This window comes from Alosa alosa, chromosome 4 (assembly GCF_017589495.1).
Source record: "Alosa alosa isolate M-15738 ecotype Scorff River chromosome 4, AALO_Geno_1.1, whole genome shotgun sequence".
Classification (NCBI taxonomy): Eukaryota; Metazoa; Chordata; class Actinopteri; order Clupeiformes; family Clupeidae; genus Alosa; species Alosa alosa.
Genome location: NC_063192.1, coordinates 33,317,411 through 33,461,589, shown reverse-complemented (window position 1 = coordinate 33,461,589; position 144,179 = coordinate 33,317,411). Strand labels below are relative to the sequence as shown.

Here is a 144,179-nt window from a genome sequence, read left to right as displayed (position 1 = left end):
TAATGGACTCCACGGTGGTCTGTTCACAGAAGTTAATGCACTTGCGAGCATGGGCGGATTATGAACTTTCGGGCCCCTGGGCCCAGATGTATTAAGGGCCCCCTTACTTATTGTCGTATATATGTCGGAGGGGAGGTTTGGGGGTCCTCCCCCAGAAATATTTTAATTTGTTTGATGTGATTTCCTGTATTCTGGTGCATTTTGGGGATGGCCAATACGAAATTCAATCAGATTCATAGCCTACATCCTGATTTGTTTATATTGAGGCAATGATTCCATGCAAAGGCTTGGGCTTCAGGGCCCCCTGACCCCTTGGGCCCCTGGGCCTGGGCCCGGTAGGCCCGTGCAGTAATCCATCCCTGCTTGCGAGGTTTAAACTCTGCTTCGCGTCGGGGCCGTTTTACAACCTTGACCGTGTATTAACTTTGAACAGACCACCGTGTCGTCCATTATCCCTTACTTAGCATCCCGTTGCTGTATGTTAGTCATTCTGTGGGAATGTATGTAAACGCTATTCAGTGCTCATCTAAGCTTTTTTTTTTAAAAAAATTGTGTGATATCATGTGATGAACTGTCCCCTGATCCTTCTAGGGGCAAAGGACAACCTGCGTGACTACAGTGGACATTTTGCTTACTATTACATCAGCCCCAGAGACCCAGCGGAAGAGGACTCTGAGCTACGTAAGTTTGCTTGCATTCAACCACAATCACCCTCTCTGCACAATAGAACTGCATGAATAACTTCATTGTGTAATTATACTTTAAAGCAGCACATGCACAAAATTATTCTAATTAATCTAATTAATATCCTTAAATGCACCTCTACACTGAGCTGGTTGACAGGTGATTCTCTCTTTATGAATTAGACGGCCCAGAGTATCATGCAGTCCAGGTGAGTGAGCGCAAGAACAGGAAGTTGGCGTCATTATTCCACTCAAAGAAGAAGTGGGGTTCAGCAGAAGAGCTCGCCGCTATTCCTGAAGAGAGGAACACATCCCATCAGCTCATGGTCCCAGCATTCCGGCCCAGGAAGTTCTCCCGCTAACAAAGCAGCATCAACTGTCCGCATCACACATCAAGACCCCAGCACACAGACTTATTCTCACACAACAACAGATAACAATCGCCCAGGAAGTTCTCCCGCTAACAAAGCAGCATCAACTGTCCGCATAACACATCAAGACCCCAGCACACAGACTTATTCTCACACAACAACAGATAACAATCGCCTCATACATACACAGAGAATGTTTTGTTTTGCTTACACAACACAGATTTATTTGCCATTAGTATACCTGTTACCTTTAAACATGAATGCACTTACAAAGCATTATGAGTTTGTTGTATAAGCCCTGCACAACTGTTATTATGGAAGCTTGTATAGAACCACAAATGTCTTCATCAAAAGCATATGATAAATTAACAACATTTAAAATGTAATTTTGGAGGTAAAAAATGTATTACACATTATGAGACTTCATAAGGGCTTATACGAAAACATTTATACATTATAAGATTTTTACGTACAGTCATGGCTAGGTATTAATAGTTGGTTAAATAGTAAAATGATCTCAATCATTATTTCAATTTTCAGCATATTTATTTAAGCAGATAAATCCCATTGAGATTGAATTTATTTTTTTAGAGAAACCGGAGAGAACATACAAAATGACATCATAATAATCTCTTGCAGATTGTCTATTACAACACAAATTGAATAGCACGTGCCAGCGAGAAAAATAATTAAATAAATAAATCGTAAGAATATACGATCATAGGCATAGGTTGAATTTTTCTTTTTTTTTAAAAGAAACACAATTCGGAAGGATTCACAAATATTAAGGTAAAATCATATTAGATTCAGAGAAGATAACAAATAATACCATTATGATAATAATAACATACAAATTATTATCATAGTTATGAAGCAATATTTACATTATGTTTTACACAATATGATACACAATTCGTTGTGCACAATGTGATACATAATAAGGTACACAACTTCTCATACAATGGTTATGATTATATTTAGCAGACACTTTTGTCCAATTTAATATGATACACAACCTGTTATTACATGATTCTTTTCTCGCTTGACATGTCCGATATAATAGCATTGAGTTGCCATGGTAAATCAGGCCTTTTGGGTGGTTTGGCCCCATCATTGCTGCTTGCAGCTTTATGTTACGTTTTATTGGATATAAAGTGTTACACTTCCATAGCAGTTACTATTGCCTTTTAGCTGTTTAAAGGTAAACTATGCAGTATTGGCGATTTCCTTACTGTTTTCTCGGTTTTTGCTTCTTTTTCGCTGGCTCTGTCATGACGAATGTCTGAGAAACTCCATCGCTACCTTTTTTTCTAGCGGTGCCTGGCGTGTATGTGTATTTGAATGCAGTAAAGCAATTCGTTACACTCGTTATACTTCCTGACACTGAGGCCGCCGGTCCGCCGCCCACAGTTGCAAGGGTGGTTTTTCCGCCACAGGCTTAGGGGAAGCGACACGGCCACCATTCAACCCGAAAAAAGTCATTTAACCATTCCAATGACTCTGAAGCTGTTAAATGAAGGTAAATTAAGCTAAAAAACTTGCATATTAAGCTAAAAAACCTGCATAGTGTGCCTTTAAAGACCTGACCACCAGTGGTAGTCTAAGGGTGCATTCACACTAGACCGATTGGTCGGGACCCAAGTTCGTTTGGACCGATGGTTCGGTGATTTTTCCTAATGTGAACGCAGTCTACTGAACCCGGGTGCGGACCAGGGTCCGCTAGAAAACGGAGGTCTGGGGTGCAGTTCGTTGGAACTCCGCTGCAGTTCGAATGCTATCTAAAAAAAAAAAAATGTCTGTCTAGGAGCGCTTCCTGGACTCCAATTTGTTTGTTTAAGGTGCTCTTTGGATGGGAGAATGTAGATGAGAAAAACAGGGAATTCCAAGCTACTCTCAATTCTCAAAGGTTAAAAAGCCTTTATTTTATTGGCCTTTTTAGCCTACATTTAAACCTTTTTTTAAAAAACTCCGACGCGTTTCGGCAAACAAGCCAAAAACGTTTTGACTCCCTGATGAAGGCTTGTTTGCCAAAACGTGTCGGAGTTTTTTTAAAAAGGTTTAAATGTAACCAAGCCAATAAAATAAAGGCTTTTTAACCTTTGAGAACTGAGAGTGCCTTGGAATTCCCTGTTTTTCTCATTCGAATGCTATCTGTTCCAAAACCAGGAAATAAACTGCCATTTTTGAGATGTTGCCAAGCGATATTAAAGAAATATTAAAGGTGCTCTAAGCGATGCCACGTGTTTTTAGGCAAAAACATTTTATGTCACTTACTGCAAACATCACCTAACCAACCGCTAGCTGTAACGCGATCTCTGTGGACAGCCCAGGCTCCAAAAACGGCAACAAAAACAACCTGGGCAAACCTAGCCCATAAAAACATAACAAACTGTTCCAGCAAATCACAGACGAGAGGCGTGTTTAGGAGAGTTTCAATTGCACCGGAGCAGCACGGGAGGGAGGGGGAGGAAGTAGCGAGCTAGCTGTCTGTTTTGTTTGAAAGTCAACAGAAATTACGTTACCCAGCATCGCTTAGAGCACCATTAAAGAAGAAAAAAGAAGCTAGTGTTTATGACATAAACGAACCCAGGTCCGCAAACAGAAATGCAATGTGAACAGACCAGCTGGGTCAGGGCTAGGGGGGAAGTAATCACACTCAGGTACGGTCCAGTTAAACGTCATGAAAGGGGAATGCGCACTTGGAAACTTTAGTTAGCCGCTGCCGTGTTATTCTGCTCCGCTGCTCAGCGCAAGCCGCCACGCACACCAGCAGTGCCGTCATGAGTAATGAGTCTGAGAAAAGTCTGGGGATTGCCTGGGCCTGTTCTGATTCGTTCTTATTTTTCCTATTATTCTATTTTTGTAAATACATACTTTAAATACCCTTCATGGTCATTTTTCATTTCCAGTGATACAGCGCGATACACAGGAGTGTCCCCAGGGACCAAGCACTTATTTCCTGTAAAAAGCTAGTTGGTCTACATGCCCACCAAGTTTCATGAGACCCAGTGTTTCTGTGTCCCAGTAATCATTGACCAAAAATTCAGGAAGAAAAAAAGAGAGAGAGAGAGTAGGGGTGTTTGTATGGTTTATTTTTAAGCAGCTATGTGAAAGAGCTAAGTACACTGCCATGGTGACACTTTATATTCATTATATAAACCTTAAATAAAGTGATATCAGTATTTTATTACATATATTTTTTTTTAACTCAGCCAATAACGTAGGCTAATAACGTAATAAAGGTTCCCAAGGTTATTACGTTAGTCCCAAGGTTATTACGTTATTGGTTCAGAAATGAAACTTACATTATTGGCAATATTACATTACAATTATTATGTTATTGCCCATTATTACATTATTGGCTGCTATACAAGATGTTACAATGTGAAGGATTGCAGCCAATGTGTTACATGATGTGCTTAAATGCCAAGAAGTCCCATTGTATACTTAACAGGAGTTTGTTATTGATTCCAAAGCTTAGTAGCTCTCCTGATGTTATCAGCCGAGCCATTCAGTAGCATCAGTGACTTTTGTTAGCACTTGGCAGTCAGGCCAATTGTCATAATTATGCATTGGCTGGTGGTGTCACTGAGTAGTGTTTGGTCTTATCATTTATCTTAATTTGTTGTTTTTGTCTTCTAAAAGTATTACATGATAAAAAACTTATTGCAAGGGATTTGTTTCTCTTTTTGTCTTAAGCCAGAAGTGCTTCTCATATTGCTTTTTAAACACTTCCATTTTCATGTTAATATGCATTAAAGTATTTTGATACGAACAGCTTGGTGTTTTTATTCGACTCTCCTGCTCTTGAAACAGCAATGTCTCGCTAGCCTTGTCTAAAATTTTAGGCATTCACAGGAAAGATTTTACATTCCTTGTGTTAAAGATTTGCCACACTGGCTGGTCAAGAAAAATATAAATAATTTCCATTTTATTGTGAAAAGCTGCACCTTTTTGTTTATAATCTCAGTTATATGTGAAACCCCTGCCTCTTTCCCAGGCCCTTGCAATAGTTTAAATAACACAAGACCTGTATTCTCCTTGCAATCCCTCTCTGGTACTGACCTAACAGGATTACACCTCATCACATTCTCCCTTAACAGCAGAGGCCTCAACCTCTCTTGAAGTTTGCCTTCACCACAGAGAAAAGACTAAAGACCCCTCATCCCCTCATTTCTCTTCTTTTTTCACAGCTCATCTTTGATCTTGAAGGGGTTTCTTCTTTCTGAGGCCAGCAGATGGAGTAAATATGTCTCCTATTGACTTCCATACAGTTTTAGCCCTTAACACCAGCTTATCTGCCAGAGGCCAATGCATTGCATTTGTGGCTGTAGTTGTCAGAGGAGTGAGGAAGAGGCTGAGTTGTGCCCTTGCTTTTTTAGGGGGGGTTCTAGGAGGGTGGGTTGAGAGGGGGATTTTGTAATAGATACTTATCTGACTGCCCCCCAGCCCTCAAACAGAGTGGCCCTCTGTAGAGATCAGGACCCGGGGAGGCCATATTAGCTTTAATCCCATGCTTTGAGGCTTTACCCCCCTCCACCCCACCAACCATTTCAAAAAGTACCCCTCCTATACCCACCCTGCTAATCCTAGTCCCTCTGTTGCGTGTGTGTGTGTGTTGAGGGGGAGCTGCCATCTATCTATCCTTTGCTGTGTAAGAGAAGCCTGTGGTTAAACATTGGTGTTGTGTGTGTGTGTGTGTGTGGAGGGGGTGGGGGCGGTCCTGTGAGTGTTTCTGGGTGGGTGTTCAGTGTGTCAATGGCAGGCAGTTTTTAATGAAAATCAGATACACACTCTCTCTCTGAAGAGATTAGGAGCTACATTGTCCGCCTGGTTGCTCATTTCCATGAGAGCAGCTCCCCCACAGCCTTCAGCCAGCTTTGTTATCTAGGCCCTGAAAACAGTGGGCCCTTGGCTCCTGGCTTCCTTGTCACTTTTGTTTTACAAATGGCTTCCAAATGTAGATGTCATGTCCCAAATACCAAACAACAGAGAAGAGGTAGGCTTAGAGGTAGCACATTAGTAAACAAAATGCATTTTTTAATGAATTATCTCAGCATATCACTATGATATTCATCTGTATAATACCAGAGTAATAACTTTGAAAATATTCTGAATTTGTGCTTTGTATCCCAGATTGGCACACTGGCCAGTACTCAAGACTGTGTCACTGCTTAATCATCAAATTCTTTCTGTAACAAATATCCTTCAATGAACTTCTGAACTAAATTGTAAAATGCAACTGTACAATGTAAAAAACATTTTAAAACCCTAACATAATAGTGCTGTGTTCAGAACAAGCAGAACACTTAAAGGTATATATGATGATAACACATTCACTGCTGTCATTCCAGCCTTACTCAAAGACACAGTATCACTTTTATAGTTTTATAATGAGTATCAGTATATAGGTTGCTGCCCTTTGCAGAAATCAAGTAAAGCAACAATATGTTACAATTTGCCACTTTTATGTATGTTTTCATAGCAACTACCCTTGGTATGATCTTTAAATACATGTTTGATATATTGTTGTGTGAAGGGCAGATAACTTGTCCTTCCCACTCAGGACATGAAAGAAAAGTATTTGCCAAAATATCACACAATGATACCAATAGATACCATGTCCGCAGGTTTGCACAATACCAAAATATCACACAATGATACCCGGCTTGCACAATGCCAACTGGGCAGTTGATGGTGTTTGGGCGTTTTTTACTAACTTTTTAGGTGGTCAGTTTGCTAGTTTTAGACTAGAATTCCATCTTGTTATACTTTAAACTATGGCACGGTTATATGGTCTGCAATAGCTGGCACATATTCTGACATTTTGACTCAGGTCCCTGATGATGTCTACAATGTTTAAATTGTTGTCAAATGAAACAAAGGGACATCAGTGAAGAGATACAACCATGACCCTGACATTGATAGTCAAGTGAAAACATACTCACACACATGTCCATAGACACACACAGTACACACACACTTTTGAATTCACTAACAAATTCACATGCAGTTCCTAAGTAATACTTTATGAAAAGCATCTATGAACACATAATTCCAACAGGGAAGGACATTTCAGAATCTACATAACAAAGATATCCTCCCAATCACCATCAGTGCAAACACCACTTTTTGTGTTAAACGAGTGACGGAGTGAATCTGATAAGAATCACTGGAGAACATGGGGGCAAGGTGGGGGTTGGTAGAGAATGCTGACAATGAGTTTGTGAGTTTGTCCATAGTTCTGTGGTAGTGTCTGAATACCTCGTAAGACTTGGTTCAAAACTCACTCTTCCCATAGCGTGCATAGTCCCAATATTGTCCAGATGACTACCATCACTGCCCCATTATTAAAAAAAAAAAAACTTGTTGACCTTTGACAGTTTTCTTTTCTTTGCTGAAGTGCTTGATGTACAAATTAATTCATGACCTTGCACCACCACCACTCAAGCAATGTGTGTCACTCTTTCCAACTACAACTTTTGATGTTTGCAGTCCTGCGGGCATTGCCTCTACAATTTACCACAGTCAGTTTTTTGTCATCTCCTCTCGTGGTGACTGGCTGATATTTTCTTTGTTTGACGGAATCTGAACTATGGTGTTCCAGAGTATCTCCCTGAAAGGAGAAAGGTGGGCGTGGCCAGGCTAGTCTATAGCACCACCTGGTAAAATATGCTTGTTAACTGCATGATAGCATTACACAAGATAAATTAATTCTGGAAATGTATGTTTTACCGTCCTTGTATAGTTTATTATTGTCTCTTGTGGCATCAGCATCTGTAATGTAAGAAAAAGAACATTTGACAGATGTGGAATTTGTATTGCATATTCTCATGTGCTGGAGTGGACAGCGTTTGACGGGAAACTTTGGTGGTGAAGTTTAGGGTGATTTCCCAGAAGCTACATGCTTCTGATGTTCAAATTGGTTCCGGGCATGTTGTTGGGAGGTTGTTGCTTGGTATGAAGTATAGCAAACCCTCTGTCAAATGGGGTCAGTCAGTTGAGATCTCAGTTGAGAGTCAGTTAATGTTCTAACGGATTTCTGTTCCCCACTATGTCTGTTAACAACATTATGTGTTCACTAAACTTTTTTCACATTGCATTTGTAAGATGTTACAAAATGGCCTGATGTGGTCAACTTTCCTGTCCATAGTATATAGTATATAGATAGCAATGACTGAAAGATGCATTTTGTGATGTGGTCAACTTTCCTGTCCATAGTATATAGTATATAGATAACAATGACTGAAAGATGCATTTTGTGATGTGGTCAACTTTCCTGTCCATAGTATATAGTATATAGATAGCAATGACTGAAAGATGCATTTTGTGATGTGGTCAACTTTCCTGTCCATAGTATATAGTATATAGATAACAATGACTGAAAGATGCATTTTGTGATGTGGTCAACTTTCCTGTCCATAGTATATAGTATATAGATAGCAATGACTGAAAGATGCATTTTGTGATGTGGTCAACTTTCCTGTCCATAGTATATAGTATATAGATAGCAATGACTGAAAGATGCATTTTGTGATGTGGTCAACTTTCCTGTCCATAGTATATAGTATATAGATAACAATGACTGAAAGATGCATTTTGTGATGTGGTCAACTTTCCTGTCCATAGTATATAGTATATAGATAACAATGACTGAAAGATGCATTTTGTGATGTGGTCAACTTTCCTGTCCATAGTATATAGTATATAGATAGCAATGACTGAAAGATGCATTTTGTGCCAAGACATTGTATTTTTAGCGTTCTTTGTTCCAGTTGTCAAGGTAACCCTAAGTCTAGCCATTAATAATAACATATAATGTTGGAATATTATGACATATTTAGGGTACACAGGCCTGTGTGTGAAAAATGTCAAGCACACACCCTAATTGTGAAACTACCCTCAGCATAAAACTTTCAAAGGTCTTTATTCCATAAATTAAACTTCCCTAGTCACTGGCTGTGCATCTTCCCAATGTCTCCCTATTTACTTTCTTTCCTCTCTGACACTCTGTTGCCTTTGTCTCCCTCTCCCATAACTTTCTCGAATCAGACACCTTTTCGTGTCTGTATTCTGGGAGATGTAGTTTCAGCCTGAAAATCCATGGTATTTTGTATAGGCACATTCTGATGCTGGTGCTATCTATCTATCTATCTATCTATCTATCTATCTATCTATCATCAATCTTTGTTCCAATTCTCAAAGGTTTTGGTTTAGATGTGTTGCCTCCAATTGATTTCATTGCCTCTTTCAGTTTCACTGTGTCTCATCATACATAGAATGTATATTAATACTTAAACAAAAAAACAATGGTATTTTTAGTCACAACCTTTAGCTGCTTCAGACTCTGCAGTAGCCTAACTCACTTGGTCATTTTGTCTTGAGGTCTCATGGTTTACCTTGTCTAGGTTATTGAATCTCAATTGTCAAACAAGGTTCTCATGCTCAGCATTTGCTTGGACCCCGATCATGGCTGCTATTTCAATTTTAATTGTGATCAATCAAACAATACGTATTTCAGAGCACTGAGACACGCGAAAGCTAAAAAAAGTTTTCTATATTTTTATTTGACTCATTAATACCTATATACCTTGTCACCATTTCATATGATGCTAAATGATTTGGCCAATATAATATGATCTTTCATCCTCTCTTGAATAAAATGTATCAAGGGTTGGTGCAACAAGGAAAACTAACACAAGAAAGGTGTGAAAGTGTGAATGGGGTCATCTCCACCCTGTGCTAACACCCAATTAGACCCACCACAGCCGTTCCTGTGACAAGCTATCGGCCCTTTTGTTGCTGTTTAGGTAGACGATAGCTGCCTAATGAAGTGACACCTACGTCCATTGTCATCACTGATTCATTAGTGCCTGGCTCTCCTGTTTCATCACATGCAGTTTCAAGTTGTGTTTAAGAATAGGCCAAGCTAAGAGTTAAACTTATGTTGCTCATGGGACAGAAGTTATAGGCCTACTTTAGGGGAAGTTATTCAACATGCAGAGATTATAAACAAACAACTCAAAGAAAATACTATTGTGATGGAAGAAATTGCATCTGCATTCAATCCACTATCAGTGCTATTTACTACAGTATGTAACAGGAGAGGATAATTTGGTGGGTCCTTCCTCACTAAATTAGAGACACACTGGCATATACAATGATAATTGCTCTTGGCTGATTGAGCAACACAAGGCCATCTCTATCTAGAGTTCTTGATTAACAAAACATTTATTTGCCAGCTTATACTGTAAATGACAACGTAGGCTATAACCTATTTTCTACATTCCCTTCCAGAAAAAAAAATCCTCTAGGTATTTTATTGAAAACTCCACGACATCAATGTAGCTCCATCCTCCGAAATACAGGCCTGCACCAATTGCATCTTTTTCTCGTGCAACAGCAGCATTGGGATGTATGGGAAGTATTCTAATCTAATCAATTTATCTGTATCTCAAAATTTGCATCACTTGTGGCGCCATTATCATATACATTAGGAAACACCTGTTTTGCCTAAATGTCCTTAATTTGCTCAATGCATGCCTGGCCGTAACCAAACGAATTCCGCTGGTAGGGGACTATAGGCTTCGTTTGGCATTGTTGAATGACATTAAAATCACAAAAGCCCAGCTACAGGTTTCATGTTGCTAGTTTTCACACAGGCTTGATGATTGATCTTGTTGTGTGAAGAATAAATCAGTAAGCCTATAGTATTTTACTTTTTAGCCATTTAATTTTAAAGGCTATGCACAAGCAACACTACACTGACGTTCCAAACGGAACACCTAAAGCTCCTGCACCTCAAAGGCGCCAAGTGACTTTTCCGTTGCATTGTTTCCAGTGTTTTCAACACAACCTTGCTCCATCACCGAACGCTTTCGACGCCGAGATTACGGGTTGGCCCTATATTTGTCAGTGCTGCTCAATAACATCCATTGATTAACGAATGCTGTCAGTTGAAAATATCGACGCTGTTGTGCCTGGTAAGTGACAGACCGTGTTGGTGCACTCTCATATCAGCGCCTTTGTGCGGGGGCTTTGAGTCTATGATTGTAGACTGCCTCTTAGCCTATAAGGGAGTTGACATCTTTTGTCTTTTGATGGTAATCACTTTAATCACTCTGCAGTAGTGCTTCAACGTTTACTGTGTCAGACCGTGTGGTACTGCTTTCATTGTGAGGTGTGTGATCACAGCATATCATCCTGCAGGCCTATACCAAATCCCAAGATAAAACAACCCAGAGTTCAACTGTTGTGTAGAAAGCTTAGCAAATAGCTTACACTTTTTATATATGTCCCAGTGTCCTATTGGAGAGTGTAACTGAATCAAGCATCGAAGTTGCGTTTTAAATTAGCAAATATCGAATTTAAGTAACGTTTCGTTTCAATTGACAATGGAGGTATTCAATTAGGAGGTACTGAATTAGGCCTATAGGCTATGCTATAGGCTACAAAAAGTCAGAACCCATTATATTGCTAGATTCATATTTCAGAGTAACCTGAGAATGAGATACACAGAAGCAACACACATTTATGCTTCACAGGGACTGATAAAGCCAGGGAACATGATCAAATCATGGACTAGCCTAGACTTAATTTCAAGGTTCTTCGAACTAGACTTAGCTATCTAATTAACAGACAAATTAGGTTATGCGGCCAATTCTGCAGCAAATGGCTAAAATGTAACCACCACCCCACCCCCCCATAGCTGCAAATTAGGCAAATCTTTGAGTAGAAGACCTAATAGCTTAACTATTTTGAAGAGGAATACATCAGTAAGCACATATAGATATGCAGTTGAATTCAATAAGACATTGGTTTAACCTTAAATATTTAGTCTAATATATTAGCCTTAAAGTTAATTAGTTGTAGTGATTTCCCTCTATGCAATGAGCTTGAGTTTTGATTGGCATTTAAATGCAGGATGCAGGCCTTATCGCAGTAAAATGTGAATTTTAAATGAACCTCGAACATCCCTAGAAACACAATGGAAACTGCGCTGAGATAAGTATCACGCGACTTTGAGAAAGCGTTAAAAGGAACAGCAGAGGATCCCCTTTGAAGGGATTTTGATCGCGTGAAAGCAAGCTCATTCTATACAACTGTCAATCACCATAGCTGGCACCGCCCATGGCTGGTGTGTTGACTATAAAAACATCCAGCAAGTTGATGGTAGACACATCTGCTTGCCGGGACTAATGATGCCTGCCTCTCAAATAGGACTTGGTAACTTCTTCTTTGAAAGAAGCATCACTATGCAAGAATATCAGCTAGGGTGTCCACCTAGCCCACAACAATTGCCCTCTCACATCAACGCCTTAAATGGACTGCCCTTGTCGTATTCTGGACTACCGGGATATAACTTTATCCCATATCCTCAAGCGCGACGCATGGTAAGCACTCAGAGTTATAGAGTTACAGCAGGCTACGTGCTCTTTCAACATCGATCGTTCATATACTGTCTAGGCTATGCGTTTATGCTTTCTGGCCATTGTAGGCCTAGCCTATATCTAACAAATGATATGTGTGTAATTTTATTTCAGTGTGGTGGAGACATGTTGCACTATGTACATACAAATATGGCAAGCCGTTTATAATTTTGTCTTGTTTCCTTTGCCTGCAGGTGAACTCATTTGACCTGAAGGCTGCCTCACCATACCATCATACAATTCTAAGTCGTGGTTCATTTTATTCGCCATATCAGACAATGGTCCCAGATGACCCAAGCAGGACTAACAAAGTTGCGAGTCGGGAGAGCACAAGCGCTCTTAAGGCATGGCTAAACGAACATCTGAAGAACCCATACCCCACCAAAGGTGAGAAGATCATGCTTGCCATAGTCTCCAAAATGAGTTTAACGCAAGTGTCTACGTGGTTTGCTAACGCCCGGAGGCGCCTGAAGAAAGAAAACCGTGTCAGCTGGGCCTCCAAAAGTAAATCAGACGAAGAGGAGGAGGGTGAAAGTGAGGAGGAGGGTATGATGCAGAAAGATACCTCTTCAGTCTCCGAGGATGAAGATGAAATTGATCTGGAGGCAGTAGACGAAGAGGAGAAATACCGGGAGTCAGTGGTAGGATGTCCGTCCCGGTCTGTAAACAACGAGCGATTTCCCCAAACTGTTGAACAACCTAAAGACAATGACAATTCAGTTGACGACTTTGTTAAAGGTGAACAAGGCCCCGGCGCATTCATCAAGGAGAGTAAAGTTGGTGACAGTATTCAGAAACCCAAAATCTGGTCATTGGCGGAAATCGCCACTTCACAAACAGTTATCAAGACGGCAGAGGCGTCCTATACCAACGCCAGCAGTGGACTCGATGTGGGGAAGTGGTGGTTGAACTGGGCTTCAAGGAACGGTCTGTACTTCCCGGCAAACTATGACTTTTTGAAAAGGGACAGTAGCTGTCAAGTGAACGTTTAATCAACCGCTGACCCATTCCTGTTTACTGCACTTTGAAGAAGTTCTTGCAAAATTAACAATTTTGTTAAGTTCGAAGTCATGGGTTCGTTAAAAACCAAAGACTGTAAACCACAAACTGTATATTATATATTTGTATTTTGTTGTGCATAGTAAATTATAAAATAATTTCACATAATTTGTCAAATTATTTTGTTTAAATAAAATCTGAAAATGATCTGTGTATTCTCCATCAGTTTTCTCCTGCTAGGCCTGCATGATTTACAGTAGCATGCTGGTTGTTGATTTGGGTGAAATATAGGCTAGCATAGGCCTAGGCTACTTTATGCATACTAGCTCTGTTCTGAGTGTCAGACCAAACACTAATCCTAGTGCTTAATTCCTTTATGCATGCATACACAATTATGGAATTATTATTGCTTTCAATTACAGGCTGTGTCTTTATTAGGGATAATATAATCACTTTTTTCAATACAGTGTTGACAGATAATGACATTCATTATTGTTTTAAAAATATTTTGGTTGTGTAAACTAAGAAAATACAGTCCACAACAAAGGTCAAAGTTAAATGATTATCACGATTGAACCAGCCTTTTACGCTTCTCAGATTTCCATGTGGATAGTTCACCAAACTTGAGAAATAAGATGAAGCTATGATATTTGGAATTTAATGATCCTGAGAAGATCATCCATTATCAACATGATTTTATCTTGGTCTTTGTGATTTTAGGAGGTGAAATTCGTTCAATTCATGGCTGTGTCACATGTTTCATTTTGTCTTATTCACATTAGGCTTCTGCCATTAAACATAAACTACACATAAACAACTGAAGAATAAGCTATTTGCTTTGTGAGTAGGCCTACCAGTGTTTCCCAAATGAGGACACAAGGATGCAATTGTTCAATTATATTTGTGCATATTTCTTAAGGCACTTTACCCAGTATGAACTTGATCTCCCACGAGACTGGGGCAAGCCCACAGTTATTAACTGATTTTGTTTTGTGATGGATATTTGGCTTTGGTGCATTCTGGCATGAGGATGTACTAAAGACGGAAATATTTTTTTCTTCTTGTTAAATTTACTAGTCTATCGCCAATAACTCAAGAGCTCTTGGGTGCTCCTTGTTGGTGCCCCCCACCCAATCCCAATCCTCCCCCACCTTTTTTATGCAGCCCTTGCCACTTAATCTACTAAACCCCTCTTCTACTGCACTCTTTACCCCCCCCCCCCCCCATTAATGCACAAATAGGCTGACACCAGACATAATTTCACTGCATTTCTTACTTCCAGTAACTATATGCATGTGACAATAAACTTCCTTGTATCCTTGTATCCTTGTATAACCGGCAACTATAGCCTGCCTATAGCCTGCAACAAATAATCAACCCTTCTTGAATCACATTTGAATGAAGTAAAAGGGTGTACTTCTGACAACGTCTAGGTAATGACTTGGGACTGATAGGACTAGTCATTCTATTGTATTGTTATTACTTGGGCACCACCAGCTTTAAAAAATAATAATTCTTGTCAGTAGCCTACATATCTTAAATTAGGATTACATATTTTACTTTTACATTACACTTCATAAATCATAAGTCATCAATTACTTAGAATAGTACATTTCCTTCTATAAATCCCAGAAAATCCTGAACCATATTTCAAGGGCAAAACATTCAACTAGAAGGGGAATGAAAGCAATAAGGTCTGTCGTAATGGAAATATGAGAGACATTTCCGGTTTCTTTGAGGATCTGAAGACTGTATTATAGACTTCTACATGATTTGGATTCTTGGACAGAATATCCTTATAAGTAGGATACAATTTAAATACCACAAAGAAAGAAATAGGTTAAAGCTTGATATCACTAATTAACTTTGTAGGTGTACAATGAAACATTGACTATGGTCTCATTTTCAAAAATATATATAAAATCTTGTCTTTTGAGGCTAGTTCTATGCTGAGGAATTGTGGGCTATGATGCCAAAAGTCAGATAGGAAGATGTATTTATAGACTATTATTTGTGTGGCTGCTTAAAAATAACTGGACATGACCTAGTTGACAGGAATGGGTAACAAATGTTGGGGCTTGGTATTGGTAATTTAGATGTGCCTTCACAGTATAGTATTCAGTAAAACACTTGCCCATGGAGACTGTAGGGGTTCCCTGTCTATCCTGTAGCGCCCCCTAATGGCATGTCTAAGCAATTTACACTACACTTGAAACATTTTTGTTTTTCCATTTTTATAAATCAAAAAAGAATTGTCATTATGGGCCGTTGACTATAGATTGATATTATTCAAATGAATTAAAAACCCAATTTGTTAAATGTAAACTGAAATTTGATGCCAGCAGCAGGTCTAAAAAACTGACGGGGTCAATAAAAGGCCTGGGAAGTTGTAAAATGCTGAAGAAAACACAGGGAGAATTTCACAACGTATTAACTGGCACCATGACAGGGTATAAAAAAGCCTCCAAGAGAAGCTAAGTCTTTTAGAAGCAAAGATGCTGAGGCATTCAGCACTCTGAAAAACTGTGTGAAAAATACAAAAATATAAGAATAATGCTCACCAACATAACATTTTGAAGTATTTGGGGATTTCATCATATACATCAAAATATTCTGAGAATCTGAGAATTCATTTTTTTAATCCCAGAGTCTTAACATTTATAGAGATGGGGCGCATTGCTGCTGTTGGTAGTTGTACAGACAATATTTGTCACTCTAAAATTGTGTATAGATAACCAACAGAGGGAGATGTTGGACACAAGCACAAATTAACCAAGAACATGGCATGGAAAACAGACCAAACCCAATTGAGAATCATTTCAGGGCTATAGCCAAGATATGCTAATACTGTTCGTCCACAGCACAAGCTAGGTATGCCTGAGAGAGATATTAAGATGACATCAGAAGGCATAGTGTATCAAAAGGTGATGCTGAGTGCCAGAGATAGGATAATAAAATCAAGATAAATCCATGTAATTCAGCCCACAACAGATCTCTGTATTCCACCTCGAAGAAGATACTCTTCCGGCTTGGTGATAGTGACATTTTTTATTGTGAATTTCAGATTATATCAATCATACTGAAGTTGATTGTTTGGTTGGGAAGTGATCAGATTATTTTTCTTAATCAAAACCACCCAAATACACCAAAAACATAATGGGTAGCATAACATATTATTTGGTCTTTGGTGAACATATCACTTGTTGTTTTTCTTTTTTGTTTTCAGTTTTCTTCTATCTTCTTTTTTTTGTGCCGGCTTCCTAAAACCATGGTGCAGGACATAGGCCTGAAGTCTAACGGTATACAGTACCCTACAGAATTATTGGCACCTCTGCTAAAGTTGACTAAAAAGAGGAATATAAAATCATCTTTTGGAAATTGATTTTAATGCCTTAAGTGACAAAATGAGGAAATATCCAACCTTTAAGGACACCAATTTTCTTTGTGAATGAATAATGTATCATAAATAAATAAACGTTCTTCCTTAAAATTAAAATAAGTATTGTCACCCCTATATGTTACATTTCAATATGCAGGCAGATTTTTATTTTTAAAGGCCAGTTATTTCATGATCAATTCATGGATACTATGCATCCAGATAAAGTTCCCTTGGCCTTTGGAATTAAAATAGCCCCACATCATCACATACCCTTCACCAGGGCCCGAACTATCTTTTTGTCTTTAAGGGGGTCTCTCTATCTCATAAAAAGTTGGCACATCCCGCAAATAGCATAAGGCGATACAAAATAGCCTAGGCGGGAGTGGCACTTTTGCGCAGTATGCGCACGGTAGGCCCTAGGCTATAACTTGACACACGCACCCAACAGACAGAGATTTTTCATAGAAATTGATTCCTTTCAATTAATTTCAACATATTATTGATTGCAATAGTCCATATTTCATTTCAATTTCACAATATTCTCAGATAGGCTATCCTCAGTGTCAAACACAATAATGCATGTAGTCTTTAACTTATACACAGGGAAAATGCACTAACTGGCAGGAATTAATTGAAGCCAAACTATGTTCTAGTATTATAGGCTAATGTACACATTACTGTACACACCTGCATTGGTGTTCAGTCGTCTCGTGTGTTGAACCGTGGAAATAAATAGGGAACAATTTTGGAATTTGCACAGAGATGTTGTCGGGTAGCCATAGAATAATCCGCCATCAGAGATTGCTAACAGGTGTTTCAAAATATCTGGGAACTTTCCGGAGCTCTGAACAGCAGAGGATAGCCTACAGATCAATTCACACAATCATTGAAGTAGGCTGTATGGGCCATAATTTATGGCTTTGTCAATAAACATATAAGAGGCGAAGCGCAAGTTCAACACCAAACAGGACTTCTTCAGCACATATCAAATCATGTAGGCTAGCCCAATAAACGCATATAATAGACAAAACACTCGTAATAGACATATCAAACCATGTAGGCTAGCCCAATGAACGCCTATGTAAATAGACAAAACACTCGTAATAGACACATGTCAAACCATGTAGGCTAGCCCAATAAACGCCGATGTAAATAGACAAAACACTCGCATCAAAGCAGGGTGACTTCTTCGGACTTGCAAGTGCTGTCAAATCGATCCTATGCGGTTTGCTCATATAGTCTAGTGGTGTGGTGAAGTGCAGTCATGCTGCGTTCAAGAACATAGTCTACGTTCAGTAGTAGGCCTAGCCTATATTTTAATTTAACGTCTTTAATGGTAAGAGATCGCACACGGATGGATAATGAGCGTTGTTTAAGATTAAATTACAATGCCAGACACCTTCAGATATGAGAGACCCCCTCAGATTTTTGACTTTGTTGTTTTCATGGGAGCCATTCCTCACTCTAAGGGAGCTCAGCTCCCTCTGGCTCCCACGTAATTCGAGCACTGCCCTTCACCATACCTAGAGATTGGCATGGTTTTATTTCAGTTAGCCTATTAGCTGGTTTGATTTGCATTGAGCTCAATGAGCATCAAACCATCTAATAGGGTAACTGAAATAACACATAAATGGGAAATCATTTAGTTCACTCTCATTGACATTAAAACATATAAAACTGTCTAAACAAAGTGTTTTAGTCATTATTAGCAAGTAAATGTTTAACAAACACCATGATAATTAAATCCTAAAATACATTCTACAACACAACAGAACACAGAGACACTTTGTCAGTGCTTCCCTATTGTTCACACATGTTTAGCAAAGACATTTATTGTGAAAAAGACAGCTCCCTTGAGTGCATAGTAGCAGAAATGCAATCCTCAGAACATGGTATTAGCAAACACTTCATTTAATCATTTACATTAAACATAATTTAATCATTTACATACCTACATGCTTACATTTATATCATAATGGACAATAATGTCATGATGTGTAACATTAACTTATAAGAGCTATCTAATAACTGTAAAGGTCTTTTATTTAGCAATAATAGCTGACTGCTGCCAAAATGCAGTAGGTGGTGTAATGCTTACAACAATATTATTACAATAATCAGGCTAGTTTGATGGCAGAATAAGTGGTCAGACGTTAGACGCATGGTTCAAAAGGGTAGTACTTACGCTTCTTTATTAATCATGAGTGTGTTTTTGGGTGTAACATCTATTAAACCAATTAGAGTGCCATCTCCCATTCCCTTTAAAAAAAGAGTACTTGGACCATGGCATGTTGGTATGACGAGTTAACACATCTCTGCTGAAGGAATCTGCTTGTGAGCATGACCATCTATATAACAGCAGGATTCCACCAAAGGTTGCTTTGCTAACACAGATGTGTACAAGTGTTAAAGGATAATTCCGGTGTGATTTTGACCTAAAGTGTGTTGAAACATGATACCGAGTGTGAATGTATGTCTCATAGCTCACCTTGGCTTGTCCCCTGCACTCAGAAATCTGGCGCTAGTTAGCCAATGCTACCAACACAGTGTTTCGTTGTGGTGCCTCGGGCATCGGCCTAGCCATGCAAATTAATCACTGTTTTACACCATTTACGAGCCTCAAAGTAGCTCCATACTTCATTGGTAGACTTCCGAGGGCCTTGACATTTAAAACGAGACATAGAGAACTTTGAAAAAGCACTGGTAGTTTATTTACAAGACGATTTATACAGACAGTATCTTAAGGAATTTTACCGTTCGATGCCATCTTGAATTTAGTCCACGATAAGTCGTTTAACAGTACCTAACGAACAAGTATGATAAGGGATCAGATTCCAAAAATAATTCTGTGAAAATGCATGGATTCCAGTTGCTGCTACTGGAAGCAACTGAATCCATGCATTTCCACTGAATTCTTTTTGCAATCTGATTAATGTGGAGGGTTCAGCTGGAAACGTGACCATGTTAAGGTGCAATGCTAGCAATACAAAAAACAATGCTAAAGTAACTTATGCTGTGCTATTTGACTGATTGAGTGGCCACAGCAGTAAGTGACAGTCTCACAATATGTTATCATTATCATTATATTAACATATCAAAATTGATTAATTGTCCTCATAAGCAGCAAAATGACATGTACAGCCCTTTAACCTGTTGCTGATTTACCTACATGTAACTTCTGCATGTACTTTGTTTATCCATTTTTTTTTCGGGCTTTTTTATGCCTTTAATCAGATAGGATAGTGGAGAGTCGGGGTGGGATCCGGAAAGGACCACGGGGCGGGAATCGAACCCGGGTCGCCGGCGTGCGGTGCAGGTGCCCCAGCCAGTCGCGCCACTGCTGGGGCCTGTTTATATGGCTCTGAGCCAATGTGGGAGGGGTGGGCCTTGATAAGAGTTGTTAATGGGCCGGTCTGGTTTCAGTATAGAAATGAAGTAATGGGCCGCCAACTGTCCTTGCTTTTGCGATTGTTGTGCATGTTTTAAAATTATGCAAAAAAAAAAAACGGCCCAAGGTACGTCGGCCCACCGGGAAAATGCCCGGAAAGCCAGATGGCCTGACCAGCCCTGCTTGCCAGGGAAATGTTGCTTAGGTCTCGCCACGAGGCAGATCACAAGTTAAGGCTTCTACATACTTGCCATTCCCGACCTGTAGCGCGACAATGTGACGTCACGGGAGCACCGTAACCATTTATAGTCGCGCTGGTGGTCGCGACACTAGTTGCAATATTCTCCTGAACAGAGGTGTCGCTGTTGTGAAAAGGCTATCGCTACCTACGATACACAGTAGAAGAAGCTGTCAGAAGCATTGGCGTCAATGGCAGTAAAAAAAACACTAGCTAGCCTCTGTGATGGTACTTCAGACTTTGGTTGCTGCTATTCACAACTACCGTCATCGTTACCATCTAGTTTCCAAGGTCTGTGCAGATAGATAGATAAATAGATAGATGGATATATAGATAGATACTTTAGTGATCCCGAGGGAAATTTTAATAATTTAAACATTTTACTTAGCTGCCTAGCTAGCTAGCAGCTGGCTGAGTTATATCCTGTATAACCTGTAACTTTCCACTTTAGTGTAATTTCCTAAAGTGGAAAGAGATTCAGGTCTTAGTAGATATGCTTTGGTTGAAAATAAATCTTCTCTATTCTTTCCTCTTAATTCCATGTGTTGCGACTCTCGCTGGTAACGTTGTTAACTTATCCAGCAAACTATTAAAAATTCACGACTGTAACAAAACGGTCCTCCGAACTGCAACTCTCGCTTGCCCTCAAACTAGTCCATCTTCCAGTTTCCGGTTTGTCGTGCTCAGCTGAAAAAAATAGAGTGGTGCGCTACCCGGCCAAAATCCTGGCGATCTACGTCATTTTGATGTCACATTGTCGCGCTACCGGTCGGGAACGTCGAGTATGTAGTACGCTTCAGACTTCTTGACAGTGCACTCTCAAAACAAGATTTTTCTTGGTTAGTGGTGTTATCATTTCAGTCATGTCAAAACAGCAATGTGTGATCGATGTGCCTGACCACACCTCGTTTTTTCATCGACACACCATGGGCGTGCACATTCATTTGCTATTTACACAACATGTACCTGGAGGGATAATTATAACTGCGTTGGCCACAAACTAGCAAAGTTCACAGTTCCGTTGTGCCAGATGCTGCAATGCGCCGAGAGTAAGATAGAGGCCCTGATGATTAGGTGGATTGACAGGATTCAGTCTGTGAGAGGATATCCTCTTTGCCCTGTTCCTGTTGTATTATCTGTCCTCCCTCAGAACGTACTTCGGTATCAATATGATTGTCAAAGCTGCACTCTTCTACCTGAACAGGTGTTCGGTCTGTCTCATCTTCCTTGACCTCATTTTCCTCAGCCTGTCGCAGAGTCTGTTCATTCATCCCAGCCTCAATGTCTTCTTTATTCTTCAGAGGTTCAAATTGGTCTTGTCTTTTCTAAAATACAATGGAGACACTTAGTTTATTATTATAACATTTTGACCCACAATTCTCACAGAAATTCACTTAAATGCCAAGGCTCGAATTTAACAGATTTAACAAATGAGCAACTAAACATTCCATTTATGACTTAGATCTCAATTAAAGTTACTTGAAGGTGTCATTTCTAGAAGGTGTCATCTATCCACTGTCACAATTTCTTCTAAGATATCTGATGTTGTCAATTATGTTGGTCGACAAGAGCAAAACTGCAGTAAATGATGAAAAAAAAAACTTGCAAAAAACACACTGGAATTAAGAAAAATTTCAAAACACATTTAGGGAAATGTTACAAATATCTAAAAGTCTTCTCATTTTCATTTAGGTAGCTTTGATTGCTGTGGCAGAGTGAGTGGAGAGAAGGGTGCGGGTCCCACCTTGGGCCAATCTGCCAACTACAGTAAACAAGCAGTTTTGCTATTTAATTGAAAATGTCTGTATTAGTACGGCAAAAATGTGGAACATGTGATCTAGCCTTGCAATGAACAGCAATGAAAAGTTCAGGAGGAGCCCTAGGAGTGATTGACAGCAATCACTCACCCCATTTTCATTCGTAGGGAATAAAACCCTCCTTACTGCCCATTGCATCACTCTGGAGTTGCAAAGCAAATGTTTTCACAATCCTTCTACTCACAAAGCTGGTAATTATTATCTTAATGTAATTCTGCTATGGAACTGTACTACAGGACATCGTATTGTTGATCCATTACATATATCTGATCATTACTGATTCTCTGTGCATCTCCTGGAAAGTCCAGCTGTTCCTCCCTCTAAACATGAGAACCCCACAGACAGCCGAAAAAGTTTTTCTACTCAAGTCTTCTCAAGCCTCCACCACAATCAGCCATTTCACTGTCCACAGTTGACTTTGCAACATTTTTCTCTGTAAAGTTGCTAAAATTAGTGCCCAATGAGCCAATAAAAAGGCATTACTTTGTGTAGACATGGTAGCATCATTGGATTCTTTCTCTCTACACTTCTTCACCGAAGTTGTCCAACAACATGATCTCGGGATCCTATTCCATCCACTCTTCTGCAATCAATCACACCTACGCTGGCCATCCTGCTTGTGTACCGAGACCATTACCCTAGATTCACGTGGTTGCGTTGCGTTAATGCATGCTGGTGGGTTTGCCCGATGGTTGGGGGTGTGTACTATACCTTGAAGCATAACATAATTTGATTGGCTGGTCCTTGCAATGCTGTCCGTTGGTGGAGCAAAAGTTGAAAAAAGTTTTTGACGGAGGTGACGGGAGCAAAGCAACGCAACGGACCCACAATTCACTTGGGATGACGTAAAGCCCATGTAGAGTGAACGAGATGCGTCTCCATCACTGCATTCAACACAAGCGTGTGTAGGCACCGTTACAGATGATTCAGAGTGCAGCAGCACATCTGGGCCCAGTGCAGCAGCACATCTGGGCTTGGGCAATGGATGACGTAAAGCCCATGTAGAGTGAACGAGATGCGTCTCCATCACTGCATTCAACACAAGCGTGTGTAGGCACCGTTACAGATGATTCAGAGTGCAGCAGCACATCTGGGCCCAGTGCAGCAGCACATCTGGGCTTGGGCAATGGATGACGAAAGCCCATGTAGAGTGAACGAGATCGCGTCTCCATCACTGCATTCAACACAAGCGTGTGTAGGCACCGTTACAGATGATTCAGAGTGCAGCAGCACATCTGGGCCCAGTGCAGCAGCACATCTGGGCTTGGGCAATGGATGACGTAAAGCCCATGTAGAGTGAACGAGATGCGTCTCCATCACTGCATTCAACACAAGCGTGTGTAGGCACCGTTACAGATGATTCAGAGTGCAGCAGCACATCTGGGCCCAGTGCGTAAGCTTAAGAGCATCGTAAAGTCCCTCTTACGAACGTTTTAAGATTTGCCGACTGTTTCCCGAAACCATCGTAGATTTACGGCTTCTACACACAGTTGCGTGCGTTGCAGTGCTGGAGACACATCCCATTCACTTTACATGGGCTCACGTCATCTGTTGCCGAACTAAATCGCGTTTCTACCGTCACTCGCGTATAGAAGTTCAGCTGTTGCTGCACCGACAGATTGCACCGGCCAATCAAGCCAATCGACGGACGGCACCAACCAATCAAATTACGGTTAAACTTCAAGTTATTTGCATAGCTACCGTCGGGAACACCCACTGGCATGCGATGTGTGTAGAAGCCGTAAGAGCGTCGTGAAAACACTCGTAGATCTACGAGTGCTCCAGAGTTCTCATTACAGGCTAAGAGCGTCTTAACAGGTACTGAGGTCACCAACAGGACATACAGAGGAATTACAACTTAGACTACATTATCCAACTTACATTCCCTTTCTTTATTGTGTTTAATCTGATGTATCAGATTTTAGTGTGCAAAGTAGCATACATTTAATGGTCATAATAATGTGATTAAAAGCGGACAAAAATGCAATCAAGTTATGAAACGAGACTTTGCCAGAATAGTTTGCCATTACCTTTGCAAAGTGAAGGCTATATTTTATTAGGCCTATGAGGTAAAACCCCTCACTGCGGTTCGAGCCACGACCAGTGGGCTGCGGCTGAAGTGCTCTTGAGCAAGGCACCTAACCCCTCACTGCTCCCCGAGCGCCGCCATTGTAGCAGGCAGCTCACTGCGCCGGGATTAGTGTGTGCTTCACCTCACTGTGTGCTGTTTGTGTTTCACTAATTCACTGATTGGGTTAAATGCTGAGACCAAATAAAATAAAACCCTAATAAAATATAGCCCTCACTTAGCAAAGATAATGGCAAACTATTCTGGCAATGGCTCGTTTCATAACTTGATTGCATTTTTGTCCGCTTTTCATCACATTATTATGACCATTAAATGTAGGCTATTTTGCACGCTAAAATCTGATTCATCACAGGTAAACACAATAAAGAATGGGAACGTAAGTTGGATTATGTATTCTAAGTTGTAATTCCTCTGTATGTCCTGTTGGTGACCTCAGTGAGAAGTACTGTTAAGACGCTCTTAGCCGGTAACGACAACTCTGGAGCACTCGTAGATCTCAGCGCAAGAAAATCTGACGTGATCAGGGCAGGTTTAGAATCATTTGTTGTAAAATGTTGCAATTTCAATTCTTCTCTACACTATTACGCATTGCTGTTTCGTGCTTCAACTAACTAGCCTTAGCGAAATAAGTGTACAGAAGGACAAATGGATATTAGAAGTTTCTTTAGAAAAAAAAAGGGCAGAGCATGGACAAGAAGTGGAAACTCACAGTGTGTCATCATATCCCGCAACCCAGGAGGACATTTCGATCAGCTCAGTTTCAATATATCGTGATTTACTATTGAATCACATGCGCAGTAAATATGGTAAACCTGACCTCGTTTGAGGGGGCTTCCAAGCAATGCATGTTGGGCTTGATTTTGACAGAATGGAACTTTTTCTTTGGGCAAAAGTTCGTGATAGCCTACACAACCCAAATGCATTGCTTTCAAGGCACCCATAGCCCATTAATTGAAGGGGATGACGCCCAAATGTTTATCCCGAGATCTAACGCCACACCTGTGCACTTGACAGAGGTGCATGACGATGTTTATTCTACAGGCTATTTTAATGTCATATTTTGGGTGTTGTATGTGGTGCACTTTGGCAGAAGAGACGTTCTCCTTACACGGTCTTTAAACATCAAAATATTCAGAATGCCGTGACGTGAGTCACTACAATTGGCCTTCCTTTTCATTCTCAAAGTAGGTTAAAATTGCATGTTCATCAGCCCGATTTTCAAAATCTCTCGAGGGAGAAACCCCCAAAACCCCGGACAAAAAGGTCTCTAACTTCTGGGCTCTAGCCTCGAATGCTTTAAATACCTAGCGACGCCCCTGCTAAGAGGTCACACAAGATTCTTAATCTCTGTGATTTGACCTTGGTGGAATGACTTACTCAATGCTCTTCATTCTAGTATTCTAGCTTTGGGATCTTCAGAAAGCATCTAAAGAGTGTTTCTAACTAATTAATTTTCCTTACAGAGTTGCAGTTTGTAAATTTATGGTTATCGTTATTGTTCTGTTAATTCTATTTAGTCTGTTAATAATTGGTGTTTTTTTAGGGCTCATGGCTTTACTATAAACTGTTCATTTTAATATGAATGTAATGTTTATTGATGCATTTGACCAGATTGACACAAACTTTCCCTAACTGACCACCCAGTGAGAATTGCACTTATAAAAATGTTAATTAATATTCATTCATCTTGAGGACGCTGGCTTTAACAACAGAGATTGTGACAGTAGTTATTATGGGAGGTAAATTCAGCCGAAAAAAATAAATCAATGAAATGTAAATGCAAACCTCTTTCTCCCATGTCTTTGTCCACACATTCAAAACATTCTGCCAAAATGAAAACAAGAAATTAGTACACAATCTAAAAAGTAATTTTTGACTAAATTAATTAACAATGTCATTTCATTTCAAAAATGTCATTTCATTTCCATCACCATTCTGGTACTTCACAGCTATATCTAAGTGAAAATTTAGAGAATAGAGAGAAAAAAGCTTCATTTGCCTTTGCTCATGACATGCATAATGTGATGGATTAAAGAATCTCCAGCTGCTTGTGATATCACATTGCCAGAGATATCCATATAGCAATACCAGAGCCACACTAAAAATGGTCCGATGGCAACAAATGTGATTGGTCCACTTGCCCAGAATGTTGATAACTGGTAGTGAAAGTGTTGCTGTTTTGCCATTAAATGTTGTGATTGTTGTGATGCATAGTGTTTATTACTAATTCTGTTTAGGGCCATGTTAAACTGCATGACCACTACATTTGTAATTTATCAATCCACCATTGAAATATTTATTATATTATTCTATTATAATAAAATGAGATCAGAAAAGAATTACCTTTGGGCATGGCTCTTCGCATTTACCTGCAACAAAAGTGACACAGATGTCAATTCAATGAAGTGGGTGTCTCTTGTGCTCTAGCCCGTTGGTGCTCACGGAGCAGAAGCTCAGAATCAATCAAAAATCTCGGCCACTTCTGAAGACTGAACCCAAAAAAGGACTGGAGCACACGATTGGTTAAACTGAGTTTTCCGATGAAGACACTATCACGTCGAAATAGACCTCTCCAGAATAAGTCCCGCCTCCTAACTTCCGTATCCATCCAACCTTCGGTCGTCAAATGTCTATGGGAAATAACATGGCGTTTTGAAAGATCGTACCTGTCAAACCTGCCATGTAGTTTCCACTGGATTTTTAGATTTTCGGTGCTGTTTAAGTAGTATAGTCTATAGTATACTACTTAAACGGCACCGACAATCAAAAAATCCAGTGGAAACTAGATGGCAGAAGTGTGTAGGCCAATCTGCCCACCAGCTTTTTCTACTTCGCTACCTACAGATGTTTTACCGGTATGATATTTCGAAACGCCGTGTTATTTCCCATAGACAATCGACGCCCGGAAGTTGGATGGATACGGAAGTTACGGAGGCGGGACTTATTCTGGAGAGGTCAATGTTAGTCACCAGCACCAGTAAAGCTCAGTTTAACCAATCATGTGCTCCGGCCCTTTTTTTTGGGGTTCAGTCTTCTACAGTGGCCCAAGATTTGTGATTGACATAGATGTAGATTATATTAGGACCTACAAGGTACAGTTATATCACTCACATCTATCTATACATGTCTGTGTGTGTGTGTGTGTTAATCACATATCTGTCAAACTGTACATTCGATTGATTTAAAACTTCGCAGGTGTCTTGCTACTGGCAAGAGTAAGTGTAGTGTTAAGTTTGATGTTGTTTGGATAAGAAATGCAAAATATATTGTTAAATGTATTGGCTCCCTCTCTCACTCACACAGCACTGTAGGCTTCCAGAGAGGACACAAGTGGGGCTTTGGCAGAGCTGAATCAGTGTACATGGGTAAAAAGTTAAGCAATTGCAAGATGTGTGGATGATTGTCATCTCTGACCTCCACAGAAAAGACACCCTGTATGCGGTTTGCCTGCATAAAATGATTCCATGGATTTTACAACAACATGCCAACACAGGTATGTATTGGCTATTCAAAACGACGTAAACAAATTATGTGCAATAAACTGACACTTTGAATCTTTAGACTTGAATAAACAAACGGCAATTCCGACTGCAAGAGGCTTATGCCATTTTGATCTGTAAAAATGTCACAGCCATCCTTAAATTCTGCTCACCACACATTGCTGGAATGATGTTTTTCCCTATCATCCTATTTTATAAAGCAGGCCTACTGTACCTGTGGACATGTAATTGGGCTACAGGTTTTCTACAGGAATAGCATTTTTTAATGGGCACTGCACTAGTTCAAAACTAAGTTACAGATGATCAATTTAAAAATGAATGACAATTCCAGATATTACCACTAAAGCTTTTCTTTCTTTTAGGGAGAGATAGGATAAGACAATGTTCATGTGTATTTTGAAAAGTAAACACAAAGTCAATTAAGTCAGGAATCACTTGTTAAACGATAAATATCTGTCCATTGTCCATTACCTTTTAGACAGAAAATGATAATGCCCACAATGACCACCAGGACAAAAATTGTTGCAAAAACAGCAACACCAATGTGGGCTGTTTTTTCCCCATCTGAAATGAAAAAAATAAAGAAAGAAATATATAATATATAATATAATATTAGCCACAAAATTGCTCACATGTTATGTCTGACACTGGCAAGTTTTATTAAAATGATTAAAATGCAGATATTTTTAAAATGGCCATCCCTTACATGTGGTCTAAGATTAAAGGTGGCAACAAATACCTAAATATTCTAGTATGTCCATTATGTTGATCCATGTTCTATCAGTGGTCTTTATACTGCCCTTGTAACAATAAACCTAAACTGTTATAAACTGCTGGTTGAGGCTCCATCAGACCAAATGAAGTCTGTAGAACTTATTCAAAGCATAGGTGTTTTTTTAGACATTAGAGTGCTATTTCCCTTTCTCATATGCAGAGGCCCTAGACTGAATATAGGGGGGAGTGCAAGGTTCACCACAACGTGATGCCTGGTGAAATATTGATTTCATAATAAATTATATTTATAATATAATTTAGTATATCTTTAATAGTGTACATTATAAATAATATTAGTGTACAAAAAATAAATATTTGTTTAGCTGATAATATTAGCGCTCAAAACCAAAAAAAAGCTCATACATATTTACAAGTTGCACTGATATCCTGTAAACATAAAAACACAAATGTACCTGAATAAGTAAGACAAGATTTGATGATGATGATTAGCCAAAGTATTTCACTAACCTTTACAAATGTTGTCAGTCATTGTAGTGCCTTGTTGCCGTGGCTTGTCATTGTTGCACCTTATGGACAAAAGGAGGACACTTTGGTCACAAAGCAAGTTGCTATTCAATAACAAATTCCATTTAAGGATGGGTCAACACAGGATTTTTGAACTCTAGTGTACATTCACAAAGCTCTAGGCTGTTTGAAAAGATCTCCCGATCAGAAAAGAATGCATAGCGCAACAAATACGAAAACTCACTCTGTCCACGGCTGACAGCTGCTCTCTAATGAAAATGCAGCTGAGAAAGTTCCAGGAGGGCATTCATCACATTTGGTGTCAGTCTTCTGAGTGGCTAGAACAACATCCAGGACAAAAAGCATAAGTGTAAGTGCCACATCCCATTTCACAATAACCTTTAGATAAGACTGAAGGGGTTTCGAGGGCCTAAGGCTGGGAGAGCTTAAACATGTGACCCATATGCATTATGCAAATGCTACTACACCTGAAAGGCAAGCGGACACACATACAGATGAACTAAATTCATATAATACAGATTTGTTGTAAATTTGTCAAGTTTAAAGTTTCTATGATGGAACTTGTTGGGGATGGACATTTCCTTTTGTGATTTTCATTTTGAGTGTGGGATTTGAATTTAAATCATGACACACATCACATAAACCTTGAAAGCACAAGATAATCCAAAGTTTATATAAATCCACATAACACAAACAGTGAGATCTAGCAAGCAAAACACATTCCATTAGCACCTTGTAACGTAAAAACGAATACATTTTTCATTTACTGCTATGCAAGACATTGATAACTGATCAATTGTGCATGCCCTTTCATTTCACACTATTATGTTTATAGAAACAGCACAGAGAGATGGGGCCTAACCTACCGTTTTCGGACACCTTGAAGCCAGGTGGGCATTGGCTATTCAGGACACAGGTGGCACATAGTTCGTTGACACAGTGAAAACCCTCCATACACCTACACGGACTTATATGTTCCATTGTTATGGGGGGCGTTGGTTCCATATGAAGATCTGTGTATAAGCACATAGTAGGTAAGGTTAAATGATCTTGCGAAGTACAAAATGTAAAGTTTTACATTTTATTGTATATTATTCAATTTTATTGGAAATTCTACTACATCCTAGTAAATGACATCTCTGTCACATGGCCCCTGTGGACACTTTCAAAGCAGAACTGATGGGTAGGTGTCGATATTGCTTACAGAGCCCAGTGCAATGTATGCCAAATAAGGTACCTTACTCTAACCAAAATGTAACAGCACAAATGAATGGAATCATTGAACCACTGACCAACCGAAAAAAGGAAACATAGGTTTAGCAATCAAACAGCACACACACACATACACACACACACACATACACACACACACACACACACACACACAAAGTACACAAAGTACACAAAATAAATGCTGTACAGAAAGTGTGTGAAATGAAAGAGATGAGAGAGAAAATGTTAAAGAGAGATATAACAGGGTAATAACTTTACACCCACTCAAAAAATACAAGGCCTTTGACTATTTGAATAAAATAAATTAAGTACATGGAAAGAAGTGGGTGAAATGAACATGGCAAAAAAAAGGTTGCTTTTAACATAACATAAGTGAGCAAAATGAATGCTTGTCCTATGGCTTCCATTGTTTCTATAAGTTTCTCCGAACATGTACAGTAACCTTGAGTAGTTGCAATTAAAAGTGATTAAGTAAGGCCCCGGCCGTGGCGCGACTGGCTGGGGCACCTGCACCGTACGCCGGCGACCCGAGTTCGATTCCCGCCGCGTGGTCCTTTCCGGATCCCACCCGACTCTCTCTCCCACTCACTTCCTGTCATTCTCCACTATCCTGTCGCATTAAAGGCATAAAAGCCCAAAAAATATACTTAAAAAAGTAAGTAGGTATGTAACGTTCCAACACCAACTACAGCTGATACCTCCAGACATACACAGACATAATACAAGTAGGATCTCCATCTACAGTTTCCTCAGGCTCAATGTCAGAAGAGATGAGATTAAAAACAGTCACAGATGATGCTGATCTGAGGTCATGTGGTAGACTCTTCCAAAGAGGCGTGTATGGACTGAAGGCACGGTCACCATTCTGTGTGAGACGCAAACGTGGTATGTCCAGGCGTGCGTGAGAGACCTTAGTGGTTGAGAAAGCTGAAACAAATTTCCCCTCCGTACACATTACGTCAATGGCTTCCCCTGAAACTCTCACTTCTCTGTCTGTCTGACCCTTACACTAATGCGTAAAGGACAAGCATTATGTGATTGTGCATGTGGTTGCACAGCATATACTGTCAGTTCACGCACACCATGGCATGTTTTAAGATGCAGTTTATGACATTACGACCGATGTCTTAATACATCTGCACACATCAGGCTAGTCTTGATTTCCAAACAGACAACAGATCATGTCATAGAAATTCATGCAGGTCAAGTTCAGAGACTTTTCTCAAGTAACAAGTGTCATTTTTACCTGCCTTCACATTTATGATAAAACAAGTATCTATTCATCTGAGGGTGCAGGGGAATTGGTATATAACACCACACTACAGGGCTTCCTCTGGAGTTTGAATCATGTCAGAGAACATTGACATCAGAAAAGCATCAGTAACATGGTCAACTAGGCCATGTATTTTATTTGTCACACTTACTTGGATCACAGTATGGCTGCAGAGAACATTTCGTATTTGTTGTGTAACCTTCCTGGTATTCGTTCTTTTGGCAATTGACACACGCAGGTTCTTTGCAGTCGACCCTGTTAGGCATCCTTGTTCCTAAAAATGAAGGTTTTATGAGCTTTTGATAAACGCAAATGTTTTTTACTATTATTTTGATGTGCCGAAATGCATGTAGGCTAACTATTAATATGGCAAGCATAGAAGGAGGAAATGGGTAATGGCTAATCTTACCAGGCCCACACATGTCGCAACATTCCTTATTATCATTCAGGTAGTGCTTTTCGAGATCGCAGGCTTGGACCTGCAGGACGTGAAGAACGATCTGGGGAGGAAAACAATGAGAACAGCACGTTTCTGCACCAGTGACAACAACATTTGGACACGGAAAGTCCCACAAATACCCACCCAATTCTCGTGGGTACGACTCATTTTGATACTGAAACTTAGTTTCACTTTTAGGTGCCGAGAGCTATACGCTTTCCATACGCAGGACATATCTGATATATATATATATATATATGATATATTAGTGTATTAACATAGGTGACACTTAATAATAGCGTTGATTAGCTCAAAGTGAAAGTAAAATAACCAAATAAAACATTCGAATTTTGTTGCGCATAGAACGCAATTATCATTAGTAGGATAGCCTGCCTATCTCATGGCCACACATCTAGCCTAGTTACATCTAGGAATTACACGTTTTATCAATCGCAATGTAGCATCAGCATCAGTAAATTGCCATTTTCTTTAGGCTACAAATAGCATACACACTTGTATACAAAGACGTAGCAGTGGTAAGAAATAGGTCAATTTATAGTTAGCGTCAGCGAGTAACTTACTACTTACCATTATTACGATCCAACACTGCATTTCCACAAGCTTAGGTGCGTTTGGTTTGGAATTAAGATGCATAAGATGCAGCTGTCAACGCAGTGTTTGTCTTCTCTGTCAGAAAAAGAGTAGCTGCTGAGGAGTGCTCCGCCCATCTGCAATCTTTGGTTCTTCCCGTCACGGGGGAATTACAAGTTCCCTGTTCAAATCACCCACGTGACTAAAAACACCCCTACGAAAAAGAAGTGGTGGGCTAATATTAGTAAGATTTTTAATATATATATATAGCAGTTATATTATAATGTATGATAGGCTACGTTTATAATATTATCTAAAACCGCTATAATAACCTTGCCCTCCTCTATAGTGTTCCTAGGCTACAGTCTTATAGTAGCGTGGGCCTACTTCTATAATTCCTAAAATACTGAGATTATGATATCTATAGCCTAGTATTCCGATAACATTTCTATAATATTTTTTTCCCAAAATACTATATGATTCCTATAGTTATTTTTCATTAGGGCATAGTATAGGCCTACCAAGACAGAAGCCTGGTATGAGTAGCCTATGAAATGGCATTCACACAGAGAAAATATAGGCCTAATTTCATTTTTAGGCCTATGCATTTTTCAGTGTAGCTGTAATTGTACTTCAAATGAGATGAATATGTTATTAGTCTCTATTGTGGCCAATATTTGTGATTGGTCTGTGGCTAACATGTTGATCCTGGGCCAAAATAGATGATGATGATGTCATTTTAGAGGCCATGAAGGTGAAACATGGGACAAAACTTAGGGTGGATAGGGTGTCTCCTATTTATTCAATCAATTGTCAAAGAAGCAGCCACACACACACACACACACACACACACACACACACACACACACACACACACACACACTTTAGAATTATACCGAACACTTTACACAATTCCGCTGAAGTCAAACTGTCATTACAGTGACTGTGGACATCTCATCTCCCCTGGGGACAGTTTTCTCAGTAGCCTTTTTTCTCAGCTTCCTTTTTTCTGAAAAGGGATGTGACTTGATGTTTGTAAATGTTGTCTTGTGAGTCCTATTTTCAGTTGTATGTGTGTCAAAAGGTAGGCTTAATGAACAAAAAACTTGGTTGTATCTTTGAGGGGAGAGAAAATGCATGCAAATGGTCACTGGACTGCAATCCTACCTTTCCTAATAGAAAGTGCAAGTAGACTACCCTTCTGTGGGGATTTCCTTGTATTTAGAGGTGTTGGCTGGGTTCTCCTGAAGTATAAACGGGGAACTACCTTTTAATACAAGTTAGGTAACTTTTGGGTACATCCCAATTAGTCAAGTAACTTATCGTAAACTTCCAATAATATCCCGGGCTTTTATTTTTTACAAAATCACCTAACTGCACTGGATTGTATTTGAGAAAGCTCTTTAAAGCCCTTTATTCCCTTTACACAAAACTTTTCCTCTGCAAAGATGGGAAATATTATCAATTTAATTATTTCAAACACGCTGAATGCTTACCCATTACTAGGGTATCCGGTGATAGGCTTCAATTACGGATCATTCATTTAGTGTTAAGATCATTGAGTGTTAGATATAATAGTGATAACGATCCAAATAGCATACTGGATAGAACTGGCTTAAACAGACAATCTGGTGGGTTTTAGGAGATTAAATACAACCCGAAACTAAAAAAAACAGACTAGGCCTCTATTTGAGACCGGCCTTTATTTATCCAAACCTTGCCAAACCAGAGACAGACGTCTATTTGGGACTCAGCCTTTATTTGAATTTTTACGGTAGCTCAGATCAACTACATAGAACGCTAAGAGCATCTTCTGTATCAAATACTGAACTCTAACTATGATTTGCACCGCTCATATGAACTTAATGACTCACAATGTTCACTCAGTTATGTAGGCTACTTGTGCCATATGCACCCCCTTGCACTCAAGTCAAGTCAAGTTTATTTGTATAGCGCATTTCAAACACAGAGGTCATTCAATGTGCTTTACATAACAAAGCAAACAGTAATAACAAATCAAAGCATAGAAGGGCAATATAGTCAAAGAAAAGTTCAAAAAGTAAAAGATTATAATAAAAAGAAAACATAAAACGCACAAGGTAAACTAATTTAAAAATAAAGAATAATTAATAAGACAAAAAAAGCAAATGTATGTAAAAAAGTAGTAAAAGTAATAAAAAACAAGGTAGAATAATTTTAAAGACAGATTCAGAATTTGTAACTCAGAGCAGTTAGCAGAAAGCATCTGAGAACACTTTGGTCTTAAGTCTAAATTTAAAACTGGCTACAGTTGGGGCCTTTTTAATGTCATCCGAAAGTTGTTTCCAGAGCTGAGCCGCATAGCAGCTTTTCACCATGTTTAGTTCTAACAGTACAGCAGGTTTTACTAGCAGGTTTTTCACCTGGGACCTGAGAGGACAAGAAGGTGTGTACTGCTGAAGCATGTCTGACAGGTATTTAGGTCCTGCTCCATTTACTGATTTATAAACAAGCAGTATGTTTTAAAGTCAATTCTGTGACTTACTGGAAGCCAGTGCATTACTGGAGTAGTGTGGTCAGTTCTTTTAGTTTTTGTGAGAATCCTAGCTGCTGCATTTTGTATCACCTGAAGCTGTTCGATTTTAAGAAGGCCTGTGAACAGTTCATTGCAGTAATCAACCCTGCTGGAGATAAATGCATGAATGAGTTTTTATTCATGTTTCGACATCAGCCCTCTAAGTTTGGCAATATTTTTGAATTGGTAAAAAGCTGATTTAGTTATCGCTTTCATGTGGCTGTTGAAATTTAGTTCAATAAAATTTCAATACACCAAGATTTTTAATAATATCCTTTGCTTTCAACCCTTTTGTGTCAAGGAGAGTGGGAACCCTAAGTCTTTCCTCCTTTTTACCAAATATAATTACTTCAGTTTTTTCTTTGTTCAGCAGAAGAAAATTTTGAGACATCCAGGTGTTGATTTGTTCTATACACTGACACATAGATTCAAGGGGACCATAGTCGTTTGGCAACAGAGCTAAGTACATTTGTGTGTCATCTGCATAGCTATGATATGAAATCAAATTATTTTGGATGATTTGTCCAAGTGGGAGCATATAGAGATTGAATAATAGTGGCCCCAAGATTATCCCCTGGGGAACACCACAGGTCAAGGACGTTTGTGTTGAGGTACAGTTTCCGATGGCAACAAAGAAGATCCTTTTGTGTAGATATGATTTGAGCCAGTTGATAACTATGCCTGTGAATCCAACCCAGTGTTCTAGTCCAGTGACGGACTGGACGGTCTGGCATTTGGGCAGATGGGCCGCTTGGGCCGGCCAATCACGGGGCGGCATGATGTAATCATCTGCAAATCTGCAAAACCCATATTTGCTTGCCAAAGGGAGGGGTGAATTTGAGGTCAAATGATGGCTAAATAAATCAAACTACAATATGATTTTAAATGTTAACATTGAAAAGTATAGAAAAGCAATTCCACGCAAAACTGTCATGTCCATAATGCCAACTAAATACCATGGCATTGTGTTGCCGTTATGGATGTGACAGTTTTGCACGGAATTGCCATCTACATTTTTTAGCCACAACAGGTGTACAGTATATTAAAATCAATGTGTTTTAATACAGAGCAAATGCAATACAGGATTATGTACCATGTCCATGGCATGGAAGAAGATAAGACATGTCTTAAATGGTGTTATATCTATATGCTTTTAGAAAATATATAGTTTAGGGTGTTTAATCTGTTTTCCCTGGACAGTACAGGCCAAAATGTATCAGCTGTTTACTTGATAGAGATGTAGCGGTTACATCACAAAAACAGAATTTTGACCCACTGGCAGGAAAAACAGCGTTCTGATCAGAAGAAATTAGATAATTTTAGATAAAATTTACACGTGAGTCACAAAGTCTGACAAAATCCTCATCTGCGGACAGAGAAAAGCAATAACACTATGTAAAACGCATTTCCTACATTAGACTACTATGCTGTGATAACCCTGATAGGATGCTACCTACTTTAGGCTACTGTGCTGTGATAACCCTGATAGGATGCTACATTAGACTATATGCTGTGATAACCCTGATAGGATGCTACCTACATTAGACTATGTGCTGTGATAACCCTGATAGGATGCTACCTACATTAGACTACTGTGCTGTGATAACCCTGATCGGATGCTACCTACATTAGGCTACTCTCCTGTGATAACCCTGATATGATGCTACCTACATTAGACTACTTTGCTTTGATAAGCCTGATAGGATGCTACCTACATTAGACTATGTGCTGTGATAACCCTGATAGGATGCTACCTACATTAGACTACTGTGCTGTGATAACCCTGATGTGTTGGATGCTACCTACATTAGACTCCTCTTCTGTGATAACCCTGATATGATGCTACATGCTGTGATAACCCTGATAGGATGCTACCTACATTAGGCTACTATGCTGTGATAACCCTGATAGGATGCTACCTACATTAGGCTACTGTGCTGTGATAACCCTGATAGGATGCCACCTACATTAGGCTACTCTGCTGTGATAACCCTGATAGGATGCTACTTTGTCCCAGTCCATTTTGTTGTCAAATGCATGCATTTCTAATAATAGAAATGTCTTAATGGCTGTATGTATATTATTTAAAATGCTCCAACAGTACCTAATAGTTTCTATATGGATGTGTTTGCCACATTTTGCGACTGTTAGGTCTGTTATGACACAAAGTAATCTAACATTAGCCTTTTATAATTGTCAAGGTTTGTTGCTGGAAGTTAGCACACAGAGATGCTAATGGTCTAATCTGATTTAGTGATCTATGCTAGGCTGGAGCTAAAAGTGGTAACGCCAGACTCAGAGAACAGCTGGATGAACTGGAGAAAGGTACAAATCAATTGTTTAACTCAAGGGGAGGTGGAAAATGAGTGTAAATCCCCAAATGGTGGAATATCCCTTTTAGAGCTGCCTGCCATCTATTGCTCTGATTACATCAATATTTCACACCTCTCTTCTCTCTGGCACTGTACCACCATCCTTTAAAACTGCTATTGTCAGACCAATGCTGAAAAAACCTGGATTGGATTCTGACCACTTCAACAACTACAGGCCTTTTTCCAACTTGCCTTATCTCTCCAAAGTTCTTGAGAAGATAGTGGCAACTCAACTCCAGGATCACCGGAAGGACAAGGATCTCTTCAAGCCATTCCAGTCTGGATTTCGTCCTATGCACAGTTCTGATACAGCCATGATTAAGATTACTAATGACCTCTTTTGTGCAGCTGATGATGGACTTATTTCCATTCTGATTCTCCTTGATCTCAGTGCAGTTTTTGATACCATCTCCCACCATCTTCTCCTGGAGCGTTTAGCCAATATTGGAGTGTAGGGGCAGTGTTCACCAGTGGTTCACCTTCTATCTCTCTGAAAGGACACAGTATGTGCAAATCTGAGTATAGTGTTGTGACAAGAGGGGTGCCCCAGGAGTCTGTGTTGGGCCCTCTGTTGTTCATTATCTACCTCCTCCCATTTGGCACTATCCTCAGGCAACATGGTGTTCAATTTCACTGCTATGCTGACGGCACCTAGCTCTACTTATCTACAAAACCCACTGCCACTCTTCCGCCAGCTGTAATTACTGCCTGCCTCCATGACATAAACTTGTGGATGACACAAAACTACCTGAAACTAAATAGCAGTAAAACTGAACTGCTAGTGGTTGGCTCCAAATCAACTCGTGCTAAGATGGAACCTTTCACCCTTTCTGTAGATGGCAGCACCATCCCTTGCTCCAACCAGTTCAGAACCTTGGTGTCATACTGGACAATACTCATTTAGTGCTCACATAAACAGTATTGAAGTGCCTTTTTCCCATCTAAGGAACATTACACGGCTTCGCCCAGCGCTCACCCAGCAGAGTGCAGAAGTCCTTGTCAATGTGTATGTGACATCCTGCCTTGACTACTGTAATTCCATCTTGTCTGGAATCCCTAATAAGCTACTCCACCGGTTCTAACTCATTCAGAGTTCTGTAGCGAGGATTACAACATGCTCCAAAATCCACCGGCCATGTAATACCATTGCTTATGCAACGGCACTGGCTTCCAGTTGCCTACAGAATACAATTCAAAGTCCTGCTCGTGGCATACAAGGCCCTACACAATTACCCCCACCTACCTCACTGACCTCGTGGAAGTTTACACCCCTGCCAGCTCACTGAGATCCTCCTCACTCCCTAGTATGAACCTCAGAAATCTGGGAGAGAGGGCTTTCAGTTACATCGGCCCCAAGCTGTGGAATTCACTGCCAGACTACATCAGACACTGTGACTCAATTACTGACTTTAAAAACAGACTTAAAACATAGGCTTATCTCTCCAAGATGGCTTATGGACTGACTGACTGACTGACTGACTTTTATGTTTATGAGATGACTATAATTTTAACAACCGTTTTTGTTTGTGAAGTGACCTTGGGTGTCATGAAAGGCGCTTTACAGTAAATACAATTTATTACTATTATTATTATTATTATTATTATTAGTCACAACAATAGTCACCTATTTGGAGGCTAGCTGCATTTATTCCATCTGCACTCTTTTGCTGAATTTTCATGAGCACATGAAAGTTTCACGTGAGCACATGAAACTAAACTTTTTTTTTTTTTCTAAGATTTTTTTGCTCATGTCCCCTTAGGGGCTCCGTAGAATTTGGAAATTATCATGTCCATCTTCAACTTTGCCCTGACAGATGGTTCGTGTGGAAAAGAATGGAGGGTGAAAATTAGAAGAATGAAAATATCTCTCTCTCTCTCTCTCCCCCTCTCTCTCTCTCTCTAAAGGCAGCATGGTTGGATAATTAAGGAATATAATAGTGATAACAACTCAGCAGATACTATATTTGATTTCATGATCTCTGAATAAGGTCAATCACCCACACCATCTTTTTAGGGTGAAAATGTGTAGAATGTCTTGTTTGTCAGGAATGAACTAGCAAGCTAACTATCTTGTGTACAAGAATATTAAAATGTAATATCAGATATAGCCCACATTCCCTTCACAATTTTCCAGCATTCCCTTACATTAACATACTGCGCTGTCTGATTACTGTGAGAATGTGGGTGGTGGTTCGTGGTCGCTCGCATAGGTAGCCTACCTGTGCGTCGCATTCAGCGTCTGCATTCCATGAAAAGGACGTGTTAACTTCATGGAAGTTGCATGAATAGCAAAATATGAGTCACATGTTTTAATCTTGGGAATCGCCGAGGACATTGACTTTAACTACGAGGGCATACAAAAACATGGAGAAATCGATCGTTCAAGGCGTTCCACAGGTAGGCTTCAAAGCAAGTTGTATCTTGTCCAGTTTTAGTTGTAATGGTTTTTGTTTGAGCGCAAGTTGTAGCCAACTGTACCTTAGGGTTACATTTCAAAGATATCGACATAAACCTAAACTGTCCTGTCATTAGAGAGAGAAAAATGACATTAGAGAAAGAAAGAGTTATGGGACATATCTTTAACAAATTAGCATATAGACTCCAATGTGTAGCATACAGACACAGAACTGCAGAACAAGTCCTGGGAATCAATAGCTGGAAGATAGTCCGTTTTAATTCGCATACCATAGTGGATGGAAATGCACGAAGACACGCATTTCTTCAGCCAAATTTTGATCAATGCGCCTATGCGAATGAGCTGAATGGAATATTGTTATGTTATTGCTGGACAACTTCCTTTTTTAGTCAATTGATAGCCAGTCAGATTTACTGTTGACAAAATAGGAACTAAATCTACTGTTGACAAAAGAAAAACGAATTATTCATCTTTCTGGGAAACCAGGTATAGTTTCCTGTTTTGAAGAATGACTTGTTCCTACAAGAACTGACATGGATATGACTGAGATTAGATAAGATAAGATGACATGGATAAGTCTTTCAAACTTGTAAAACCAGCTTGAGAATATTAATTGAAATAATAGTATTTCATGTCCATCCAATTTCATAAAAATGTTATGCTATTCTTTAAATTGTACTCTAGCTTAGTAATGAGATGCAGCTGAGCATCATGAATAAAGTGAAGAGTGGAGAACTGAGCATTGATGACGCAATCGATCAGGCCAGAAAAAACAACCTGGAGTTGTTTCAACAGAAGGTATCCCACCGACACACCAACACTCCAACTCCACTCCAACACGACACACCAACACTCTTGCTGTCTCTCTGTTTGTGTCTGTTCCTATACCAGTGATCTAATCTGCATTGCAGCATGATTCAGAATCATTGAAGTCACTTTGAGAATGTGATCTCAGACATTTGCTTTGAAGTGAAGGAAGGATTTCTTTATTAACCTACTACATTAATACGATATACCTGAAACATAGAAAATAGAGAAGTAGTTGAAGTCATGAAATACTAATGTAGTCATGGACAGAATGAAGTCATGGACAGAAGTCATGAAATACTAATGTGTTAGTCTATACCGTACAACAATATAAAAAACACAGTAAACATTCTGTGTACACTGATTTGGTTAATTAAACACTTCATTTGTCCATTTAGTTGTTTTCCCAGTGCTTGAGTTACCTGATATGCAACATACTTCACTGTCCTGTCTCCTCATTATTATAAGTGCCTCATGCATCTCTTTCATGTGTTTCTTTCAAGTGTCAACATCACTTGAGTACTACAACTACTTTATCCAAGTACATTTAAAGCTATTTTTGAATATCCACATAGGTATCCTTACAGCTGCCTCCCAATATCATCATCACATGTTGTAAAGTAGTTCATAACTATTGGAGGAAGTCCCTCGGTGCACCCTCGGTCACACTCGGTTGTTCAGACACTTGAATAAGGAAGTACTGTATAAGCTTGATTTTCCAGATTGACTGGACTAGGTATGCATGCCACTTCACCTTCCGGTTGGAGTAATGGGCTAATTCTGGCAAAAGCTTGTTGATATTTGAGCCCAAGAGCCATCACAAGTACACCCCTATTCTCTGTGCTCCTGAAGCATTGGGGGATGGTTGGAATAGTTTCTGAATAAGTCAAAGCCACTTTGTTTGTTTCCCATTTATAGAACCAGGTCTGTGCTGGACCTGCCATGAATTGGACAAAAAGCGTATTGGACTTATTCTGGACGGAACCTTTAAGAATGGAAGCCAAAATACTGACTATGAGAATATAACACTCATGAGACAATATCATAGCTCTGCAGAGCAATATAGATTAATGAATCACATACAGTATGGCTTGCACTCAGTGTTCTACACACAACTAACGATTAACACCAAAATGTACACATTTACGAATTTCATATCATTTCATTCTTAAAGAACTTCACACTGAGTCTTACAGTTCAGCAAGCTACACAAATAGTTTGAATATGATTAAATCTAATCAGATTGCAAGTCGAAGTTTGTGTCAAAGACACATCTAACAGTCGTGGAGCCTGCATCCTGTAATCTCACCACTCACGAAAGAGAAGAAAACAATCCTTTTGCATTCCATATTTTTGGACCAGAAATAATCCACAAATAAAGTTTATTCCAGCAATTAAGGTCATGATAGTTTGCTATTAGATGACCCTAACCCATGTTCATCTGTATATTTTTGTTTGACTCACTTAATTTAGACTCATGATTCTGCTTAGCGCTTAGTTTCCCTTTTATAAAATTGTATGTTAATTCTTCTATTTGTGTATTCTATCAGATATTTGTTTTTAAACAGAAATTCCATTCAAACCATTACATTTTTTCCTTTTGATTTGGTATCTTCTCCAGGAAAAACAAGCCACACAGTATAACTTCAGTGTCCACAAATTCAACCGGTATCGCTGGCAGAAACGTGTACTTCAAGTGAGTAATCTATGACAAGCTGTATATTGCAAACAAGAAACAGTTGTAGGCCTAATGGTTGCAGGCTACTGACCATGTGTCCTTTGTTCACTTCAATTTCTATTGATCACTTTCCCTTACATTCTACTTAGTTGTATCACATTCTATACGGGGTGTGTGCAATATTGACGAAATAATCTCGCTTTTTTTCTGGGGATTTTGTTTAACGATAATTAGGCAATATTTTGTACCCTTACAAGTCTCATAGTCATAGGATTTACATGTTTAGGAAAAACAATCTCTTAAAACAATTGACTTAAAATTAAAACATTGATGTAAAATAAATAGGAAAACATTTCACCACTATAGTGCAAGTAGAGTAGCCTAAAGTAAATTCCTTCTGAATTTCCTTCTGAATTTCAGAGGGTAGCCTATATGTGAGTAGTAGTTCTCCTAACCATATTCCTTGTATTTAATGTAAAGTTTTGCTTTTTTATGGGTGATGGCTCTTATGGCATGTGAGATGTCAGGCAAATTTGTGTCCGTTGGACATCCGGATGTCTTGAAAAAATGTAACTTGAACAACAGGCAGATAGAAAGATCCAATTTGATAATCCGACCAGAAGATAGCGATAGTTTATTTAATTTGATATCCATGGTTAAGCCAAAAAAGACAAAGTAAGCATTATTTGCTCTTTTGTTTTTCAGGTTGATTTTAATACAAAGATGGTTTGCAGCATAGAGAAAGGTATCATAAAACGACAGCTGCCATTTGCCTGTGTGAAAAACTGCCATGATGGAACAGGCACCAAGTTTTCCATTTCGTTCAAGGGTCGCCATGACTACGAACTAGAAGCCACATCTATGCAGGAAAAGCAAAAGGTTAGTCATCACATGCATGAATAAAGCTGACTAGAGGCAAACACAATTTCGCACATAGAGTGTAGCTACACACCAAGTCCGTTACGATTTTTACAAATATTTTACTTTCTATTTTGTGCATATTTCATGCAGGCTGAGGCTCCCGCCATGACAGTAACGTATTGACTTCTAAGTGAATGATGAAGTTCCAAATGAAACCAAGATCCACGCACAGCCTGGTTAGGTGCAGGTAGATTGCAGGAACATACCTAAATAGCAAAAACCTCCTCAGGTTCGCTCGCCTGAGGTGTGAAATTCTCCCGAGACAGACAAATTTAATGTAAGGTATGCCTGCCATTGGTAAGCGATGCCAACAGGGAAAGCTCATAAACTTGAGCTGGTCCAAAAGTCCAGGATGTGGTCTGGGTAGAACTGCCCTGGTTAGTAACAGTCCTGGTCAGGTTCCTCGTCAGTCTGACGTCGAACATATTTGGACAGTCTAAAGCCTATGGTACGCTCCCGCGTCTGCGTCACGCGCATGCGGCACTGGTGAGCGCGTGACGAGAATTGCGTCATTTTTACAGCATGCATCGAGTCTTTGAGTCGACCGAAATTTAAGATCGCGCATCAAAGTGACGCGTAGACTGCGCATGTGTGAAACGGAACTGCTGTAAACACTCCCCTCCAGTAGGTGGACCACATAGAAGAACAACACTTAAACCTAGAAACAAACCTAGACAGAAAAAGACTTGTTTGGTTACCATAACGACGATGGAGCAGAGAGCGCCTGTCCTCAGCTTGCCTGGCTTTGAGTTACGTGAGACACCACGACATGGAGTCAACTTCGACCGATTAAAGCCACAATCCACAGATACATTCTTTAACATTATATTTAACGGTCACTTTACCATCTATGGTGTAGAACCCAAAGTATTTCAAGACACCACATTTTAGATGAGTTGGGGACGTAATTATCTGTCTGCTGGCCGTTCTGTGCGTCACCTTTGATTGTCGAAACAGGGTGGCTGCATGGGCTCATTGTGGCTACTGGCTATTATATTGGCTTGATTTGGTCATGAGCCCTGGATCATATAGTACTGAATGAGATGGCTAACAATAAAATAAAACTAATCATAGACAGTAGAAATGCGCTACACAGCACTAAAAACCAAATAGTTTATTTATAGTTCGACTACGGATATTTCACGTCATGTTCGAATAAAAAGTGACAGCCCTACTCCCTGCATAGAGAGCTGACATGACTTCGGATTAAATGCATCTTTTAAAAATGAGCGTAGCCTAGCACCTATTACTGAACAATGCTGAAATCAAATTGCGAAACCCTGAGCCGTATAAAGGTATCTATCTACAACGCTCAGGCGAAACCCAGTAACACTTGCTGATCGAGATGCATTCTCGCCTGTTCCGTATATAATGCGTTATCAATAGTGATTATAATAATAAAGGGAATGTAGCCTACCTCTCCCAGGTGCAATCATTATTACCTAGCCTAGCTACTCCTGCAGGCGCTAACCTTAACGATTTAACGCGCATTCAGGACAGCAGAAGTTGGAGTATGCTTCACGTCCACGGCAAAAATGACGCACGTCTTGGACACGCGCAGATGTGACGCACGACCATACCAGAGCCTTAACACTGAGTCCTAAGTGCAGGTGTGGAGCCCTTGGAGTGATTTCAAGGCTGCCTCCAGAGATGAGCACTGTGATGGTGTGCTGTTACTATGGTTGAGTATGCACTCTGATGGCCATACCCATTAGCCTTGGTCTGTGGCGCTCCAGTCACAGTGCAGGTATGGTACCCTGTAGGCCTGGGTTTCAGCCCATGAGGACTGTCACAGTGCAGGTATGGTACCCTGTAGGCCTGGGTTTCAGCCCAGGAGGGGTGACTGCACTCTCCATTCACTACATCTGTGGTGAGGAAGTATGATGGCTTGCTGTGATGCCATCAGAGACTTGCCCAGAGTATGAGCTGTATTAAGGACCCCCCCATAGTCTGACCCCTGACCCCTGTGTGATGGGGGGCGCCCTAGCATTGCAAAAGCACAGTGGAGGCATTCGTGTGTGAATGCACTTTCAACAAATGCATTATCATTAATTAAAAATCAAGCTTTTTATGTACTGCATGCTGTATGTTTGTGTAAATGTAAATTCCCCTAAAAGGTTTGCATTTCCCAATAAACCTTAGAACTCTTGCCTACACATTGCGTCTAAGTCTGACTCAAAGTCACATTGCACCTTTAAGACTGAATACCTTTTATTATTTATGAAAAATTATGAGAAAACCCCTCCCTGCAACACTCAGCCTTCTGAAGCATGGAAATTGGTTAAAAAACAAGCGATAGTAAGCCCCGCTATACACTATAAAGGACAAAGTTATGTTGTTATGTTTTAAAAGTGTTACAATTACTGCCCATTTCTGAAATCTCTCTAAATTGAAGTTAAGACCCTCATAAGACACAATCTGATTATTAGCAAAAGAGACATTATATCTGCAAAAAAATAATCAATTCTCTCGTCACTATAAAATGAGAAAAATGCTATGCATTTTGAAAAGAAAGTTTGTGTGTTCAATCTAATTGTGACATCAGCAGATAGCCCAGGATGTCCTCTAGAGAGTGTAGTAGGACTCACATAGATGATATAAATGCCCAGGATGTCCTCTTGAAAGTGTAGTAGGACTCACATAGATGATATAAATGGTGTTACTGGTGTTGACTTATAGGACTTATGTCCCTCACAGAGGACACAAATGAATTGCTGGGTCTTAAAGGACACTCCGTATGTATTTTCAAAATAAATGATGAAACCACCAACACTGTTGATATTATCAGCCTGTGTCAAGCTGATATGGTGTGCTTATGTGTTTTTGCCTATTCTTTGTAGATGCTGCAGTTAGTGAGTCAAATAATCCACAGCAACATCTACAGCCAGTCAGCGGACCGTCTAGAAGATGTGTACCAAATGCCCCCAGACCCAAAGAGCCTCCGCCAAGGCCAACTCCTCCTACAGAAGGGTGGCATGGCCTCTTTTAAATGGAAGAGGTTTGTGTGTGTGTTTGTGTTTGTGTTTGTGTTTGTGTGTGTGTGTGTGTGTGTGTGTGTGTGTGTGTGTGTGTGTGTGTGTGTGTGTGTGTGTGTATGTGTGTGTGTGTATTTATGAATATGCATCTAGCCACTCCATCTGTTCGTTCATATCAAGCACACTTTTTCTCACTGACACTATCCAATCTGTCTGCTGCCCTATGGCTTGGGCTTATTCTAGCCCAGTGGCTCTCAAAGTGTAGGACGGGTCCCTCTACTGGGGAATAGAGACATGACAGGTGGGGCGCGAGGAACAGGAGGAAATAATAAAATAAAAATGGTGTCTCTTTAATAACGACTTTCTTTTTTGACATGGAAGATCATAGATTCAAAGCAAAACAAAACAGCCACACACAAACATAAGAGTCATAAACAGACCAACATATTAATTCAAATAACATCCAATTCAGCAGACCGAGACGGGAAATGTAAACTGGAACCAAAATGCAAAAAAAAATATTTAAACGTTACCATTTTGCCGGTTTGATGGGGTCAAGTGGGGCTTGACAATTCCCCACCTCCAAAATGGGGAATGACAGAAACAGTTTGAGAACCACTGTCTTAGCCCATGAGAACCACTGTCCTAGCCCATTGATGTATTTTTATGATTTGAAGGTACATGCTAAGACTGACAATAGCACTGTGGTGTCTCCTGGACTGGTAGGACGTGGGTTGTAATTAGATCACCATCCTAAATGTTTGAGTTGCCTGGATTTTTAAGGCCTGGGCTACACCAGGCCCACAAGTGCCACTATCACGTCTGGTGTAGCCAGTTCCATTGATTCCAGTGGAAGCTAATTGTTGCACCATATAGATTAAGTGTTAGTGTTCCACTCTACTCTCTGGGACAGTGAAGGAGAAGAGTCAAACAGTGAACGCAATGCTTGTGGTCGTACAGCTGAAGCTGAAGCTGAGTAAGGGTGAAGAATATACTATCACTGACTATGTGTCTGTGCACACCATATACTGGTCTTATTCAGAAGAATGACTATCACTGACTATGTGTCCGTGCACACCATATTCTGGTTTAATTCAGAATAATGACCATATTAGGCGTTTGGAATATTGGGCCATCTATTATTTGGAATATTGGGCCATCTAAACATGTTAATTGGAAAATGCCCCTTTGAGAATATTATATTACATCTGCGCACGTTCATGTAAGGAATTTTGGTAGCTTGGTTTGTTGCTTTGACGCTTGGCAAATATATCGAAAAGCGTTTTCACTTCCAGTGTGAAGATAAGCTCAACTTATGTACGCCAAATGGAAAGCTTGAATGTCATGATGGAATTCATCGATGGGTGAAAGCATTGCAATGCTCTAAAGGAGCTTGCACACTGCTCCAAGAAATACCAACAAACTCCAACATTCTAATGTTGGCAACTGTTGCTGGTAGTCTTTAGAATGTTCATAAACATTCATAAACTTTTCTTAAAATAGTTATATATATATATACTTATTCTTGCACTGTTGCACTGTTGGACTTACTCATTTGCACTATCACCATGACCACTATCACCATTGCACTATCACCGTGACACTCATTCACACAGAGCACCTTAGAGCACCTTACCATACCTTACTATGCACAGAGAGTCACAGGCTCAGTCCCTGCCTCAGTCATTGCAAGCGCCTCCTGATTGATTAATCACCACTATGTGGATACTGTTTTTAGAATTTATTTAGATTAAGTGTCCTTATTGCTTAGTTGTGTTTTTATATTATATACTTTTAATTACTTTTTCTGCTGTTAGTGAATGTGTGTGTGTTGTCTGTATGCTACTGAGACCTTGAATTTCCCCTGGGGATTAATAAAGTATCTATCTATCTATCTATCTATCTATCTATCTATCTAAAACCAACTGTCATGTCAAACTCCTAACGACTCCATCCAGCAAACGTCAACAAACACAGACGGCCGGCCCACACTGACCCAACTGTTGGTTTTTGTTGCCGTTTGTTGGAGAAGTGTGCAAGCTCCTTAAGAGCACTTCTAACAGATAAAGAATCGGTGGAAACCCGTCCATACGGCCTATTACAAGAGATCTCGCATAAATCACTTATTTTGCGGTCATGAATTCAATTCAGGTGCAGAGACCGTCATGATGAAGATGCCACTTTTTCCCAGAATATGTTGATTCACATGTAAAGGGGAACATTCCCATTTCTGTTGCACATGGACATATCGTATTCTGAATATTGTGACAACCAGAATATGGACCTTAATCAAAATGTATGTGCGCATGGAAACTTAGTGACTGAAATCCAGTTCTTATAGGTTGTAACAGATCATTCAGTGAAAGGTCTTTACAGTTTTTCTCAGTCGCTTTGGTGCTTTTCTCACATCACTACTAAAATTTGCACAGCAGTTAGTGCATTTTTCAAAACAATTAGTGCAAACTGCAAAACCTAGTAGATAACCTGCAAAAGCACGTCACTTGCTCAAAATGGATAGTCCATTCCTCAAAAGCAAGTATTTATGTCAATGAAACTGCCAGTGTCATCAAAATGAGAAGTCTTGACACCATCGTTTATGAACAAGAGTGTCAAATGGCTTTGTCATGTTTTCATTACGACAGTTTATGCTCTCAGTGTTTTCCCATGCAAAAAAAGGTCAGAACTCGGTGACACTACCTGAAAATGCTCAAGACAGCACTATACAGTAGGCTACTTGTACAGCCATTTGAAAACTACAGTAAAGTTACAAATTGCTGCAGTTAGGGGAGTGAGTGAGTACAAGACACTGAATACTGTATGTATGTTTCACAGTTTTACTGAATGCTCTTTGCAATTCTACAGCATTGTGACAGAATTTGATAACTCACCAATTTTGTATGTAATGACTCAAGCAATGAAATGAAGACTACCGGTATTAGTGTTATTGGGAACGACTATTCAGCATCCATAAGTATAGTTCATTTTGACTGACATGACAAAGCAACTGATACATGTTCAAAAGCATTTGCAATTTGTTCAGAGGAAGGAGAAATTGCTACTATGATGTGCACAAATGACTAAATGTTGTGGAGGTTGAACTAATAGTTATGAGAATTTTCATTCTGATCTGAGAAAAGCACCAAAGCGACTGAGAAAAACTGTAATAAAAAAAATAATTATTTTGTTGCATATTTACAAGCATACTGCAATTGTTGTTGATATTCTACTGCACCCTAGTGGCCATATCCCACATAGCAGTCCTTCAATGCCATGACTGTATATTTATTATACAGTGTATAGTTACTGTATTTCCTCACCTCACCACAGTGAATGAGAAAATGTGTCTGTTGTCATTCTGTACACATGCCACTGATCTCAGACAAAAACTTAAGTTGGTGTGCTCTTGTAAGGTATTCATTTACTAGAACATGTATACTATGTATGTGAATATGGTTGTGACGTGAATATTCCTAGTCTAGGAATAACAGAGTTGTGTCTTTTCCAAAGGTATGAGGCTCACCTTCATGCTGGTCAGCTGACTCTCTTGTCAACAAATGACGGTGATGCGGTCTCCAGCTCCACTCTGCCCATCGTCATCCATTTCTCGGATGGAAAGGCTAGAGTAGAGACGTCACACTCCTTCGACACGTTTACACTTCACACACATTGTAGTGCATACCAGTAAGTACACATACAGTATTCACATGAAAACACAACAGACAACTATTCACACCTCTGTACACCCATGACATCATTTTTAAAAATATAATATATGTTAGCGTGCTTTAGCCATATCTCTTGCCTAGATGTATTACATGGTCATCTATATTATGTATTAGTTATTGTTAATTGTTCAGCCTGGAGATGGAGTCTCTTAACACCCGTTTCCCCACCAGGTTCAGGGTACCTATGACAGATGTAATGAAGACTGCTGACATACAAACAGAGAGGGACTCATGGGTTCAGGCTATTGGAAAACTGTGTATGAACTGGAAATGCTGCTCCCAGTCTGAGCCAATGTATGCAGACCTTAAAAAGCTGAGGGCATCCAGGACAGTCACAGGCCTCCTGCAGCATTCTGAAGATGGGGCTTTCTCTGGCACTCTGCTACCGTCAACAGAGGAAGTATCTGATGGTGAGGAGTCCACAGCCCTTAGCAGTGTCAGGGCTTTTCCACTTCCACCAACACCAGCACTGGCAAAGCCCTGCAGCCCAGTGTGCTTGCCCACCATGCCTTCAGCATCACCCTTGTACTCAGACCTGCACCCTGTGGCACCATCTCCTCCGGTGCCAGCCCCACCTCCACTACCCAGAAAGAAGCCCCTGCCAGAGGATCGCACCAAAGCCTTCCACTGGGATTTGCTGCCCCAGGACAAGGTAAGTCGTTATTTATCGTTGAGTCTTACAGAAATGTAGAATGCTGAACTTGGTTCACGGTTCATGGAAGGACTCAGGGACTGTTCTGGGGACAGAGAGTATTCTGATGTTTATGCAAAACTATTGCACTACTAATACAATGGGAAATCCGTTTCAACATTAAATAACAGTACTTTGTCAGTACAACACATGGGAGCTCATGCATATGACATGGCATATGCAAATATAACTTTTCTAATGAATCTTGAGAGCTCTGATAAATAGGAGCTGCTTGTCTTACACCCACATGATATGTTCCTTTTGGCAAGTCTACCAGTAGGTGCCAGAAAAGATACTTGAAATACACAGCAAGCACTTGGAATAATGTCCTTCTTTTACCTTTTAATATGGAGGCCTTCATAGGTAGCTATTTTTTGTCATCGTCAAATTCATTTTGCTGGGCATTTGAAGGACAGATGAAGCTAACTATCTGTCTGAAAGTCTTTGAAGACTTTTTTTACTCTTCAGTTGGGAAGCCAGTGAACATGTAAGATCAGCATATACAGCATGGCAAAATACATTAGTTTGCCAGCTGGCTAACTTTCATCAACTTGCCTTTGTTTTTAGTTTTTAGTAAAGTGCTACTTTCAGACAATAATTGCATAATGCTTCTTTAATAAACATGCCTGGCTGTTCATTGGTCTCTAGGTCCAGGTGCTTAGCATGTGTCAAGGTAATAGCTAACCTAGTTTTGTCCACTTTTCAACAACTCTTCCCTCAAAAGTATGTCATTGATGTGATTGTCATTGATTCAATGCGAGATTATAATTACATTTCTGCCAGATTTTAATGATTGTAGTTGTAGGACAATGAATTTGGATGTGTAGAAAATCATGACCATTTAAGGATCAGTAGGTTTGAAGAGACTATGGGCTCTATTTTGACGATCAGAAGCGGATGGTCAGAGGCGTAAAATGTATAGACATTAAAAGTGTGGTCAGTCCACATGATTATGTGATCAAACATCGGACGCTTAGAGCAAAAAGGTAACATCCTTTAAACCAATGAGAATGACATCTGTCATTCCCTTTAACAGCAAACAGCGCAACTTCAAACAGCGCATCAGTATTTTGATAGTCAGCAGCGCATTCGAAGGAATCTGCTTGCACGCGAGACCGTATGGAACAGTTATTCCACTAAACCATGCTTTACTAAAACCTAGCAGAGTATAGCCTACACGCATCTGCACTCGTCTATTATTTGAACTCATAGGCAAAGTGAAACAAACTTCACCATGGTCTCATAGTCAACGACAAAACAGTTCTACACAGTTAATTACTTTCACTAGTATTGACTGACAAGGTTACCATCGAAAACAGCCTGAAAAAGCAACAATTACCCCAATAATGTTTGAATGACTGAATACAAATCCTAAGGATATTTATCCTGCAGAGGAGTTGCTGCTTACATCTCGTGACAGTGCGTCTTCAGCTGTGTTTCATATGCCCCTTCGATATAGACCAGCAGGCTTTTCTTGGTCAGTGGCGTAATGATTTTTAAAGGGTGTAAGATAGTGACTTTTGGATCATGCACCAAACCACACCTTATGTTGCTAATTACCACACCCCTGGGCGCAAGGTTTAACAGTAAAAAAAGGTTTAACAGTAACAAAAGTAAAAAAAAATCCACCACTGACTGTGTATAAGAATAAGCTTTGCGTTGCTCTTTGCGCCACCTTCCGCCAGGTGCCAGATAGGGGCCTATGTATAGCATTATTTCATAATGCACGTGTCAATAATGTAAAGTATCCCTTATAATATGTCTGTAGTAGTTCTATAGTAGTATATAATACTATTAAATAATATTTTGTATTAACTCCATAATATAATTTCCCTCTATAGTGTTCCCATGATACAGTCTTTTATAGGACTTCTGTAGTATGTCCCAAAATACTATAAGATTCCTATCTGGATTATTCCTATAAGATTACTATATTTTGTTCCAACATTCTATGACACATATACTGTATTTTCCATTAGCGGCGCATACTATCTAATTCAGACCTTGGGGTTAAATGAAACTACACCCATTTAACTGATATATCCTTTATACAATTACAAACACATAATTGTACAAAATGAATCAATATGGGGAAACTCATAGGGACATATTTCAGTGAAATTGTCCTGTAATGTGCATGTGACGAATAAGACCATAACCCTTGAGTCCTTTCAAATGCAATAGTGCAGTAAAAGATAACACTTGTACCTTTTCAGTCGTCTTGAGAAAAGATGCATTCCATTGTTTTTTTTTTCTACCCTTAATGTAGATTGACAAATCCTTCTGGACACATGGCGTCAGTGGAAAGGCTAAGATTGACACCTTTCTGTTGTTTGAGCAGTTCAAAGTCAAAGTCTCAGAAAACGTTGCTGACAGTGTGGATTCGAGCCATCACATAGAAATCATGTTGAACCAGAAGATTGCACACAACTTCAGTGAGTATCTCATCATCTCATGAAAGATTTATTTAATAAGTATATGCTGTTTCCTCTCAAATCTTACATTGATATCTGAAAATAGACATTTTAAGTCAAATGCAGTTTTCGGAAGGTCTCAAGTCAAATCTCTTTTTTCCAGATGGTTGGTATAGATGATATACAATAAATGATTGAAACAAGTCATATCAGATTCATCTTTATAGTCATATAACATGAATACTCCTGTTTTCCATCTGTTGTCCTAGGCTAGATTTTATTCTTATGCATTTATTTGGGATTATTTCCCTTTATATTCAGTCTTAACCATTATGCGTGCCCAGATTTGTCTCTATTAGTGCCACTGGCTTCTGAGACATGTTCTAATTGCCACGCAATAATAATAAGACTACCAACAGACTTTTGTGCTACTGGTGAATTGGATTGAGGCAAAACGGTCTAATTCACTCCCCACTCCCTTCACAACAATAGTACTGCATCAATGGGTGTGGTCTTCTGCAGGGTAGTTTGCTTGATGGTCACAGGGTGGCAGCATGTACCTAGTCACCAGAGGGAGCCGTTGGACAAGAGTCAAAGGTTCATTTGTGAGTGGAGGGAATCGAATGATCGAAGCTGTGATGTTGTAGTTGGGGAGGCTAATATATGGCAGGAAATGTGTAAAGATGTTCACAAAACACAGTTTTGACAGACTTTAGTCAGGTGTCTGTGGAGATTAATGGATGTATACCTTAGTTACCATACATGGGAAACAGTTCTCAAATCAAAACTATATGTTAGAAACAGAAAATCTTAATCTCTGTCTCTTTAAATAAGATCTGGTGTTTGATATATGCTACTGAAATTATTTGTAATTCCACATCTTTGTTGATGTTAAGCTCCTTATTTTGTTTATCTAAGTAGCATTTAGCTGCCAGCCTTTAGTATGTCTCTGTTTGTAAGTAGCATTTAGCTGCCAGCCTTTAGTATGTCTCTGATATGACATGGGTTCACTCCATGTTCTGTTGTTCTATCTGCTATCTGGTTTAATCCAGACGGAGTAATTAGGAAACAGTCATGAAATATGCATGTGCTGGTGTCCAGCTCAGAATGTGTGCGCTCTTCTGCTAATTCAGCTGAGCGTCAGTGCCTGGCCCCAGGACACACCTAAGGCCTACAGTCTCCTGGGCCATAAGCATTAGCTTTAGCATTACTGTACAGTGCGGGGTGCAGTGCATCGATCAGACCCCACTGAACTCTCCACATACAACCCATGTGAGCTGGGTGAGCACTAAAGCAGGACAAAAAGACTGTGCCAGTACAAAGCCAAGACTATGCCATTGGTACTTTATGAAAACATGATGACTGATGCGAGTCTAACAGTGGGCAGGTGTTTTTACTAAAGACATCCAGTAGAATATGTTGATCAGCTGGTACAGCAGAGAAAACTGTGCTTTACCGTGTGTGATATTTTCCAAAGCGTTGACACACTTTCAGGTTATTAAATCAGGTTGTGACTGCACATGCTTTTTTTTTTAAATCAGATCTCATTGATATAATACAACAGTGAAATTGTACATGTTGCAGAAAAAGTGACATCATAGGATGGGAAGGACCCGGAGAAACATTTGAATTTTCTTTGAACATGTGATTTGCTCCAGCTAAGGGAGCCCAAAGGACTATAAAGATTATCATTCCAACATCTGATATTTTGAAGACAGTTTGATGTGTCAGGGTTTTATCTTGTATTTGTAAACATCACATCCTTTGTACAGAGTGTCTACTAAATACTGGTATTTTCCTGGCTCCAGGTTATTTCAGGATATTTTATTGGTCAAATTACAAATTAAATGCTATGAACATAACTGGTTATGACTAGGAAACCACACTATTGATTGCTGTGTGAGGGCCAGAACACACCAGGCTGGTGTTCGGATGTCTTGTCGGTGTGTGTTCTGCACCGTCTCGACCTCTGGTGCCGTGTTTATGTGTCGGAGCCGTTGGTCAATGAGTTATTCTGATTGGCTGTTTACATCCTGGTAGTTAGCGTTTTGCTTCTGGATAACTGGATCTAACAAAAGGATTTCTTGTTTTTTTTTTGTCTCTTCCTCCACTTCTTTCTTTCTTTGTGTCTTCCACAATCTTAAGATCCAGGATTGACAATGCCATTTGCAACTTATTACCAAACACATTTTTGATTGGAAGTAGATGTATTACAAAACTGTTGGTGGTGAGAAAAAGTATTGTGAAAATGGCAAGGAAGCACTGCTTTGTTTACTTTATCTGTTATATCACAGATATCTTATATCTTATATCTGTGCCATTATATACCTGCATATGGTGCAGGTGCAGAGTGCATGTGCTAGTTGGCTGTGGACAATAGTATTTGTGATGTATTTCAGTGCAACTTTTCCGGGCAAGACATAGGCTACTCAAGGTGACTTGACACAATGCACATTCTTTGTCATGATATTGTAGTGTAAGACATAGGCCTACCTGGTCAGTGCTGTACATGTGTTTCCTACCTCAAGATGGCAACTACAGCAATATTTTGCATTTCTTTTTAAGTGCAGTTAAGTGCAGTTTAAATGGTTTGGAAGGATGAAATGAAATAGGCTGTAGAATCTCACAATAGGAGTATCTGTTAAAATCCCTCTTTGTGTTAAATTGTATATCATTTCAAAGATCAGATTGAAAACACATCAGGATAAATTTGGCACACTTTCTCACATTCTTAATTGCGATAATGAAACAGATGTAACGGCTTCCAGAAGTGGTACATTTTCTGGAGAAAGATGCAAAGAGAAATTTTTTATTTTATCTCATATCAATATGATACTGTACGTATGTGACTGTTGTGATAATAAGCTTCAAAGCATGTGTCATGTATGTGAAGATTTTTGTTGTTGTATGCTGTATTGAATGACGGTATGTACTGTACTAACAGGTCGCACTTGGGTAAAACCGCGTACTGCCTGTCGCAGGAGTTGACAATGCCAATTAGCGCTTTCCGTGTCATGCATTCATAGGAGGGTCAGGGGAAAGTTGGAGTTTTGTGTAAAAGATGGGAGCAGAAGCGTAACACGTGCCTAATTAGGAATTCCTCTGTATGTATGAAAACTGCCCATGAAAGCGCACGTCTGTTTTGTGGTGAAATATTTCCGCCTTTCGCCGTAAAAGGAGGTGTTAATCCAAATTGCAGTTAAATGCGTTAATAAGAGAAACTTTCAAAGACAACAGAATCGCTATTCAGAGCACCAGTTTTGCAGAGTTCATAGTTAAAGGAAATACTAAATGTTAAATGAGCACAAAAATGGTAGAACCTGAACTATCCATAAGCGAACAATAAAAGAGTTAGCTTGCACAAAACTGCACCATACATATGCATCAACACTGAAAGGGTCCTATGCACACATTGGTTATTGGATATAGTAGATAAATAGTTCCATAGTGTAATAAATGGCTGTGTGCCATAATAGCAAAGTGTAGGCTGTTGTCTATCTAGTAGAATGACTCCACAGCAGAGAGAAGAGAAATCAGTAATACTCTCTGAGCAGAGGAGGTCCTGCTGTCTAGTGTTGCATTTACACCCGTAAACCTCAATCCCAGTATGGGTCACGGCACCAATATGTAACCTGTCTTGTGTTTGACAGCACAGGCCCTCAGCGGACTCCAACTTGCAACCCCAAACATGGCAACCCCAAGCAAGGTGGCTAAACCCCAGGCACGCCCAGGTCTACGTGTTGGTCAGAGTGAGGCTTACTCACTCACAGCTCCGAACCTTTACACTACGTACTACGACTACGACTACCATTATACAAGTACTGATTATGCGTTTTTATACAATTACATTTGAGTAGTGCTGGGATGTCAGAAGAACACATAAATGTGTCATATGAATATTTGTGGGTGATATTAGTGCTTGCCTGAAGCATTCAGGGGTGACGAAGCAGCATGTCTTGCAGATGGGGGTGTTGTGAGCACATGATTGCAGATGGGGTGTTGTGAGCACATGATTGCCTTGGGGCCGTTTCTTGGGGATGTGTGAAGGAGTTGAATCGCTAGGGTTGAAGATGCTATGACTGCCATACCAACAGACCTGCCTCTTTAGTTGAATGTTGCAGTTCAGTTTATTAATGCCACTTTTTTGTCTTTGCCTTCACATCTGCCTTATTTCAAAGGTCAAAGAAAACCCTCACTAATATATACAGCATTTGATAGAATACAAATGATTTCAGGGGAGAGCCCCTGGGGTCAGGGAGATGGAAGGTAATTAACAACAAGCCCTTTTGTGTTTAAAGCCCATATGGTCTCTCTCTCTCTCTCTCTCTCTCTCTCTCTCTCTCTCTCTAATACTAGTGCACAGACTTTGCTTTTTATGTGCTGTTTAATAAGGTTGTCTGCTTGTGTGTGTACGAGTTTCTGTCTTTTCTCAACAGACATTTTCCTCAAAAGTTTCCCAGTGCAGCCAAAGGAGCTGCGCGAAAAGCTGTGTATCATTCATGAGAAGGACGGCGGCCTATCTGATGAGCAGATCGCCTCTCTCAGGAGGTGAGGAGAAACTTCACCTAAACCCTATACCTGTTAATGACTGCAGGAATCTATCTTGAACATTCCCACTGCACATGTCAGTCACATTCTCCAGGCATTGAAATTGGGGCAAAATTGTGTGTGTGTGTGTGTGTGTGTGTGTGTGTGTGTGTGTGTGTGTGTGTGGTGTGTGTGTGTGTCTCTCTCTCTATCTATCTATCTCTCTCTGTGTGTGTGTGTGTGTGTGTCTCTCTCTCTCTCTCTCTCTCTCTCTCTCTCTCTCTCTCTCTCTCTGTGTGTGTGTGTGTAGCTGTGAGTGAGGTTAATGGGGCGACCCTAGTAGCATTTAGGATATCAGTTAAAGCTACAGTAAGCTATAGTGTGTTTTAATAGGCTGTCCCTGATCTGCTGTGGTACCTGCACTTTAGACACAGTTGAAACGACTCAGCTGCAGACAGGGCAGGGTAGATCTTCCATTTTAAAACCACAGATGGTGTGTGTTATTGTGTTTGCGCTATGCGTTGTTTATGCTGTGTTTGGACACAGATGGTGTGTGTTATTGTGTTTGCGCTATGCGGTGTTTATGCTGTGTTTGGACACATCAGCAGCATTAGAATATTGTGTATGGGCTCACGTCCTCATCAGCGTCTGATTTGTAATGGGCCACAGATTAACACTTTCCAAGAGGTTCTCTGCGGTCAACAATAAAGAGTCGGCACCAGAGCCTTTTATAGGGGCGCTGCTCACAGATTAAACTTTTATGGTCTTGTGTTGGGAGAGATGGACACCATTGAGATTCTCTGGGGGGCCCTCTGTGTTGAAAGCCCTGAAATGCTTTTCCCATCCATTCGGACATCCTCCCTGAGCTTGTCTTGGGTCGCTGCATTCTGCTGACCTACCTTGAGGAAGAGGAGACCGAAAGTAGCTCCAGATTTATTTATTCTGGATAAAAACCGCAAGGAATATTTTTTAATGTGTTGTCAGCATGGACTTCAAGAATACAATCCTAATAGAAGGCCTTGCAGTGGAGCTGCAATATTAATGCAGGGCAGCTGTAGTCACTACTGCACATCCCAGGCCTCATGAAATAGTCAGTCTCTCAGGCTTTGAGCTGAAATGCACTCACAAGACTTTAAGAGAAGTCCTTTCTGGAGTTCAAAGCCAGGCCGATACAGAGGCCAGCTCAGCCACTTGGCTTTTAATCATCCCTCTTTTACCTGGGCCACACGAAAACAGCAGAGAGTCACTTAGGAAAAATAAAAGAGGGGCAAGGAAAGAGTGAGTGGGCAGAAACAACACAGAGTTAAAGTGGGAGAAATATAGTGCTAAATGCTGCTGAATACACAGAGAAACAGGCATGGGCTGCATGCTAAGGAATCTAAGTAGGATCTGGATTGAAGATGAGGAAAATAAAGACAAACTCTCAATCTACAGTGTATAGAGCCCGGGAAGTGTCACTGCAAGATTGTTTTGTATATCAAGAGAATATGCACTCATTTTAATAAATTGTGCTGTCATTTTATTATACTAGTGCAGTGCCCGTTCAAACATGCTATTCCTGTAGCCCAATTACATGCTTGCAGGTAGGCCTGCTTTAAAAATAGGATGATAGGGAAAAACATAATTCCAGGTAAGCATTCAATAATGAATTCAGATAATATAATAATATAATTAATGTGAAGTGAGCAGAATTTAAGCATGACTGCATGTGACATTTTTTACAAATCAAAATGACATAATCCTAACAGCTGTTTTGAGTCAAGGCTATATGCTTAGCCTATTGAATAACTTGATGATAGAGAAAACAAACCATTTTGTGGAATGATGCATCATTTGCAACGGTCAAAAACAGTTTGTGGTGGCCTATAAGTGACATTGCACTCTGTCTGCCACTCGTTGCTTGTCACTGGTTATGCTTTGCATGTGTGCTTGGCACTCTGCTTGGCATTCTGAGAGGTTCTTTAATTCGGGACCATTATTGCTCGTTTTAATTTAGGACCTTGCAGTTGAAATTGTCGTTTGCTTATTCAAAGTCTAAAGAAAGTCCAAACTAGCCTGGGCTATTTGAAGTGTCCGTTTATTGCACATCATTTTTTACGTCATTTTGAAGAGCCACTGCATACCTGTGTGTGTTGGCGTGTTGTTGCAAAATCCGCGGAGTCATTTTATGCAAGCAAACCGCATACGACATGTTAACACATCTTGCACTCGCTTAACTTTTTACCCGTGTAACCTACTCCAGCTCTGCCAAAGCCTTGCTTCTATCCTCACTGGTAGCTTACTGGACAGTGCTGTGTGGGAGGGGGAGTGGCTAGCGGCGAAAGCCAATGTGTGCTTCTTTTGCCGATATATTTAACTATATCTTTTGCATTTCTTATTTAAACAACGTCAAATTTGGCACTGCACAAACGGTCAGCGAGATATGCATGCCACAGACATTAGGACAGACACACAGACACTTCTTGCTTTATAGATAGATTGTGCACACAGTTTAGTATATTGTGTGCTCGTTTTACCACATAGTCTGCTCGTGTCAATACATTGTATTCTCAATTTAGTAAATTGTCTGCAGATTTTACTAAAATTGTGTGCATGTTTTACTAAAAGTTGCGCTCATTTCACAAAAATTAAGATTAGCGCACAATTTAGTCAAATGAGCGCACTATTTAGTAATGAGCACACAATTTATTAAAATGAGTGCATATACTATGTATATACACCAAAATGCAATGACGCTGTCGGGGTTTCCGTAACAGTGCTAGTATTTTTACTCATTATCTATAAGGAAGTATATACTGCTGTGACCTACAGTGTGGCTAATGTGACATTTATTGTTATGGGAAGTACATATTGCTTTTCTCAGTTAAAATGATTTGGTCTATGTTGTTTGGTTCACTGTAGATATGTGCCGACTGTGGAAGATGTGGAGATGTATAAATCCTACAAAGGAGTAGCCTCAGACCTGCACATAGTGGATCAGTACATGCTAGAGGTAAGTGTGATGCAGTCTGATTATGGCAGTTGCACACACGTGCCCACACACAGGGACAGTACAGAATGAATCAGAATCAGAATCAGTTTTTTATTGGCCAAGTATATAGTACTTACATATACAAGGAATTTGACTTCGGTAGGTGTTAAACTCTATGTACATTCAACTAATAGACATGTAATAGTAAAACATTCAATATACAATAGTAATAAAGACACATACTGTACAATATAGACAACAACATACATATAATATACAAAATACAATATACAAAATACAATATACAAATAAGGGATAGTATCAAGACCAGGACACACGGAGTGGATATCAAGTTAAGTACACATGGAGTGGACTGAACACATCAAGAAGCAGCAAATTAGACAGTGCACAGAAAGCGCATTGTATATTTCATTGTATATCTTCAGCAGAAGAAATCACTAATACGTGTTCTTGGATTTCTTTTTTTTTCTTTGTAGAGTGAAACAGTCTGATAGAACAGTCTTAAAATGTCCTAACTAAGTGTTTTTCAGAGTAATTAAACATTTGCCTAATGTCTCACAACTTGAACACATTGCATGCGTTGCTTCTGCGGAATGGCAGCCACACAGCCTCCATCACACATGTGCCTCAGATGCAGCTCCAACCAGACTGCAACCACGACACACCTGCTAGAGCTGAAGGGGCGCCTATTTTCCCCATGTAACGCAAGGGTTATCAAAGACTGCTTGATAGTCATGAATTATGTTTAAAAGGGAGAAGTGGAGACTACATGTGTACTATAGCAGAAACATTCTGTCTAAGTTGGGGCATATCGACCTTCGTACGTACAAATAGAGGCACATGCAGGCAGCCTGACAGATGCTTTTTGTTCTAACAGTGGGTGATGTCTATGTGTGATGTCTATGTGATTTCTGACACATATCACACTTTCACACACCGGTTGGCTTTGTATATCTTCCATCTGCTTTACCACACTGACTGAAGGTCCTACAATCTGCTGTCACTATCCCAGTGCACACTTTATTATTATACTGCTTGGGCTCTGTTTTCTATTGTACATCAGTTAGATATGGCTGAAGGAATTATTGATTTCTGATTGGACAAGAATGATTCCAAGAGATGGGATATCCTTGGACTCTTCATAGCAAGTAATCACTCCGTACTTTACCTTGAATTGCCATACACTAAGATATTCATTCAAAGTGAGAGACCAGCAATTTAATAATGTAATCTTTAACATTATTATATAAACGCTATTGAGAAAGAAAGTGGAGTAAATAAAGGGCAAAGGAGGTAGCCTCAACATTGTCTCCACTCCGGCCTTGTGCTAATGGGGAAATACAGCTGTGGCCAGGCGTGCCTGCAGGTGTACATCCGTACGCACTGTGCACTGTGGCAATAACCTTTGCCCACCCCACTCCAATTTAGAATGTCAATTAACTTGTGATGTTTGCATTTAGTTATTTAGCATATTACACTGGTATATCAGTTTGCCAAGTTTATTGAGAAGTCACGTTGAGACAGAAATTTGAGAGTTACAAATTAGGAATATGACAGAGGTACATAACATCATTGTAACATATGTCTGAGAAGGCTTTTAGCACCATTACACAGCTTTTCAAATTAGGACAACAGTGATTTTACAAACCTAAGGCTCAACCGAATTCTCAGATATGCTAGCTTGGCATACCACCTAGACTGTGGCCATAGTCCTATAAATTGAAAAATGAGTTGATGTGTGGAGGAAAGAAGTAAGTTCCACAAACAAGTCTGTTGGACTCTGTCTATGATATCATAACATTTAAATGAAATCGGCGAATTACACAAATGTGGACTTCATGCACTTCAAGGTATAACAGCCATTCTGCTTCTTGTTGTGGTTGCATTACCACCTCATATGTGCATGTGTAAAACTCACAAACGTCATAACATCTTCCAGCCAGTCAGAAAATAGTGTTTCTTGTTGTGTTATAAGGTCTTGTAACAGCTTAGTAGCATGTGACAGCGACATTAGCTGTTATGACACTGGAAATCCTTAGAGCAGACGTGGCAACTACTGCTAATCACATCACTGAATCACTGATAACGACACTATAGGCACAACTCTATGACTAAGTATACAGTAGGCTATTTACTTTAATGTAAAGAGGGATCACTGGCTCATAGCTGATTTTGTTTCAAAATATTCCCCCCAAAACCTTTGAATAGCTCAAATGTAAGATAATGGTGTGAATATTAGTGAGATAATGTTAGTGAGATAATGGTGTGAATATTAGTGAGATAATGGTGTGAATATTGGTGTTTCTGCCCCCCACACCCCACCCTACTGTGTCCACCCACAACGTTGTCTTGCAGAACGCTGCTGCTGAGTGTGAGGGTATTGTTCACTTTGATTGAATGATTCTCTGTGAATATGCAATAGTGGAACCCTACGAATGGTAGTTGTGAAGCAGCAGAAGTGGCGGAAGTGAGAGAATGAGGTTGGAGAATGAGAGAACACACACACAAGAGACACAAGAGGAGATGGAGGCTTTGGAGCTAAATGAGGCACTTTTGTTGGATTGGAGTTTTCAAGGATGGACACTCGACAGAGCGCATAAAGGAGCTGTCTGAGGGGTTGGTCTGAGGCTGCTGGAAAGGCAAGCTTGTCGTTATAGGTAATGCACTCACAGACTACTTGGGGAAATGTGAATGTGCCTGCATTACATGAAGAGGCCTTTTATTGCAACATGGTGTCATAGTACTGTATAGCGAGATTGATGTTTACATTACATTACATTTGACTGACACATTTTTAACCAAAGTGACTAACAGTAAACAGTTTAAGCTTTTTAAAGCAATTCTCTCAACAATTCTAGGACAATTTAGTGTTTCACAAGGAAATATTCTCTGAAGAGGTGGGTCTTCAGGAGTTTTTTTGAAGATGGAGAGGGATGCCCCTGCTCTAGTAGGAACTGGTAGCTCGTTCTACCAACGAGGAAGCACAGATGAGAAAAGTTTGGATTGGCCTGAGCGTACTGGTGGCAGAGCTAGACGTTGCAGTGTGTCGTTCAGACAATGATAGGCAGGTGGAATCTTTTCAAGGGACATGTAGATGTGCACTATTTGTTGTCTCTCATAGCAACATTAATGTTTATGTTAATGTTTTTTGCAGACACTTTTGTCCAAAGTGATGTACAGCAATAATAAGTAATATTACATAAGCATTATGTTTAATACTTGAAAGTAAAGTCAAATACAAGTTGAAATATAAGAATAATTATTATAAAAATCATTATAGAATAATAATGATAAAAATGACCTAATACAGTAATGACAATAATAATATGTTTTTATAATTGCAATAACCATAGTACAACCATGATTCTGTAAACAGAATTCATTAATTAGATACAAGGTAAACAGAATTCATTAATTAGATACAAGGTAAATGGATGAATTTCAAAACCCAAATCCAAAACTAGAACTAGAACACATTATGTGCACACTAAAAGAGTTTATCTCATTTGTAAGTAAATAACAGTTTTGTGTGTATCAACGTATGTGGTTTTCAAATAATCAACATACATAAAAGAAACAAACTGTCAATACCTAACAGAAAGAGTGACATTAAAGGCTAAAAGCAGCCAAATTGTGGCCATGGATTTCTACAACCTCATAGTACAACCAGATGGAGCGGTGTAATATGCTGCTGTTTGTCAACAGCACCTTGTGTCAGGGTGATAATAGCCTGATTCACATACCAGCCCCCCCCCCCCCCCCCCCCCCCCAACCCCGTCTGTCTCTGTATGTGTGTGTGTGAGTGTATGTGTATGTTTGTGTGTGTGTGTGTGTGTGTGTCTCTGTATGTGTGTGTGTGAGTGTGTGTGTATGTTTGTGTGTGTGTGTGTGTCTCTGTATGTGTGTGTGTGTGTGTGTGTGTTTGCCAATGCTTCTCTATGTGTACGTACATGTGTTTGGAGGTAAACCCATAATGGGTTTGAGTGTCAGCAGTGCTCAGGCTATAACATCTAACAGTTTCAAAGGCCCCAGGATAGAACCATGTGCAGTTTGTGGTTAGGCCCAAATATTGACGTTGAATGATATTAATTATGTTAAATGTTTTTTTTTTAGATGTGCAACATCTCGTTTCTGAGCTCTCGCCTAGACCTGCTACTCACACTCAGAGAGCTGCCCATTACCATGGAGGACCTGGAACCGGTGAGTAACCAACGCACATGCGTCATGCATGCACACACACACACACACACACACACACACACACACACACACACACCAAACTCCCCACCACACACATCTTTCATTAGTCTTGGTGCTTGGCGTTGACAGAGTAATTTAAGAGCACAAAGGCCTTGTGAATTGTATGTGTTTATTATAGTGCCTAGATGATTGTGATTGGCAGAACACTCATGTAAATGTGAATGGAAAAGTTTTCTCTTATTAAGACAATCAGGTGAAGTTGGACTTAGCTCTCAGAAGCCTGAAGTGGAAATCAGCATAAAAGCCCTCTGAGGTCAAAGCTGTGGTGCTCCTGGGGAGGGGAAAAGGAGGGGGAAACAGAAATGAATAAAAGCCTTTTACTAATGCAAAAACCTAATCCTGCCAGACTGCTGGCTTCTGAGGAAAGAAATTAGATGGAGTTGAGGTAGCAGATATTTGAATTAATTCTCTCTCTCTCTGGACGGATTTCCATCCAGACATGTATTAGTTAGAGAAGGTAAAGTGGAACACTTCCATTCCTCCTTGCCGCACACAAGTGCAAACAAAAGGAAATTGGTCATCTAAATTCAGCGTCTCACTTCACCTTTGATTTAGAATTTTGAAAGTGTTATCTGTGATGCTCTGAAAGCATCAGCAACCTCTATCCTGTGTGTTCCGCTTACTCGGCTCTTTTCTGCATTGCATTGTGGGTTGATGATTCTGAAACTCAGTGGTAGACACAGACCTTTATGTCATAATTATGGGTATAGCCAATAACAACATTGGTGTAATCCCAGATGTTGGTACTGTAGATGACAGAAAATCATGACTATTGGATTTATAATTTAGCATGACAGGAGGTAACACAAACACATATTAGATAGGGAATGGGGACTAGGCACACTAAGGACAGATTTGTGTCATTTTGGTTGCATTTAGGTCAGGATTTGATATAATTTGACACCACCAAGCAATTGGAAATGGAAGTACTTTTAAATCCGTTGTTAGGTGTGAAAGCAGAAGAAAAACAGCAACACTGTTGACAACAAACACAGAATGTAAACGGTTTAAACGGTGCAGGTATGCCAACAAACACAGAATGTAAACGGTTTAAACGGTGCAGGTATGCCAACAAACACAGAATGTAAACGGTTTAAACGGTGCAGGTATGCCAACAAACACAGAATGTAAACGGTTTAAACGGTGCAGGTATGCCAACAAACACAGAATGTAAACGGTTTAAACGGTGCAGGTATGCCCATTTTGGTTTTGGCTGCTGCCCAAGTGCAGCTCATCTGCAACAAGCATAAAAAAAAACAGTGTAGAGGGCAGTCATGAGGCAAATCTCAACTCTGCCGTCATTCTTTCCTTCCTCCTTTCCTTCCTCCTTTCCTTCCTCCTTTTCTTCCTCCTTTTCTTATCTGCACTCTGGGAAGGAAGCAAGAAAAGAATGCTTTGGGTTGGAGGAGTCAAGGACCGGTACACAATAAATTACACATGCTTGCTCACCCAGGTGTCACTTTTAAGAGGCATCAAATACTGATGACACAGCAGCATCACCTTATAGCCCTACTCTGGCCGATTACAACATAGGGCCCTGTTGTCCGTGGTCACTGAGTACTGTCAGCATAGCTGGAGTGGCTAATTGGGAGCTCCGGGAGGATTCCCGGTGGGAGAGACTTTTTGCGCAGGTCTGAATACTTTGATCACGTTGCTGTTGAAGTTCATTTGCTACGCCCTTGCGGCACTTCAGCCACCTGGGCCGTTTGGTCGCAGCTCCGCCTCTCTCACTGTTTCCCATGTATGGGAACAAACTAGTACTCACAAAAACTGTTTGCAAGTCGCAACCAAGTCTACATTTGTAGTAATTTAGGGGAAGTGGCACGGGCCTGGTAGGACGAACTCTTGTGTGTGCACGGCAAATATGTAGTAATTAATTTTACTGTAAGGTAATAACCGCAGATCTCAAAAGCCCTTAGAAATCAAATTAAAATGTGTGTTTTTGAGTCCTCTTCACATGAAGAAATTGGGGTTTCCCACACTGATAAGTGGTGTGTTGAGCTAAAGCTAGCAGAGTGTTCAAATTTTTATTCAACCATTTATTTTATATTATTTTATTTACATAGGGGAGGCTATTCCTATCTTGTAGAACAGTATATCTTGTAAAGACTCATCCCACCACCCCAGTTACATGTCTGCCTCATAGTGTAGCAGGCGATAGGTGATGTATGTTAGTGACAGTTTTTACCAACTGAACTAGGCTTCTGTGCAGTATCCAACCCCAATTCTGAACTGACCTAGTTAAGAGGACTCCAATAGTACAGCTCTTCCTGCTCAAATACTGTAGATATCAATGAGGTGTGATATTTTGTTTGTCTCATGATATGGTATGGATGTATTGCTTAAAGTAATTTGTTAAAAGTCTAAATTTCTCTCAGCTCTTTTCTCCCCGTTTCTCATCTCGACATCTCTGACAGCAATTAGACAAATGAGACATCCTTCATGACCTCATACTTCGAAGAATTTTCTGGGCACAAGCTGGACTTAGGAACAGGGACAGAGGAAGCCTGTGAATATAGCTGTGTACCCAATTGAGTCAACAGAATGTTGCATCTTCAACCAAAAACAATTATTTTATGGAGTTAAGGATTCAAATTGAGGATGTAGTTGATGAAGCTTTTGACATGAGCAGCCTGGAGTATCCGTAAAAAATAATAGATTTTGAAGCCATCATTTCTCTAGTTCTGCTTAGTGCTTGGCTGCAAAACACAAATTAAGACCACACAGCTCACTTGTAACTCAAGTTGTTGCTAGTAACCGTTGATAGTTGCCAATGCTTACCAGTCTGCATGTTGTGACATCTGGAGAGGCGTTGAGCAGGGTAGACAAAGGTGGGCTTTGGGCAGACTTGTATGGCAATCACACAACCTCACATCTGTCTCTGGCTCCAAATAGCTGTTCAGTCTCTAATTGGATCCAATTTAATCAAGCTGTTTTACTCTAGTACTCCCTCTCTAATGAGTTTGGCGCAATTCCTGCCTAATATTTTACAGTCATGGCTATAGAGATTAGCATGTTGGGTAGAGGTATCTGGCCTTTGTTACAATTTTGTCATGTGCATTATTAAATGAAGAATGGGTTGCTGTGTTATAGAGGTGAATGTTTTTGGAACACTTGTGATGTCAAGTAAGCAGCCAGAGGCTGAGCAGGCAGGAACTACGGCTTGGTGTTTGGGCCTGGTGCTTCATAAATCCATGTATTGTCTGACATGACAGACTCTGTAAGCCGAAGATATTAAAGAGGATTTACCAACCAGCTGACGGACTGGATGGAAAACTAGCACCAGCTAAAAAAAAATCAAAAATTCAGACACAGAAGATTCAGACACATTTACTCCTGCATCTCACTAGCGACAGATTTTATGATGTGTCTTTGTCCCTCCCTGCTTCCCCATCTCTCTCTTCTGTTCTCAGCAGACCGCTGTGTTTGTTAGCTGATCTTATCTTGGATTGGGATCAGAGTGAGAGGAAGAAAGTTTGAAAACTGGTCCAAATTGTAGGTTGATGTTAACTGAGCTCAGTAATGTCTCTTCCCAGACTTGTTCAAAATAAAGCACTTTCCATGATCAACTGTAGGACATGTTATTGACATTGGAGTGGACATAATCATCTGTATTCCATCTTCCTTCTAACCCCCACAGTAACTGGATGGGCTATACATGTTATGAAGTTGCTGAAAGAGGATTGCGCCGGCCTCACTAACTATCTCTTTCTGTCTTTGTACCCCACAGTTGATTAACCAGAAGATCCGTATGTGCCAGCAGCTGATTGGCTCTCAGACATTTGTGTGTGTGCTAGAGTACCTGCTGGCTGTTGGTAATTACCTGAATGAACATGCAGGCAAAGACAAGGCTAAAGGATTTCGGCTCTCTTCCCTTATTAAAGTAAGTTATATTCCCTCTCTTCCTCTTCCTCTCTCTCTTCATCTCTCCCTCTCTCTCTCCCTCTTCCTCTCTCACTCCTCTCTCTCTCCCTCTCTCTCTCTCCCTCTCTCCCTCTTCCTCCCTCTCTCTATCTCTCCCTCTCTCTCTCTCTCTCTCTCTCTCTCTATCTCCCTCCCTCTCCCTCTCCCTCTCACTCACTTTTTGCCCAGTGTATTGCTCTCCTGCTATTTATTTATTGACCATTGAATGAGTGGTATAAGCATCTAATAAGCATTTCATTACAACTTACATCCGAGGTTTGTGTAAGTAATATATAGTTATATCAGATAAAAGGTCACTTTATATTTAGACACAGCACAGTCCCAGTGCAGTACAGTACAGTTGAGTCCTGGAAATCAGTACAGTTCCATATCTTCTGTAGTTGAGTCCTGGAATTTATCTCATGACTTTTCTTTCTTGGTTGCCTCAGGCTCAAGGTGTACTGTATGTGCAAGGTTGGTGTTTGCTTTGGTGCTCATTTTCCTGTATTAGAAATTATTTGAGATATTGAAATCAGACAGAAAGAATGGAGATAAAATCAGCTTTATAGATATCTAGGTAGTAGGTACATTAGTAGCAGCAACTATGTAGTAATACATTATTATATTAGGATTTATAGACAGATGAGATGCAGTAGATTTAAGAATAAAAACATTGACAACAATGAATAATAAAATGAAATGAACACACACATAAAGAAATACCAGGGCAATTCCACGGAAAATGGACTTTTTGTCACATCCATAACGCCAGTGAAATGCCTTGGCATTTGTATGATGTGAATGATAACATTAATTTGTTGTGCATTTTTTCTCATGTACATTATTTTTCAAATTTCATGTAATCATTCACATCATATTCATCACATTTTATTGGCGTTATGGATGTTACAAAAAACGTGATTTCATGTAATCATTCACATCATACCATACCATCACATTTTATTGGCGTTATGGATGTTACAAAAAACGTGATTTCATGTAATCATTCACATCATACCATACCATCACATTTTATTGGCGTTATGGATGTTACAAAAAACGTGATTTTCCATGGAATTGCCCTCCAGCACACAATTCACTTTGTATTTTGTATTCCTGTCTCCCGACCCCTTGTTACCTTAAACTAGTGCTGCTGATGAGTCTGAGCAGCGCAATTCTTTTGAGAGGCTGGCTGCCTTGTTTGCGTTTTTTCTTAATGGTTCATATCTCTCCTCCCCCTAATGAGAGCTGCCCCTGCCGAATGGGAGATGTCAAGGAGACGCTCCTGCGCACAGTCTCTCTCATGCTCGCTTAAGAGGAGCGCTGTGGTGCAAGGCCACATTGCAGCACCATGTTTAGTCTGATCTTTAGTAGAGTGTGTGATGAATTCTCAAATTCCTCTCAGTTAGTGGCCTTGGGTGAGATATTGGCATTCCTGGGGGCACACAGAAGTGTGTAGCCCCGTGCGCACGCATGCAAACATACTCCGACTGCCAAGGTCTTTGCGATTTAAGGTGCTCCAGGGTGTGAATGATTGCCTCATGCTTTCTGCATGTTGTTTTTTTGTTTGTTTGCGTATGGGTATGTGAGAGCAAAACAACAATATGTGCAGTATTTTCTACAGATTGAACACTATCCTGGTTATCTTGTAGTGAAACACCCCCAGTGCTACACAGATGGACCTGTGATACATTATGCACATCCTTGCAGACCTAACTCAGCAGGTTGTTTTGCATCTCCTGAATCCCATTTAACACACACACACACATCCATGCCGCTGTACAGCTCTCTCAGTTGCGTGGGGTGGAGCGGCACGTCACCTTGCTGCATGCCCTTGCGGAGCAGATCGTGTTGCATGAGCCAGGCTTGGCCACCTTCCCCTCCGAGCTTGCAGAATTTGACACTGTCCCGGGGGGTAAGCTAATCAAAATTTCATCAAAAGTAGAAAATTGGAGGGTTTCAGTTTGGTGCTGATTTGATTGAATCCCTCTTTGACTCTGTGTGTGTGTGTGTGTGTGTGTGTGTGTGTGTGTGTGTGTGTGTGTGTGTGTGTGTGTGTGTGTGTGTGTGTGTGTATCTGTGTGTGTGTGTGTGTGTGTGTGTGTGTGTGTGTGTCTGTGTGTGTGTGTATGTGTATGTGTATGTGTATGTGTATGTGTATGTATGTATGTGCTTGCATCAGCTTCCATCAAAGGCCTGACAGCAGAGATAGACGGTGAGTATTGTGCTTGCTTGCTCAGTATCAACTTCCAGTCTGGTTTTACTACCTCGGTGGAAAGCTCTTATTACCATTACAATGACATGTTGCAGTATACTTGTTTGTGTGTTTACCAAACACCTCCAGCAAAATTGCATCAGTTTCTTGCGTATTTTATATGTCTGCCTGTGTTTTACTCAGCTAAAGCATTAGCATTAGCATGTTCCAAGAGCCATGTCAAAGAGTAAAGTACAGTAAGTACTCCTGAGTCAGCACTGCACTGTACAGTATACATTTAACTGTAGTAACCGCTACTTTAGAGTAGTACACATACTGAGTTGTAATTGGTGGTGTGGTACTGATAATGTGATGGCTACTGTGTTTTCTCCTCCAGTTGTGAAGAATGAGCTTCAGAAGGCTCTCCAGTATAAGAAGAGCTACACCAAGAAGAACCCCATTCCCCAGCATCCCAAATTCTCCAAAGACCTAAAGGTGATGTGTCTGCATCTGCATCATAGGCTTTGCCCAGACTACATGCATTATGTATTAGCACACAGTTACAGGAAGTGACATTTGTTAGCTTTTTGAAAACATTCTCGGACTGAAAAATCACACTTATAATTACAATCCATCATAATGTCAGGGACACATCTACTTAGAACAGATCTCATAGAAACTCTGCTATCTAGTAGCAGTTCTCACACACTCGTTTCCCCCCCTTGGTTTTCTTTTAATTTGCTGCACTGCTGAAATTAATATGACTGAATATTAGTGTCGAGAAAATGCTCATGTGAGTCACGGCCAGGGGAGATTTACAAAGGATTCTGGAGGCTGGGGAGCGCAGGGCTGGGGAGCGCAGGGCGATGAAAGACTGTTGATTTAATGGTGCTGCCGGCTGGGCAGAACACACAAGCTTTTTTTTTGTTAAAATGGGCAAAATAATAATGAATGCATATCTCACATGTTCAGTTCATTTTATTTGTCTTCCTCATCTGATGATCTCAGGTGTCTTTCGTCTCTTTTCTTCCTTATTTCACACTCTGTTAATTCACATTTAAGGACAAAACAGGAATTTGTTGCCATTGGCAGTCAAAGCTTGACCATTCTGTGCCCAGGTGCTTGACAGAATCTTTGAGCGTAGGTACATCAGATCTGATCCTTTAGCTGACTGCACGACAGGTGCTTTGTTTCTGTGTGTCGTCTCAAACAGGCAGCCATTGAGAAGTACAACATGGATCTGCAGCAGCTGACAAAGAAAAGCGAGGAGATGAGGAAGATCTACTCTGACATCTTGGTAAATCCCTGAGTTATGATTTCAATATCTGGTGTAAAGCCAACTCTGTGGGTGTATCTGTGTGTGTGTGTGTGTGTGTGTTTGTTTGTGTGGTGGGGAGTAGAGATGGATGGAGCCCTGAAATGGCAATGTTCAGATGGCTCTCTGCAATTGTCTCACAACTTATCTCTATGAGTGTGTGTGTGTGTGTGTGTGTGTGTGTGTGTGTGTGTGTGTGTGTGTGTGTGTGTGTGTGTGTGATAGAGAGAGAGAGAAAGAGAGAGAGAACTAGAGAACTGAAGGAGGATATATTTCACAGCAACCAATTTCTCAAGGTTACAAAGTTTTCCACCGCAGCTACGTGCAGTGTTATTTTGAAATGACATACTATGCTTCTTCCTTTTGACACTTTCGGACCTGTTATAGGTAGAAATGATATCAATGCTCTGTGAACACATAAAACATGTAAACAGATATTTTGACATTGTCTCCAAATTTAGCTAGATCACATTTTTTTTTACCAAAAGAGGAACCTTTTGGAACTATATTGCAATGATAGTGCACCCTCACTCAGACATACTGTGAAAAAACATAGGCTTGACCAAGACAGTGATGTGCAAAAGCATACAATGCACTTATCAGTCTTTGCATTCCTTGATACTGCAGTTTTAGATATAATCATAGCAGAACAAAATCTACTGTGAGACTCGCCAAGAAACCATTATTTTGTTGCAGGGAAGGCGTGTTCATAACTACAAAAATCTCAAGACGCTGATTTTTTTTTTCTTGGAAAATAATTCATTTCTGGATTTCGAACTGTGATCTATCTATCTGTGTGTGTGTGTGTGTGTGTGTGTGTGTGTGTGTGTGTGTGTGTGTGTGTGTGTGTGTGAGTGAGAGAATCAGTGGGTGAGTTTTTCAGGGATAGCCCTACTGGAATTAAGGGCTGAGGCTGCACAAGCAATTGCGTTAGATCCAATTTTACAGCCCTAGCACCCTAACACATCCCAGGGCAGATAGATGGACCAGAGAGGGACAGGGCTAATAGCCACTTTTGGAGGCAGACATTATCAGCACTGGCCTGGTGTCTCCTCAGGGACTACGCCCACCCATGGGTTCATAATAATGGGGAAGCTCTGCTTTCCTACCTGGCCCAAGTCAGTACAGTTGCCTTGCCAGAAGTACGGCCAAAGAGGAGTAGATAACCTCATTTAAACACACCTCTTATGTGTTGTGTTGCCTCATTAAGATATGGAGATGAAGTGTAAATGATTGAATGGTATAAATGGCTTTAAAAGGGTTCAAATGTCCCCTATAATCAGGTATGATATTAGTGTATTTGGATGATGAGCTAATTACATACATACATACATTACATTACATACATGAGCTAAGTCATCATTTCACTTCACCATGTCAGGCTGCAATAATGGACTTCACTTAAAACATATTCACTAGATGTAAGCTAATGTGTTCTCTTGCTTGGCTCTTCCATATGCTGTATTTGCCTGTGTGCTCTTGCTCTTCTCCTCACACGTTCAGTATTGCTGTGTCTGCGTGTGTTTCTGCTGCTAAGGTGAGTGTGTGCCCATGTGCTCTTGCTGTTTTCCTCACACGTTCTGTATTGCTGTGTCTGCGTGTGTTTCTGCTGCTAAGGTAAAGTTTGGGGAGGCAGCTGACCAGGACTCCCAGGAGCTGTTTGGCTGGGTGTGCCAGTTCATCACTGAATTCAAGAAAGCCCATGCAGAGCTCTCAAAATGATGACAATGCAGTGTGCCACACTATACACTGCATGAGGAGTGTGTGTGTGTGTGTGTGTGTGTGTGTGTGTGTGTGTGTGTGTGTGTTTGTTTGTGTGTGTGTGTGTGTGTGTGTGAGAGAGAGAGAGAGAGATTTTTCATTTAACTCATGCGTGTTCCCTTTGACTGTCTGTTTTCTCTTTTTGGTTTTAATCATTATTTATATTTCATGATATGGCAATATTGTACTTAAGAGTCCTGCCATTAAAGCTTATTAAAACAAAAGGTGATCAAGAGTGTGCGACAGAGACATTCACTCTGAACTGAATGCTGTGTGGATGCCTGAAGAGCATCTGTTGTATTTGCCCTATCCATTACATTACATTTAGCAGACACTTCTTGACCAAAGTGACTTACATACAGTACAGTATGTCATATATATTACAAGGGATTGCATTGTCCCCAGAACAACTTGGGGTTAAGTGCCTTGCTCAAGGGCACAACAGTGGAAGCTGGGAATTGAACCAACAACTTTCAGGCTACTGCACGCTAGCCCAGCTCCTTAACCACTACACTACCACCGCCCACTATCCACTGTTCTCCGATCAGCCAAGTATTTATTTCCCAGATTAACCAGTGTGCCAGATAGAGAACAAACTGACAATAACAAATGATGTATGGGATGACCATTACAATTACAATCTTACATTTCTAGACACTGTTGATGTAATAACACTTTAAAAACATTCTGAGAAAATATTTGTCATCCTATTTGTGGTGTATAGATTCCAGTTTATGGATTTGTAAATGAACAAAATCACACAAGCAGGAAGCTTTGCAATGGGAGTCGTGAGTGCAGTGCAGTGCTCCCGGTGCAGCTGATGTGCTCCATGCACAACTGGACTCAGCGCTCTCCTCTGTGATCACCATGTCTCACATGGCCCCAGGGTGCTTCTGGTGCCTGGCTCAGAATTCAATATTGGTGTTTCCCTTTGGTGAACACTCATTTAGAGCCCGTTAACAGGCTTTGCTGAGACCTCCCATGGATGCCAAAGCTGCTAATGCACAGCTGTTCAACAGCACAGGCTGAGTCGGGCGACGTCTGCACCAACTGACACCTCTCCAAATACCCTCGCATGACTAGACGCTTCTGGACATACTTTGTTTGTGCGGGTCCGACTGCTATGACAACTGTGTCATCTGCTCTCAAAGAAAATATCTTTGTTGCATCTTAAAAGTGAGGGTAACAGCTGCCCACACAACTCCCCCTGAGAGCATTTCTAGTTTTCTGTTTACCCATTTGTTTGTCCTCTGGACTTATAAGGCGGTTAGATGGCTGTTCTTGGCTCATGACATGGTTCAGGTGGTATAGATGAGCACAAAGGTCACTCAGACATTTGAAACGGGACAAAAAAATCACTTCCTTTAAAAGCAGTGAATACTTGGTCTTGATGAATATCAAGCCTGGCTGGAATGCATCATATGTACACTGAAAAGCTTCTTCACAATGATATTTTCCCTCATGGTGAAGCCCAGAAATAAAATGGTCAGCTTAGGGTGTTTCTTTGTATGTGCTTACTTGAGAGGTTGAGCGTTTTTCATTCATATCCTGTATATCCATTGTCCAAACATATCAACCTTTCTGGAGATTACCTCTAGAGAATCCCATCCAAAGACACAGTTACAGTTCTCGTTCAAATTGCAGTCCAGTGCAAAGCCTGGGGAGGATTATACAGGAACTTGTTCTTCATCTTTTTTTTCCAGGGAACATGACGTTTGTTATAAATCAGGTCCTTTCAATACCCCTGTTATTGTTCTCTCAATTCTTTGTAATGTTTTGTTGTCCATGTGTGCCTGTATCCCTACTGGGCAGTATAATGTACCGGTATTTTGGTTGTTTGTAATATGAAAAAAATAACTGCTGATGTGGCCATAGTTTACTTTTTATTTAGAAGCAGAAGTACTCACACATGACAAGTATTGTTTTTCATTTCAGGTAATACAGTAACTTATTTAAAGGTGGAGTGTGTAGGATTTATTTATAGATTGAACATGTCCAAGGGAATACATCCAACCAATTGAATACATCTCCCACGCCCCTCCCTTTTCCGCTTCTTTGAGGATGGACAATCTCATGGCTGACACCAAACCAATTCTCAACTCAATTGAGAATTGGTCTGGACCCTCACAGTTCACTTTTGATTTCTAAGGGGCGTATCCTGCAGTGAAATGAAACTTAAAGGAACCATATGTAAGACTGTGGCCAAAACTGCTACTGCAATCACTTTCAAATGACTGTAGAGCGTTGTATCCCCCCCCCCTCCCTGACTCGAGGTTGCCAAACCGGATGCCGAAACACTACTGACTTTGTGATTAGTAGACAGTGTTTGGAATAACGCCGTTTAAAAGAACGGCGTTAGGTAACAACGTTATTTTTTCAGTAACGGGGTAATCTAACTAATTATGGATTTACTGGACGTTAAATGCGGTGCGTTACTATGCATTGATTGAATAAACTGTGTAATACAAACGCACCCCTGGCCACAGCTAGTGAGGAGGTGGGTTAATAACGACGTAGGCGGTTATAATTGGCTAAGGCAGAGTCATGTTTCAGCCAATCAGAGCCAGTGTTTTTACACACTTGCCAGCACACGCGCCACACACACACACGCATGCAACAGCTAAAAGAGATTCGACGAAACAGCAGAGGTCAGGTGGAATCCGACGATGAAAAGTTGGCATTTTCAAGGTGGAGATATAAGCACTACTTCAAATTCATTGTGGTCAAAGGCAAGAATGTGCATGTAATGTGTACATTATGTCGAAGCAAAGACTTCGTCGACATCCGGTGTAATCTGTAATTTAATGAAGCATCTCACACACGCATCTAAAGCTAGTGGCCAAAAAACACCGATACCTCCACCACAGATGATAGCTCGCCATCCACTAGCAAAGAAGGACTCGGAGCAAAGTCATCCATGCAGCAAAAGCTAGATCTTTCTGCCTCACAACAAAAACCTATGACACAAGCTGAAGTCAACCGTAGGTCTGTGGATGTGCAATATCTTTGAATTTCCCCTTGGGGATCAATAAAGCATCTATCTATCTATCTATCTATCTATCTATCTATCTAATAAATATTGAAAGTTATGTAGCCTACAAACACCTGTCTGTTCTACTCATTTCAACTGGCTGCTTAAAACTGCTAAAAAAAATCCAAATTCTTTGACATATAGCAACTTTTTTTTGTAACAGTGACGCAAATAGTTACTTTCCCTGGTAACGAGTTACTCTTATCATAGAGTAATTCAGTTACTAACTTAGTTACTTTTTGGAACAAGTAGTGAGTAACTATAACTAATTACTGTTTTAAAGTAACATTCCCAACACTGTTAGTAGATACTGTAGGTCAGGGGTGGGCAACTAATTTCCCCAAGGGGCCACATGACAAACTGGGACTGTTGAGGAGGGCCGGACCCAAAATACCGAACTCAAGTCTGAACTCAATTCTGTCCAATTCTATTCTGTTCGACGCAGACATAAGAGACACAAAACCTTGAAAGGTTTACACCGACTTAAAGGCAACTACATTGTGTCGACGCAGAAGCATAAATTCTATTCACCAGCACATCAGTGAGGGTGTTTACATCGTATGCATCCACGCACAAATGTATGGGCTGCACAAATAGCAATTAAACTTTCAAAACAAAAGCAACAATATTGATTTGCGTGCTCTGTGCTAGGCTCTTGACTATTGTTCTTTCACGGACCTTACGCGGGCCAGGGAAAGCCCACGGGCCGGATGTGGCCCGCGGGCCGTATGTTGCCCATGTATGCTGTAGGTGGAGGGTGGCACATCAGGCCAAAACACAACATGACATGACAAAACACAACATCAACATCAGTTGAGGGCTGCAATTTCACTTTTTAAATGACAATATCCTGGCCGGACTACTGTTTTCAGTGATATAAGTATTTGAAATGAACATGATTTCTTAATGTCTAGTGACATATCAGGGCCATTTTATGATTAATTGAAATACATTTCTTACATACAGTTCCTTTAAGTTGGTACATTAAACCCTTAACCTGGAAGTATAATAAATACATCCTGCAAGCAAAGGTCTTAAATGCTGTTGTTTAGTCAGTTTAAAATAAAAAACCTTCTGTGTCATTTAATACGGACTACATCAGAGCAGCCATTTTTTGTATACAAAAGTGGCGGCGCCAGTTGTCCTCTTCTGTTTGTCTTCACCCATCCCATGCTGGATAAACAGTTGTGATTGGTTCCTGGGATTTCAGTGATTTTGAGAATCTGCTTGAATGGGAGGGAGGCTGGATGGATCTGCCAGAGCAAATTCAAATGTGTTCTACGGTCCGTCTGGTCTCCAAGCTAACTCTTTTATGCTAAATAATAGAATTTTCAATCTATAGTGGTAGCGGGATTTTTTTTTACTTTATTTAAATATACAAGGATAAAAGGATACAAGGAAGTTTATTGTCACATGCATATAGTTACTGGAAGTAAGAAATGCAGTGAAATTATGTCTGGTGTCAGCCTATTTGTGCATTTATGGGGGTTACTAGAAGAGGGGTTTAGTAGATTAAGTGGCAAGGGCTGCATAAGAAAGGTGGGGGAGGATTGGGGGGGCACCAACAAGGAGCACCCAAGAGCAACATATATAGTGCTTTCATTTACAGTCCAATCATTATGACAGGTCTTCTTCTACTGCACTACTATTTAATATTTTTACATTTTGCCCTTCAAAAATAGACAATCACCAACAGAAACAAAACACAAAGGGGGACTGAATTCAAGCTGTCACTTTAATGGAAAACCTGAAAGGCCCTCTCTACAGCTAGTGTTTTGGTTTGTCCACTCTACTACTGTAGAAACATGACGGCCTAACATGGAAACTCCATGGAAGACGACCCACTCGTTTATACAGTATATTCAAATATGAAGAGCTCATTCTAAGCAAACGAAAACAATGTTACAGGTGATATACACACTTGCCGAATTACAGAAATGTCAGGTTTCTGGCGGACAGTTACTGCTACATTCTACGCACTGCATTTAAAGTTTTTTATGTGCACATATGTTCATTGAATACTGCAGTTCCGAGTTTATTTAGTATACTAAAGTCTGTGGTGTTCTTATTACTGGAACACACAGTTACATTTTAATCATAAGTAGCAGAAAAGGGGAGGCTGTTCTCAGGAGATATACATGTTTCAGGGCATATATATGTACATATATAAGCTGTTAAAGAAGCTTTGCTGGAAATGCAGTTTATCATTAGCCTGGAAAATCCAGACCCTGATAATCTAGAAAGATTAAGGGTCTGGCCAAGAACAATGTAATGGCCCAAATCGAGGGGCGGCAACAAGCATGCATTTAAAAATCTCACTGCACACAATTGGATAACACTAGACCATGTTTACTCTGAATGATTTCGGACTTCGACGCAATCGGATAACACTACGACCAATGTGTACTGTCCTCCAGCGCTGTCTTCATCAGTTTAGCTGGTTCCCCGGAATGTTGGGGTAAAAGTAACGTGCATCATTGCTCCTTGCCAGAGTGTCTTGCAGAGACAATTCCATTGTGCTCTCGCGAGAACTCTGGATTTCCAGGGTAGTTTATCATCTGTACTATACACACATAAGATGAATAAGAGACAGTATGAGGAGCAGAAGGGAAGACAAGGGTATATTCAAGGAGAGAATGTGAAGGAAGGGAGCAAACCTGCCAATGTAAGGCTGGCCAGCAGAGTGGGATTGGGGGATAAATTCCACTTTCAGTTCTGTGGCTGTTCTCCTCACCCCATCAGACAAAGGTTAACCACTGCACCCCTCCATACAAACATCTCACCTGCTTTGCTAATTACCTGCCAGCAGCCCTAGGTGTCAGAGAGGTACAGAGAACTATTAGTACTGTGTGAATCCACTCCAGACAAATATGCTATTGGATTCATAATTGTCTACACAGAACACCGAACGCATCACAGAGAGTGGCTTAGATTGACATGTGGCACAGCCATTTGTATCAGCCATTTTGGACGTGTGGACATGGGCCCCATACTTTTTTAAATTATATTTTATTACATTTAATACACAATTTACACAACACACTAAACACATCATAATAACCAGCTTCATAGTTGATAGTCCCCTGCTTTTTGACATGCTCAACATGTATGGGACCAACTTCTACAGCACTGTTGGAAGGCCATTCCCAGTGAAGTGGTTGCGACAATGCCAAGAAAATCTGTAAGACATAGGAGATGTTTGTGGACTTCAGAAGGAATCAACAGAAGGCTTGGCACCCTCTCAACATTAATCAAACTGAATGGTGTTAAATATCATGGTGTCCATCACTGAGGAGCTGACCAGGTCCAAGCACAGCTGTCCAGTCTATACACATACTAAATGCCTGGCACACGTGGCAATGCATTCACTTTACATCTGCACATCTGCTTACAGTATACTGCATAGGCATATTTATTGACGTTGTGGAAACGTGTAAATATAATACTGATCTTGTATTCTTTAAGTATGTCTTGTGTTTCATATCTTTATATAGTCTAGGCATAGACTGGGCATTTCTCTATATTGTACTTTATAATTGTATGTAACAATTAAAATGTCATTTGATTCAAACTTTTGATTTAAACATAATTTTTTTGCTTAGTACATAATCATAATAATCTATTTCAGTATTGACTTAGTTTTGCTCTACTGTGTACTATAGTAAAATGTAAAAACATAAAGAAAAAGGTGTGTCCAAACTTCTGCATGGTGTTGCATATAAGTATAATTAGTAGTAATAGTCTATCCTGTTGTAATAGTCTATCCTGTTGTAATTCTATATTAAGCATCCCCTTTGTACCATGTTAAGATGTAAGTGTGTGTAGGCCTACACTGCACAATCTTTTTTTTAAAATATTAGATCCAGAGTATCAGCAGCATGACTAATCGACATTTGCAATACAACCAAATCCATTTCATGAGTAGTTGTATCTCAGGACATCCCAACTTCTCACTCAGCAATCACTCCGCATTTTGTACACACGTGAGGTAACACACATAGACTCCAACATGCATCATGATGTGGCCTCAGAAAAATATTTGATTTAGTTTGTAAAAACTGGTGCATGAGGCACATGTGGTGCTGCTTAAATTATTTTTTATTGGCAAACTTATTGGAGCGCCAGATCGCATGGACAAATGAGTCTCATTTGTCAACAGTACAGTATTTTGCAAATAACACATTGTGTGACATTGTATGTGTGCACCCAAGGAACCTTCAGGAAGTGGACACCCGAAGTGGATGAGGCTCTGAGAGACTGCTTCGAGTGTACTGACTGGAGTGTGTTACAGTTGGAGAGGACTTGGAGGAGGTCACACAGTGCACAACTGACTACCTGAACTTCTGCATGGACATTGTTGTTCCCACCAGAACTGTACGCTGCTTTCCCAACAACAAGCCTTGGATAACCAGCAATGTCAAGACCCTTCTCAACAGGAAAAGATGACATGATTCAGAGAGGGGGACATGGCAGAGCTGAGGCGTGCAAGGGGAACTCAAATTCAAGCTGAAGGAAGCTAAGGAAGATTACAGAAAGAAGGTGGAACAGAAGCTGCAGAAAAACAACTTGAAGGAGACATGGGACTGCATAAAGGTTATCACTGGCCTGAAGAAGAACAGCAGCTCTGTGGAGGGGGACCTGCACAGGGCGAACCAGTTGAACCACTTCTACAACAGGTTTGACTCCCCTGCTCCAGCTCCAATGGCGGTGGTCTGTCCACCATCCCCAGCCCCCACCCTCACACCCCCTCAATACCAGCGCCCAACACTCACCTCCATCATCACAGGCTATCGTGCCCCCCACCATCACTGGATTTTGCACCCCTCCCCCACATGGTGATCACGAACAATGAGGTGACAACGACCTCAGTCAACAGCCATCAGACACACAGATCCCAGATGCACCCCTCCCCCTCCCCTCCCCTTACACTCCTCACCATTACAACAGATCAAGTAACAGTCCAACTTAAGAAATTGCGCAGCAATAAAGCAGCTGGGCCTGACAGACTGTGCCCAAGGCTACTCAAGGCCTGTGCTGCTGAACTGGGGGAACCACTGAAGCACATCTTCAATTTGAGCCTACGCCTTAGACAAGTTCCAACACTGTGGAAGACATCATGTCTCACCCCTGTCCCTAAGAAGCCACACCCTAGTGAGCTTAATGACTACAGACCTGTCGCTCTTACATCACATGTGATGAAGACAATGGAGCGACTGGTCTTAGGCATCTCAGACCCCAGATGCACGCCATGCACTAGACCCGTTACAGTTTGCTTACCAGGAGAAAGTGGGCGTGGGACGATGCCATCACTTATCTTCTACACAGGACACATTCCCACCTGGACAAGGGGAAAAGTGCTGTGAGAATCATGTTCTTTGATTTCTCAAGTGCTTTTAACACCATCCAGCCCCTCAGACTGGGCTTTTGCAGATGGGTGTGGGCGCTCACCTGGTAACCTGGATTACAGATTACCTGACCGACCACAGTTTCGTCCAGACTGAAGAACTGTCTCTCTGACACTGTGATCTGCAGCACCGGGCGCCACAGGGAACTGTGCTCTCTCCAGTCCTGTTCACCCTGTACACATCTGACTTCTGCTACAACACAGTCATGCCACATGCAGAAGTTTTCTGATGATACTGCAATTGTGGGGTGTATCAGGAGCGGGCAGGAGGAGGAGTACAGGAGCCTGGTGGAGGACTTTTGTGCAATGGTGCAAACTCAATCATCTTCAACTTAACACTTCAAAGACCAAGGATATGGTGGTGGATTTCCGCAGGTCTAAGCCCCTCTGCTACCAGTTCACATTGATGGGGTCAATGTGGAGGTGGTTAGCACCTACAAGTATCTGGGTCTCCACCTGGACAATAAACTGGACTGGTCAGCCAACACTGATGCACTCTACAAGAAAGGGCAGAGCAGGCTGTACTTCCTGAGGAGGCTCTTGGTCCTTCAATGTGTGCAGTAAGCTCCTCAGGATGTTCTACCAGTCTGTTGTTGCCAGCGTCCTCTTCTATGCAGTAGTATGCTGGGGTGGAAACACAAGGAAGAAGGATGTGGGGCGAATTGACAGGCTGGTAAGGAAAGCTGGCTCTGTAGTGGGAGCTGAACTGGAGTGTATCACTTCACTATCTGACAAAAGGACCCTGAACAAACTGATCAACATCTTGGACAATGAGTGTCACCCACTCCACAGCACTATTGTTAAACAGAAGAGCCTGATCAGCTGGAGACTTAAGCTCACTGCCTTGCACAACTGACAGACTGAGAAAGTCATTTGTCCCCAGGGCCATTGAACTGTTCAATGCCTCACTTAAGGGAAGAGGAGCGATAGACTTCTCTGCATAGTCTGTCTGCCTCTTCATCCCCTCCATGTACTGTCTGTCCACTAGCCACTTGTACCACTGTCTTTATGCCTCACTGTTTGCGTGCTATATTAGCACATTAGCACATATGCATAACCCCCCCCTCCATGCCACAGCCGAACTGTGGCCACACTTATACATTTTCTTAAATAGTTAAATATATAGATATATAGACTTTACTTTACTTTATTTCTGCATTGTTGCACTGTTGACTTACTCATTTGCACTATCACCATGACCACTATCACCATTGCACTACCACCATGACACTCATTCACACAGAGCACCTTAGAGCACCTTACCATACCTTACTATGCACAGAGAATCACAGGCTCAGGCCCTGCCTCAGTCATTGCAAAGCCTCTCTGATTTATTAATCACCACTATGTGGATACTGTTTTTAGAATTGATTTAGATTAAGTGTTAGTATAATTTGTAATTTTGTTATTTGTATTCTAGTATATTTTTATATATTGTATTAAGTGTATTTTGTATTTAATTATAATTTGTATTTTAGTATATTTAGCATATTCTTTATCTTCTACTGTCCCTACTGCTTAGTTGTGTTTTTATATTATATACTTTAATTACTCTTCTGCTGTTAAAGAATGTGTTTGTCTTGTATGTATGCTGCTGAGACCTTGAATTTCCCCTGGGGATCAATAAAGTATCTATCTATCTATCTATCTAGGACTCAAACTCCTGATCCTGGAACTTTGCTTGTTGAAACAAAACAATTTATTCAAATGAACTGATATTTTCTTTGTCATATCTCATTCCAAAAGTCACTACATTTAAAGTATGAATCCATTGCTTCAACCATCTACATATTAATTAGTCCAGATTACTCTTGTGTGATTGCAGTCAAGATGGAACAAACACATTTATAAACCTGAAGAGAATACGGGATGGCTTTTTGGATTCTATCATTTGAATGATTTTGACTGAATGCCAACAACTAAGCTAGCTAATGCAGCCAGTGTACTAATGAGCAAAGTGCAACTCCACTTCAATAATTCTGTAAGTTAAAATATCTCAATATCAATCAGATATCACAAAACCATTGTTCATACTGTAGGTTTTGTACACAACTAGCTTAAAACACTACATGTTGTTGTTCTAAACACACCTTATTCAAATTTAAATAAATCATTTAGTTCATTTATCATCAGGACTCTCTTTAAGAAAAGATTATCTGAGAGATAAAACATTAACAGAGCTTCACAGTCTTTTATTCACTTCAATGTTCAGCAATTGTCAGTGAAGACTAACACATTAGCAAAACAGCAGTATAGTGTCTGGTGTTAGTGTTTATCCTATTTTATTTTTCTCACTGGAGTACTTCAATATTAATTCATTTTGTATCATTACTCATCAAATTATGCTCATTGTTGTCACATGATGGTTGGTTTATAATTCAATGTTCATTATCCTGTTATTACATTTGGATAACTTTCTCTCATCCCTTCAACTTTGGTGTGTTCACAGAAGTCTTCTTTCATTGAGCATTGTTCTAAGAATTTTGCCTGTTTTTTTTAGCTTCTTTGATGATAAAATGTCTTTGTAGGGATTGTCTGTTTGAAATGAATTAGGAGTGCGCTGCTGCCTGAATATCAATGTGTTTGTTTCCATCCCGACAAAGTCAACCCAAGAGGTACAGTTGGAGAAGCCTCTTCACCTATCTCTGAGGGAAGAAAATACAAATCTCTCCTCCCTATCCCCCCATCATACAAACACAGTACTTTAATCAGTCCCACATTTGGAAGCAGGCTCTTATGATCAGGAGCGGCACAATGGGATTCATAAGTGGTCTTATAGAGAACTATGAACACAGTTTTCTTCTTGATGAAAGGACTGCAATACACAATGGTACAATACCTTCTCCTAAAAAGAGGTGGTGAAACATTTGTCATTTGTCAAGCATTTGGTCATGTAACAGTTACAAACTCTGGATAAAGGTCTCATGCTACCTGATTGTTGCTATTTAAAAATAGATTATTCTCTCTCTCTCTCTCTCTCACACACACACACACACACAAAGAAGAGAGTACCTGCTGTGGCAAACGCAAAATATAGGTCAGACAAAGTGGATTCATTTGTAGGCTGGTGAGTCGTGGCTACCTGTCGCTGAAATTCCGGGATTAGGTCTGTTTGGTTATAATTTCCTGTCTTAATTCTACAAAAATATCGGTAACAATTTACTTGAAGGTATACTACATAAGAGTGACATGACACTGTGATGAACACATGACACTGTCATGACACATGAACCCTAACCCTCTAACCCTAGCCCTAACTTGTCATGACAAAAACTGAATGAAACTTAATGACAGAAGCGTTATGTCATAAATGTTTATGACTTGTTTATAATGTTTATGACACTCATGTCACTCTTATGTAGATGCCTTCAAGTAAAGTGTAACCAAAATAACTTCTCTTGTATATCACCATCATAACATTCAAAACCTTGTGAACATGATGACTTTTAAAGTGGAGGAGTGAGTCCTCCTCTACTAAATGGAACAAGATCTACTGTATGTTTCAAACTTCTTATGTCAGATTCCAATAGCCATTAGTGGTCATCCATGTCCAAAGATAAAATGGTCATATTAACACTATATTGAAAACTGGCAACAATCATGGCAATTCCCATAGTGCTGTTACATGCCATAACAGCATATATTTCACTTTAATAACTTGTTTAATATTTGTAGACGTATTGTATTACTATCATTGTCATGCAAAGAATGTTTTCTAATGCTACATATTTGTAGACGTATTGTATTACTATACTTGTCATGCAAAGAATGTTTTCTAATGCTACATATTTGTAGACGTATTAGTATTACTGTATGTGCCCTGCAATGGTAGATGGCCAAATCAACTAAAACATGATGATGAGAAAGTGTTTATGGAGTAACATTATGACAGCAATATGGATTATTAATTATGAGATCAATAACGTGCAATTTCCTGAGAGTGCAAATACTCATAATCCTTACCATCTATCTACCACTGAGGAGTGCAAGAGTCAAGGCAGTTCAAAGACATGAAGCACTGCACAGTTGCTTCAGGGCATGGAATCAGCCTCAAGAGATATGGGATGTCAATCCCAGCAAAACCATGCTAAGCTCTGACAGTGCAAGAGTTCATTGGTTTTGTTGAATTTCATCTGAGGCTGCTGTTGACACACAGCAAACCAAAGGATGTTCTTTTAAAAGTCACAGACTGCTAAAACACTTGCTGCACATGGAGACCAGGAGAGAACCAACTAGAAACCACAAAAATGTCCTTCCACTCACTATCAATGAGTCCGTTTAGTAGTAGCCTAGCCTAGCTATAGATTATGTATTGCACAATTAAGTGCAGCCTATTCTTCTAAAATCACTAGGGAATTGACTAGGTTTATTCTGTCTTTACTGTTGTGTGTTGTTTTAAACTTTATTTATATATTTGCACAATATATTAGAAATACCATTGATCCGCTGTCCACGTTCTTTGCACGTTTTTTTCCAGTTCACGTGTGTCAATTCTCAGGGAATCCTATCCAAGTTTCCGTCTATGTATAATTGTCTTGCTCACGTGTTGGTGCCCCCTGGCAGAGGTGTCTTTGTGCTAGATAGAGATGCACACATACCCTAAGCTGAATGCAGTCAACGGTCGGCGCAGAGGGAACCCGGGACATTGTATGCAATTCTATAATGTAGTGCTACTTTAACTATTTGCAGACAAACTGTAGCCTAATCATATTATGTTAATGGTGATTATAGAATACCTGCTATGCAAGGCACGCATCAGTAGGGGGATAACAACTCCTCCAGCTTGAGTGGGGAGCGACAGAGCAGAAGCAGACAAGGAATGAGTGCGCTGCTTTCTCATCGGCTCTAAACTCCCGCGGTTTCGCTTGTTGTATGCAGGCAAGAGTTCAGTCGCCAGCAGTCTCCTGCGCAATCAACTAAAAGAAGGGGGGCAACATGACCATTGCAATTGTTGAAATTTCCGCCTGCAGCTGTTTATAGCAGTCTGTAAATTGTAAAGTCTGTGATTTGGTTCACAGATTGATGTTACTCTGAGGCGCCGAAAGCACCCGAGAGAACCTCTTACTTTCAACTTGCCTTTACGGGGATCTGTAATCATGGTGGTTATTGTGTTGGTGCACAAGGCGATGTTCGACTCCATTGTGTTTTTCATCGGCGTGGGCATAGTCGCCAAGCTAGCAGTCGCCCAGAATGACACGGAACCCATAGTCCTGGAGGGCAAATGCCTGGTGGTTTGTGACTCTAATCCCGCCACAGATTGGAAAAGCTCTTCTTCTCCACTTGGCATCTCAGTGCGCGCCGCAAATTCCAAGGTGGCTTTTTCTGCAGTGAGAAGCAACAACCACGAACCATCAGAAATGAGCAACAAAACGAGAATAATATACTTCGACCAAGTAAGATTTTATTTTATGTGGCCAGTTGTTAATAACTCTTTTAGTTTATTTTCTAAACTCTTTTAAACTTCTTCCAACGATCTGGACATATTTGTGATTATAAACTTAGTATATGATAGGCTAATAGATTTTTATTGATTTATTGAATTATACAACTTAACACAGACCTTTTAGTCATTGATCGTGTTGTAACAATGACTAAACTAAACTAAACAGAAAACTAATTTAAGAAATTACTTGATGGTGTGATATTTCTGTAAAGGACTCCTCCTGCAGTGAAGTCCACAGCAATCAGTTTGGACATTGAACCTGACATTCAGTGCTAGTGCCGCTAAATAGGATAGTTGAGTTGATCCAAAGGTGGATAATGTAATACTCAACCATCAACAGATGGTATTGTTTGTGTTAGCTTGTACCTTTTCACAAATTTTTTTGTCTGTATTTTATTGGCATTTGGAACTAATCATTGCTTGTGTATGATAATGCTTGTTGGCACACGCTCTTTAGCCTCAATCATACTCATTACCCGACCCAGTCACTAGACCAGTTGGTTCCACTGAAGCAGAATCAGTCTAATTCATGTGGACTGAAGCATAAGGGAACCTCGTGTAGCTTGGAGATAAAAGTTTCATAGGTTTGTCTATGGGGGGCACCCTCTCCACTTGTCAATGTTGATTCCAGTCAACTAATCCTATCCTGGCCTTATCAAATGCAGTTAATTCCTCTCTATACCACCCACCTTTAGGGGATTGAAGAGTGTGTGGGATGTGCGTTGGTCACAGTTAAGGGCCTGTTAATGTGTTATGCTCTTTAGTCTTTAGAGATGAATCAGACAGTGAGAAAACTGAGGGTGCCTCACTGTGACGTACAGCTGCTGCTTGTTCACTCTCTGAATACATGAGTGTGCATTTAAAGCAACACAACATAGTTATTTTACCTAAAAATAGCTTCAAACTCATATAGCTCGGGGCAGCCGTGGCCCACTGGTTAGCACTCTGGACTTGTAACCGGAGGGATGCCGGTTCGAGCCCCGACCAGTGGGCCGCGGCTGAAGTGCCCTTGAGCAAGGCACCTAACCCCTCACTGCTCCCCCGAGCGCCCGCCCGTTGTAGCAGGCAGCTCACTGCGCGGGGATTAGTGTGTGCTTCACCTCACTGTGTGTTCACTGTGTGCTGTTTGTGTTTCACTAATTCACCGATTGGGTTAAATGCAGAGACCAAATTTCCCTCACGGGATCAAAAAAGTATATATATATATATATAACTAATTTCAATACTACACAGGTTTAAAATATGGAGAATGAAGTCTCTAACACTGTCGATGCAAGCCCGGAACGCCTGGTACTGCTCTACGTAATGTTGTCAGGGATAGGAGCATGACTGTTTTTGTTGGTTTTAAACAATTGGGTACCCCCTCAGCATTAAATGGATAAACGTTGAAAACTGGGGAATGAAAAGGGGATTCCTACATAATGTTGCTTTGAACACATTCACACACACACACACACACACACACACACACACACAGACAGACAGAGAGAGAGAAAGAGAGAGAGAGAAAGTTTGTCACTGAAGTTTGCCAGTTTGTCATTCTGCAGTGACACACACAGACGGCCTACCTCCTCTTCTGGCCACTCTGCCCTTGAGGACTGGACTCTGTTATTCTGTTATTCTGGGCTTTACGTTTGGCTAAAGGCTGAAAACTGCAAGCTGCTGCTCAAAGCTACAAAATGACCAGCTGTTTTGGCCTTCTGCATCTGTCGCTGAGGAGCCAGCCGAGTGCTGGCTGATGAGCCGCTGTCCATCTGAATAACATGGTGTTGATTACTGGTGTGAAAAAGCTAGAGATGTCCCTGAAGGAGCGCTTTGCACAGAGCGTAATCTTCTCCACACAACCAGTGCAGTTTATCGCACTGACCTCATTCTCATCTTCCTTCTCTCCTGACTTTCCCCTTTTCCTCTCACTGGTCTTCATTTCAGTTCTCCCATTCTCCCATTTACTCTTTCTCTTTCTCAATCCCCACTTCTCACCTCTCTGTCTGGTGAATAATTGTCCTCTAGAGATATCTTGAGATGTGTCTGGATTTGGTTTGTCATGACTACCTTATGTCTGAAGATGCATAATAATTCAGTAGCCTAGTTGTTTCCAGCCCATGCCTTTCAAACAGGAGTCTACATTCTGATTTAATTTGGTTTAGCATTTCATTTGTTGACATGAAGGGAACATGACATACGGTGGAATGTGCTGATGCAAAGGCTCAAGAGCAAAAACTCTGTGTGAATCCATCGGCACCCTTGTGCACATGATAAGTGTGAACGCATGGGCAGAGGTTCATTAAGGTATAATTAATGATCATTTATTGTCTGGATCAATGGATTTCAGTGCTAGATGAGGTACATAAGATAATTGTCTTTTCTACACTAGGGTACCAGTTGCTGGTATTAAACAATCAGTCAATGCTTATGTTGACCACACACGTGTACTCTTTAAAGTTATCTCCTCATGGTACATTCCCACAGGTCCTGATTAGCCTAGTCGAGGCTCAGTGATATGCCTCATTCACCTATGCTATAAATGAGAAAATGCATCTATCTTGACAACCAGACATGGCCAGATGGGCTAAATAAGCTAGGATGTAATTTCCTCTGTTGTGAAACAGTATGCCACCTGATGTTTGAAAACAAGTCAAATCATATTATTGATATAGCCCTTTTAAAACAACTGAGCTGTACCAAAGGGCTTTACAAGATAGACTAAAGAGACAAAAAAACATGCAATAGTCCTATATTACAAACATATGCTATAGGACATTAAACAATAAAAGAGGGATTGCTAAACAAAAAAAAACTAAAAAGTAAAACAAGATTTAAAAATCAGTCAAATACAGGCACAAACAACTAAGAAAGGAAGCTGAGAAAAAAATGTTAAACAGGTAATGTAAGAAGCCATTTAAGATGAGATGTGAGTATATCAGTTGGCTGGAGCAGGTGGAAGTCCATTGTAGCAGGAATGTTCTGCGCAAAAGGGAACTATACAGTGTTGCCTGTATGTTGACATTTTGAGTGTTTTGTCTATACTAGCAGGACATGAGAGCAGAATATCTTGTGGGCCGGTTTCATTCATACATATTTATAGTAACCAGACTGTAGACATAACTGTACAATTGTTATGAGGAAAAGTTGTAGAGTATGTCTGATATCTGAGTGTTTGCTGTTTTGTGATGGGTTGGGGGTCTGCTATTGGGGCTGCATCTAGCTTTAGGGCCCTGTGTTTTCTTACTATTCCACTGATTGACAGTAATGTGTTTTTCATTTGATTTATTTGAATGGCAACTTCAGTAGGCTTTTAGGTGTGATGAATTGAGGACATTGCTCACAAATACATTAGTATGTACTGTACGACTTCTCACCGTACTTCTCTCAGTCACTTTGGTGCTTTTCTCACATCACTATTAACATTTGCACAGCAGTTAGTGCATTTCTCAAAACAATTAGTGCAAACTGCAAAACCTAGTGGATGACCTGCAAAAGCATGTCACTTGCTCAAAATGGATAGTCCATTCCTCAAAAGCAGGTATTCATGTCAATGAAACTGTCAGTGTCATCAAAATGAGAAGTCTTGACACCATCGTTTATGAACAAGATAGTCAAATGGCTTTGTCATGTTTTCATTATGACAGTTCTCTCAGTGTTTTCCAGTGCAAAAAAACAGAACAGTGAAATAACATTCAGGACAGCACTATACAGTATTTGTAGCCATTTTACAGTAAATTTACACATTGTGTAGTTAGGTGAGTAAGTGAGTACAAGACACTGAATAATTACATTTTACTGTATGCTCTTTGCAATTCTACAGCATTGTGACAGAATTTGATAACTAGTTCAACAATTTTGTATGTAATTCAAGCAATGAAATGAAGACTATTAGTTTTATTGGGAAACGACTATTCAGCATTCATAAGTATAGTTTATTTTGACTGACATGACATAAGCAAATGATAATGTTAAAAAACAGCAGAGAATTGTATGAAAGCAACTGATACATGCCCAAAAGTATTTGCAATTTGTTCAGAGGAAGGAGAAATTGCTATTATGATGTGCACAAATGACTAAATGTTGTGGAGGTTGAACTAATAGTTATGAGAATTTTCATTCTGATCTGAAAAAAGCACCAAAGCGACTGAGAAAAACTGTATTATCTCTGTGAAAGACTGTGTAAATAAGTGTCGATTAGATAAAGGGTTTGGAATGGATTTTAGCCACACAAACTACTAGACATTATCCTTGTCTACGACTAAAGGAAGAGGTACAAATGTTTCCGTTGATAGGTAGATAGATAGATAGAGAGAGAGAGAGAGAGAGAAGAGAGATAGATAGATAGATAGATAGATAGATAGATAGATAGATAGATAGATAGATAGACACTTTATTGACCTCCAAGGTAGAAGCGGGATGCTGGTTTTCAAGGTTTTAAAAGAGCTTAGTATCACTAAAAGTGATATTGTGATTTAGACTATATTAGGTATAACAGTAGAAGTTTGCGGTTGTGACGACTTAAATGCATTGAGATCCATAATAACTCATCATTAAAGAAATATCAGAGAACCTTTAAAAGTTTACTATACTTTAGCGGTTTATAGGATTGGTTTTTAATGTGTTACCAAAAAAAAAACAGAAACAACTTAACTGGCAGGTAAAGTGGAAAGTCAAGCAATGATCAGGCAAGACACTATGAATTATTTAATGAATTAAAGCAATCGTATGGCATCAGAGAGCATTGAGCTGACCAGCTGAAAGTATTAAATTAGCACATTGATTTTGCCAAATGTTAGTGAGACTTTAAACTTAAGACGTCATTTAAATTAGGGCTCTACCGGTGTCCTGCTACATCTTTGCTAGGGCCTGTATTTTAGCAAACTAACGATGGGAAGTTAGTTAATGAAGCTGTGACTCTTCGGTGTGAGCATTTTGCTGGTTTGCTAACTGATAATATGGAAGTACGTACTGTCATTATTACATGTGGATGGTTGAGTTATACTGACTGCAATTTTGCTGTAAATTAATTCACAGAGCAGCAATTCAAATGGGCTAATTTGAGGAAATCCGAACTGCTTTGTTAGGTTGTAATCAAGACAGAATAATGATATTAAATCATATGTTTGCCTTTAATTAGACTTCTAATTATTGTTTGACCTTTTTTCTTGCTTCAGCTGAATGAGCAGAATTAGAACTCCAGCTCCCATCATCCAACCCCACTCATAAGCACATACAATCCCTAACCATGGGACACACACACACACACACACACACACACACACACACACACACATGCATACACACACACACACACACACACACACACACACACACACACACACACACACACACACACACACACACACACAAGATAATGTTTAAGTTCTCAGTTCACGCTGGTTCGTAATCAGAGACAATGAGAAACACACACACACACACACAGATCAATCAGATACAATGAGGTGTCAGTACAGTCTACTCTCATACTCCATTCAAGTTAAGAGGAACATCCTGAGAACACAAATTCTTCTTTTACTATGAATATGCAAAATACAACTGAACTCTTTCCACTGATATTTGCTAGTGTCCCATTTTGTAACAGCAACATCAGGAAAAAAGGAAAAATGAAAATGTTTGGTATTTGATGTAAAAATGTTGTTAAAATGCATCTTTCTTTTTTACAGATCCTTGTCAACATTGGAAACTATTTCACTTTAGAATCTGTGTTTCTGTCCCCACGGAAAGGGATCTACAGTTTCAACTTCCATGTTATTAAAGTGTACCAGAGCCAGACCATACAGGTACATAACCATTACATTATTTGGGAAAACCTTATCTCCTACAAGCCAGCAGAAAAATCCCAGAAGTCTAGCAGTGCATAGAGTTATGGTCTTAAAGAGCTTTTTTATTATTGTAATGGTTATACCTTAAACAAGTGGGGGAGAATCCTTTTGTGAATTCTAAAATACTTTTTTCTCTAGTCTGACGTCATCGTACTCAATTCTAGTCAGAATTTGAGTCTGATATTGGTCCATTGGGACGAGATTATGGGGCATGTTTCAACCGATACAGGGGGGGAAATGCCTCTGCACTCAATTGGATAGACCTAACCAATCAGAGCAACGAAATAGCCTACCATGAAACCTGTAGGAGAACAGCCAAAACATCCTTCTTCTCGACAGATCCCTTAATGCTGTTTTCTGATCATTTTTTGTGAAGTTTTTGTGTCGTCAATCTCTTGTACAACAGACACGACAGCGAAATCTAAATGTCTAGCTATTCTAGCGTCAGGTTTTTTGTCTCAGGTGACGTGATAGACTATCGGCACCATTGCTCATCTGTCCGTCATCGTAAAAAAGCCCGTCCAGACAATTTGATTGGTGTGGTCGGTTTGAACTGCTATGCTACAGGCATAGTTGCTTCTCAATGGAACAAGTCCAGACTGAATTTCACAACCTCAAATTTTGTGGGCATGGTAAATTCGGGCTGGCTTCCAGGCTACCTTTTTTTTCTACCTCCATCATTTCTATTAGCCATTATACCTGGTAGTATTTCATGCAGAAAGGCAAACATCAGAGCTTGCATATGTTATTTTGTCATCCCCAGAAGTAGTGACGGTGAAGCCTATGACACAAGGCTACTTTTTGAGCAATGTTGCTGGGCAACATTTTCATGTTTTCTGATTGGATGATCTGCTTGGTGTTGTGCTTAACAATGCCCTTAGCTGTTCTAAAGTCACTGGAACCTGATTACTCATTGGAACCTGAATACTTATTGTTTAATAACAGTATTCCGGGGGGGGAAATGATGGCCAATATTAATGGGAATGTACCAAAACAACAGTACTGTCCTGCAACATTGCTCAAAAAGTTGACAGCATTTTTTAAAAATTTGGCGGAATATCCCAAGGCACACATTAAAACTCTTAATATACATAATGTACATTTCAGACATGTTAAAGAAGTATTAATCAGGTTTTGATGAGAAGAGACGTGTGATTCTTGTCCTTCTAAATATAACCATATGCACAAACTCATCAGTCTGCCACTTGTTTAATGCCTGGGTCAGTGCTCAGTACCATGCCTAGCTGAAGCCCTGTGTCTGGTGGACTTCTGGGATGTAGCATGCCACACCTAAGCAAAGCACCCAGTGTACCTGCTGATACAGTATATTCCCCCATATAACTATACTTCATGTATGGCATATGTATTAAGTGTATGTCTTAAAATCATCAATTTCCTGAAATGTGACCCTGCAAGGCGAAACCAGTCGTTTTGGTCAAATTTACAAAATTAAGTTAATGTGCTCACATGAACGGCCATTGACTAAGCTTTCCAACGATATGTATATCGAGGGTATTGCAAAAAGTATCGCTAAGATAACCGCATCCAAAGTTGGCATGGTTCTCCTGTCACGATACGCCAGAAGAGGAGAAAATCACCTTTTTAAGTAAATTGTCACGTGCGATAGTGTGAGGACACAGCTATTACTAGCCTGACGGTAGCGTGACTTTGAAGCGGATGACTGACTATGTCCATTTTTATCAACCGTTTTTTTTCCTGCCCCCTAGTTAATACCTGGGACGGTCATAAGGTGTCACTATAGAATATAATTAATGTATTTCGGGGGACGTAAGGGGAGAAGAAGTTCTATGTACACAGATTGTGTAGGCTATAGGCCCACTTTTAAAATGTGCTACTGCTACGTCAATGGAAAACTTCTCCTGGTCCGTAAAATGACGCCAGGATATTTCTAAAAGTTTGTGCTTTTGACCGTTCATGCCCTGAAAGGCAAGTCTTTCACATTCATATTCGGTTACATCTGCCAAGAACGATAGAGAGCTTACACATTGAGTAACGAGTAGCCTAATGAGTAGGCTACATTTTAGCTCTACCGTAAAACCTTATAGCGGCGTGGACAAATGACTCCTTATAGCGGCGTGGAATGACTTCTAATGTGTTTAATCTTCACCTAAATAAAGTCAGAGTTTAACCGTCAAAACGTATGTTTATCCGTGAAATTTGTTCACAATATGAAAAGTGTAGACTGTATACTGTCGAATTATGCAAAAACGTGAAATTCGACATTTTAACCCGTAGCCTACGTTTGTTTATTGTGGATTTTTTCAAAATAGCACCGTGCGCAAGACGACTGGTTTCGCCTTGCAGGGTCACAAATGGGTGACATAATCAACATATGCCTTCCTTAACTATTCCTATTCACGATCATGAATTCCTATATTACTAACCCTTTTATAGATGACATTCTCTAATATTCTTAATGCATTTGTTGACCTTTCAGGTGAACTTAATGTTAAATGGAAAGCCTGTAATCTCCGCCTTTGCTGGCGACAAAGACGTGACACGTGAAGCTGCCACTAACGGAGTCCTGCTATACCTGGACAAAGAGGACAAGGTCTACTTGAAGTTGGAGAAGGGCAATCTAGTGGGCGGGTGGCAATACTCCACCTTCTCTGGCTTTCTAGTGTTCCCCCTGTAAAGAAAAGCACATACACAAAACAAACGCACTCTATTTATCCAGTGTGTCATCATTGTGTAACCAATACCTCCCACACTGACTGGATCCAAAACGGATACTTGTCCTCAGACTGCTGTGAGAAGAAACAAGCAGACAATGTCATCTTAGGCAAAAAGATAAGGAAAACAAACAAGCATACCCCTCTTTTGAACAATACATCTAAAAACAGAGTTCATCGCTGCTTTCACTGCTTATACAGAGCATTCAAAAGAAGAAAAGAAATGTGTGATATCTATCTATCTATCTGTCCTGGAGCTCTGTGCTTATATGTTGTCCGCTTCACTTGTGTGTCTGTGGAGGTGGGAGTTGCTTCTGCAGCATGTGTGGCGCAGCTTCAAAACAACCAGAGTTTTCTGTCATCGCATATTTATAGAAATATGCCTCACTCGTGAAGACATAAGATCCTTCAGGTTTGGTCACTCTTACTATATACGTAGGATTCCACCTGACATGTAAGAAAGAAGTGGACAGCAAAATATCGTAAGTGACAGAACTAATACAACTAATTACCAGTTATAAGAAGTGCACAAAATGTTTTAGGTAATTGGTTCTTTTACATTCGAATATACCCACAAAACACCTATATAATATGCTCTATGTGTCTGTTTATGTTAGACTTTGTGGTCGCATGTCTCCATTTGTCACCCAGTCAACACAGGCTCACACACATGATCCAACACCAAACACAATTACTTCAAATTGGATCAACTTTGTAATCTGTTGAGGATAATTGATATATTGGGACATTGGGATTCTGACCAGACACCTAGAGTTGACAGTAATGCCACACTATCTTCATGACCTCAGTAATGCACAGCGACACTTATACATATAATTAGTTGATATGGCAGCTGCTAGAGAGTATTTAGAAGATATTTTCTGCGAAGCACACCATCAGCCTATATATAATCAAGAGTCCTCCCCCTATTTTAATATTGCTGCTTGCTATTTCTGTAATGACGTGTTGGCACCCAGCCAGAGAGCAGTGATGAAGCTGGAGAAGCTTGAGCTCCAGAGTGGCCATGGAAGTGATGCTCACATGACCACATGAGCTCAACCAGGCAGAGCTGCCACTGTAGCCACTTGACACTTAACAGTTCTCTGCTAATATGAAACCACAATTTATGTTAAAATGATGTTTATGGAAGCATGTTTTCATGGAAGTTTACCACAGCTACGTTTTGCCATTATGTTAGTGAAGTCCTTCATAAAAGTACCGTATTTTCCGGACTATAAGTATATATAACATATATATATATGTTGCACCTGAGTCGCAGGACCAGCCAAACTATGAAAAAAAGTGCAACTTATAATCCGCATAATACGGTAGGTGTATGTTGACAAATGATTTGAGCCAGATTCACAAAGAATAATATACACAGTGATTACAATTTTTATTGATGGCATTTATACCATCGCTTGAAGCATTTTATTCTGTATAGTGCTGAACACTGAAAATGGCACAGACTACAACTGAATTCACGCACAGTTCGCTAGCAGTGGTCACACATAGGTTTATTTGCCTCTGAATGTTTTTCTCTGTCACTTGTGTCACATAGTTTATGACAACTGAGGTCCATGAATAGTCTCAGATAGTTACTTAGCCTGAGGTGGCTGTGTTGTTCGGAATGTTCCTGATGTTCTGGATTCCCTTGTGGAGATGACGTGTCTGTGCTAAGCTCACCTGCAAATCTTAAAAAATACAAGAGAGCAGGAGGTTTTAATTTGTGGCATATTTCATTTATTCTCTGTAACATGGTTTACATATCATTTGCAGTCTTTCTCCATTTCACTGTTTTTTTCTTTTACATACCTCAGTGCATGATGCAAACATGTTTGACAATCATTTAAAAAATACTATTGGTCAAGATCCTTGGAAACCAATCAAATGTGTATCCATACAGATGCTGATTAAAAAAAACAGTTGTTTCATCCATTCTGATTCATGCTGTATTTCAGTGAGAAAGAATGTCAGGAACAGAGGGACACATTGGCATAACTATTTTGATCTAATTTGATTGAAAGACTTTTAATCTTTTTCATAAAAAGAAGAGATTGACATCCTGGACATTTGGCTAGTAATGCAATGGATTATGTTAATTATACATTAAAGATATAATAATATACAATGTTACAATACACTCCTACTTTAATGTAACACAAAAAGTCAAAAAGAAAGAAAAAAACATTTTTGTCACTAAGCACTTTTTCAGTGTAATTTACATAATGTTACTCTTACCTTTTGAAACACGTCTTAGGGGTCCAAACAACATGAAAGCGACTATGTTCTAACTGGATAATATTTATAGTGTCACTCTAAACTAGTCTTTGCACATGTGTTTGGGTGCAAAAATGTCAAGATCTGGAGCACCATATCTTGGATATGGATTTCTGTTTGGATGTAGGTTTGCAATAATAAGTCATTACATATTGTGTTCTGTCTATTATGCGTATGTGTTTTGGTGTTGTTGTTGTCATTTCTTCAGTGCTCTCTCATCTAGCAGATGCATAGTTTTCACTAAAGCCTCCACTTTGATTTGCCACCACTGGGAATTCTCCTCGACCATCTTGAAAAGTTTTGAAAAGACTTGTTGTCCAGTTTGCCATTTTAACAAAATGATAACCGTACCTTACTGATAAATTGAGAGCATCATCTATACTACTAACATGGGCTATAACTTTGGACAGTACTTGCATTTTGTTCATAGGTACCTGTGCTTCAAATGGAAATATCAGTGTACTCCCTTATACTGGCATGTGTATTGGCCAGTATCAGCAAATCATTAAGTATTACATTCTGAGTTTCTACAGTGAATTAAAGATAGATATAGCTGATGCTCATAACACAGATTTCTTAACTCAAAGGTATAATCATTCATCAGACTATGAAATTTATGATATATGGTAATAATAAGAACATTTGATACTACATTGTGTGGTATTATGTATTTATGTGGAGGGGGGCTTCTAATAATTCTCTTTAAATGGGAGAGATTGAGTACAGATGGGAGAGATTGAGTACAGATGGGGGAGATTGGAGAGATTGAGTACAGATGGGGGAGATTGAGTACAGATTGGAGAGATTGAGTACAGATGGGGAGATTGGAGAGATTGAGTACAGATGGGGGAGATTGAGTACAGATGGGAGAGATTGAGTACAGATGGGGAGATTGAGTACAGATGGGGGAGATTGAGTACAGATGGGGGAGATTGAGTACAGATGGGGAGATTGAGTACAGATGGGGAGATTGAGTACAGATGGGGGAGATTGAGTACAGTTTTAATTTAAGGGACATGTTTTCTCAGTTCATGTTTAAAATAATACGGTGACATAAGGAGACAACGTGGGCAACTGCATACTACTTTCAAAATTTCATTTTTTGTGTCAATATCTGACAAATGGGGGAAATTTTGACTGCATTTTGAGAGGACCAAACATAACAGGTAGTTGTAATCCATAATTTCTAGTATAATTGTATAATTATTAGCTGCATATTATTTTCAAGTCACATATTAGAAGTTGGCTAGAGACATTGTATCATGCATTACAATATAGAAACGTACAGAAACTAACTTTTAGAAAAACTATCAACCAACTGGCATGTTACAAATGGTCTTTTCACTATTCAAATGACAGGCCTAGCTGTCCCTGGCCAGCACGTTACAACTGTCCCCAGTGGCAGTCATTGGTGAGGCAAGAAAAGGTGAGGCAAGTGTGCTTGAATTAGGTGGGTTAGTATCTGACTCGTATTAATTTAATAGAGCAATGTCTTGAAAATGAAATACCCAACATCATAGAACAACATTCTGTTGAGCTCCATAAAAGAGCAACAGCAACAACAACAACAAGAAAAAAACACAAATGGATATAATCATATCTTTGCTTTTGAAGAAGCAGATTTTTTCCTACACTTTCTTGACCAGGTGCTATAAGTCAATGGTTTCACCTGAGACTGACCTTTGATTGATGTAGGTGCAGAGCCACATACAGTATCTGACCTGGGAAGGGTATTTCATTGGCACACTCTGACGGTTATATCTAGAATGCTTGATATGAGCATGTACACACATAACAGACACAACAGACAGAATTGACAGGTTTCTTTCTTTTATTGCTTGCAGTTGACTTATCATTTTTCCAGTTTTATGAAGACAATTGGCTAAAACATTATTGATTTCCAGTTTTATGAAGACAATTGGCTAAAACATTATTGATTTCCAGTTTTATGAAGACAATTGGCTAAAACATTATTGATTTCTGACCTGCTATTTCTTGTATTTATTACCCTCACTGAGTACCAGTTGACTAATACTAGTCTGCACTGTGTGCTGGAGCATCTCATCCGCTCACACATAGCATGTGACCCACTGGAATATATGGATATGGCATATCTGCTGAATCTACCCATTTTTCTGTGCATTTCCTCTTTCATGACTAAATTACCATGTGTGGTTGTGTGACCATATACATTTCATAATGTTGTGGGAGCAAGTTGGTCACCAGTTTTTCCAGCATACTGTGCCTTTAAGTTTGTCTGCTGAAGTTCATCTCATGAGGAGTTGAGCTTTTGCCCTTGACAGCACCACATCTTTCCTTGAAAACAGATTAATTCATAAAATGTTTTTCACAAGAGGAACATGACCTTGGTGTACTGTACATCTGAGACAGCAGTGGTTGAATGCTATGTCTCACATATGGGATTAGCTCAGTGTTGTACCACATGTGGCTCAAGGCATCATATGGACAAGGTCCATAGAAGGCAAAACTCACATTCTGATGTACACACATGTTTGTGTCAGAGAAGGTTTTACACCAAATGGTTAGTTGCTGCTACAACATGGAATTGAAGAGTTTACATAACAATAAAACAACAATAGATCTTGAGTTTTGTTTGAAATATTATTTGGTTGAAACCCTGTACTGCATTGCGAGTTTCTCTTTTGTGGATTTCCCATAAATCTGGCATTTCAAATCACTAAATGTGCTAGATATTACAAATGCAGCATACCATAATATGTGTCTAAAGGCTGAGATCAGCAAACTGGATCAGCTGAGATCAGCTAATGCCATTCTATATGAATATTAAAAAGGAATACTTTACTGTGCAGCAGCCTTAACATTTATAAGCTGTTACGGGGAATTATCACAATGGTTGTGAAGAAAACTGTTATTTCCCAGGAACAGCCTGAACAGTGAAGTGCATTCAAAGGTCCTGAATAAGTGTGGAAATAGGCTGAATTTCGCTCAATGAATGGAGGATCATCAAGTGTTCAACAGCGTCTTCATAAGGACTAAACTACAAAACTACAAGCTAAAATAGACCAAACCATCTTTATCTGAAACTCTGGATTGTTGTGGACATTTTAGAGCATTTTGTGCTGGTAATGTGCAGGTATTTCTGTCTGATTAAATCAAAGCCTCTCTCTCTTTTCTGTCGTTTCCTTATGTATCGAACTCAATCTTTATGTGCAGTGGTATACATTAATTATCATTCTTTTTCATACTGACTTTAGGTCAATTGTCTTTCACTATTTTGCTAATCTGACTGAATAAGCCAATTAAAATATACTCAGAAAGGATCATAAAAAAACACACAATCAAGCTACAACAATGTCCTATTTGTATTTATTCTAAAGTATATTACTGACCAGACCATAGGAGTCAATGAAGAAAACAAATATTTGAAATGTTGTACATTTCACATATCTGGTCACATCTTGACGGTACAGCTGGAGAAGGAACTGCTATCTGTTGTTTGTTTCTCTCCCTCTAGGTGGAAATTGAATTGAGATGCGTTAGATCATTCCATGATATTACATGTGACTGTAAGCACAAGGTAGATTGATCACTGTCAGTACACATTGTGCATCCAACAACTCTCAAGCAGATTGGTGGGGCTGGCACCTTTCATTTCAAGAGGAGTCTTCCATATTGTTTCCCTCTTTATCTTTCTTTAGTCTTTTTTATATATTTCCCTTTGTTTCCAATTTCACTTAGTTCTCTCTTTTGCCTCTAATATCTCGTACACTGCCACTATTCTCATTATTTGAAGGTATCTCCTTCCTCTGTCTTTAATACCACATGGTAAAACTGAACATATTTATTTCTTGAAACTCATACGAGCAAAATACATTGCCACAGTGTATCTAGTCTATGTCACAGTGGCCCTTCAAATAATTTCACGAGGTCATGAATGAAGTATACTTAATACCTAACAATATAATGATATCAATTGCAATGTATAAAGCTATGCTGAATGAGTTACTATAAATTCCATGAGAAGTTCCATTTCCCCATAATTCCTTTAGCTAACCCTTTAACATTAACCAAATTTGAGTTTTTGTCTTAAATGTCCAGTCTTTCATTGGCATCAGAGAACTGAAAAGAAACGCATTGTTGACATTTGTTGACATCTTGTGGGTGTAATGCTGTATGCTAATGCTTCTACATTTAATGGCATTGTGATGTGTGAGCAGCTAATTGCGATTAGAAGTCTTTGGTGTTGTTCTCACCGTTTGATCATGGAAATGATTCTTTGAATACAAAGCAATTGGTCCTTTCAATAATGATGCAGAGACAAAAGTCTTACTAAGGAAATGCATAATTGTAACAGCACCTCATTTAAATTCAATACCATTTCATTGAAGTAAAGCATTTTTTCCTCATACGTACAGTGGTGGTTTATTTCACTAGAAAACATGACAATATTTCCCTTCATTCTAAAGATTATTCATGTAAAGCCATGCGGGCAATTGTTAGATACATATATTTAAGATAAAAACTGTATAATAAATAAATAAATAAATAAATAATAAATACTGTAATTTGTTAAAATACTGAAGTAATGCTAAATGGTTTACTAATTCCTATAGTTCACTGAAAACTAAATACCAAATTCATATTTTACATTGATCCTGATAAGCTAATTCAATCTACCAGAGAGGGAAAAGTTAGGAGCTGGTCCTGAGCAGAGGTGCGATTGTGCCTCTAGCGCAGCTGAAGATAAATGATAGCCCCTGAAATAATGGGGGCAATAACTGCTCAGACTTTGCTGGGTCTTATCTAGTGCCTGCTGTGGGGACAACTGCACCGATTTATAACTGTCCCTTGTCAGAACTGAAACCAACAGCAGCAAGGCTGACTACATTTCTGGCAGATAATGAAAGAGCTGAATTTGTGTTTATTCAGATTGAGCATCAAATCTGATTAATTCATCACTTACCCCTAGCAATAATCTATGTTTTTCTAAACCTGACTCACTAATATAATTAGTTTGGTCTCAACAACAGAGACTGGAGAAAAGTTTTCCTTTGTAGCTAAACCTTACTATTGAGAATAACACCAGGCCAATTACTCTAAATATTAAATCACCCCAGAGCAACAAAAGCATGCCAGAAAGCACACTAAATGGATCACTCGTCCAACAACAAGCCAATTCTGCACATTTCCAGAACTGACATTATGCAGAATCTGCACTTTCTGTGTTGAATAATTGGTCAATTTGGCCGCTTCCCCACATGGCTTAAGAATGATAAATATATTTTTCTGAGAAGAACACATTAGACCATGGAACACCCAGTGGAGACCCTAGCAGGTGAAATCTCTAAGACCAGGAAGACATCGGTTTCAGTGCTTATTTAGCGGATTTTCTCTAAACACTTTAAAAACATGAGAGGTGGTAGTGAACTCAGTACTGTGACCAATCAAACAAGGCTAAAGTTTAATGCATAGACAGAAGTAAAGAAAGCTCAGACATAGACAGTCAAATCTAAGTTCTATGGGCTCTGAGAGAGTTAAACGTACCATGATACATACAGTAACATTAAACATCTGCTGTATACAGATCAATTATAAATATGCAATTTTAGTTTATCGTGCCACATTTCATAGCCATTTTAAGCCTTCTCCAAAAACGTATCACAGGGTAGGCTTTTATTGTATTACACATGCAGCTAATAACTTAAAATCACTACTCATCCCTAATATCAGGTGCAAAATGTTCCAAGTTTGCTGAATGATTTTCTGATAGCAGAAATGAGTTATGTCTCATACAAGCAGTGTCTCCACACTCTATTCACAGATTGGGAGGCGGACATGCTTGCAAGGAGGCTAAACCCCATGGGTACTAGTGCCTGTCACGAGCACGTCTCTTCAGGTGTCGAGAGGGAGGCTTACTCACTGCAGCTCACATTGGGAGGTGGGCATGGCTTGGGGGTCCAGGGCCACTCAAAAAAGACAATATGCCTTCTCAGCTTCATTTACATACTATACAACTAAATCTTAATACAGGTATGATTAAAATTGAACCATGCAGTTCCGTGAGACTTAACACTGGGAAGCACAACAGAACACAATATAATGACCATTTCCATTTTACAAGCTACTGACAACCTGCATATCCAAATAAAAACAGTTACCATATCCTGATTGTAACGATTACCCAATGAACTATAAATACAGGCTGAAACTAGTTACATAGCAAGGTTGTGGATGGGGAGGTAGATGAGTGGCACCATGTGAACATTTTCTTTGTGGCATACAAAGCTAATTCATGTGCAATGGACATAAGAAATGTGGAATTGGAGCTTTGGAGCTACATTGGCAAAGAGTCCTAGTAGTGATAACCAAGGGAATAATTTGGCTTGTATAACCTCAGCTACTGCTGCACCTGATCCAGGCACACACAGACTGCAGGCGTGTGTCTGGAGTAAGTCCAATAATACCATCCCATAATACCATCCCATAAAAGGACCCAGTTCTGATCAGCATGTCCAATTCATTACATGCTGAAGTATTGTCTTATACAGTCAATGGAGGAAGAAAATATGGGGGTTCATTGACCCCTTGAATTTAACATATAAATCAGCCACCTTAAGGTAAAACGATCTGGCTAATGAGGAGATCGCTAACACTGTTCAGCTAGCAGCACTGTTCATCCCACACATCCTTGAGGTGTCCATGACCATGGCAACGTTGACAGGGACAACAAGGAGGCAGACATTTTGCAGACATCAAAACAGCCCCCTCCCCCTGACAACTGCACTACCCTATCCTACCCTAGTCACAATAGCATAGCCTACTTATATTTATACGTATGTACATACTGTAATTTCACTATACATAGTCATATCCTACTGCTCTTTGTACTATTCATCCTGCACATACACTTATTTTTACCAATCTTATAATGTTGCCCAGGGGCGCAGGAGATATTTTGAAAGTGAGGGGGACCAAATTGTGAACACTAACCCATAGTGAGATCAGATTTCAGATATCGGATCGCCACCTCTGGCCCACTTTCGACCATAAACTTGCCAGAATATTAAGATAATACCATTGATTGTTTTCAAAATATTTTTATATGAAAATGGTCAAAACTGTGAGATGAGCACAACGCCAGATCTGCCCTCAGACCAGCTTCTTGCTATGTGCAATTCTACTTTTATTTATTTATTTATTTTAGATTTATTTTAATTTATTATTTGGGCCAATGGTAGAATACTCTAAAAGCAACCTGGGATGTTGATATGCCGGACATAAAGGCAGGTTCCCATATACAAGACGGGGTAATAATTGCCTATACCAACAATTGCCATCAGTCCACCAGCACTAGAAGACATTGTTTCGATTAAAGTCAATGAAATAACACCTCTTCTTAATATTTTATTATATTGTTGGTTGGATTAATAGCCTACGGTTGGCAAAGAAAGGTCGTTTTCCTACCATGGGTCTTCAACACACATTCTCAAGCTCACTCTCTTGCCGCCCCTTTCGAGGTAATTGCCAGGGATAATTAAACAATAACTCAATTTAGACTACTTGGCTACGCAAAAAGGTTTCTATTAAGCTACAGCACAACCCCTATTCAATGACTGGCTGCCTTGTCTCACAATAATCAGCGGCACTTGTTTCACTTCAGTGTCACAATCTCGACACTTTTTCAACTGCATGAAACATAACAGTGAACCATCAAATATCTCCCAGATTTCAGTGCCCATCAGTCTCAACATTTAGCAATATAATCCAACAGTCCAAAAGTAAATTAAATCCCAAACCAAACCGAAAATTTTATGCTATTGATAGCCTACCGGTATGCCGCTCCAAACGAAACGCATGTCTAAATGCAGGTTAGAAATTAAAAAAGCCTGCCTGGAATAGCCTACCAGCTTACCTCAAATAAAGATGCTGTCCTTTGCAAAAGACCCCAGCCACTGTGGTTAGTGATGTGATGCTGTTAATGGGGAGTTTTACATAGTTAGCGCAAACCCTATAGGTTATTATTTATTTAGAGTACCTATAAGGCTTTTTTTCCTTATCAAAAGTGAGGGGGATGACGGTCGTCTCTTCAGCACTGTGGGGGACATATCCCCCACGTCCCCCGTGCCGTCTCTTCAGCACTGCGGGGGACATATCCCCACGCCCCCGCGGCCGCCTCTCTTCAGCACCGCGGGGACATATCCCCCCCCCGCCCCCTTCAGCACTGCGAGGGACATATCCCCCACGTCCCCACGTGCCGTCTCTTCAGCACTGCGTCTCTTTGGCACTGCAGGGGACATGTCCCCCACGTCCCCCCGTGCCATCTCTTCAGCACTGTGGGGGACATGTCCCCTACGTCCCCCTTGCCTCCTGCGCCCTTGATGTTGCCGGTTCTAGCCTACTACATTTGGGTGGGCTGGTAGAAATTTTGGGTGGGCAACATAGCTAAGCGGTCAAATTGAATAAAAATGTACATAAACACAAAACAATCGTTACTACCTAGCTTGAGTTGCTGCAGCCAACAGCCAGGGATGGGCAGTATTTCTGATACATATTTAAAATAAGCATTTCAAATTCAATTATTTTGTCATTTGTATTTTATTTTGTTGAAGAAAATGGCTTCGTATTTTGTATCAAAATACCATATAGGTGTACATTTTTGTAGTTTAAAAATACTGCCAAATATTTTTGTTAAAACCAGTAGCCTACTTCTGGTGATGTGATGACGTCATAAAAGTGCGAGACAATGAATGTAGCCTCTGCTTGGTGCTTTATTATGTAATAATTTGCCCAGACTTGTTGTGATCACAACATTGAGATTCAGGAAGATGATTCAGTGCAAGATAAGTAACTTGTAGGGTGCTAACACATACAGTGCACTCCCTCTCATACCAACCTCTAGTTTTTTCAGAACTTTAAGGATCAGTTTCATGAGAACTTTCATGGCATGGCTTTTGCCATGGGTATGAGGGAAGTAAATAAGAGGCAAAATGTCAATCATGCCATGTCCAACAATACGATTGGCTACTTAAATCAGAGGACTTCCACTTCACACCTCTGTCATGTGTAGTGTTATGAATTGCCCTCATAGAGCCTCATTCATTTTTCCATCAGTGATTTGTCTCCTCAAAAAGGTTTCTGGGTTTTAGTCAGTAAACCAGAGGTGCAGGATCTAATAAGACCCTGGAATGGAACAGGGACCCACACACGGCACAACATAATAGGAAACAAAGGAAAACCCTGATAAAGGTTTGGATGACTGTCATTACAAAAAGCTTTTGATGAACTGAGATGGCATGATCCTCATTTGATGAACTGAGATAGTGTAATCCTAACCTACAACTAAGGCTAATTAATTTATCTGTGAATCAAGAATATGCCAGCCTTGATATGTTCCTTGATTTGCCTGATAGAGAGTAGTTTCAGCTATTTCTACTGAACGGAGGCCTGTGAGAACTCCCTATGCTCAGGATTGAATGAAGGCTCATAGCCAGTGCATGTCAAGGTGAAAAGTGATGGGCAAAGTGACTGTAATGGAATGGATGTAAGCTATTGACTGGCTCTAGAAGCAAGATAGGAACTTTAATACCTCCTGACAGTGGGACAACTTCTATTTGTCATGACAGCAGAACTCAGCACCTGTACTTGGATGGTGGACATGTTGACAAATTGATGTGTTGTTTGCAAATAGTATAAAGTCTAATATTGTCACTATAGGGTAGGCGAATTGAAACTTTAAGAAAATAATAAATCAGGTAGGGATATTATAAATTATGATGTGTATAAATCATGTGAGAGAGTAGAAACAGAATAAGAGACTACAGCACTCCAATAGTAAAACGTTTTTGTAAAATGCATTTAGATAGGCAAACACTCAAGGCAAGTGTAGATTGCCCTGGATTTCAGCTGTTTGGAGTGTGTTTGGTTGCTCTCCCACAAGGTAACACTGTCAGTCATGACTAAAACCAAGCCTGTGTCTTCAGCATTTACAGTACTAGCTATGCCTTTTTCTTTATCAAGAAGTTTGGATCGCTCAGATGTTGTGTAATACCATTTGGTCAGTCAATGCGAGTGATTGTGGATGGGAAAAGGTATTAATTGTCTGTGTGATGTATTTATACTTTATGTTTAGCTTTCATGTGCACAGAGCTCTTCCAATCCTCATCTACTCTGATGTGTCATCTACTGGGACTCGGCTTGCTTGGTGTTTTAATTATCTCTCTCTCATTTCCAAATTGCTTTTTTTCTCCTTGCTATCAAACATAATAATACTAATAGACAATACAGGGCCTAGAGAGAATATTTTCTGCCTGCACTTACGATGAAGCTGCTCTATATTCATCTCAGAAGACATTCCACCCACAGTTTCAAATATGACTAGAGAAGTATATAAAAAAACACTTATAAAACAATTAAATGACACGATGCAACTCCAGGTTCTAAAAAAAGAGATGAGTGCAAAATCTCAGAATATTTTTGAATTCTTCTGACCAAAACAAGACGCAAGACCCAGAACTCTACTGGGGCGCATTCTTAAGAACTCATTCCTCCTCATTGCTGTTGCCATTTATAAGCCGATCAGCAACATAACCAGACAAAACACAAACCCTTGATGCAGACACCAACATCCACCACTCCAGAAACACAAGCCCTTGATGCAGACACCAACATCCACCACTCCAGAAACACAAGCGCTTGATGCAGACACCAACATCCACCACTCCAGAAACACAAGCCCTTGATGCAGACACCAACATCCACCACTCCAGAAACACAGCAGCCCTTCTCTGCCCAGAATGAGACTTCCCTCTTAACAGGCCTGCAGTCACGCACATCTGAGTGGCAGAGAAGCTTCCAGATGGTTAATGTCTGTATAGATCATCTCTGTTCAACACCTTGCTCTCTGTTCCACTTTGTTGTTGGTTCAGCCTCTGATGCTGCTGGCACCTACTCAGGAAGAAACACTCTCACCCTCTTGAGGTAAAGCTGAAGGCAGTCAGTCGACAGAAGAAAGGAGCTGGTTGCTCAATGCCAGAATCACCAGACTCACTGGCCAATTTTTTCCCCTCTCCTCTGGCTTTTGTTTTGTCTATTTCAAACCACACAGCAAGTTTTTTGTTTTTAATGTGCTTATTTCATCCAGTTGTTTCCTGATTCATGACTATGCAGAAGCTGCTGAGGAGTGGAGAAGAAGGCCCGTGAGAGCGAGGCTCCATCCATCACGAGGCCCCGCGGGGATGCCCGGACCATCGCTGGGGGCACACAAAATCTGCCAGCTGCAATAAAGCTCATCTGTGTCTGTCAGAAAGCTTTGCTTTTTGGAGGAGGAGGCTGTTCTGGTGTTAGACAAAAAAAGACAATCATGGCAGAATCTGTGCTCCAGCACACTTCTTGCCTAATCCCACATGAGAGAGAGAGAGGAAGAAATAGTAGGAAATGCAAATAGCCATTCCCTTTAATGTGCATTGTGATTTTGTGATTAGTAATTGGTGTAGAGCAGGAATTTACTTCTTTGTGTCCAATGGAAAATCATGGACAAATTTAGGATTTCAGCCCTTGACCCTATTATTTCTTTATTTCAAATGGCACAAAACAATTATATTGTTAAGTTATTGCTGTAAAAATGGACAAGGTACATTTCAGGACAAGCTTTTTATTATTTTTACTGGCCAGTAAAACATGGACCCATTGAAGGCAGATTATAAAACAGAATGGAAGACTCCATTTCCTGTTTGCACCCAATGCATTACATCAGTGGATCTGGCCCACGATGAAGACAGATATATGGGACAAATCTCCTTTGGTCTGTTGGAAAAACAACACTACTCTTATCTCTACACATAAATATCAGGGCACACTTGAAGACTACACAGAGAACACACTGTGAGCTCAGTGATAAACAAGAGCAGGGTAGGACAGCTAGATATTGTATATCTGTTACCAGAGCTTCAAGCTGTTGTTTAAAATGTTATTGTCAAGGCTAAAAGACTTTTTGCTGGACTGACCTCAAAAGAAAGAAAGAAACAATTATGTGTAGATTGTGATTGCAATTTATGGAAATTAATCACCAGACATAGGCTACCAGATATATGTTTAAATCTGTCCATCTATTAATTGTGGCCAACAAAACAAAACTTTGACCTTCTACTACGGAGCGAGCATACTTTCCGTTTCAATTTGTGCAGAATGCAGTTTGGTATTCTTTTAATGAAAAATACAGGGTCTTCCCTGAAAACAACATTGGCTGTGGTCGAAACTGAAAAAATCCTAAAGGCCGTGCCATGCACCTGCGTCTGTGTCCCACGCACGCGGCGCGTGAGGAGAATTGTGTCATCAACGTGCATGTTGGGGGTTTTCTGTGCTTCCCAGTAATTGGTCTTCGACGTCTACGAAGCGTGCAAATGTGCACGGAGGAGCATACCACTGATAGCATTCGGTGGCAGCGAGGCATCAAGGTAGGATACAAGGATACAAGGATACAAGGATACAAGGAAGTTTATTGTCACATGCATATAGTTACTGGAAGTAAGAAATGCAGTGAAATTATGTCTGGTGTCAGCCTATTTGTGCATTTATGGGGGGCATAAGTGGCAAGGGCTGCATAAGAAAGGTGGGGGAGGATTGGGATTATGGGGGCACCAACAAGGAGCACCCAAGAGCAACAGGGCAAGGAAAAAACTCCCCTTACCAAGGAAGAAACCTTGGGCAGATCCACGGCTCAAGGGGGCTAACCCAACTGCCAGGGGTCTTGGTGTGTGTGTGTTGGGGGATGACAGGGGAGATGGGATAGTGTGCTGTGTGTATGTGGGGAGAGGGGCAGTGTGCAATATGTGTGTTGGAGAAGCTTCCTCATGAGACAATGTGCTGTGTATTGGGGGAGTGTACTGCAAGTATGGTGAAGGGACTTACTATTGCAGAGTACTGTATGTATGATGTATGTGAGTGATGACAGTGAAGATGTGTGTGTGGGCGGAAGGGGAGTGGAGCAGTGACTGTGTGTGTGTAGTGTGTGTGTGTGTGTGTGTGTGTGTGTGTGTGTGTGTGTGTGTGTGTGTGTGTGTGGGTGGGGGGGGGCAGTGTGCTGTAAGTATGTAGAGGATGTGTGTTGGAGAAGATCCTGAAAACAATGTGCTGTGGATGTAGGGAGGGGGGGCCGTGTGCAGCAAGTACGTAGAGGAGGCTTACTGTAGCAAGCAGTGTGCTGTATGTATGTGAGGTGATGACAGTGATGATGTAAGTGTGTGTGTTTTTTTTTGTGTGTGTGTTGGGGATGGGGGTGGGGTGGGGGTGGGGGCAGAAAGGCTAGCCAATCAAGGACATGGGTATAGATGGAGGAGAAATCAAAAATAATAAATAAAAAGTTCTATGGAGATGTGCAAAAGTTGGAGAAAGTCAGATATGTGTGTGTGTGTGTGTGTGTGTGTGTGTGTGTGTGTGTGTGTGTGTTTTGACATGTGATGAAATAAGAAAATAAATAAAAGGTCTGTAGCATAGGGAGAGGGATGTAGAAGTGCTAAAAGTCATGTAGGTGTGTGTGTGTGTGTGGGGGCGGGGGTCATGAGTGCTGAGGGGTGAATGAGTGCAAAGTCAGTATAGTGTGAGTTCAGAGTTGGGAAATGTTTGAGAGTGCTGAGGAGTGAATGTGTGCAAAGTCAGTATAGTGTGAGTTCAGAGTTCGGATGGCCTGGGGATAAAAACTTCTCCTGAGTCTCTCAGTTCTGGCTTTGTGACTACATAGGTGTCTTCTTGATTTCAGCGGTAGGAATAATCCATTGTTAGGATGAGAAGAGTCCTTCAGAATCTTTTGGGCTCTTAGGAGTACTCTTCTGGAATAGATATCTTGTAGAGCAGGGAGTTGAGTTCTTATAGTACGCTCAGCTGAGCGCACTACTCTCTGCAGAGTACTACAATCTCTAACTGTGGAGTTCCCATACCAGGTGATGATGCTACCAGTTAGAACACTCTCAACCGCTGAAGTGTAGAAGGCCTTCATGATGGATGTAGAAACTTTGAATTTCCTTAGCTGACGAAGGAAGTAGAGTCCGAATCAAATATTTCTATAAAATGCTGTCTTCTAAGATAAAATGATGTCTTCTACGAAAAACGTCTGCTTCAATTCCCACTGATTAAAGTCACCTCTCGGTATCCTGGCAACTGCGTTCTGCGTTGTTATCTTGCTGGTCCATCTGAATCAAAGTTCATAGCTGCTACCTTGTTGCCTGCTACAGCAAGTGACTCGTTAGAAAGTTGAAAGCAGTGAGGCTGCCTTCCGTTTCGACACAGACATTTCTGGATAACAGCATATGTTGCTGAAAACCTGTGTACATCTTTCAGCATTAATTGTAACATCTAGATGTGTAAGATAGCCTACCCTTGTCAGAGGCAATAATGCACCTCCATACCATCATAGATGCTTGTTTTTCAACTGCGTGCTAATAGCAAGTTGGTTGGTCCCTCTTCCCTTTAGTCCGGAGGATGCATGCAGAGTCCATGATTTCCAAAAAGGAAATACAAATTATGGACAGTTTTCCACTTTACCTCGGCCCATCTCAAATCAGCTTGAGCCCAGATAAAATGGAGGCATCTCTGGACCATGAGTTTTTTACATAAACAGGTCTGAGGCCCCAAAGATCATGGTATCCACAATTGTTCTTTTGTTTTTTTAGCCCTGTCCCTTGTTTACAAATATCTATCTGGTTTCGCTGAATATTGTAATGACATTATCTACTAAATATGAGAAAAATCCCCATATTCTTCACAATTTCATGTTGAGGAGCATTATTCTTATATTTTTTGCCCACATAGGTTTTCAGAGAGTCACGAATATCTCAGAAAGACTCTGCCTCTCATAGATGCTATTTTTATATCCAATGTCTAGTTGTGAAATGTTCCAACTTGTGTTGTCTTTAGCATGCACTCCTTCTCCAGCCTTTTGTTGCCCCTGTCCCAACGAGACGTGTTGCTTGCATCAAATTCAAAATTATATTTTCAATGAAATTGTCATTCTGACATGTTGTCTATGTCCTTTTTGCAACTAAATGGGACAACCAAAATTAGCAGATTATCACATTCTGTTTTTGTTTACATTTTACACAGCATCCCAGCTATGGGAATATCAACATAACCTGTGGCAAACACCACAAAGAAATGCTATGAAACAGCTTACTGAAGTGAACATTTCTCAGGAGTTCTGGCTGTAAAGAAAAGCTTCACAAGCTCAAGATATCCCATGTTACCTGAAAGTAAGCAATTCTGTGCAAGCCATTGCCTCAATGCTGTAGTTGGCCCAAACAAAGCAGACACCGGCTCCTCCTTTGTTGTGTGCTCAGCCACTGCAAATTAATTACCATAAACCTTGTTAGCCCTTTAGAAACTTGGCTTTCTTCTAGTCTCTTGTGTTTAAAACAGGCTATGTCAAGGATACTAATTCCAAAGGACTTCTTGTATTGTTTATTGTTTTCCCAATAACCACAACCAATTAGATGACAGTGGTTTGAGAGTAGACTAGAAGGAGCCTCTCACTAGCAGAATGCTGACCTAAAGCCACTGGTTAAATCAATACATGCTTGCTATCTATAATGTTTAATAGGACAGAGTGTAGGCTATATGTAATTGGTGAGATCAGTCACAGTATGGTTATAGCATGCTTGCTAATTATGCCATTTACTGTACCATATACCATATACCAAATACCAAATGCCAAGGAGAGAGACAGATGTGTTGTTTGACTTTTCAAGATCACACAGGTCTAAATAGTCTAGAAGTGCCCTTGAACAAGGCACCTAACCCCTCACTGCTCCCCGAGCACCGCTGTTGCTGCAGACAGCTCACCACACTGTGTCCTGTTTGTGTTTCACTAATTCATGGATTGGGATAAATGCAGAGACCAAATTTCCCTCACGGGATCAAAAGAGTAATTATACTTATACTTATACTTATACGACCGCACTATGTAAGTTTGCCCGATCGGGTAGCGGGTCTGTAGTTCGATGGAATGAGACATAAGAAACTACAAATTTGACTTGCATCTGATGTCGCAATACATCATACTTTCATAAATCGTGCAACATATTCTACCTTGTCTGTGGACATCGTTATTTGCAAAGCCGGTGCTGGATAAACAAATAGCGTGCGTGCGACAGAGGGAAAGTTCTTTGGTGTTGCTTTAAAAGGGTAAATCGTTTGGAAAATGATTGCTTGGGTAACATGTTTTCATGTAATCAATCAGAGCATGTCAGAGAGCACTTAAATAATTAAACTCTTTTGTGATGAAATTACAAGATATTGGCTCTCACAGACCTGCTGCTTGATTCCAAATATATGTTAAATGTTTTGTCCATCAACTTTTACTGAAATAATGATCAGTCAAGGACATTTAGTTGAAAAGAAAATAATTGTACTTATTACCTTAATTGTGAGAAAGTTAATAGGCTTGGGAAACACACAAGTGTTGCAGAGCAATGGGCTTTTTAAATCCACAAATGTCGATATCACTCACCCAGAAAGAGTGGAGATGAGGGCCCCCATCTTTAGACATCTTTTGCAGGTGGTCAGTTGCTTTACATTATTTCCTGTTAGATGGGAAATGGGGTCCATGTGGGATTCAGATGAGATTCATAAATAGCTGTAGGCTACTGGTACTGGTGATTCAGCCCTGGACAACCAGTGTGTGTTTTGATTATTCATTTGAAATGATTATTATGCAATTCCTGCAATAGCCGGCTTGTAAAATAAGTCCACTCACTTTAATTCTGTGTCCTAATTGCACAAGAGTCAATCTTAGCAAATCATGGAGTGATGTCTTCATCTCTGATTTTAATTTGATTATTGTAATCAACTCAAATCACTGAAGTGTGTTGAGTGTTCTACATGGCCCTTTCAAGCCCTCTAATCAGCTCACCCGCACTACTGAGATGGAGTTGAGCTAGAGGGCTGGCACATGGGGCTTTGTCCCGGAAGCCTCTCTGCCATTTCTACTTGTATAATTTAGAAATCCTCAAGTCATTGGAATGTTACTTCATTTCAGCAATCAATGATTTTTAAGACTTCTGAGGTTATTTCTCCTCAATATAAAGGCTCTTTACTAAAATCAGGAGTCAGGCAGAGGAGGTCAGGAAAGTCAGTGTCCTGTTTGGGCTGAGGAAGAACAGCTGTGATGGTTATTTACCCACAAAACAAAAGCTGACCACTCAATCTTACACGCAAACAGCTGCTGATGGTCAGCGGCTGCAGCTCGAGCCACAGTCAGATGGCGTCCCAGGTGAGCCACCAGAGGACGAGGCAGGCCAGGTCAGGCTGGATGACCCTGGAACTTACAGATCAGGACTTCCACACAACTCATCCCTGTCTGGGAGAGAGTTAGAAAGGTCATCCACATCTTTTTTCCCCCTCTTGTCATATCCCTTGCATTTCCAGGCAAATGTCCTTTCTGCTGTCACTGCCAGTCTCATTTTCAATTCCCTCTTTCAGGATTGCATGCTTGCTCCCTGTCACCCTCTCACTAATGCACCTCTGATTTGAATTGTTCCTGAGCCGGCAGGACCAGGAGTGGAACAGGGGCTCGCTCAAATAGACATGATCAAAGAAGCAAAGAAGGTTTTCTTCAAATCACAGCAGTCGAAATACTGACAGGGGAAAGCCCATTTTCAGTCAATTATGTAAGGCTGCCTTATCATACAGTAAATGGGTTTGAGGAGAGAAACAATATCTTAAGAGCATCAGATGTCATTTGCCATTCATATCACTCAGAGTAAGTCTGCCTTCAAGATGCCCTTATGTATTGCTATTTTAAAAGCTTTTTTAAAAGCATCCCTGCACTTTGGGTTGTTCTCTAAAGCAACACGAATAAACAGTACTTGTAAGTCTTACACTGAATAAGACAGCACAAACCAAGATGTTAACTTTAGTCTTAGTTGTTATCATAATAAAGTTTTATGACTAAACTGGGCTATATAAATTAATCTTATGATTGGCTTGTGAATCTGCTTTAAAACCGTTCAACAGATACTGTCCCAATTAATGTCTTATGATACATACATTTTTGTGTATGTGTTTTATTTATTGTAAATGATTATGAAATTTTGTTATATGTTAATACAACCCAGTGTTGCAGCTCTGTGCACTCTGAGTTTCAGCTCTGGCTAGCAGATGCTACAGACTGGTCTGTGTGTGTGTGTGTGGGTGTGTGTGTGTTGGGGCAGAGACAAATTACATCCTGGTGTGGAATGGTGCATCTGTTATTGTGAACAGGTGGCACCCAAACAAGATGCATTTTTGTACAAATTTTTCTGCAGGTTTAACACAGTCTGTTGAGACAGCCGGTAGAGTGGAGATGGAAATTAATGAGCAGCAAGAAGAGATACATCTGTATGGCTTTCACATTAGGCTTACCAGGTTTAATGAAAAACTTCCTTTTTTGTGATTTCAGATTTTTTTCCCCACTGAAATATCACCATTGATGGAATTTCATGAGAAACCTTGAATGATTGGGGCAGCTGTGGCCCACTGGTTAGCACTCTGGACTTGTAACCGGAGGGTTGTCGGTTGGAGCCCCGACCAGTGGGCCGCGGCTGAAGTGCCCTTGAGCAAGGCACCTAACCCCTCACTGCTCCCCTCGCGCCCGCCCGTTGAAGCAGGCAGCTCACTGCGCGCGGGGATTAGTGTGTGCTTCACCTCACTGTGTGTTCACTGTGTGCTGTTTGTGTTTCACTAATTCACCGATTGGGTTAAAAGCAGAGACCAAATTTCCCTCACGGGATCAAAAAAGTATATATACTTATACTTATACTGATTCATATTCCTGTAGACCTGGGATAGACACAAAATTAAAGTGCCCTCCAAGGACAGACAGACAGACACGCAGGAGAGTATAGGGATGGCTACATGGCAGCAAAGTCAGTTGGAAGCTTAGGTAAGCAATCCATTGGAACACATTGGTGAGCCACTGATGAGCAAAATGCCTCTCCCACTGAGGAGAGAGAAGAGCTGATTCCACCAGCAGCACATCATTTGCTAATACTGGTCTGTATTACCAGCTCTCGCCTATCCATTGCAGCCTCAGGATCTGCTCATCACAGGTGAATAGCTAGCCGCACAAATGTGACTGGAATGATTAAACCTACTGAATCTTCTCCAAAATCCCTACAGCCATAACCCAAAGTTTGGGACATGCATAGCATGTGAAATAATTTAAACCTCTCCCTAACGTTTTTTTTCTTTATTGCTATCAATGCAAAATATACAATTGTTGATGATAAAGTTGCTTTTTGGCATTCAACAATACCAGAATAATTCAACAGAATACATCCTTTATTCTCTCTTTTTCCTTGCTAAAGAGAGGCTCTCGACCATCTAGTGCTTATAAAAACAGTGGGTAAGTGCAGAATTGTGTAACCAAGGTGACAGCACCCAGAAGTGTTAAAATGTTGAGCTTGTTGCACTGTGATTAATTCACTGAAATAAACGAATGCAGATCATGTCGGCGGAGCACACCAGTTAGCATTGCAATGAGCAGTGAAGTGTTGTTGCAGTCATTTTATGCTAAGCATGAGGAGGCTTAGCATAAAATCAGTTGAGCCTAAGGATAGATTCCCCCACAACACTGAGCTATCTGGAGATTATTCATTGAACAAGTATTTGATGGTAAGGGCATAATGAATTTGGTTAACTAATATACCAGGCTTGGGTGTCATTTTACATATAACCTAAAAACAGAAACATAGGATAATCTGTCAGTCTAACTGTAAATGACGATATGTGCCACCTTTTTGAAAGTTATGGGTGTGAACTAACCTCAGCACTGTTTTAATGTATTTTGTAGTTCCTGTGTGGTAGGAATATAGCATTAATTATTATTATTATTATTATTTATGTATTTTGTTCACACTTATCCAAAGTGACTTGGATCTGGCATGAAATGGCAGTAAATACTGAAATAAGAGAGTAGAGTCCCTCTACACCTCTGAAGTGTCTGCTGCCCAGGTATGGTGCTGATACCATGACAACAGCTGTTACGCATGGCTCCAGAGGTGCTCCACTTCAGTGGTGGGTGAAATGAGAGACCTTGGAGTGTGTGTCAGTGAGTCTGTGTGAAGAGACTGGTCCTCCCCTGGGGTGAACAACTCTTTACGTGACTGTTGTTCAGAGCCAACCAGCATTATGGGATGGAATGAAGAGGGGGACTGGTTCCCTTTCAGTTAAGAAATCAGACTACACTCAGTGCAGATAGAAAACCCCTATAATAACATACAGTCTTCATAACCGTTTAAACCAAGGACAAAATACACTAAACGGACAAAAGAATATGAACGCCTGCAATAACACTTACAGGCACTTCAGTTACATCCCATTAAAAATCCATAGGCATTAATATGGAGTTTATCCCTTCTTCACTGTTGTAAAAGCTTCTACTCCTCTGGGAAGGATTTCCACTGGATTTTGGAGTGTCTGGTAGAATATTTACTTTTTCATCCTGAAAAGCAATTGTGAGGTCAGACTGATGTTAAACAAAAAGGCCTGGATCACAATCTCTGTTTGAGTTCCTCCCAAAGAACTCATTTTTGATGGCGCTTGAGAACCCTGTTTTCTGTAGGCAGGTCACACCGAACTAACCCAACCACGTCTTTACGAAGCTTGCTTTGTGCACTGGGGCACAATCATACCGGAGGAGTTATAATGGTATGGGGTTGATTTTCAGGGGTTGGCCTCAGTTTAGTAAAGGGAAGTCTTACTGTTTCAGTATCCCAAGACATTTTTCTATGCTTCCAACTTTTTCGGTTGCAACTGTTTGATAAAGCCCTATTTCCATTCCAGCATGACTGTGCACAAAGGAGGGTCCATCATAATAATGACACATTTTATAATAACAATTGTATATAGCATTTTTCTAGCACTAGGCACAAAGTGTTTAACAGAATTTTAAAAGAAATGCTCTACAGCGATAAAGACATGGTTGGGTGAGTTTAATAGCATAGAGAATCTTAAAGGTTGGTGCTCAATATTTCTTTGAAAATCTCACCTTTATTGTCTGAATCAGGCCCTTGGTTTCCAAATATATATATTTTGTTAAGAATACATTAATGCTCATTGAGCTATTGTCCATATTGAGCATGCATGAGGATTTGAACCATATAACGATTTAACATATTATTTCAAGCACAGTATGCATGTATGAAAGGTGTAACAACCCCAACCCAAGACATTGCCTCATGAAATGAAAGTAAAGTGCAGGGTCTGCATGTAATTGGTATCAAGAGCCAAAATGTATTGTAAAGAGATGAGTCATAAGCAGCTCTGTTTTATCTCCACAAATAAAACAGTTGGCTCAAAGCCATGTCAGCTTCTTTCCCTGCACCCTCTTAATTACATCATGCTGATTAGAGTGGCAGATTAGGATTACAGGTAATGCTCGTGAGGATTTGAGTCCTTCTTAGCAAATGATCAGCACACACTGAATACCTCTCAGGGCTTAACATCTTCTTAACAGGACAGAAGCATTGTATTCAGTGTTTTGGGATGGAGTGGAATGGCTCCCAGTGCATGGCTCCACAATTTAATCAGACGCAGTAGGTGTGCCTGAACTGGAAAAACGTTTGGATAATTGTTTTCATTTGTGGCTCCTCAAGATGGCCAGCACTGCTTATTAAGACCTTATTCAGGGCAGAGCCTCAGAATAGTCAGCCGTGGAATAGCTTCAGGTGTACAACTTGACACCAAACAAAACAAACACAAATTACTGTATACTCAGCACCCGAGCCATTGTCACATCCTGATTTTCTCCCGGGAAATGGCAGTGGTGTGTGTTTTGACATAGTAGGAATGCACAACATAAAATGATGCTGGAGGGTTACACAGAGCCAGGCAAGGAAGATAACAATGAACATGCATCACTTACAGTTTTTCTCAGTCGCTTTGGTGTTTTTCTCAGATCAGAATGAAAATTCTCATAACTATAGGTTCAACCTCCACAACATTTAGTCATTTGTGCACATGGCAATTTCTCCTTCCTCTGAACAAATTGCAAATACTTTTGGACATGTACCAGTTGCTTTCATACAATTCTCTGCTGTTTTTTAACATTATCATTTGCTTATGTCATGTCAGTCAAAATGAATTGTACTTATGGATGCTGAATAGTCATTCCCAATTAAACTAATAGTCTTCATTTCATTGCTTGAGTCATTACATACAAAATTGTTGAACTAGTTATCAAATTCTGTCACAATGCTGTAGAATTGCAAAGAGCATATGGAAAAACATGAAACGTACGTATTCAGTGTCTTGTACTCACTTACTCCCCTAACTACAGCAATGTTTAACTTTACTGTAGTTTTCAAATGGCTGTAGTGCATAGTATAGTGTATGCTGTCTTGAGCATGTTCAGGTAGTGTCACCGAGTTCTGACCTTTTTTTTTGCATTGGAAAACAAAGAGAATAAACTGTCATAATGAAAACATGACAAAGCCATTTGACTATTTTGTTCATAAACGATGGTGTCAAGACTTCTCATGTTGATGACACTGGCAGTTTCATTGACATGAAGACTTGCTTTTGAGGAATGGACTATCCATTTTGAGCAAGTGACGTGCTTTTGCAGGTAGTCCACTAGGTTTTGCAGTTTGTACTAATTGTTTTGAGAATTGCACTAACTGCTGTGCAAATGTTAATAGTGATGTGAGAAAAGCACCAAAGCGACTGAGAAAAACTGTAATAAGGAATAAGCTCTCATGGAGCTTTGATTAGCCCAAACACCTCTGGTTTGGCCATAGAGACATCTCAATGGAGCGACTCCAGACCGAATTTCCCAAATTCAAATGTTATCGGCAGATAGCGGGGATACGTCACTTCTGTTGATGTTCAAACAAAACAGAGAGCTAGCTTGCAACTCCCTCCCCCTCCCTCCTGTGCAATTAAAACTCTCCTAAACGTGCATCTCGTCAGTTATTGGTTGAAACACTTTATTTTGCCTTTGAGTGGGTTGCCTTTGTTGGTAGCAATTGTTTTTGTGTACAGATCTCAGAGCCTAGGCTGCCTACAGAGACGCATTTTTTGACGGCCTGCTTATGGGGCAGACAGCTAGCAGATCGTTAGGAAAGATTAGATGAATGTGATCATTTATGTTTGGGCCTTTTATGGGCCTGAAATCGCTGATACAACCTTTACGTAATGTACTTCTGATCAAGAAATGTAGCACTTAGATACAGTTAGTACATATATGCACAGTCAAGCTACATTTATAGTTCGACTTTAATTCACGTTATTTGGAATACAGTCCTTGGCCCAGTATACAAGCATGGGAGGGGAATCGATTTATTGAGCGAAGTGTGTCCGACTCCATTATGCCGATGATATTATTGAGCGAAGTGTGTCCGACTCCACTATGCTGATGATATACGTTAATAATACTTGTTCGTATTGAGCTTTTCCGGTTGACCTATTACATCACAGACCAAAACAATTGACACAATTTAGCTGGTGGTAAATTGATACCATGTTAGTTCATGAATTGGATAACAATACAGTTCTGTACTGTAGCCTACACTTAATTTGTTTTACAAATGAGATGCACGATCCTCCATGTGTTGACTTGAGTAATTTTATTTATTAAGATTTCAATCCGACTAATATGTTAAGATGCATTTTAAAATGAACACAGTACTGTAAGTAAGGAATAACGGCCACCGAGGTGTCCTGTTATACGGAATTAATGGACGAGGGCGAGAGGCAAAGAACTCCCCGACGCGCAACAGAGGGGAGTTGCCTCAGCCCAAGTCGTCTCCGCAACCGCTAGTGCTAAAGACGAACAGACAACCCATTGAAAGAGCAGAACATACACTTTCAAATGATAATTTGGTTATACATGCATACAACATACCATTATAATAGCCTAATTTGAAACATGTTTAATTTGAAATTAATAGGCTATAATGTCTATAATTAGCAATAATAGGCTAATCGGTCTTATAGGTAACTTGGTAGCTCATCTGTATATACAAAATGTCAACAATATAGTAGGCTATAGAATGTTGGGAATGGAGGTTTAAATTGATCAGGCTACTCTAAGCATTACAGTTAATAGTTATTACCCTATAAACATCTCGGCCTACAGATTCACCATACAGATTCATTTTTTTCAAATGACATTGGAAGAGTGATACAAGCCTATTAACAAACTGGAAACACATTAACCCAACATTGAGACACATTAGGCCCTACTATATTGAGATATACATTACTGTAGCCAACCTATTTGTCTGTATAAAAATAGCTGAATAGACTCTTCTGCTGGCAATATGAACTAGACAGTATTTTCATGTGAATTGCGTCAAGGAATGATGTATAATGACTGTCTAACACAGGATAAAAAGAGGTCACAGGTCAGTTTGGATATCTTGTACAACATGGGCACTATGGAATAATGCATTAATAGCATGGATGTGGAGAAATCTCTTACTTTCAGCATTAGAAGTATTATTTAGTAAAGTAGTATTTTGAAATATGGCAGCTTGCGTAAGCATTAAAAGAGTAGAATATGAATGTATTTAAATATCTAAATCTCTAAAACTGACCTGTGGGTACCATACCTTAATGGAACCACAGGCATTATGTAGTGTCCTCACTCCACACACACACACACACACACACACACACACACACACACACACACACACACACACCTCTTTGACCCTCATATACTGAAGGATCTCCTATTCACCACTGCCCATATGACCTTGTGATAAAACAGCTGCTGGAGTGAAAATGATGAATTACAGGAAAATAAATAAAAGCAATACATTTTAGAGAATGGTTCATATCAGATTTCAAGAAAAAAAAAAAATCCATTTTAATGAGACACCTGGTTCAATAATCATAAGAGTCGAGTGTAAGGACCTGATTACCTGCCTCAGATCCCTCCAGGTGGCTGGAGCAAACACACTGGAACATCACCACCTCAATTAAAACACCCATACTTCCACATCCTCCAGGCAATTATGAGGCCTGAAATATTTATGTTCAGTTATGTTGAGAGTTTTGAAACTTCTAATTTAAAAAAAAAGAAAATCTGTGATTTGATCTGAGTAAAACTGACTTTCCCCTCTAACGCATTGTAAGTAACTAACATACACTTGATATGACTTTTTTTGCTGTCTTTTTTTTACAGTAATCAGTTCTAAATTATCATGGCATGTTTGATTCATAATACAACATAACATTAGCATCAAGTTCCTTACCTTTAACTCTAATGTCAAGTCTAACTATATCAGTGAATCACATTTAGAGTTCAGTATTGAACATGCCACAAAGAAAAGGTTAAATACAGAGAACATCATTCATCAAATCAGTCATTATATGGCCTTTCTTTTCCTTTCTTTTTGACAGCTGTGACTAAAAAACAATGGTGGGGTACAATTGGTACCAATTGGTATTGCTATTTTTCCCCCCATAGAGATCATTAAATGACGGGTTTGTGATGAATTTTCCAATAGACAACTTCAAAGCCTTAACCCTTAGAACCCAAATGACGCAAAGTACGTCAAAAAACACACCCTTTCTTCTCTGTTACATTGCTCCGCGACTGTTCATCGCAACGAGATGAAACCTTTATTGCATGACAGAGAAGAAGTGGGGCTTTCCAAAGAGACTGCGCACTTGTCTGTACGATCAAGTATGAAAATTATCATGAAATTAAATCAAATTGCATCATATTTACAGTCTATACTTCTCTGCGTTCACCTGCGCACCCATAATCCAACACTATCGTGTGTTTCTCTATGCCAAAACATGTTCATAATCCAGTTTTGAGATCCTAGCAAATTCCTGTATGGCATCCAATTCAAGGCTCACATTGCATCCCAATTTGTTCAACAAAGAAACACCTTTTTTGCCTTTACTTTGTTCATGGCAATGCAGTAAAAAGTTGAGAATCATCATGAGTGGATACACCATAGTCACACATGCTAACAGGCAAACTTGGGTCAAGTCAGGTCAGATCAGTTCGTGTCACAGATATGGAGCGCAGAATGGTAATTTTTCATCACACACCACATATTTCTGTAAATTGCTCAGCCCCAGAGTATCCCTCCAACATGGCAATTACATTGCCCGATTCAGGACAGCCTGCCCTACACACACATGAAATGCATGTGGAGCTATGACCTTGCTGTGGTGAGATACAGGTCAAAATATAAGAATTTGAATACATGAAATGATGGCAGATCTGGATAGCTTAGACTCTACTGAAAAAAACAATATATAATATGTGTGTGTGGCACTTACAATGACCAGAATAAATCCTTATGAATAAAGGTAGTGAAAATGCCCTAAAAACAGCTTAGGGTTCTAAGGGTTAAACTTGGAAATTATGTAAAACTAGATAAGCTTGCCCCAGGAAGACACTTAGCGTGCCTGACCCTAGGAGTCAGCCCAACTTTCAGGTGTTATTTTTGATGGTTGACGTCTCATTGCATGTCTTGTTGAAAGAAATGCATTTTTGAAATTGAGAATGAGGAGGATAGAATATTTTCTCCACTTTAAGTCAGTGGCAGGTTGAGAAGACCTACATTCTGATACACAAGTCACCACTGAAGATGCATCATTGACCCCAATGATAAAGCATGTCGGTAAGATTTGAGGGTAACACAAGGGTTAATGTAAAACATATAATCCTAAACAATTAAGATTTGAGCAGCCATGATTAAAAGGGGGAGGAAAGTCACCAAACCACTGTGGTGCCAAGGCAAGCCCATCAGTCTGGGCAAAGCTAAAGTACCCTCTCAAAGATTCCAGCTCCATTGATCCACTTTAGAAGTGGATGTCCATCAAAAGTATGACCAAGATGCACCAGAAAGATACTACATTGGGTAAAGCCAACCTGCACATCACCTCTGGAGAGTTACAGACCTCGATGGCATGCATCTGGAATAAATCTACATGCGTCTACAATCAGACAAAACTGGAACAGACACAACGTTCATGGGAGGTGCTAAAAGAAAGCCTCTGCTCTCAAGAAAGAACAAAACTGCCCGATTCAACTTTCAAAGGCCTCTTGGAAGTTCATTCTCTGGACAGGTGAGTCAAAAATAGAATTATAGTAACAATCCAAATCGCCATGTTTGGAGGAAAGCCAAGACTGTATACCAAAAAAAGATCCCCTCTCAACAGTTAAGCATGGTGGCGGAATTAAGCTGGCGTGGAGCTGCTTTTCTGGGTCCGGACCTGGATGGCTCTATATCATCCAGTGAACCATGATTTTTCACCCCTATCGACAAATTCTTGATCTGAACCTCATGTCAGTCAGGGAGATGAAGCTAAGGAGGAAATTTTAATTTACAACAGGACAACAATGACCCTATAAGCATTCAAGCAAAATGACCAAGGAATTGGCCTAGTCAAAGTCCAGACCTCAATTCAATATAAATGTTCTGGCTGGATCTGAAGCGGGCAGTACCTGGCAGTTGTCCCTCCAACCTCTCTCAACTGACTGAGTTCTGCAAGGACGAGTAGGCAAACATCCGCAGAAGCAGATGTGGGACCCTGGTTCATGGGTGCAAAAGGAGGTGCTACAAGAAATTAACTACATGGTTTTACAAATGGCATATTTTGAGTTTTTGTGAGTTAAACCACTTTTGTTGAATATATAATGAAAATATATATCATTCTTTTGTTTCTGTTAATTATTTAGAAGGTCGGCTTTACATGTTCATTAAATACGTGTATTTAAATTTTTTGTAAAAAACAACTGACCATGTCTGAGGGTTCACAAACTTTCAAGCAGCACTGTATACAGTGTAGGCCTACCACTTTTAAACCACTGATTAAAACAAATAAAAAGGGTTATAAGAAATGAGTCTTTTGGTAAATTAGCATGAATATTGGTGAATATCATTTAAGAAGATTTTTAGGAACTTCTTTTTTTCCCCTTAGGAATCTACTTAAGATTTATCTTAAGAAAATGTTCATGAATCCAGTCTGAAATGTTGTCTGAGCCAACTACTAACGTTGGCAAGTTAGCAAGCTAACTACACTCCACTGTTTTGAATGGACACATCTCATGAATCCAAACATGTTTAGCCTAATGTTTTTACTGCTGCTTTACTGCTACACTTGCCTAGAAATCTAGACGCGCCCCTAGCGGTCTAGCAACTCTCCGTTGGCTTGTGAGCTCCAGAAATCGAAACTTAATCAGGCCTTTGAAATCGTGTATAGAGTCGTTTGGTGGGCTTAACATAATGATTGATGGCAGAGTTGCAACGGTTTGGCTTGAATTCCCTGCTACTTGAAAACAAATATCCTATTAAGGCCCTATTTGCGTGCAGAGGGAATTTGAAAGACAACTGATTATCCCGCCCCTCGGACTGAGCACTGCGAACAGTGAGTGCCCAGACCCTACATTTTAATGTGGGTCTGGCTCGCCAGGCTACTGCTACACTGTTTTTCATGCTATATTAGCACACATGACCAATGGCTTCTGCTACAATACTGAATGGCTGTAACCCTATTACCTCAACCTATTCTTGCACTTACATGTACATAGTTTTTTATATTACCTTGTCTACATTATACTTTACTCTCTTATTTGTCCATATTATTTATGCTGGTCTCTAGACCTTATTCTTGCACTGTTGCACTACTGTTGGACTACTTTTTGCACCTTCACCATGACACTCACTCTCTTGAGCACCTTACCATGCACACAGAACTACAGGACTACTGTTGGACTACTTTTTGCATCTTTACCATGACACTCACTCTCTTGAGCACCTTACCATGCACACAGAACTACAGGCCAATCCCGGCCCTATCACTGCAAGCGTCTCATGCTTGATCACCCTCAAGCACACTGTGGATTTTTTTTTCATTTAGTTTATATAGTATATTTAGTATTTAGTTTTGTTAGTTTTTCTTATCTTCTACTGTCTCTATTGTACAGTGGAGTTTGGTTATATGTTGTGTATGATGTCTGGATGCTACTGAGACCTTGTATCTCCCCTTGGGGATCAATAAAGTATCTATCTATCTATCTATCTATCTATCTATCTATCTATCTATCTATCTATCTATCTATCTACATCTCTATGACAACCTAAGAGATCCCTGTGAGGTTCCCTGTGCATTTTACACCCTGTGCAGTGAGTAGGGAGTAGGAAATATAGCGTAAGGACCCGATCGGTACGCAACCTTAGCTAATATTACCCATTGATGGGCCTACTGCCTGGAGTTAGGCTTACAATGCTAAGGGATGAATGGACAGACAAACAAAATGTCACATATGTGGTGGACAGTTTGAAAATGACATGCTTCTTTGAGGTAACTTGCATAGCCTACATTCTTATTTTGGCGTTACATAGCAGATAGTGATTGCTAGAGCTTGCAGAATCTCATATTCCCTCCATCTCCATACAAAAATCCCTTTCTTTGGGGGGGGGGGGGGTTACAATAGTTATAGGCTACTAGTAGTGTGTGTTGGAGGCCTATGCTTTTGTGCCTAGGCTGAACTGCCAATAAAACAAATGTACAAAACAATTATATTTGACAGTCAGAAACATTTCATTGAGGGACTGATCCTTCCTCAGTATGTGATTCCTTCTACAATTCTGTCTTAATCGTGCACGACTCCATGCATATTGCCATGAGGCTACTGCTATAGGCGTAACTGGCTTTGGAGAGCCTAATGTAAGCAGATCTCGAAGTGAGCCTCGTCATTGGCTGTGAAGTAATTCATTATTCATGTGGATGTCCAGAAAACCATGAGGGGGCGCTAAATCTGCCAAAAAGGACCGTTTTATTCTCCAGCCTAATTATAGGCTGGAGAATGGGCAGCTGTGGCCCACTGGTTAGCACTCTGGACTTGTAACCGGAGGGTTGCGGTTCGAGCCCCGACCAGTGGGCCGCGGCTGAAGTGCCCTTGAGCAAGGCACCTAACCCCTCACTGCTCCCCGAGCGCCACCGTTGTAGCAGGCAGCTCACTGTGCCGGGATTAGTGTGTGCTTCACCTCACTGTGTGTTCACTGTGTGCTGTTTGTGTTTCACTAATTCACCGATTGGGTTAAATGCAGAGACCGAATTTCCCTCACGGGGTCAAAAAAGTATATATACTTATACTTGTATATGGGCTTGTGAAGTAACATCTAAGCTGCATACCTACTGTGTTAACATCACAGAACAAGGAACAAAGCTCTGTTCATCGATTCCATCACCACTTTAAAAGTCCGACTCAGACATGAAATGAATCAAGTGAAACTAACTTGCTAATACAATATGTCATTGAAAGTGGTATTGCTTGTTTTGCAATAATAACACAGAATACACATCAAAGTTATCTTGACTTTTCTTGCTTGTTCGATTGCCCTTTCTCTTCTGCTGAACAAAGAAAAAACTGAAGTAATTATATTTGGTAAAAATGAGGAAAGACTTAGGGTTGCCACTCTCCTTGACACAAAAGGGTTGAAGGCAAAGGATACTGTTAAAAACCTTGGTGTATTAATTGACAGTGATCTAAATTTCAACAGCCACATGAAAGCGATAACTAAATCAGCTTTTTACCACCTCAAAAATATTGTCAAACTCAGATGGCTGATGTCAAAACATGACTTAGAAAAACTCATTCATGCATTTATCTCCAGCAGGGTTGATTACTGCAATGGACTGTTCACAGGCCTTCCTAAAAAGACTATTAAACAGCTTCAGGTGATACAAAATGCAGCAGCTAGGACTCTAACAAAAACTAAAAGAACTGACCACATTACTCCAATTCTTAAGTCCTTGCACTGGCTTCCAGTAAGTCAGAGAATTGACTTTAAAGCACTATTGCTTGTTTATAAATCAGTAAATGAAGCAGGACCTAAATACTTGTCAGACATGCTTCAGCAGTACACACCTTCTCGCCCCTCTCAGGTCCCAGGTGAAAAACCTGCTAGTAAAACCTACAGTTAGAACTAAACATGGTGAAGCAGCTTTTAGCTGCTATGCGGCTCAGCTGTGGAACCAACTTTCGGATGACATTAAAAAAGGCCCCAACTGTAGCCAGTTTTAAATCTAGACTTAAGACCAAACTGTTCTCAGGCGCTTTCTGCTAACTGTGCCGAAGTTACAAATTCTGAATCTGCCTCGATAATTATTCTACTTTGTCTTTTATTACTTTTTTTTACTACTTTTGCCTTTGTTTTTGCTTTTACTAATTATTCTTTTTATTTTTAAATGATTTTACCTTGTGTTTTATGTTTTCTTTTTTATTATGATCTTTACCTTTTAACTATTCTTTGACTATATTGCCCTTCTATGCTTTTATTTGTTATTATCGTTTGGTTTTGTTTATGTAAAGCACATTGAATGACCTCTGTGTATGAAATGTGCTATATAAATAAACTTGACTTGACTTGACTTGACTTTCTCTTGAAGAACAACTATAATGTGCAATTTGGACAATTAATTTACCAACTATGTTTTTGTTTTGGAAGAATGGCAATAAACTCAGTTAAAGCTAAACTGATTTATATATCCCAGGATAAGGGCTGAAGCATCACCAGCAGGATCAACACCTGTCCACTGGCTGGCTGCCTAATATTTTTTGACAGGCCAGGCGGTGATGATGGATGTCATTGATGGATGTGCTGGGTTATGCATCTCAATTGTTCGATTCAGGTTCTCCTTCGCCAGGCCCCCATCTTGTTTGATGTGGGAGGGACTCAGTGGGCTGCTAAAGAACAAATGAGATGGAGGACAATTATTCCAAACGTATGGCTATATTGTGAAATGTGTCAGCGTCATTTGATACATGTTTGGGTTTTTTATCACTGTGAAACTACGTTACATATACATGTGTATACAACCAAGGTTATAATAAGTATGGCACATATATGACAATACACACACACAAACATACAGACAGGTCTTACTGTTGCACTCACACTTGGGGTCAGGGTGCAAACATAAGTGTGAGTGACAACCACCAACTGTCGATGGGGAACAGGATTATAGGTAATTAAGAACCATCTCAGCCAAAGGGTCACAGAAATCTAATTATCACACATCACACACACACACACACACACACACACACACACACACACACACACACACACACACACACACACACACACACACACAAAACAAAAACAAAAGATTATCAGACTTGTTATTAAAAGCCTAATTTATTTCCATTATGGAATACACTTGCAGGCTTAATAACTGCCTTTCACTGGAATAAAGACGAATTACTGCAACTTTAAAAATGTTCTTTTTAATCTTACAAGGTGAAGGTATACACAGTGATGTCCAAAGGGAATGTTTTTCGCTCCGAGTAGCATGTCTGACTCGAACTCTTACAGTAATCTTACCTCTCCTTAATGAATGCTTCAAGATTCCTTGGTCATTCACCTGTATAGTCCACATGTGCGTCTGCTCATTTTAGATTTGTATGTAAATAGTGTAGAGCATCCTTGGGGAGGGATGTAACTAGTGTACAGCATCCTTGGGGAGGGATGTTTGTAAATAATGATTATGAGCGTAGCGGTATAAGGATTGTCAATTTGTTTTTTTCCTTACCAAATATAAATAAATATTTGGTCAGTGATTTCCGGGATACCGACACACCGGGGCACATGAAACTTGATGGGCATGAAACCCCAAAAATGCTGTTTTTCCTAAATAACTACCTGAAGCGTGGCACCGAGGATGGCAATATTTTTTATGGTATGTTGTTCTCAAGGGCCCACATCAACCTAGCCCATAACCACTCATTTGTGATTTGCACCCCCTCCCCTCTCCGTATAAAATGAAAATGCAATACTACACGGCTTTAATCACCCCTATTTTCATGTGTATGATTAACCTCTTCCTCTAAATCCTCTGGAGGTGTGCCAAGTTTTGTGGAAATCTGTCCATAGGGGGTCATACAATAAATTAATTAATGTGTACATTTAGTGACTGTGCACACATACAAACACACACTCACACAAATTCACAAGAGAGAATGTGCAGGATTGAGCAGCCCGAAAAGTTGAAAACTACAGATTTCACTGCATAACTAGAGATTGCACCTATTGCATCATTGAACCCAAGATTCGCACACAAGATGACAACATTTTTGTGGTTTGTTAATGTCAACGAGTCGCATCAACCTAGTCCATAAGCACTCATTTGATGTTGCACGTCCAGTTAAACAATGTAAATGGGGACACACATAACCTGGATCACACACATGCAGGTACACACAGACACACACACACACACACTTACACACACACTTACACACACATGAGCTGCAAGAGTAGGGGATGGAGTAGGAGATGGAGACAAATCGACATGTGTGATTTATTTTTGTGGAGAGAATGTGCAGGACTGTGCAGCGGTCATATTTTGATTTATTACTATTATTACTACTTATGTTTTGACTCCTGACTGAAATCATGTAACCCTGTTGAATTGACAGGACTTTGTAAAGCAACAGCTTCTTCATTGTCCTGATTTCTCTGCCTCACTACTTAATTGTCAATCACATGAATTTTGGGTCAATTTCATGAGTCAAGGGGGTACATTTGGCAGAATGTCAGGTCTGTTCGGTGGTCAAAAATGACCGTGCCATTCAGGGCAAAGAGGTGAGCAATCATGAGGGTGCCAACCGTATTTATGAAAACAAAGTGTGGTGGCAACGGAAGTGGAACATGGCAACAAATCCTCACATGAATATTAAGCCACTGAGTGTGATGCCTGCCATGTTGCCATTCTAATTGTTAGTGTTGCATAGAGGTAGGAATGGCCATAGTGGTTTATCCCACTGAATTAGGTTAATCTCCATCACTAGTGTGTTTGAGAACAGAGGGCTCTTTATTGGCTTCTAGCGTGAGATCACATATGTGCACTCGGTATTGCCTGGAGGAATGTTAAACCCTGATCACTCCCGCACTATTGCGTCTTTCAGTGGTATTTTAAGCAAAGTCTTTTGAGGTCTTAGGAGTCAGCTGGCAGTAATGCCTATGAGGCAGTGGCACTCACTGTTATCCCTGCAAAGGAGCTTAAAGCAAACTTTTCCTTATTCCTTCATATTTTCTCACATATGGGCATGTATTACTCAATTGAGGAGAGAGCAGCATGATGGTTTTATGGTTTATTACACATATTTATAAATTTCAGTGCCAAATCCAGCCCACTCTATCTCAAAGTGGACTTTTGAGGTTTTAATGAAGGCTAGTTTTAAATAAAATTTCAGACATAAACCCAACCAGACCTTTGTAGTTATCTTTGCAATCTTGAATTTCTCCCACAATTTGGCCAGATGAAGGACTTGGTTTGTGGTGGTGATGTTTGTATGTGTGAGAATTAGATTTTTAGTGGGATAATTGTCCTGTGATCTGAGAGTTAAAGAGTGTGTTTCTGTTTTCAGATGACCTTCTCCATGCGCAACACATTGATGCGTGCTAGTTTAGCCATCCAGCGGTTTGAGTGTGTTTTGCTGTGGCTGGAGGTCTGGACAAAGCCCATCTTCTTGGAGAGGGCAAGCGCTGCAGCCTGAGGAGAGCTGGTCTCCAGGACGATGCTGGACAGGCCTTGCTCTTTACAGAAGTGGATAGCAGTCTGAAGCAGCTGGGAGCCGAGACCTTTGCGCCGCAGTGGGAAGGAGACCGCCAGCTGGAACACCTCCCCGTAGCTTCCATCTCCGTCATCAGTTGCCATGGTACCTCCATTCCAGCTGTTGCTCCTCCTGCCGTCTGCGTCGTCCCCTCCCTTATGTGCCAGCACGGCCACCGCCCCGGCGATCTTCGATGTGCCGTTAACGTCCATCTCTGCCACCCAGAAGTTGTTACTTGGGTTGTCCAGGAAGTGAGCTTGCACGTCATCCATTTCTCCAGCCAACTTCCTGTTGAGGTAGCCCTGGTAGATCTCATTGCAACAGTAGTACACCAAGCCAGCCCAGGCACCACCAAATAACAGTGCCTGAAAGTAAGAGCTCCCACCCAGCACATAGCCAGCCATACAGATGCTGAGGGCCACACCAATGTGGTCCGGATCACTCATGGCCTTGAAGAAGGCCGGATAAACATGCTCCATCACCCCAAAACGAAACAGTGAGACCACCGATGCCTTATCTGTGGGTCTGTATGGACGAATGGAACAGGGCACTAAGAAACCAAGAGAAAAGTGCAGAGAAGAGGGTATTTCAGTTAATCAGGATTTAATCTGGCTGGTTTAGACATTAGAAAATACCACTGTGTTGCATAATGACTTGATCCCGGAGATAATGAGCCATTCAGAAGAATTTGTCCATTTCATGTTAAATGGAAAGCTGGCAAAATGAATGATCTCAATATCTAAATAACACAGACCACCGCGATTATCTGAATAAACAAAATGTAATGGTCAAACTGTTTTTTTCCCCATTTCAAACACAGACTTCCTTTTCTTAACAGTTATCTATATGTGTCTGAGTCCATAATAAAACAATGGTATATGGACTTTTAGGCAGCATCAAAAATGGCAAAAGTCACACATTATTGTACTAAATTTATACATTTACATTCTGTTGCTATACGTTCACTGAGCAGATTGGATAACATATCAAAGACTTTGTACATATTGTAAGTACTTGTGAAAATATCCCACAAGTATTCATATACATTTGCTATACAACCATAATCAAATGATTTATTATGTTAAACTTACAGGTACTGGTTTGTGCCATTGTGCGTCTTGTCTGATGTCCCTTCTCTCTCACTCTTCTGTGTTGGTCAGTTTCCCCCTCCTCACCCTCTCTCTATGGACACTGCAGTCCCTGTGCTGTTTCAAGACCATTCACAGAGTGGCCTGGACACTGTCTGAGCATGCTCACACACACACACACCCACACACACACACACACATACACACACACACAAATGGCATTTCACAAGACTGGCCCATAAGCTGGGTCTAGTGAAGTAGTTAAGAACAGTAAATCCTTATCTTGATTTTGCCATGACTGAGACTGACTGAATGAACAACCTCAGTCTGGGTATGAAATTTGATTGGCAGGTTGAACTGTTTGATGGTTGTTCCTGACAGATAGTCATTGTTGGACAACTGTGGAGTGGGTAAGACTGTTTTTAGTGCCAGGCTAACACATACTGATGACTTGCGCTAGCCTAGCACCTGTGAACACTGCAACTAGAAGGACTGGAGGAAACGTGTTGAAAACAGTCTCCACTAATAAATATCACACTTGCTAACTTGGAAATGAGGTTCTATGTCCAAAATCCTGAACACCCCTTTAAACATTGACGTGAACATGAAATGAAACAACACAGAACAATTGATTGTTTCAGCACACTCCAAAGAGACAAGGTCAGGTGTTCATGGAATATTGCATTAATGTAAGTTGTTATTGCCCATGTTATGCCTTAAAGTAAGTATAATTTTGGACTGTAACTAGAAGTTGTTTTCACTTGCTAAATTGAGCATGTTAGCGTTAAAGGTTGTATCAGTAATTTTAGGCCCAAAAAAGGCCCAAACATAAATGATCACATTCATCTATTCTTTCCTAACGATCCGCTAGCTGTCTGCCCCATAAGCAGGCCGTCAAAAAAACGTGTCTCTGTAGGCAGCCTAGGCTCCAAGATCTGTACGCAAAAACAATTGCTACCAACAAGGCCCACTCAAAGGCAAAATAAAGTGTTTCAATCAATAACTGACTATATGCGTGTTTAGGAGAGTTTTAATTGCATGGGAGGGAGTAGCGAGCTAGCTCTCTGTTTTGTTTGAACATCAACAGAAGTGACGTATCCCCACTATCGCTGTAACAACCTTTAACTGACGTGAATGAATGACAAAACTTCCATACGACTTCCATAGGCCTACCGGATATTTCAGAGTAGCCTAGCAGGAGAGGCTTTGAGTTCGGTTAATGTGTTTTTTTTTTTTTTTTTTTTTAAACTGGCTGCAGCATGAATTTAGAGGAGATAACGCGTCATGACAAGGATAGGCCGACGGTAAGCCTATAGGTTACTTGTTTTTATTATACTGGCCAGGGATGGATTACTGAACGGGCCTACTGGCCTCTGCGTGAAGGCACTACTACGTTCTCCACCCCTGATATCTGAATAAGACCCCTCAGTCAAATAACACAGGTTATGTTGTGTGATATGTCTGAATAGGGCCCCTCAATTATATTCTATGGGGGATGTTATTCACTCCTGATATCTGAATGGGGCCCCTCAGTCAAAAAACACGGGTCACACTATGTATGATAATCATGCTTTGTAATTGGCATCTTTTCACAGCAAGATACCTTAAATTAATTTCCACAAAACTCACCAGAAGTCACCATTTAAGGAGTTTATTTTTCAAAATGTTCTTCCAGGGGTGGCATGACCCTGGACCCCCCTACTATTACTGAGTTACTAATAGGCTAGGGGTGTCACAATTCTCCAAATTCTCGATTCAATTTAATTTTTGTGTGAAAGGAATTGAAGGCCTGTCTCATAGGCGCCCATCTCAAATACAAGCCTGTGCAGTTCGGTGATTTTGGAAAATAAAAGCCTGGGCCCAGTTCCCCGAAAGCATCTTAAAGGAGAATTCCGGTGTGATATTGACCTAAAGTGTGTTGAAACATGATACCGAGTGTGAACGTATGTCTCATAGCCCATCTCGGCTTGTCCCCTGCACTCCAAAATCTGGCGCTAGTTAGCCGATGCTACTAACAGCTTTTTCAATGGTGGTGCTTCGGCATCGGGCTAGCCATGCAAATAAATCACTGTTTTACACCATTTACAACGCTCAATGTATCTCCACACTTCATTGGTAGACTTCCGAGGGCCCTGACATTTAAAACGAGACATTGAGAACTTTGAAAAAGCACTGGTCATTTACTTACAAGACGATTTATACAGACAGTATCTTCACGAAGTTTAGCGTTTGCAGCCATCTTGAATTTAGTCACGATAAGTCGAGCGACGAGTAAGAATGAACAGGTATGATAAGGGATCAGATTCCAAAAATAATTCTGTGGAAATGCATGGATTCCAGTTGCTGCTACTGGAAGAAACTTGAATCCGTGCATTTCCCGAAACTATCGTAGCTTAAGAACGTCGTGAAAACACTCGTAGATCTACGAGTAGCCTACTCCAGAGTTCTCGTTACCAGATAAGAGCGTCTTAACAGTACTTCTCACTGAGGTCACCAACAGGACATACAGAGGAATTACAACTTAGAATACATAATCCAATTTACGTTCCCATTCTTTATTGTGTTTACCTGTGATGAATGAGATTTTAGCGTGCAAATGAAATAGTATAGCCTGCATTTAATGGTCATAATAATGTGATGAAAAGCGGACAAAAATGCAATCAAGTTATGAAACGAGACGTTGCCAGAATATTTTGCCATTATCTTTGCCAAGTGAAGGCTATATTTTATTAGGCCTATGAGGTAAAAATCAGAGAAAGCAACATGTGGTTTAGTCTGTAGGCTACTGCATCAAAATCTACACATTTCCTCACTTTCTTACTAGACTTCTTTCTTATCTTCAAACGTGTTCTTAAGTGACACCGCAAAAAATTATTGCATGGTGCAACAATCTAATCTTAGAACTATTAACGTGGACAGCTCCCCTTAAGAGCATCTTAAGAGCAGTGCACGCGCATTCACGCTACGAGCATGTTCGGGAAACAAACGAACGATCGTAAGATGAATTGTAGAAAACCCTCTTAAGAGCGTGTCTCCATCGTTATCGGGGAACTAGGCCCTGGGCTATATTTTAAGTTTTACAGTATTCGGTTTTCAAGAATGATTCAGTGAACATACAAAGCCACAAGACAACCGCAAGTACGTCTAAACATATTTGAACAGATGATCACAAAACCAAGAACTTTAGAAACATTTGATTTTCACTTCATGATGTTTTTTAAACTGCAGCTTGTAGGCTTTTTATCCCCTATGGAAGACTCATGACCACTCACTTCAGGTTAGGGCAACAGACAACTTACACATGAATCAGAAATCACAGAAGTCACAAGGTCAGTGTGCAAAGACTTTTTTTTTTGTTACAGGAAACATCCATTTCAGAAGGAGCCTATTTCTAGTGCCACTAATAATCAATAAAGGGCAGTAATTTCTCATCCTTTGTCATCCACTTGTCCTAACTTACCTGTGCATTTATTCATCAGATGGTAAATACTTGAAATCAAATAAGCTCTTCAGTTTCATTCATTATTAAGAAAGCCTTTTACCACTTTTTAGCCATCAGCCATAAAATATGAAGCCTCTTTGTCCATGTAATGATTTATCTTCCAGTAGATGTATTGTTATGGTGCCCAGGAGGTATCATTTAAAAAAAAATTTGCGTATGTGCTCATTTTAAAAGAAGGTGTGCTCACTTTACTTAATTGTGTGCTCATTTGAGTAAATTGTGTGCTGGTTTTACTTAATCATCCACTTATTGCCTAAATTGTGCTTTTAACAAGCCCACAGCGCATAATTTTATAAAACAAACAAACTATTCAGTAAATCGAGTGCACAGTTTACAAAATCTAGCAAAATGAGGGTACAATAACAAAATGAGCAAACCATTTAGTTAAATGAGCTCACAATTTAATAAAACAAACTGACATTTTCTCAATATTCAAAAGAAATCTGGAGTTAACTATACTTGAGATCAATTAATTCCTTTGTTACTGTTAGGTTAATGATTACTAATTTATGAAAGCACCATTCTGAAAAGTCATGCTGAGCTATGCATGCTACCTTCTGAATAAATTAATAAAGTTCTATCTAATTCAAAGACACAGCGACTGTTCTGTTTTGAATCTTAGAATAATTAGCCAGGCATTTCATCCGTTCAGACCCAAAACTTGGTTGCATGACTATTCACTGAAGGAACTGTGATTAGACTGAGGCATTGTCAATTAATTGTGCACCTTCTGTGACATTGGTTCATGTGAATACATTCATATAATTAATTACAGTTTCCTACGACTAATACAGTTTGACCCATATTTAAATACCTCCATATAAATTACCTTAGGGGTGTAATTGTGTCCTGAAGGAACTGAATCTCTTTGTGGAGAGCGGAGATGGTGGTGCATGTGTTTACATGACCCTGTATGTGCATACCCTTTCTGTGGGTTTAGCTGTTTATCAAGCAAAGTTGATGTGTTAGTTTGTGGTGTGGTTTTGTATGTATGTAGATAGATAGATAGATAGATAGATAGATAGATACTTTATTCATCCTGAGGGAAATGTTAGGCATCCAGCAACAACCATAAAACAACAAACATACATACACATATATATCTCACATACATAAAAATCATAAAAAATATAAAGAGCATGTGAAGTGATTGTATTTGTGAAGGTCTGAATTGTGATGTGCCTGGATTTTGTGTGTGTGTGTGTGTGTGTGTGTGTGTACATGCACGTGTGTCTGTGCGTGTGTGCACGTGTGTGTGTCTGTGCGTGTGTGCACGTGTGTGTCTGTGCACGCGCGCGCGTGTGTGCATGTGTCAAAGTCAAAGTCTGCTTTATTGTCAATTTCTTCACATGTCAAGACATACAAAGAGATCGAAATTACGTTTCCCACTATCCCACGGTGGAGACAAGACATATTTAACCAATTAGGTCCACAGACAAACATAACATTCAAGTAAACAATATAAAAAGTAAAAATAAGAAGGCACATACAATGAAGAAAATAAGAGCAGCAAAATTTGAGTTGAAATTGTGCAATTGTGCATACAGTAGACAGTCAATATAATAGTCCAAAAGTCAGGCCAATAAATGGCTGAGGTAGTTTTGTTTGACCTAAGTATGCAAGTGGCATAGTGGTGCAAGTTATGTAAGAGCAGCAGAAGTGTGTTCAGAAGTGTTTTCAGAACAACAGGACAACAACAACAAGTTGCAAAGTGTGCAAGTGTACAAGTGGAGTAGTGCAAGTGGAGTAGTGCAAGGCAGCCATTGTGGGTCCAAAGTCCAGGATATTATGTAGCTGAGGGTGGAGGGGGGAGAGAGTTCAGCATCCTAACAGCCTGGTGTATGAAGCTGTTGGTGAGTCTGGTGGTGCGGGAGCGCAGGCTTCTGTACCTCTTCCCAGAGGGCAGTTGATCAAACAAATTGTGAGCGGGGTGACTTGCATCAGTGTGTGTGTGTGTGTGTGAGTGTGTGTGCGTGTGTGTGTGCGTGTGTATGTGTGAGTGTGTGTGTGCACTTATGTAGTAGTAGGCCTTTATTGTCACATAGTCACAAAGTAACCAGCGAAATGAACCATCAACCTGTCCATACAAACATCCATATAATATGACGAGGGGGGTAGACAGGACAGGAAGGCAGGGCGTTGAGGAAGAACACAGCATAACATGAGGAGAGGGGAGGAGAAAAAGCCCCCAGACTATGCTCCTGTGGGGAACCCCCAGACTATGCTCCTGTGGGGAACCCCCAGACTGTGGGGAGTACAGTGGGGAACCCCCAGACTATGCTCCTGTGGGGAACCCCCAGACTATGCTCCTGTGGGGAACCCCCAGACTATGCTCCTGTGGGGAGTACAGTGGGGAACCCCCAGACTATGCTCCTGTGGGGAACCCCCAGACTATGCTCCTGTGGGGAACCCCCAGACTATGCTCCTGTGGGGAACCCCCAGACTATGGGGAGTACAGTGGGGAGCCCCCAGACTATGGGGAGTACAGTGGGGAGCCCCCAGACTATGGGGAGTACAGTGGGGAACCCCCAGACTATGCTCCTGTGGGGAGTACAGTGGGGAACCCCCAGACTATGCTCCTGTGGGGGAGTACAGTGGGGAACCCCCAGACTATGGGGAGTACAGTGTGGAACCCCCAGACTATGGGGAGTACAGTGGGGAACCCCCAGACTATGCTCCAGTGGGGAGTACAGTGGGGAACCCCCAGACTATGGGGAGTACAGTGGGGAGCCCCCAGACTATGCTCCTGTGGGGAGTACAGTGGGGAACCCCCAGACTATGCTCCTGTGGGGAGTACAGTGGGGAACCCCCAGACTATGGGGAGTACAGTGGGGAGCCCCCAGACTATGGGGAGTACAGTGTGGAACCCCCAGACTATGGGGAGTACAGTGGGGAACCCCCAGACTATGCTCCTGTGGGGAGTACAGTGGGGAACCCCCAGACTATGGGGAGTACAGTGTGGAACCCCCAGACTATGGGGAGTACAGTGTGGAACCCCCAGACTATGGGGAGTACAGTGGGGAACCCCCAGACTATGCTCCTGGGGAGTACAGTGGGGAACCCCAGACTATGGGGGAGTACAGTGTGGAACCCCCAGACTATGGGGAGTACAGTGTGGAACCCCCAGACTATGGGGAGTACAGTGGGGAACCCCCAGACTATGCTCCTGTGGGGAGTACAGTGTGGAACCCCCAGACTATGCTCCTGTGGGGAGTACAGTGTGGAACCCCCAGACTATGGGGAGTACAGTGTGGAACCCCAGACTATGCTCCCTGTGGGGGAGTACAGTGTGGAACCCCAGACTATGGGGGAGTACAGTGTGGAACCCCCAGACTATGCTCCTGTGGGGGAGTACAGTGTGGAACCCCAGACTATGGGGGGAGTACAGTGTGGAACCCCCAGACTATGCTCCTGTGGGGAGTACAGTGTGGAACCCCCAGACTATGCTCCTATGGGGAGTACAGTGTGGAACCCCCAGACTATGCTCCTGTGGGGAGTACAGTGTGGAACCCCCAGACTATGCTCCTGTGGGGAGTACAGTGGGGAACCCCCAGACTATGGGGAGTACAGTGTGGAACCCCCAGACTATGGGGAGTACAGTGTGGAACCCCCAGACTATGGGGAGTACAGTTGGGAACCCCCAGACTATGGGGAGTACAGTGGGGAACCCCCAGACTATGCTCCTGTGGGGAGTACAGTGGGGAACCCCCAGACTATGGGGAGTACAGTGTGGAACCCCCAGACTATGGGGAGTACAGTGTGGAACCCCCAGACTATGGGGAGTACAGTGTGGAACCCCCAGACTATGCTCCTATGGGGAGTACAGTGTGGAACCCCCAGACTATGGGGAGTACAGTGTAGAACCCCCAGACTATGCTCCTGTGGGGAGTACAGTACAGTGTACCAGTGCAGGCAGGCAGCCATCCGGTCCTGCAGCCATTTCGGCGCTGGTCACAGACCCGCTTGACAGACTGGGGGGTACAAGCGGCGAAGGCGTGGGATGGGGGGTGGGGGGTGGGGAAAGGGATGCAAGAGCGTCTCGCTGCAGTGCTCTTCCGGGGGAGTTGTTTTCCAGCAGCGGCCTTGGCCGAGGCCAGTGCTGGTTAAGGGGCGCCAAAAGCAGGAGGGCCCCACAGCAGGGACCAGTTGATCAAATCCATGATTTTTTAGTTTGGAGAACAGTGCAGAGAGAGTCTCTCAAAGTATAAGACAGTAGACTACACGAGACAAAGAAGCACAGCAGGGAAGATAAGGGGAGGGGAGGGAGAGAAAAATGCGACCGCCTTCGTTGAGAGCAAAGATAGAAAGTTTATGTTTATGACTGCACTGGGTGGCGAATAATATGGTTCTATCTGACACACGTGTGACTCTGGCCCTTCTGACAGTGCCTTGTGCAATAACCCTGTGGCCCTGTGACAAGATTAGATTCTCAGCGCTGGAGGAGGGACTACACCTGTTTAAATCAATAGCAGTGACTCATGAATTGCTGAGACATCTGAGGTCAAGGAACTTTCGGAATCTGCTTAAAGTGCAGCAAGAATTTTAAATGCCATAGATTCAACCCTAACCCGGCCACCTCTCCTACCTTTTAGTATTGACAGAAAAATCAAGGTATCAAAAATATGCAAAATAGTCTGACACTTATGGAGGCTGCCCAGGCTTTTTAGGGAAAAGAGTCTCATTTCTGATATGATACTTTAATACCTGTTGGGATGCAGGGGCCTGTGTGTTTAAAGTCTTTCCAAATGGAAGATTATTTTTGCCAGAGATTATGTTACAGCAGAGATTTACATGTGGACATGTGTGGGCCTCAACAGAACACACACAAAAAATGGATTTTTATGCTGTCAAGTCATGTAATGAAAAATGTGTTTTAAAGAGTTAAAGGTAGGCAGACCATAGTGATCTTATGAAGAATTTGTTGTTTGTTCCATCCTGTTTTCTCTCTGGGAATAGGATAATCGATTCTTTGAAACTTTGCTTAATCCTGAAAAATGTACTAATATAAAAGTTTAATACCACTTTTCCAAGGCGACCTTGTCATTGAGCAAAACTGCAAGTGACAATAAATAATTCAACATACTTCTTTTAATAACTGCATTATACATTCCCCTCTACGCCACTCAGGCCCTCCTCCCATTGGTAGAAGCATCAAGAGAATTCTCCCTCATTTCTTTTTCTGTTTGCATTTTTCTGTTTCAAGACTGTTCAAATCAAATGACATTAGGTTGAGGTAATGCATATTGTCTATTTCACCTGCAGACCTTACTAATGTTTCCATTTTTAACCAGGCTTGCTCCTAAAGCAATAGGAAAGTCTGCCGACATGCTGTCAATGGTCATACTGAAAACACTGCTCAGTTTGTATTTCATTGTAAACTCAAATGTAATATACATTTATATATTTTTTTCATTCTGTATTAATTTTAGTTAACTGTTCTTTTTCACAAATTCCAAAAATAATTTAGTTTGCTAAATGATTTCTGATTATCAGTGGAGGTGCCCCATCCGCATCCATATTTGAAATCCCATATGTATTTTGGTGAGCTCACTGGATTTCAAAATGATACAATGTAAGTACATTTAATTTGGTTTGTTTATTTGTTAGGGACTATGCTCATTAATTGTCAGACAAAAGTTGTAAATAAGACGGAGTTAGCTGTGAGTGCTAATTTTCATCTGTTGTCCCTAGCCAGCTCATAAAAAGGCAGCCTAGTTGTGCAAGTGGAAGGATGAACATTAATGGCTAACAACAGTATCTTCAGGAAGTCAGCATGAGGTTGATGCAGTCTAGTAGGAGAGGAGGAGAGAATAAGAATTGCCCATCTTGACGGTTCACATTCAAAATGACAAGTGACCTGTATCTAACTCTAATGTGATTCTATCCTCTAAAATGCCATACACATGAATACGTTTTCGCTAGGGCTGTCAAACGATTATTATGACCGCCGTTATCGTAGCTTTTTTGATACGTTAGGCTCAAGGGGCCATCTCAACCCATCCCATAATATAACAACTCATTTAGAGTATAGCGGCACATAGTTAAAAATAAAAAAGCAAAACTGAAGCTCTGTAATCAGGTATCTTTGGCTGACGTGTTCAGAACTGCACAAAATTCAACCTGTATGATCACTATGACACCCTCTGAATGCATGCTCAGTTTCAAGGAATTTT

General features: G+C 40.4%; 5 protein-coding genes across 8 annotated transcripts in view; 3 read left to right on the top strand and 2 right to left on the bottom strand.

Moving 5' to 3' along the window:
- LOC125292783 (ankyrin repeat domain-containing protein SOWAHA) overlaps positions 1–2,330 on the top strand; it is a 23,952-nt gene extending 21,622 nt beyond the window's left edge. For both annotated transcript variants that reach the window (XM_048240208.1, XM_048240207.1), the window contains exons 12-13: positions 592–681; positions 867–2,330. In XM_048240208.1, coding sequence (XP_048096165.1) covers positions 592–681; positions 867–1,045 — 269 coding nt within the window. In that variant the 3' untranslated portion in view covers positions 1,046–2,330. The remainder of the gene's footprint in view (positions 1–591; positions 682–866) is intronic.
- A 9,213-nt stretch (positions 2,331–11,543) lies between these two features.
- cd40 (CD40 molecule, TNF receptor superfamily member 5) lies at positions 11,544–32,817 on the bottom strand. The gene is made up of 12 exons (XM_048241217.1): positions 32,687–32,817; positions 32,069–32,159; positions 31,811–31,933; positions 30,020–30,166; positions 29,377–29,470; positions 29,136–29,194; positions 28,365–28,457; positions 26,737–26,762; positions 26,179–26,217; positions 21,684–21,812; positions 13,049–13,182; positions 11,544–11,553 (listed from the first exon to the last, which is right to left on the bottom strand). The coding sequence occupies exons 1-12, from the start codon at positions 32,750–32,752 to the stop codon at positions 11,544–11,546; spliced, it is 1,011 nt and encodes a 336-aa protein (XP_048097174.1). The 5' UTR covers positions 32,753–32,817.
- Positions 32,818–39,837: 7,020 nt separating this feature from the next.
- On the top strand, positions 39,838–74,445 carry LOC125293943 (protein diaphanous homolog 3). Of its 3 annotated transcripts, none has more exons than XM_048242203.1 (18): positions 39,838–40,012; positions 40,721–40,829; positions 42,460–42,534; positions 43,222–43,395; positions 46,278–46,435; positions 49,920–50,093; positions 50,309–50,789; positions 53,098–53,263; positions 56,893–57,060; positions 57,679–57,790; positions 60,671–60,761; positions 64,875–64,961; positions 68,752–68,904; positions 70,710–70,839; positions 71,107–71,139; positions 71,516–71,613; positions 72,332–72,415; positions 74,051–74,445. In XM_048242203.1, the coding sequence occupies exons 2-18, from the start codon at positions 40,728–40,730 to the stop codon at positions 74,153–74,155; spliced, it is 2,391 nt and encodes a 796-aa protein (XP_048098160.1). In that variant the 5' UTR covers positions 39,838–40,012; positions 40,721–40,727; the 3' UTR covers positions 74,156–74,445. The 3 variants fall into 3 exon arrangements, with proteins under 3 accessions (XP_048098160.1, XP_048098159.1, XP_048098161.1); XM_048242202.1 differs by having other exon boundaries at positions 39,842–40,012; positions 40,716–40,829; XM_048242204.1 differs by lacking the exon at positions 56,893–57,060 and having other exon boundaries at positions 39,842–40,012; positions 40,716–40,829; positions 74,051–74,444.
- Positions 74,446–87,267: 12,822 nt separating this feature from the next.
- Positions 87,268–99,677, top strand: cbln4 (cerebellin 4 precursor). The gene is made up of 3 exons (XM_048240256.1): positions 87,268–88,022; positions 93,742–93,858; positions 96,359–99,677. Exons 1-3 carry the CDS (start codon positions 87,726–87,728, stop codon positions 96,554–96,556), a joined length of 612 nt encoding a protein of 203 aa, XP_048096213.1. The 5' UTR covers positions 87,268–87,725; the 3' UTR covers positions 96,557–99,677.
- A 33,262-nt stretch (positions 99,678–132,939) lies between these two features.
- LOC125293807 (probable N-acetyltransferase CML1) lies at positions 132,940–134,631 on the bottom strand. The gene is made up of 2 exons (XM_048241936.1): positions 134,508–134,631; positions 132,940–133,966 (listed from the first exon to the last, which is right to left on the bottom strand). Exons 1-2 carry the CDS (start codon positions 134,524–134,526, stop codon positions 133,227–133,229), a joined length of 759 nt encoding a protein of 252 aa, XP_048097893.1. The 5' UTR covers positions 134,527–134,631; the 3' UTR covers positions 132,940–133,226.
- Between the last annotated feature and the right edge of the window lie 9,548 nt (positions 134,632–144,179).

Bases quoted from the DNA above. Each gene is read 5' to 3' on its own strand.
- cd40 (XM_048241217.1), bottom strand. From the start codon at position 32,752: ATGCATCTTAATTCCAAACCAAACGCACCTAAGCTTGTGGAAATGCAG. The intron at 29,471-30,019 runs GTAGGTTAGGCC...ATGTTGTTCTAG, and splicing joins CTTCAAGGTGTCCGAAAACG to CCACTCAGAAGACTGACACC. The intron at 21,813-26,178 runs GTTTGCATTTAC...ATTGTATTTTAG, and splicing joins CAAAGACATGGGAGAAAGAG to AAAAGACAAGACCAATTTGA.
- LOC125293943 (XM_048242202.1), top strand. From the start codon at position 39,980: ATGGAGAAATCGATCGTTCAAGGCGTTCCACAG. The intron at 50,790-53,097 runs GTAAGTCGTTAT...CCCTTAATGTAG, and splicing joins ATTTGCTGCCCCAGGACAAG to ATTGACAAATCCTTCTGGAC. The intron at 70,840-71,106 runs GTAAGCTAATCA...TGCTTGCATCAG, and splicing joins ATTTGACACTGTCCCGGGGG to CTTCCATCAAAGGCCTGACA.
- cbln4 (XM_048240256.1), top strand. From the start codon at position 87,726: ATGGTGGTTATTGTGTTGGTGCACAAGGCGATGTTCGACTCCATTGTG. The intron at 88,023-93,741 runs GTAAGATTTTAT...TCTTTTTTACAG, and splicing joins GAATAATATACTTCGACCAA to ATCCTTGTCAACATTGGAAA. The intron at 93,859-96,358 runs GTACATAACCAT...TTGACCTTTCAG, and splicing joins ACCAGAGCCAGACCATACAG to GTGAACTTAATGTTAAATGG.